Source organism: Watersipora subatra, chromosome 9 (genome assembly GCF_963576615.1).
Source record: "Watersipora subatra chromosome 9, tzWatSuba1.1, whole genome shotgun sequence".
Classification (NCBI taxonomy): Eukaryota; Metazoa; Bryozoa; class Gymnolaemata; order Cheilostomatida; family Watersiporidae; genus Watersipora; species Watersipora subatra.
In genome coordinates this window covers 44297786-44441964 of record NC_088716.1, presented here as the reverse complement: position 1 = coordinate 44441964, position 144179 = coordinate 44297786, and the positions used below count along the sequence as shown (strand labels likewise).

General features: G+C 36.4%; 5 protein-coding genes across 6 annotated transcripts; 2 read left to right on the top strand and 3 right to left on the bottom strand.

The window, feature by feature from the left end:
* Positions 1-49097: 49097 nt before the first annotated feature.
* Positions 49098-50096, bottom strand: LOC137405112 (M protein, serotype 6-like). Its single transcript, XM_068091335.1, has one exon. The coding sequence runs from the start codon at positions 50094-50096 to the stop codon at positions 49098-49100; it is 999 nt and encodes a 332-aa protein (XP_067947436.1).
* Positions 50097-53490: 3394 nt separating this feature from the next.
* LOC137405450 (DEP domain-containing protein 7-like) lies at positions 53491-105852 on the bottom strand. Of its 2 annotated transcripts, XM_068091717.1 has the most exons (14): positions 105690-105852; positions 105273-105484; positions 102376-102510; positions 99257-99336; positions 98428-98679; positions 96576-96700; positions 94575-94709; positions 93623-93707; positions 86356-86492; positions 79343-79511; positions 78192-78320; positions 68956-69190; positions 61518-61719; positions 53491-54139 (listed from the first exon to the last, which is right to left on the bottom strand). In XM_068091717.1, exons 1-14 carry the CDS (start codon positions 105748-105750, stop codon positions 53940-53942), a joined length of 2157 nt encoding a protein of 718 aa, XP_067947818.1. In that variant the 5' UTR covers positions 105751-105852; the 3' UTR covers positions 53491-53939. The 2 variants fall into 2 exon arrangements, with proteins under 2 accessions (XP_067947818.1, XP_067947819.1); XM_068091718.1 differs by lacking the exon at positions 61518-61719.
* A 354-nt stretch (positions 105853-106206) lies between these two features.
* Positions 106207-115428, top strand: LOC137405451 (pyruvate dehydrogenase E1 component subunit alpha, mitochondrial-like). Its single transcript, XM_068091719.1, has 9 exons — positions 106207-106328; positions 106829-106891; positions 106988-107161; positions 109055-109181; positions 109812-109903; positions 110422-110670; positions 110949-111088; positions 113987-114095; positions 115122-115428. The coding sequence occupies exons 1-9, from the start codon at positions 106293-106295 to the stop codon at positions 115281-115283; spliced, it is 1152 nt and encodes a 383-aa protein (XP_067947820.1). The 5' UTR covers positions 106207-106292; the 3' UTR covers positions 115284-115428.
* An 881-nt stretch (positions 115429-116309) lies between these two features.
* LOC137404368 (uncharacterized) lies at positions 116310-126032 on the top strand. The gene is made up of 6 exons (XM_068090565.1): positions 116310-116423; positions 116787-117021; positions 119872-120087; positions 122666-122791; positions 123439-123715; positions 125341-126032. The coding sequence occupies exons 2-6, from the start codon at positions 116826-116828 to the stop codon at positions 125597-125599; spliced, it is 1074 nt and encodes a 357-aa protein (XP_067946666.1). The 5' UTR covers positions 116310-116423; positions 116787-116825; the 3' UTR covers positions 125600-126032.
* Positions 126033-127202: 1170 nt separating this feature from the next.
* LOC137405452 (osteopetrosis-associated transmembrane protein 1-like) lies at positions 127203-142434 on the bottom strand. The gene is made up of 7 exons (XM_068091720.1): positions 142353-142434; positions 141976-142269; positions 137923-138061; positions 135469-135581; positions 134049-134189; positions 130119-130284; positions 127203-127893 (listed from the first exon to the last, which is right to left on the bottom strand). The coding sequence occupies exons 2-7, from the start codon at positions 142246-142248 to the stop codon at positions 127610-127612; spliced, it is 1116 nt and encodes a 371-aa protein (XP_067947821.1). The 5' UTR covers positions 142249-142269; positions 142353-142434; the 3' UTR covers positions 127203-127609.
* Positions 142435-144179: the final 1745 nt, after the last annotated feature.

Sequence of the window (144179 nt, the reverse complement as noted above, 5' to 3'; positions counted from 1 at the left end):
TGAGGCTATATAATATGATCTTACTTGATTATGCGTATGTCAGTTGCTCCTCCTCCGTGAACCGCGCCCAGAATAATCCCGCTCTCGTCGTAGCCTCCGGTCCTCCCTTTTTTCCAGCCGATCTTCCTCCACCGAAAACATCCCTTTCCTTCTTCCAGTGTCGTATAGGGAGAGTTACGCCACCAACGGAGCCTATACAAACGCATCGAAAGTTCCAAACAAACATCGGCTACGCCTACTTTTATATAGAGTTACAATGGACTGCTCTTACCTGTCTTTGTTTATCAGTTAATAAAACTACTTTGGGTAACCTTAGAGCACTATCAAGTATACCACAAGAAAGCTCAGGTTTTGCTCTAACTCACATAGCAGTTGTAAAAGTGACAACTCCATATTTACAGGTTTTCTGCTACTTCATAGTAAATACCTCCTATTATCTGCACTAGAATGTCTTAGCTAGATTGTGTTTACTTGCAATTTCACAACTTTGGGCGACCAAACAAACAATTAAATGTATTCACAATGATAATTATATTTATAATACTATCACTTGCCAATTTTTTTGTTCATAAAACTTATAAACAGGCTTGTTTTATGCAAATTAATAGACAACCACAAATTTATTACGGACAATGATTTCAACTAAACGTGCAAGAAGTATGAGGTACAACATAAAAATTGAACAACTTTCCATAATAAAAACTGAATACTAAAAGAGCATATTATACTACATAGAAAATCTTTCATAGTAATGTTACAATAAAAATTATTAACTTCAAATAAACAAGTCAAAGAAGCTAAGCTGTACTAGTACTATAGTAAGGTACGCCAACGTAGTATTTTGTGTGCAATAGCGGACTTACACATGTTTATAACATATATAAATATAATACTAGTCCACAAGAATGAGTACAGTAAAAATGGAGAAAGCATCAAATGTCAACAACACCTAATGATGAATATTCTGAGCTAGTGTTCGCATGGCCATGCTTCTGCTACCAAACTGCACCGACTGTGAGGTGGAGCTATGTTTTTTACATAAAATATGAAGTGTAACATTCACAAACTTTCTCACTAGCTTCTGCAATATAGGATGACAAGTGGGCAGCTCACATGGCATATCAATATTCTCCATGCATTTAGAAGCTATCAAAGTACCTATATGGTTGTTCTTAAGATGAGGTTCAAAGCTTCTCACGACAGACTCCCACTTTTTGAACAGAGCAAATGTGTCACCGGAAACTTCACACAAAGCACCTTCTTTAAAGTTTTTAAATTGCAGAAAACCAGACCTACAGTGCGGAACACCAGATGTGTTAGATAGGCTGGTGCAACAACCTTCACATACTTGCTTCAACTTTAGCAAACTCTGTAGACAATAGCCAGCAAGATAGTATAACGACTCTTCTTCTGCTACGCTGATTTCCTCATGTGAAGCCAGAGGTACATCTATGAGCAAAGGCTCGGCAGTTGGTACTTCTATGGTAGATGGCAATAAATCTCCGAAATACTCTCGCTCATTTTCTACATAGTTAGAAGCTTTGGTCGGTTTGAGATACTGTGCCACAGTGATCAGTTTTAGAGCATATTTAAATTCTCTAGCTGTTGGCACAGGACTCCTACATCTTACCGAGCTGAAAAGGTTCTCGATACAGTCTTGTGTCAACCTGGAGGTGAGTAAGAACTCCATGTTGTCAAGCATGTCATCACAAATGTTGAGTATGGATCGTGTAGATAGGTGAATACCAGCCTGGACTGGCTTCCATGCATACTTGAATCCTATCCGCATTGACTGAACTATTTGTATGAAATCATCAAGAAATGAACGAGCATCAGCATAAGCGTCAAGTTTGTGTTTAGATAAAGCCATTACCGAATGTCGAGAGGACATCAAATCAAACCAATGATCGACTGTGTCAATAAACCAAGCCGTTGTCAAATACTCCTCAGATCTACCTTCCTTACTAACGAGGTACCTCAGAGCAGCACTAACAGACTTACTAAAGAGATGCATGGCATTCACCACATTCATCTTGCTGAAGTGTCCTGTAGACGAGACAGTTTTATCAGACAGATTGGGTGCTAATTTTAAGCCTTTACCAGACTGGAATTCAAGAAGATCCAAAACATGGGCGAGTTTAATGCAGTTAAAATGAAGATTATGTTTTCTACAAATATCGTCAGCTATTGTAAAAACTTTATGAGTGGCAAACGCATTTCTTAAATTTTTAATAACGTGAGGAACGTCAGCTAAGAAATGAAGTACATTATCACCAGACACAGGATGTGGAATACAGCTCACTAGTGAATCCCTTTTGCTTTCTATACCAAACGTCTTCCACATCGCTTGGTTGCTTGACCCCATGTCTGAAGTAACAGCAACAACTTTCAGACCAATACCGCTTGCATGTGTTATGATATCAATAATAAGAGAAGCTAGACTGTCCCCGGAAATAGATTTACCAGTGAGATGGAATGCGACAACTTGTTTCCATCTTTCAGTAATTCCTGCAAAGATACAGCCAACACTCGGATTCGAAGTACATGTAATATTAGTGGTAAAACTGCAGACACAAAGAGGAAAGTAATAAATGAAATAAACAAGAAATTAATGTCACCAACCTCCAAGCATAACTACTAAACCATGACTAGCAAGGCCACTATGGCCAGGTAACGTCACTTCTCCTATTACGGAGCTGTTGCTAGCATCATACTCAAGGGCTTCAGTAATCTCCATCTCATCCAACACAAGGCAACACTGTCGACCCCTCTCATCCATACTCGCAGCCTAAATCAAAGAAACTTGTAAATGCAGTATAATCCGCAAAGACATCAGAATATAAAAAGAGCGATTAACAAAACAAATGAGAAGCATAAAATTGAATATAAACATAAGATAACTCTTAATTACACAAGCTCACCTTTTCCTTCATGTATTGAAAACAGTCATGAGAACTCCTGGCTCAAAGCAGATAGTTTGAAGTCGTCTTTGCAGTGTCCTAACAGACGGAAGAGGCATTCCTGAATCCAGAAGATGATTGTAACCTGTGGACCCACAAGTAAACCGCAACTTCAGCCCTTTCTTTATTGTATCGAGTTGCCATTGCAATCCTCTAGTAGAATGTATTTGAAGAGCAACAAGTTGATCCCTGTTGAACAACTTTTTGAGAGCCATTTCATGGGTTTGGAGTTTTTCTAAGGTAGCCCTATATTCTTGTTGGACCTGTAAAAAAATAAACAAGTGGCTACATTGTTGAAAATGTTCTTGATTACCACTGCTGACCCTTACGAGTAATCGACTACGCAAGTTGGTATTAAAATAATCAATAGCAACATTATAGATCTGCATGTTATCAAAGTGAAATCGATCACAATTCTCAACAAGCATATACATGCATATACATGTTAGGGTTTCAGAGAACTTAAATTTCCTCAAAATTACTCGTATAAAACTGTTCTATACCACTATGAGTCTGAACTGCTCTTACCTCAATGCATAATAGCGTAAATCAGCTTATATTTTTAAAAATAATCTATATCAAATGATAGTTTTCGATATTTTTCACTAATAACATACTTTCTTAAGCTTCTTCCGTAACATTCGCTCTATGCTCTCGATTTCGGATGTGATCAAAGTTGGTGGCTTACTTGTCGCTAGTTCTGATTCCAAGACATTCGGTGAATCAATTTCTAAAAATTCAAATATACCATATTAAAATAATGACAATTATAGTCACTTTTAAGATTTAAGCATCAGCAAATGGGGAGCACTGTTACTCTTTGGACAGCGCATAAACTTGCAAATCAATATGAATAGAATGTGAGAAACGTTTGGCCGAGTGAATTGAAATTGTGCAGCAAGCAATTTATTATCATTGGCGATGAGGGATTGAATTCATTAGTAAATCCGTGAATGTTAGACAGATATTCAAATCATACATAAAACTTATGCCTGAGCCCCTAAGTTCTACTGGCCATAACAACTGATAAGATAATTGCTGTACCGCTAATAGGAAAAATGTTATAGAAGTGAGTGTCAGTTAGGGAAGTTAGAGTGTGTAAGAAAGCTACATATATAATTACTACAAATGTTAATCACACAGCAATTTTGTTCCCATACCTCTTTGTAGTCACCTGTTAAAAGATACATTTAAATTAATAACTGAAACTGATTGTAATATAAAATTACTTTTACAAAAATCTGTTGCACAGTTTGATATATCATAAGCAATAAATGAGAAATTGAATTGTATAGAAATTAATGACAAAAATTTCCTCACCCATATTTTGGCTTGTTCTGGGGAATGCAGAAGAGCTGCAGCTTGTGATTATAGTATTTTTTAAAGCTGTTTTTCTTTCAGAGACAGGTGGTGGCCTGTGAGCAAACAGAGTAGGAATGGCATCACTTGTCAGTCGACGTTTTTCCGTTTTAGTCAGTGTAAAACACTTTTCTTCAAAATGTCTCTATAAGTAAACAAAAAAGAGGAGAGGTAAGCAAGGGAAACAGTAATATGAATACTACTATTACTATTAGGCCTACTAATAGGGCTACTACTATTACTATTCAACTTATTCTTAGATGCCTATACAACTTTTTCCAATACTTTTAACCAGTTATCTCTTAATGAATGCAACATACTATATGCAATTTTTATCAACTTCAATAATAACACAAATGCAAAGCAATACAACAGATAAGAAAACTTTGGTAATAATAATAAAACATGACAAAAACAATAGTGGTACTATACAAACAACTAAACTTATAAATAGCATTTATGATAATTATAAAATATATTCTAACAACTAGCAGCAATAATTACAATGACAATAAGAATACCAATATGGTTTAAAAACCGATATACATGTACATATATACGTATAACAAGATAATTCTAAACAATATTTTGACTAACCTCACTAAGTTTAGAAGCAGTTGGCTGCAAAAGTTTTGGATTCCTTTTGCTACTTCCAGAATCCAACCTGTAATTTTCACATTGACACTGTTTAAATAAATAAAATAATAAAAAATGACTCCGTTCACATAGGCCTGACACGGCTATGAATAATAGTCTACAACTATCCTTAGCTTTCCTACTAATCAGTTCAATATTAAACTTATAGTAATATCTAAATCTATACAATTGCAAACACCAAAAACAACTTGAATCTTACCTGCCCACTTTAACAATCCATGCATTCCTTCTTTCAGGATCTTTTGGGAATTGAAAAACTTTTAGACCTAACTCCGATCTGCCTGAGCATCCCACAGCCCAACAATTAACTATTGTGATGAAGATGCTATTTAAATCACAATTAAATTTAAAATTATAAAAAATAAAGGGCAAATGTGTTGACGCAAATATCGAAATAACTCCACGCTGTGAGATGAACGGAACTTTGACTTTAGCCTGGTGTAAATCTAACTAACCATAGATAAGGTGCTCGTGTTATACATGAAAAACATCAGAAAATTCTGACGATCTTTGTGGTATATAAAAAGGCTAAGAAAATGGTGATTTCGACTGTGTATAAGTCGTATTTCTGATTCGATACCTTAATTTTCAACAAAACTTTATATAGCAAAGCGAGTTTGTTTGGAACTATCGAAAATGAGGTAACTCCAGTTGGCGTAACTCTCCCTATACGACACTGCCTTCTTCTGTTCTTGATCTCTTCCGTCCGTGATGTCGTAAATACAGATCGTAATTCCTGTTCAGTATTACCTTACACCTTCCCCTCAAGATTTATGCAAATCTTTAAAGACGTCACCGCATCATGGGGGGAAAACAAAACTCGAAATTAGTAGAATAACAATGTTAGCCACATGAAAGTCAGTGAGTATAGAGACAGACAATATTTACAAAACAAAGAATAACCCATTACAGGTTGAGTTTATCTGGAGGTTTTACAACTCTCCCGGCCCGTGTCTGATGGGTCTGTACACTCTGACGATGAGTATTAGAGGGGATGAGTGCTGGCTGAGACTGAAGACTGAGATCGGTTGATCCCTTACTCTCTTTGCGCTTTCTAGTGGGAGCCACAGTCGGTGCCTGCGGAGAACAACCGCTTTTCGAGGGAGGTGACCGCTCAACGGTCCTATTCACTTGAGGAGTCTGTAACGGCAGAGGTGTGGAAGCAGGTGCATTTGGCACAGGCGACTGCCGAGGTCCAGTATCTGTCGAGTTCTCTCTCCTAGGTAACATGGTTACCTGACTGGTGCTCGCTTCACTTCTAGTGTTCAGTGTAGGATGAGCGCTATCTTCTCTTGATATACATCTCTCATCAGATGGGGACGACTCAATAGGTTTATCAACTTGCACTAGTTTTCTGTTCCTGCACAGCATGGCTCCATTGTCAGTCTTTAACGCAACTCCTCTGCCAGAGGACGCCATCACAACAGCTCTCACCGGTTTGGCTGAGGGGTCGTTGAGAACCACCCGAGTTCCGACAGGCACTTGGTCCCGTTCAACCGCTCTGTGCCGTTGATTGAAAGTATGAGCCTGCCTACCTCTGTAGTCAGCTTCATAAGCGCGAAACTTCTTTACATCTACTGGACTGTTGACGAGATATCCCATTGAATTCAACCCTCTTCCCATAAGCAGCTGGGCAGGGGTATAGCCATTCTGCAAAGGACTGTCATTATAGCACATAATAGCAGATTCAATCTCAACGTTTTTTGCCACAAGCTTCTTGAATGTTTGCACCGCTCTCTCTGCATGACCATTTGCTTGGGGTTTCTAGGAGAACTGGTTCGATGAATAATGTCCCATTTCTTCATTAGTTGAGCGAAGTTTTCAGAAATGAACTGTGGACCGTTGTCTGTTACAATAATGTGAGGTACCCCTAATGTACATATGACCTTGTTGACAGTTCTGCACATCTCTGCAGCAGTGGCTCGGGGAAACTTTTCGGCAATCATGAACCGGCTATAATAGTCACTAATAACCAAATACTCATCACCTCTCTCATCAACGGTGCAGAAATCCATTGCAAGCTGCCACCAGGGTCTCTCTGGGAGAGGAGTAGGGATCAATGGCTCAGTGGGTACTTTCCTAAAGCGAATGCATGTGTTGCAGCGCTTAACCATTTCTCTGATGTCCTGAGACATCCCTGGCCACCAAATCGCACTCTGTGCTTTTCTGAGGCAGCGGTTCTCCCCCAGATGCCCCCTATGAATGTCCTGCAGGACCCTTTCTCGTTCACTCAAGGGAATATACAATCTGTTGTAATAAAACAGCAATCCTCCCACAACAGTCAACTCCTCTTTGAACGAATTGTACTTTTTCAGATATTGAGGCAAATCATGGTAGTTTGGCCAACCCTCTTGAATATACCTCATTAATTGATTAGCTGTTGGGTCTGTTGAGAGGGCAATTTCGAGTAGCTCTCTTCTGGCTCGAGATATCGGAAGCTCTTCCATCATTTCCTGAATAAGTAAAGGCTCCGGTTCTGACACTTTTTCTGTTCCTGCCGGGGCTCTGCTCAAAGCATCGGCAACTATCAACTTCTCTCTAGGGATGTATGTGACATCATACAAAAACCGCATCATGCGCAAACAAAATCTCTGAACACGAATGGGGAGTTTGAACAGTTCTTTCTCCGCCATAATCAACACCAGAGGTTTGTGGTCCGTTTCAATTTTGAAGTCGCGGCCAGCTAGATAGTAGTAGAACTTTTCTGCTGCCCAACACATGGCGAGAGCCTCCTTTTCTATTTGGGCATACCGCTTTTTTGTGTCTGTAAGGGCCCGCGACGCCAATGCTATAGGCTTGAAGCTATCAACAGTTTTCTGGAAAATCGCCGCTCCTAAACCATAGGAGGAAGCGTCGGTTGAAAGCCAAGTCTCGGCTTCCATACCAAATGGGACTAGCACCGGGAAAGAGGAGATCTTTTGCTTCAGCACCTCAAACTCTTTGGTCATTTCAGCTGTCCAATACCAATCGTTATCTTTCAGCTTGAGGAGAGATCTCATCTTGATGGTGTCATCTGCTAGGGTAGACATAAACTTACCAAGATAATTGACCATACCAAGGAATCTCTTTAAGCCTTTCCTGTTTTTAGGGATAGGGAAATCTTGTATGGCTGATACTTTTCCTGGATCTGCATGTATACTTGATTTGTCTATTACATGATCCAAAAAGGTGATATGAGTCTGAGAGAACTCACACTTTTCTTCATTTAGAGTAATGCCTGCAGAAGCCAGATGTGATAACACTTCTTTCACTTTACTGACGTGTTCATCTTCAGTTTCCGTATGGATTAAGATGTCATCCATTTGACATAACACACCTTCAATGCCCTCCAGAGCCTTCTGCATTTCCCTTTGAAATATTTCGGGAGCCGATGAAATGCCAAACGGCAAACGCTTGCAGAAAAACCTACCAAACGGTGTGATAAAAGTAGTCAGTTTCTGCGAACTTTCATCCAACTGAAGCTGCCAATACCCGCTGTTTGCATCTAATTTCGAGAACACTCGTGACTTACCCAGACTGGCTATTGTCTCATCAGTGGCTGGAAGCGGGTGGTAAGCCCTTTTTACTGCTTTATTCAGGCGGGTAAAATCTATGCATACTCTGATTCTCCCATCTTTCTTGGGCACAACTATACAAGGAGCACACCAGTCTGCGGGCTCCTCTATCCTCTGGATAACTCCTATCCTCTCCATTCGGTGGAGCTCTTCTTGTAAAGGCCGGCACCGAGCTGCAGCTATTCTTCTAGGAGTAGATTGAGCAAAAGGAGTTCTTTCATCTTTCAGCTGAATATGAACTCTGGATTTCATGGTACCTAAGCCTGAGAACAATGACGGAAACATCTCTTTCCAACCTGCGGACGAACCTTCTGCGATTTCAGACACTTTGAGAATGCCCAGCTGTTTGATGGCCAGTTTGCCTAACAGAGGACTAGCAAGCCCTTCAACAACGTAAACCCTCTCTTTGTGGCGTCTTCTTTCATGAGATAGTTCAACGATAGCCGCTCCAGGTACTGTAAGCTTAGTGTTTCCCGCGCCGAACAATTCTCGAGTAGTAGGTGTCAGTTTCAACTCAAGAGCATCGCAGACACTAACTGGAATAGCCAAAACTGCAGCACCCGAGTCTACTTTAAATCTCACATTTTTTGAGTTCATCTGTAACTCTACGTACCAGGCATTTTCTGTTTCCGAGATGGTGTCAATGGTGTCAATGTAGTTTATGCGGCTTAGTCATTGGTAATTTCCTAAAAACAAGCTATCTACTCCATCGTCATTTTCCTCCAGTGCAGATACTTGCTGGGCTCCTTCGCACATTTTTGCCCAGTGACCTTTTCTCTTTCATTTGTTGCAGCTTGACCTTTCTGCCGGGCAACGACCACCAAAATGCTTCCACTTTCCACATTTTGAGCATGGCTGGTCCTTTGCGATACTGCTCTTGTTTTCCACAGTGTCAGTCATTTGTTTAGATGATTTGGGTTTATATCGCTGTACCAAGTCTACATTCCCAGCATACTCTTCTTTACCGGGACCCAGAGCACCAGACGTAGACGCCATCGCAGTTACATGCTCCTGATTTGATACATATTGCTTCGCCTTTTGAATGCATAACCTGAGTGTGAGATCAGGCACATCAATCAGGTACTTGCGAAGCTCGATGTCACACACTCCCACCACTATTCTATCCCTTACCAAGTGATCTCGCATATCGCCGTAGTCACAATTCTCACTCTGAACTTGGAGTTTAACTATATATAAACTGGTGAAGAGATTGGCCAGGTTGCTGAGTCATCTTATTAAACACTGAGCGCTCAAAGATAACATTTTTAACAGGCTCAAAATACGCATCAAAAAATTTGATGCAGTTGGCCAGTGTTTTCTTTTTGTTTTCGTCAGATGGCACAAAGGTGAACTGACTGTATACTGGTACCGAGTCACTACCCATGGCCATAAGCATGTGACCGATCTGTTCGTCTACAGTGAGTTCTCTTAGTTTCTTCACAATCACATAAATATTAAACTGCTCTTTAAAAACTTTCCAAGCGGTAGCCAGGTTGCCCGAGGAAAAATCCAAGGGCTTTACGAACTTTTCAGGCTTGGTTTCACCACTAGCAGACATACTCTATACTGTTTTACTGGCAGCACACCACAATCAAGAAGATACTATGGATCGTGATTAACAGGGAACAAGTTAGATAACACCAAAATATATGAGAGTGACAGTATAAGTCACTATATTGTCTTTAAGAGTCAGGGTAGCAAAATTTTGCTCCACACAAAGTACGCCTACCCCTGCGATATCTCAGCAAATATCCGATCCTTTGCCTCAACGCAACAGCTTCCAGAGAATCTGTGCCTTGTCAAGCTCGCCGTTGTAAAATACCGTCACACAAACAGCAACGTTTTACACGATTACGCTTGTAGGTTCGATATATTCTGACACCATATGAAGCTATATGATCTTACTTGATTATGCGTACGTCAGTTGCTCCTCCTCCGTGAACCGCGCCCAGAATAATCCTGCTCTCGTCGTAGCCCCCGGTTCTCCCTTTTTTCCAGCCGATCTCCCTCCACCGGAAACATCCCCTTCCTTCTTTTGTCCTTGATCTCCTTCGCCCGTGATGTCGTAAATACAGATCGTAATTCCTGTTCGGTATTACCTTACAGTTTCCAAACAAACCCGATCGGCATGCTGATCTCTAATGGAATTTTTGTACCTTGCTCTCAATACTTCACTTTTCTGCAAAGCAAGATATTGTGGATTTAGACCTGTACAATACCATTTAAATAAGCAAAAATTTTGCTTTCTAATCATATACAAGAAGTGTGGTTTCCGACCATTTTTAATCTGATTAATACCTGCCTAAACAAGAACAGGCTCCAAAATAATTTGCAAGGCTCATTCGATCTTTTGCTTTGTAGACGCGACTGCAGTTTGTATATTAAAATGGTAAATTGCTGAGCAGTTAAATGCACAAACCGATCTGAAGCTGGTTTGCAGTTGTTTCGGTTCCCTCGAAACAGTTCATTAAGAAACGTATGGTTTCAAAATGTCAGTAGGTTGGACGCAAGCAGCAACCCAAGAGCATACCTGCCAGCTCTCACGTATTGGGCGTGAGACTCACCCAATCACCCCAAAGAAAAAATGAAAATGCGTGAGATTTTTGCCCCAGTTTCCATACTTTTATATATACTATCATTGATACATCAATTGCCCCAAAACCAAATTTCACGCATTGCCCCACTCTTGGGTTGGCAGGTCTGCCCAAGAGCCCTAAACTTCTAGAGCCAGGCAACGCAACTGTAATCTGTGAGGTGAGTCTCCCTTTTTGTAATAATAAAAACAATAAGAATTCTGATTTTTTTCTACTACTTTTTTTCTGGAACAGTAATGACAAATAGCTAGTTGGTGTTTTAGGCTAGAGAGAAATTAAAGAAAAAAGTGAGTTAAGTATCATTGATTTGGGTGAATTGTTGATTAAACACAAGTCTTTATCACCACCACCACTAGGTTTTAAGAAATAAATCAAGCAGCAGCCTTAGGCCTGCAATCATACTGCTTGTACATGTACTTACTGGCCTGATTTTATTTGTGTACCGAAAATTATATGATATATTTATGTATGATATATGTTTGATAAATATTTAACAGAAACATTTTGAAGAGCATTGGTTTACCCTGACTAAGACTGAGAAGAAACGTTTGAAACCCGGAGCTATCCCTACTGTATTTGCTCACAAAAGACCACACCCTCAGACAGAGAGAGCCAAGAGGCACAAGGCCATAGAAGGCCGACACCAAAGCAGTAGCAGCCATGCATTTCATGCAGTTGCTTCACCCACGACTAGCTGCCTTGATTTTCATGAGTCTGGCAGTGTTGGACAGTTTGGTGAGACTTGGTGGAATTTTAATCAAATTTTATGTTACATTTTAACCTATTACAAAGATTTCGTCATATTGACTACAATTTATTGCCATGCTCTATTTTTTCACATGCAGCCAATTCAGCAAAGCGGTATGTATTTTAAGAGTGTAACTGCTGTGTGTGTGTGGTAGATAGCGGCATATGGTATTGCTAATGTAGTATTGCACGTGATTCATCTGTTTCAGTAATAGATTTCTGCTACCATCCCAATTAACACTAATATGTTTTGTGCCTTACTGCATCCTGAAATGCATGGTATGGCTAACATATCACCAAACAGCTAACATTTTTACTATTGCGTGTCTGGTTGAAGAAATACTAACAGAATGATGCTAACCAAATACTAACAGCTGTGACATTTTTGTCATTCAACCTTTCATCTACCTTAAACATCATCCTTGGACACGAGGGTGAGAAGCACAGGACAGCGTGAAAGCTGAGTAATTGAATATTTTAAGTTGTTCTAAAGAAGCCTAATGTCTATTCCTCAATGTTCGTTTTCCTTTCTAGGTTTACTCCATGATACCGGTGATTTGGAGGTTGACCAACTCAAACGCAAGGTTATTGACCTTCAAAAAAGACTCAATCAGGTAATTGTATACACTATATATTCATACTGCCATTTTTCTGTAAAGAATAACATTTTTGTCCAATTGTTACAGTGGGTGGTGTTTTTGCACATTGAATCATTCAAGTATTTCTGTAATATGTGTCTTAAAATTCTTCCGTTTGCTTTGGTTGTGTTCATAATTTTGTTGTTTTAGGCACAGAAAGAGAAAAGGGCGGGTGAAGCCAAGCTTAGACAGCACGAGATAAAGATGCGCATATTATTTAACAAGGACCAGCTATCGGCATTATCTTGACAAAGCACTCGCGGTCTGCTTGGGAGCTGGAGACTGTTAAAAAGTCTTTAAAGCTACGCTTTGCATGTGGAACAACGGGCTACACAGAATTGTTAACCATGGCATTTCCTCTTTCTTCCATACGAATTCTACAACAGCGTGTGCAACATATAAACTTTTCTCCCGGTGTGCTGCACTCAGTGTTTGAATATTTGAGCCCAAAGGTATATACGTATATATATATATATATATATATATATATATATATATATATATATATATATATATATATATATATATATATATATATATATATATATATATATATATATATATATATATATATATATATATATATATGTTATGTTTTCTAGACAAGTCTTGGTCCAGCAAAAAAGTCCTATCATAAATAAGTTGCAAAAGTTTTGTTTATTGTAAACATATGAAACTGTTGGCGTTCGCTCCTATCTCATGTTTGTTAAAATGTACCCAGTTGTCAGAGATCATTTTTATAAAGTGCAAAGATGTTATAGAATGCAAAGATTTATACATTGATCTTACAGTGATTATTGTATGCTACTTTAGGATGCTTCTATGAGAGATGGTGACAAGCTCTGTTGTCTCACCCTTGATGAGATGGAACTGAAGAAAGCTGTAGAGTATGACCCTAGCAGCAAGAAAGTATTGGGCAAGATAACACTGCCAGGCCATCAAGGGGAGGCAAATCATGGATTGGTCTTCATGCTGGGTGATAAAAGCATGTCTTCTGATTGATAAAGAATAGTGGTTTAATTCATAGATGTAATGGAGACAGTAGCTAGCTTTGTAACTACATATTGGAATTACGCTTTTTCATTGAATAGATTTTTGGTTTTCCCTGTTGTCGGCATATTGTTGTCGGCCCTGTTGTTTATATACATGATTTTCATGGCTTTCTTAGAGTCCAAGGGTTGTTCATGAACTAAACAACGGTGATAGGCAATACATCATTTATTTGTATTTAGCTTGATTCAATTTATCCTTCAATTTCATTATTATCACAAATTCAAACTATACCCATTTATCCTTTCACATTTACATATGGGTGATTTTTGCAGGCATAGCCAAAAAATGGAAGCAGGTGGTCGGGTATCATTTTACTAGCTCAATGTCAGCTTTGAGCTTAAAGATCACCATAATAGATATCATTGCCAAGGCGAAAGCATTCGGGCTGAATGTCATAGCAATCACCTCAGACATGGGTCCTGGTAACCGGAGTATTTGGAGACAGTTTAGAGTCACCAGCAAAATTAACAGTCTAGTTACATCCGCGATAATTGAAGGCAGTGCTACTCAGTTCATAGCTGATGTGCCGCATGTCATCAAAAACCTTGCCAACGCTTTCCTCAATCACAGGACAATAACTCTCTCTGCTACCACAGTCAACAAACATCATCTGCCTGCGAATACAGTGGAGATAGGTCACGTCGAGGACCTCGTTAGATTCCAGGAAGATAAAGATCTTAAACTGACACCTTACCTTAAGTTAGGCGGTCTGACTAACAGCGCTTACTTTAGAAAGATGAATGTTGGCAAGGCACTGCACATATTTAGTAACTCAGTCGGTGCAGGCCTGCAGTATCTCGTTGAGAAGTAGGGACAACCTGTGTCATACCTGACCACGGCTTGGTTTGTCAAAGCCGTTGACAAATGGTTTGATCTGATGAGCAGCCGCCATCCTGTAATGGCTCTCTCCGCGAATAACCCTGCAATGATGTATACTGCTGCACTTGCATTTCTTAGTGATTTTCTCACAACTGACCAAACCTGTCAAATCGGACAGAAAGCAACATGGAAGCCAGTACAGGCAGGTATACAACTATCTACCACCACTGTTTTGAATCTATGTAAATCACTCGTAGTTTCTGGAAAGTTGCAGTTCCTGTTAACATCACGGCTGACACAAGACTGTAGAAAATCTTTTCTTCGTTATCCGCAGTAAAAACTCTGTACCATTACCCCGTGACATTAAATATGCTTTAAAAAATATTTGTATCGCTCAGTATTTAAAAGAAGTGAAAACTGGAGACTATGCGATTGATGAACGTCAGTATTTAGCGGAGTTTCTGCCTGCTAACTTAATGCCTTTGGTCGATGAAGACTCTACTGTTGAGATTCCATCACCATTCACAACTGGAAGTGTTTTATGTGAAGCTGAGCAGCAGTCTCTCTATTATCTCGGCGGATACTGCGTTCAATCGTTGATGAAACTGGAGCAACTGTGAAAGACCTGCACAGACCAACTCCGTGTTGCGGACAGCTGTCATCAAAACCAATCAAGGTTCACCCAGCTCAAGAATTTTAAAGATGGTGCCCTTTTTGAGGTGAGCCATGAGTTATTTGCTGAGCTTATGAAATGGGAGGTTGCTGTACGTGCCTATGAGGCAAAAATTCATCTGCCAAAAATAGCTGAAGCATTGACCAACCATTGCTTAGAACTCAGCGCCGACTGCCGTGCACTGACATCGATAAGCTGCCAGCATCAGCTAGGGCATCGTCTGGCGAAGAAGTTCGTAACGGTACGTCTGCACTTCATGTGTAGAAAAGCCACTGAAGCGCTGAAAAATGGATCGTCTGTGAGCTTTGGGAGTGCTTCAATGGCAATGCGAGATCTTGTGCGAAGAGTTGGCGTCATTAGTTAACTCTTAGCTTAAAGCGTCTGTTGAGGAGCAGAACTGAAGAGCGCCTTCTAAGCCGAATGTTCTTTTCATTACTCGCTCTGTTTATATTTTCTTATGCTTAATATTCTTCAGCTTAATATATTGTCAAAATATTAGTAGTATCCAACTGCTCACTTGAAACCAGTGTTGCGAATGCTTTTTAACAGAATTCCAAATTTTACTCCACTATTATTTTGTTTTTGTGGTTTGTCACTGCTACATAAATTATATTTTTATTTAGTCGCGTGCAGATGATCTTAATATCTGTAACTGCTTGTCTCAGCCTGGTTTTTGCATATTTATTGCGATACTGCATGTATATACAATATGTTTTGCTAAATGATTTTCAGCTGATAGTACCTTGGTGTTTGTGAGACGGAGAATTGAAGGAAATGTATCCACAATCAATATTCAAATGAATATTGCTTGTGGATACATTTCCTTCAAGTTTAATATATTCAAATAAATATTGCTGCCAGCCACTATCTGATTAATCATATCTGATTAGTCGCGGCATCCATGGTTTTTACACAAAAATTAAAACGTAATTCTTTTAGAAACATAAACAGAAACTGGTTGCCGATACAAAACCTATCAGTACTCGAGCTATAAATCAATTTAGGTAAAATGTTTTTTAATTTAGGCCTTGAAAGGGTTAGTTTCTTAAATAAAAAAAAATTATTAATAGCTTCTTGTAGGGAATTTTGTCCTCTTTCAAATGGTGTACAATGCAACCATCAATTTTAGAGCGACTGAACATTGGGAGTGATTTTTTGGGGTTAATGTAGCGGCTTTTCCATTGTAACTTATATAAAAATAGTAGACGTGGCCGGTTTGTTTGGAATCGAGCGAGCTCCCCTATACGCTTCTGTTGGTCGCGGGACTCTATGAAACTATACGGCTTTGATATAAATGTGTACACTTACATGTATTGATGTGAAGATGAAGAAGAAGAGCGTCTGTCATTCATTACAATCCTTATATCCTCTTCATACTGCCTTATGCTGCCTAATCTACTAGCTTTACCAACAAGCTTTATCGACTCATCGTAATTTCCAAAACCACCTGTACTGCCTTGAGCTCAGACACCAATATAGCCTGAGCCTAACAAATCCCATAATACAACATGTCCTTTCTTTTTTGCTTTGGGCCATTCCATCACTACCAACAAGCAGAAGTAGTAACTTAACTTACTTGTGTTGCTTGTTACCTGACTCCGTTAGGGCAGTCTCCATAGGCTCTGGCTTGTCTGACCCTGTGCCACCGTCTAAAATACTCTCCTCGTTACTGCCAGCTCCATTGCCGGTCTGCACTGGCTTTTCCATCACCCTGACCTCTGCCGCTACCAATACTTTCACCGTGACCAATGTCACTACCAACACTACTTCCACCAACATCTCCAACACTACTTCCACCAACCCCGATTAGCCCGAAGTCTTTTAGTTGGGTCAGTAAAGACTCATTAACCTCATCTCCGTCTCTTCCGTCTTTACCTCGCTCTCCCCAATAAGAGGCAAGCTCGACAGGCCTCCTGTGGGAGGTCTCCACCTGGGCCGTAACCGGCTGCACAGGGGATGGCACCACAGAGCTGGGAGTTGACATAGGCTCAGACTTATCTAGCTCGACCTGACCACCCACCAGTGCTGATCTGCTACCAGCAATTTTCCTCTGAACCTCAGCTAACATCTGCACAGCTACTTTGAATGCTTTGACATTTTCCAACTCCACGACTGCTGCCTTACGCTTCACTTTTAGCCTAACCCTTTTTCTTTGACTTCCTCTGTACCTCCTTCTTTTTCCTCTCTATCTCTACTACCTTTCACTCATAACTATCTCTGTCTAACATTCCATTGCTGACACCTCAGTTAAAAAAGAGCAAACTTTCTCCATTACAGATACTGGTTCAGCTACTTTCTCAGCACCTTCACTTCCTCATCATGACTGCGTTCTCTATCATACCCCATAGACACTTGCATCTCTCTGGTGCCTTGGGCTGTCCCCCCTTGACTACCAACCGCTACGTATCCGCTACTCTTTAATCTCTTGGTTTTACAAGTCTACCAATCTTAACCTGTATGGCCTTTTCTAACATCGTGCTCTCTGTCAAATTTATTTGTCAGGTTTTGCAACTCGACATTATCTAAAACATAACTTGACCCAGCAATAATGGTTCTCGGCAAAAACGGCTTAACACTTCTACACTTCTTAGCCTTGGCTCAAACTTGCTTTCGCATAACGCATTTACAACAGCAACTAATTTTAGCTGCTTCAACTCAGTTTTGTCCAAAAAGTTTGTTCTCAATCCTTTCACCACATGAACTTCAGCAGCCATATGCCTGTGTTTACTCTCCAAATGAGCTATTACACTTCCAACCACTTTCAACTCACTACTATCAGCAGTTTCTAAAACTGTCGACAGTTTATTTTACCGTAGGTTAAACTTATTGGCTGTTGCCTCGGTTACTATTAACACCTCAGCCCCAGTATCAAAAGTGAACTCCATATTTACTCCATTAACTTCTAAATTCTGCACAATTCTCTGGCCTAGTCACCGATCTTTACCATATTTATCTCTATAGCCAGCAAATCTTGCACTTTTATCTCTGCTACTGTCACTGTACCTTTCATCATGCCTATTCATCTCTCGCTTCTCAAACCAACCATCTCTCTCATACCTGTTCATACTGTAATCTCTGGGTCTATTCCACTTATCCCTTACATCATGAGGACTTTCTGCCACAATACCTCTCCCTACTGCTATCTCGACTGCCATACCTTACTTCCCTACCCTTATCCCCGCAATATCAGGATATGTGTCCTCGTTGCCCACAAGAAAAACATTTAATGGAGGGACAACTCCGCATCTCATGGCTACTACGCTTGCGATTGTAGCATACTCTATCTTCACTGCCTTCTATACTATTTGCTCTATATCTAGAAACATGCCTCTCCCTGCTATTGTCTCTATACTTCCTACTGTCCCTGTCCTTGTTATACTCTCCACTTCTTGCCCCATACCTACTAACATCACGCTCATCACTACTATTCCCATAATACTTTTTACCATTCCCAAGACTGCTTCTAGGAGAATATCTACCTTCTGAGTCGTATTTTTTATCCCTACAACCACTCTGGTACTGTGCACGACATTCGCACTCTGATACCCTTGCTACCTCATTTTTAATCTCACTTTTTAAATCGCTACCTCTTTTATCTGCTCTCACGAACCTGTCTGAATGATTTGCCATCTCACAAGCCCTCAATGCCTCATCACCTAGGTCAAATTGGCATTCTTCATCAAGTCTCTACTCACTTCTCTATCTCTCAACCTGTTAACTGCCACTATAAGAGCAAACCTTACTCTATCATCATTATTTGCTACTCCAGCATATCTGCTCAAACTCTCTACCTGTTGTAAGTATTCTCTATCACTTTCTCCAATTCCTGCCTAGCCGTCAGAAACTTATGCCCCTTTATAAACATACTCTCTTGTCTACCCCAGTAACCCTGCAAAATCTCCACTGCCTCTTCAGGAGTAGAATTTGCACCATCTACATTAAACTCTGCACCTTTTAATACTTCTCTACCACTGTGCCCAATAGCTCTCAGTAATGGCCTCAACTTAGCTCTACCTCTCATAATAAGATGTCTATTGCCACCTTCACCTTCGTAACCTCTTCTCTCAACTGCACTTTCAATACATTAATTCATTTCTCCTATAAATCTCTCCCATGAACCATCACCATGCTCACCAAACACCAACTTCAGATAACCGATCTCTATCACGACACAATACAATATATTTTACGCCACCAATTCACTCTACCTCTCTCGTATAAATTCTGCAATTCTGTAAAATGTAATTCTAACCTTCTCCGAGCACTTGATAAATATCTCTACCTCTCCAACACCGACACTTCACCGCTTCAACGCCTCACAGCCACACAACTCGTCTGCACGACACTACCCTACCACCCGTCACCTCACCTGCAGGCCCGTGAAAGGGTCCTATCAAACGTTAAACTTACACCAAAACCAGAAAACTATCACTTAACAATAACACACAAAAAATCTAGAGCTTCGTCAACCGCGCCATGTTATATAAACGAGTACACTTACATGTATTGATGTGAAGGTGAAGAAGAAGAGCGTCCGTCTTTCATTAAACTTCCTTGTATCCTTTCCATGCTTCCTTATACTACCTAATCTACTAGCTTTACCCACTAGCTTTAACCAGCTTTATCCACTCACCGTAATTACTAAGACCACCTGTACTGCCTTGAGCTCAGACACCAATATAGCTTGAGCCTAACAAATCCCATAATACAACAAATATGTAAGGTGAATTTGTCGGACCATATTGTGGTGGACGCCGGGCCATGACGTTACATTTCTTATTGTATGTGTTGTCCTTTTTATTTTATCGTTGTTTTACTCGTGGTGCTGTCACTTGTTGGCACTCATGTTGTTGTCTTATTTTATTGTATGTCCTTTTTATTATATCGTTGTTTTACTCGTTATGCTATCACTTATCGTCACTTAAATTGTTGTCATACCAACGCACTAGCGATTCTGTTTATTCACCTTGTTAGCCGGTATTCTTGCCGTTAGCCGGAACGGGTGATGTTATTATATATAAAGAAGCGCGGTCGCATAGTTGAGCAGAGCAAATGGCCGTACGCTCTTCGGCTAGTGGATTTCCTTCTCTAACAAAAAATTGAACGAAACCACACGCAATTTATTTCTGTATGAAGTAGTCTAGATCGTGCCAAGTAAAGGCCGGCAAATTCCTTTACAATATTCAATACATTGAACAAAATCATATTCTGAACATTCATGACTTATGTAGTTGGTAGGGCCATAGGCTTTATACTCACTAGTTTGGAGTTCTCCAAAAATCATTTTATAATGCTACTACATGTATACTGTTGGTTTTGGCCAGTCAAGTGAAATTAGTTGCTGGACTTGAACTATTTTGCAATTATTTTCAAGGGAATTCCAGTATCAAAATGGTGTGCTTACGATCTCCAACTGGCAATGTTATTGAGTTGAATTAGTTAAGTTTGACAACTGCCTTTACGTGGTTGGGCATGGAACTGCTTTATCGTAACATACGCTGCAGAGACTGACAGCCAGAACCATTAGTTGACAATGTGTATCAATACATATTACAAGATTTCCCTGTTTTTGCTTTCCTTAAAACAATTTGATTGAAAGTAAAAAAAGTAGTTAGTAATGCATGGAAACAAAACTGTTAAGTTAAAACACCAAAAATACAATTAGTATGATAGACTAGCCAGGTCTTCTGATACGGAAAGTGGCCAAGGTATGTTTGGAACAAGATATTTACAAATCAAGAGCATCTAAGTCATGTCTAGAGATTCTAGTGAACTAAACATCGACCTAAAAATGACAAAAACTTACATACCTGCCAATTCTCACGCATTGGGCGTGAGACTCACGCAATCACCCCAAAGAAAAAATGAAAATGCGTGAGATTTTTGCCCCAATTTCCACAATTTTATATATACTATCATTGATACATAAATTGCCCCAAAACCAAATCTCAAGCATTGCCCCACTCTTGGGTTGGCAGGCCTGAGAACTTACAACTTGAGCGAAGAGAAGTAGATGGTGCTACAAGCTCTTGCTTACTTTATATAACCGATCTTCGATTGTCTCTAACCTTATATGATCTAGTAGCAACTGGTATCACTACTTCAGCCTTGTGCAGCTAGTTTCTAATAAAGATACTACCTCCCTTTCGTAGAGGGCTCATTTTAACCACTCTCTCATAGCTTACTGTGGATGTGATTCAGGTTCTTTTCCAAACACTTTTGATATAATATATTTAAAGCGGCTAGAGTCTAAGATATCTAAATATCTTATTCCCACAGATTTTATTTGTGGGAATAAAATCACTAACTTTAGGCAATATACATGTAGGCCTAGTGGTCTTCACTCACAGACCCACCTATTATAAACATCCCTCTTATTGAAAGCTCTGGAGAAGCAACTAGTGCTGTATACAGGTTCCCTATACATAGGAGGTATATGTTTGGATGCGTGTTAGATGTTTTAATTACAATCGCATACTACTTTTAACTTAAAAATAGGAAGAATTTTGCTTTGATCGGGTTACATGATGGTACGCAATAAAAGAGATCAGTAAGATCCATTGTCAGTGGATAAGCATGTGTCGATGCAAAAGCTATTGCTGGACAACTTTATCGATACTTTAGTAGCATCAGTCTATGAAAACGGAATGCTTGCCCAATAACGAAAGCCTTTGATATATGTCAAAATGTTGTATTTAATTAAATTGTGTATCATTAATGAGTCATTTACCTATCGCTGACAACAGCAGGTAAAGGATAACTCCTAGTTTATGAATATACATGCGACTAAACAGATGTTGATCGTGTACTTCATTCCACAATATTTTTTTCGATATTAGGAAATTTGCAAGCATTCAAGGTGTGATACGACTCAGTTAAATAGTGATCGAAATGTAAGTTGGCAGAAACCTCTTGAACATCTAAACAAACATCGAAAGATGAGCAAAAGTAGCTGAAGTGTTGGTGCGCCAAAGAAGCTTCTCCTTAAATTCCAGCATACTACTTTGAAGCAATCTCAAGGATACAAGTTTCAATTAATTGGTTGAGGTGAAAAATAATCAAAACCTGGAGCGAAGAAATCTGAAATATGCGATAGAGTTTTCCTTATAGCATTGATGAAACCGACAGCCACTAACTAGGCATCATTGATCTTAGAACTTACAACTTAGAGAATTATTTAACTCATCAACTTCTTTGCTTTAGGAAAAAAGAGATTAATCCCAAGGATACCCTCTGACATATACTGACAAAGAAGTATATCATTCCTCATCACTTCCAATAAAATATACATGGTAAGCCAGGGCCCGACAACAAATTTGCTCAATAAAGATTGATAATGATCCAGGCAACGATTGATGTCATGCCAGCAAGGATCAACAAGCATTAGACTGACAGAAACTGTAAAACTATTTATGAATGTGTGATTTGTGATGATTAGCCCAATGAATATGATTTGTTCGATCACGTTTGCTTTAAATTGTCAAATTCTATGTTTATACGCCTCACGTAATAAGTAAAGCCGTATATATTTGGCTTTCCAATAACATTTCCTTAACAGCTTGCTAGAAAGTTAGACTTGCAGTAATATTGAAGTATAAATAGTGAGATAGTCTGTGTTGGTCTGAAGCTTTATGTCTGTCTACTTATCCGTTTCAGCTTTGTCATACGTCGCCATGAAAATGCTAACGTAATGACAGTCTCTTTTTACTTTGGAGAGTGGCTTTCAGGCCTAGGTGCTGGATGTGTTGCTTATATAAACCATGGCTTTTTGATTATATAAGCTCTAGGTATGAGCACTCATACCCTGAAAGATATTTTGTAAGAAAATTATGGCATAGATATATATATATTAGACAACATATATTAAACAGTGAATATGAAGCGACACCACAAGGACTTGGAATTCAAAAAGTAAAGTCATGTAAATTAAGCATAATTGAGGCCCTAGAAACTAGAATATAATAAGTTATAAAGTTTATAATAGCCTACGGTTATCATAAAGTTATGCCTCATCAAAAACTGACTGAAGCTTTGCTAGGTTGAGACAATTACAAATAGGTAGCTCTATGTACAATTGACGACTACACGCATAACTTAATGTAACAAAACTAACGATATATAACAGAAGTTACTTAACATCACAAAATGTATGTATTGTCTCTGAGATCTCAAATGATTTATCAATCTAGAAAAGATGATGAGCGATACTAAAATACTTGAAGTTGCATAACTTGTTAAACAAAAAGTATGACGCAATTATTATGCAATAGACGGATAAAGAAAGAAAAGATCTCAAGCAAGTTAGAGAATACTACCGGGCCATGTGCAGTTGTACTTGTTAGGCAATGTCACCGAAGTGCTTGGACATTATAATAGGGTGATGCTTGGAGAAAGATTTAATATGTTTGTGTTTCTCTTTGAGTGGTATGTTTGTATCATCGATGACGGATTTGACGAGGGCAACGATTGCTCGCTCTGTTGATTCAAGTTGCTGTTGTTCGTATTGCTGACTTGATAACTTTTTACAGAACATGGCGCCTACAAGAAGATATCACAAATGCAGTGTAAACAAAAAAGGATAAGCTTAAAAGTTGGCAAATGTTTTGGTCTTACTTCTGGTAAGTAGGTGCTTGCGTGAAACAGTTTGCATGTTATATTGCAGGCATCATATGAAAATAATCTTTTGTCATATCCGGATGGCTTGAGCCAGAAACATATACATGTATGTGCCTTCAGATAAAAATGTGATTTTTTTAAAGAGGCTTTGTTACAGTTTGTTAAAATCATGTACATAGGCAGCTATCATGCATACATGCTTCCGTCAGCAAAGGTTTAGCAAATGTGTCAGGTGCCACGTAAGCATTCAGCTAGTCCATCTATTTACAAACTACTGAAAACTACAAAAATATCGCATGACCGATGATTGCTATAGTGTCCAGCCATTGAAAACAATAATGCACCGCTTGCATAAGTTCTAGCTGCTGACTGCCACTCTTAGTATGTGATTCACTCTTAAATCAAAAATGGCTGTCATGGCCTCATTATTTGGCATTTGAGAAGTGAATCTCAAGCGAACTTAAAAACTGCCAACATACATTATCTACTGCTGATAGACCGATCACACTGATAACAACGCAATGTTAAAATGACACGGCGAATGGCTAATTATTAAGCTGTGGATACATAGCAACTGATTCCAAGTTTGCATGTTTTATAGAAAGCATTTGCTATCTTCGCTATTACTACCACCTACCCCCACTAGCCTTGTGATCCAGAATTACAAATGGAAGGTATGAGGCAGTGTTTAATAATATCCAAGGAAAGTAAAGTCCAAATATGTAAAGGAGAAGTACGTAAATGTGCGGACTTACAATGTTTCGAGACACTACTGTACCTCACACACTGAAAATTACTTCAAATAATGAAACAAATATTTGTTCAAATTCAACATAGTATGTCAAAAGATTTGTGTGTGTCGTGATTAGAAGTCAAGGTTTGACTGTATTTTTGTTTACTAAATGAGAACGTCTGCAGCTTTATAGCAGATGTGCTTTGCGACTCACTAGGGAACGGAGTGTCATCTCCCTGTTTGATGCTTTGCATTGTCCGCTCCAGAGTTATCTGCACTGAGAGCGGCACCTGAGTTAGCTTGTCACTGTACCTCAGCAGCATCAGCAACAATACACGCCTCTGATTTGCTGACAACATCTTACAACCAACGAAGAACACAGCTGAAAAGTCGTTGAGTACCGCATCGCTGTTGTTCTAAAACTGATAAAATGAAGAGAGTTTCTATCTATACATCACTTGTATCACACAGGTATCACACTGAGTGAGTTTTAGGAATACACTGATGTATTGGTAGAGCTGCTGATGTTAAGGCTGGACAATATATCATTAATTGGCGACATCGTCCTCTCAACGAATACTCATCAACAGGTGATTGTAGCTATCAAACTTTCCGAGAATTCGTGAAGCATCCATGACAGTCTGTGCAATGTACACCACTTACACTATGGTGATTGGCTGTTACGGATCGCTCGATAAATATTTTCTTCATCGCAGTTTCTGTGTGACTGGTATTTATTGTTCCGTGAGTGCATTATATAATGATAATTATATACAGCAGACTATTAGCGGATGCATTGAAACATCTGAACATTGTTATCAAAGACGTGTGATCAAGGAAGTATTGTGAGATTAACGACATAGGGTAATTTAGTGAACTCCTGCCTATAAACACTGCCAATTGTCTACAAATGAAGTTCATTTGTTCCAAGATTCATTTGGGCTACTCCCAGTTGATGCTTCAGAGGTTTCGCATCTGGTGAGATGGCTTTAGTGTGATGGTAGTTACAATAAAATGAGGTTACAGAAGTCTAAGTACAGTCAAACTTTGACATATTAGTAGTAAACAATCTGTAAACGTACGAGCATGACATAGATACAAATGACGATGTCAATTATAATTTTTTCAATCTATCGTTTTTTTACGTCATCAAGCCGTTTGCACATGCACTCGTTCACGAACAAACCGCCATATTTATAGAAAATGATCGTTTTTCTTTTATTTAATAGTACTTTTTGGTGTTGTTTTGATACTATAATAAAAAAATTGCAAACAAAATCACCGTTTTCAAACATTTATTGCAAAAGCTTCGTGTTTTTAACGATAAACTTGTCAATAAAGATGGCCGACAACGATAAAATTACGTTACAAAAAAACGAAGGATTGTACAACGTAAGGTATAAGCTTCCATGTGATCAATGAGTGTAATGCAAATATACAAATACAAATATAATGCCAAATAATATTTGGCATTATACAGGCTTCATTGTATATACAGGCTTTTTGTATATTCAATGAACCCTATTTTAAACATTTTATGTTTAAAATAGGGTTCAATGAATATACAAAAACTATCGTAATCTTTCTGCAATTGCAAGGTACATGGTAGGATTACAATGCCGTAAACATCCTAGCTCAATAGAAGCATTGTTTTACAAATGAAAAGAGTCAATTGCTTGTTTTAGTCGTTGTTCTGTTCAGAGAATGGAGCAACAAAGGGCCAACTTTTAAGCAGGCAAAAATGAACAGTTTGGCATTAAGGTGACTACAGCAGTTAATGTAGAATCAACAAATACATTATAAAAATATTTGTCCCGAGTCTGAATTTTAGGTCAGTTTTATAACAGACTAGCGGAATACCCGGCGTTGCGCGGGTATTAAAAATCAGTCTATGAATCGTGATAGCAATGCCGAACTTATAACCTCAGCCATGTTCCATTAGCCTGGCATATTGCCAATGGCTAATTTATGCTCTTACTAATACATAGAATGATGTTGAGGAGAGCGTAACAGAGAGCGGTAGCTATTTACACCCACATACCGACATATACAGGTTGTCCTCGACTTGGGGCCGCCTTTTGTTCCGGCAAATCGTAAGATGATTTGGATGTAAGTCGATTCTGCAGTCATTCAAAACTTTGAATGCAACACCATAGAAATGATTAGTAACTGTATCAAGCTAATAGGAGTTCCTTTTTTAACAATGTCTTGATACATCACTTGATACTTTGATGTATGTGAAAATTGTTTTCTCATTTACAAGGGAATCTGTGCTACTACATATTTGAGGCTAAAATTTTGAGGCTACTTCGATTACACATGGTCTCTCTTCATTTGCGCAAGAAATGCAAGAAGGAGTCGCGGTAAGACGTGAGGAGTTGTGATCAGAAGACACCGTGGAAGGTATTGAACAGCCAGAAGAATATGAAATGGTTCCAAACGCAAACAACAATCAGAATGTAACTGATCGAGCAAACGATGCTAATAGTTTTAAAAATGCTAATTTTTGTTTTTAAATGCTAATTTTTGTTCCTGAAGGTATTATAAATATGGTTTGTTTATGTCATTAGTTCTTGAATATATATTCATAGCATTTGATAAATTATTATTATTATTATACGTGTATAACTTATAAATTTGCAGTTTTGTAGCATATCATTTGATGGCATCATTGCGGCAATCTGAATCGGTTTACGGTTGATTAACCCCTTCTATTGCACATAAAAAGCCAGTTTCGGCTTACGCTACGCCTCACACTGAGCTGCCTGACTTTTCAACAGATGTAGACGTATCTCGCATAGGTTGTAAGGCGGCGACATACTGTGTCACCCAATGAATTCATCAATCTCGGGTAGCTAAATTGGTAAGGCATTTACCTGGCTAACGGAAAATTCCGAGATCCAATCTTCTGTGATATGAATTTTACATGCCAATATTTTAACAGCAATACCTTTCGTGATGACTGCAATTAACTGTTCGTTTTTTAGCTTTTAAGAGCTTTTAATAACAATTCCACATTTTTTGAACCTACAACGCAGCGGAGTAAGACATTGTGAATCCTTTAATACCAAATAACTCTAATGTAAATTTTGTTGCAAGACAACCTTCAAGTATTTTAGCTCATGCCAAGATTTGCAGTACTTCCTATTCTTGCCCAAATGTTATTGACAAGGAGCTTGCAATCAGTGTTCAAGAGAACAATGCAAAAAACATGTGTTTATAATTCCACTTCAGTATAGTATTGATATGTATATGTTTCAGGCGTCAACATCACCAGTTATCTGAGCCTTTATTCAAAAATGTGCATTTATACTTTATATATAGTAAGTTGTAAGGATTCCTCTCCTTTTGAGAATTTACAAACACTCACACTGTGAACAAATGAAAACAGTAGTGCCAAAGTTGGTTGTTAGACAAAACCTACTACCTTATGTTGAAGTACAAATTCCATTCATGTAACTTTTGTTTCTAGTCTTCAATCAATACTGCAGCGTTTTACATAGCACTGGCAGAATGAGCACGCCAATATCATCTCACACCAGAGGAACTACCACCCATTAAGTGTTGTATTGAAATGGAGATGGCGTGTTGAAACAGAGATGGCAGTTAGAGCACCAGACTATAGAGCATGCTGGACTAGCTTTGATAAGCAATGACCGACTCATAATATTATTTTGAAGTTGTGAGTTTTGAGATCCATTAGAATAAAATACACAAAAACATTTAGTGCATATCTTAATGAATAAAAAGCAATATTGATGACGCTGTCAGGGTTGATGAAGTTTCTATTAAAATACAGCATTAACCTCACCACAGCAAAATATGCTAATTTTTCCCTTATTCACAAAAATCTTTCACATGAGTGTTTCAAAGTCAGTGTTTTGAAGGAAATGGTCGATCAGCAGTATAACATGGAGTAGACGACTACTCAATATTTGTGCAGAATTACTATTAACTTGTCAGCAGCCATGTATTTGTGTGGAAAAAAATTAAGGCTTTTATTACCTTAGTAAGTCATACTTACAAGAGAAGGTTGGAGCTTCGGGTCAGAGGTTACGCTGACTTCTTGTAGAAACTGGAGCAGTGTGCTGACCTCGGCCATAAGGTAGCATGGCAGCAGAATGGAGGCAAGCCTCATGGTCAGCACAGCTTTCTGTTCCTCGCCGGTCATGAGCATGGAAAGAACAGCGAGGTGCACCTGTTCATGCGATGCTGGGAAAAGCGGTGAAGCCCTCCTTCGGTAGTTCTTTAGTATTGACCTGCAAAAGACATTGAGAGAAGGTTTATATTAGCATGTGATGATAAGGTGGCCACGACACATTTAGAAACATTTTCAAATTTGAAAGTAGCTGATTATAGCCCAATGATTATGATTGTCAGCGCCTTGAATTGTCAGCGCCGAACTAGGAAAGATTTGAGAGCTAAGTATTGAAGTAATGAATCTCTGTTATGAGTGAAAGGAAATACATGTTTACACGTTTGGGTCTGTTTATCTCGAGAAACTATAGCAAGTTGGCTTTAGTAAGATGAAGAATGCGAGAACAATGCCGACGACTAAATCACCCCATGATTGACGCAATGGATTTCCAGTTGGGTGAACAAAGGGACAGACATTTTGCCCCGATGGAACGAGTAGATAAATGTTGTTTGTAATATTTGCTCAGACAATATTGAGTTCGTGTAGCCGTGCATGCTTCTGTGGTTTTTGAACCCATGAGATCCAAAAACCCGTAAGGTCCAAAAACTTGGCCTGCCGAGTTTTTTAACATTAATGTTTCAATGCTCTTACTTCAATATCGAAAACTTTTTCAATAATTGGCTGAAGCAGGTATGATGATTTTTGATAGCCCAGCGTTACATCAATGTAGAACCTACATGCACACGTTTCCATGATGCATTTAATCTATGAGTTTGCATCATCTGCAAAAACCTGCAAGTCATACGAGTTTTTTCACTCGCAAACTCTGATCGAATGTTTCGTGCTTAGGAAAAATGGAAACGGCATGCGTAAATCATGCGCAAGAAAATGCAGCACACACTATTCCATTTTAAGCATTTTCCACACTTTAACGATTCCTATTTTGAAAGCGTGCAGCTAATCGAGACAGGAGTGTGTCTCTATGACCTCTAGCGAAAAATTATTTATCAACGCGCAAGCACTAATCTTGCAACACACGAATATCCATAGAGACACTTATCACACAGTAACTCAGTGTGCGCACAACTCCAAACCTGCATCCTCGGCGCAATGGAAACATTGTGATGGTCATACCAAAGCTAAACATCTACGAGTAATACGACTAGTCCAAAACATCCAACTCATATGCAACACAAACTAAAAATTATACAAGTAAACACCAAAATAGAGCTGCTGGGATCCTATTGACGGACGATGGCTTTAGACAAGTTACACCGAGACTCTCTCACATTCTTCCAGAAAATTGAAACCTTGCATAATAGTGAGTGGCGAACTAACCTGATTAATCAACTAGTGATGAATCAACTGTTTTTGTTACCTTAACAAAGAATGGGTATCAGCTATTTAGCAATAATAACAAGCTAATTCTGCAACCAAATGGCGATGACTTTTATTAACATAACTTACTAAATTGCTGATTGCCACAATGGTCTGAACTTTGAAAATGTACAGAACCATGTATTTGTGGACACGTAGTCATCGACACAGCCTATACAGCATTCAACAGTTCAACTAGCTGGATTGATACAACCATTTGGTCGACTGGCTAATGAATGAAAGTGAAAATAATTACCGATGGTTGACATACACTGTGGTGTTCATCCATATGGGCATGCTGAGGTTAGGCATTGTTTGCCAAGTATTAGTAATGAAAGCACATAAATTTTTATTCTGGTATGTTTAAAACTAAATATGTGTCACAACTGTTTTCTATATCTTGCATGGTTTGCATGTAATAAATGGTCTGTACAAAGACCAAATCGACTTTTGATCTGGCTGTTGGAATGGAACGAGGTAGTGAGTCAGCAAGTATCTCTATAAACATGAAAGAAATCAAAAAACTCGTTTTTAGACTACTAGTTTGTATGATATTCATTGCTTATCAAAGAGTTGGGATCATTCTAGAGACTATATATGCTATAAACAAAGAAACAGCACTGCATAAAATGAACTAAACTATTAAAGCATGTTAGAAAAAACTTTTTGAAATTACAAAACACTACTTTTAAAGAAATGAGCAAAAGCATTTTTTTGTTGAAAAATGACCTTTGTGTTAAATCTAATATCTTTAGAATGGTAGAACGACACCATTGCATAATATGCAATGGTTTCGTTCTACCATTCTAAACATATTATGTTTATATTCTTTGTATAATTGCGTTTTATTTTTAAAAAAAATGTGACACAAGCTGTGTGAAAGGTGTAGGTATTAGACAGCGAACAAGGTAGCAGTTGCTGTTCATTTGGAGTAGTTTACAAAATATGGAGTATTTGGAGTACTTCACAAAATAATTTTAACCAAGGGTGAAGTCTATCTAAAAATGTACAAATGGCTTGATGTATGTGCAGAGCGCCAAACTTTGCAATCAAAAATGGTCCCGAATATGTTTTGAGCTGCCATCCATGTTAACCATCTGTACCATTTTGACGAGCTAAGGTATGCTACAATCATAGTTAAGGTAAGAATAACATATCTAAATAAAAAGTCTCGTTACAAGAAATTTGTACATAACTGTTGAGAGACTATTATAAAGTAAGTTTAACACATGATGCATAATATTAAAAACAGATTATTAAAAAGGGAACCAGTAACAAAAATGAGCTTACAAAAATTTGTTGCTGTACATAATAGCAGAAGCGTAGTTGAATAATACACTGAGCTTGGGGCACATGCTGCACTGTCAAACAGTTCGCCATCAAAATCCATGTGTTCATTTATGGATCAACACACAGGCCAATAACTCGGCCTGATCTAAATTGACCATAGAGACATTCGACGAGGGAGGCCAGATTAAACAACTACAGGATAGGGTGCGGAGTTCATCAAATAGGTGAGCTTCTTCAAGAAAGTTTACCATGTCCATAAGACATCATAAGACAAAAGTGGGATTTTTTAACCAACAATGAACAGCTCAGTTGCAGTCATATCCTAAAACCGACATCCTTATCAAGCGAACGCATTTGAAGTGCTTGCTTGTTCATTTTTCACATCTGCTGGATTGGTCTGTTCGGTGAGCATCAGGCAATTATTCCTGAGTCAGTCTACAAAACATTAGAAAAGTTCTTCAATAATAAAACATGTATGAAACAGAGATGTTTATAAGGCTTTAAAAAATAACTCGATTCGATTCTCATCAAAAGTTAACAATTCAATTCCAAATTCTTTTGCATCATATGTTGTGTGAGAATCGGTTCGATTCACAATTCATAGCAAAACACCATAATTAAATTCTCAATTTTTTAGCTATCCTAACGTCAATGACTCGGTTCCATTTAACTCTCCCAAATAAACACAATAGATTTTCACCAAATAATTGACTTGTGGCAATGCATGTGCATATCAAAATAACCCAAAATTGCTAGTTTAGCTACACGCATTAGATCAGTCTATTGACTGCTTGTATAGCAAAGATCAATTATTTCACTATAGATTTCATTGCTTTTTCGTATGGAAGTAAATCATGCCTACCATTTTTCGCTAAAATAAACTCAGTATTTTTATTGTAAAAGCAGATTTTCTGTCATATAACTTCAATTTAAAGTTTTTTTTAGAATCAGCGGAAAATTCTGCACAAGAATCAATGCAAATGAAAAACAAAATCCTTTTTAGATCTCTAAAAAAGCATATTATTGCAAAAAAATGTTCAATTTAAAGTAAGCAGCTCCTCACAATGGTAAGACTAAAACAGCAATTTCATTGCTAAGATTTTCTCATTGGAAAAGCGATCATTGGTAAACATTTAACATTATCTTCAGGGAGATAAACAATCATGTATGCGTGAAATCTGTGTACAACCCCTTTTTATTCAAACAGAGCACTAGCTAGTCAATACTTACCATGGCGGTTTCTTCTTCTTCTTCTTTGAGATTTACCTACAACAAATGTAATAAATATTACAAATTTAAAATGCAAACAATGAGAAATTAATGATCAACAAAATATACACTGTGATATCGTGGTGTTGTAAAAAACAGGCAACCTGAGACTGCATGGACATTTTCGCTTTGACATGCGTCAAGTAACAGATTAGGTTACTTATAACACCACTGTTCGTGATTGATTCTTGGTCAACACAGTAATAGATCAACACAGATCATAAAGGTAGTAGTAATAAAGGGAATCCTAGTTGCACTTTGACTTGAGTCATTTTGCTTATTGAAAATAGAGAATCGAGTCAGTTAGTCTATGGTGACAGCAAAGAGATGATTCAATTCAATTTTACTGGTAGGATGCTAGGGTCAATTCAATTCTAAAGTAAGTAAAAGATATCAAAGAATCGATTCAATTTGGTTGTGAGTTGAGCTTGAGTTGACTCGAGTGAACACCTCTGATATGAAATGACAAAGCAATCAATTACTTGTTATTTACATAGAACTATTCCGACTGTAAAGCATAGACATTGTAGATTGCCATAAATTTTGCGTCATCCGCAGAATGAAAACGTCCAAAACTTGCTAGTCAAGCAGTTGTGTTACTCGCAAATTCGTATCGAATGGTTTATGCTTGCAAAAATAAAAACCGCAATTCTATTTAAAAAGTTGTTTCACATTTTAGTTGTTGCTATTTCGAAAACGTGCCGCTATGTGAGACAAGAGATCCTCGCTACAACCTCTGCCTTGAAAATTTTTACCTTTTTTAACAAAGTGCTTACATTAATCCGCAATATGTGAATGTCCATTGAAATGCTTATCGCTGTGTAACTCAATGTGCACACAACTCCTAATACACTCAATACACAGTAACTCAATGTGTGCATATTTCAAATCCATATCAGAAGCACAATGGAAACAGCGATTGCTTGCTGACATTGCTGAGTTCCAGGTTACATATCTTGTGCATCCTGGCCCATTCACTGATTCCATTGTGGAGATGAGGTGACTTTGGAATTGCCTGCACGATGAGTTACCGTGCAATAAGTGTGTCAATGGACATTGGAATGTCATGAATCAGCGGGAGCTGCTTTTTTAAAAACGACAAGGGTATTTGATAATGACAAGGAAAACAATAATTCTACGTCAGAGGCCATAGCGACACACCCTTGTCTTGCTTAGCCGCATGCTTTTAAAATAGACACAACTGAAGTGTGGAAGATTTCAGAATGAAATAGGCTGCGCAGCATTTTCTTGAGCATCATTCGCAAGTGCAGTTTCATCTTTCATAAACATGAAACGTTCGATACAAATTTGCGAGTAACAAAACTCACTTGACTAGAGAGTTTTGAACATTTCCACCCTGCGGATGACACTAACATGCAGGTTATCAGTGTCATGGAAATAGAGTGAGTAAGCGGAGTGGTTCGCAGAGCAGACCACCCAGACACTACGACTATATGATTGCTGATAATCACTTATGAGATATCATTAATATTACCTCATCCAATGTGGGCTGGAATGCCTTGCAGGTTACTTCAGTTGCAGGTGTTGATCGCCAATGTTGGTTGTCAGGCCTTTCAAGATTACCCAATTCCATCCCGGCTGAGCTTAACAGATCACTTTCACGGCGCTGTGCATCTACAAAAATGTAAGGATTTTAAGTTACCAATTCTAAAAATTCATTTGAGTAGAAAATATATTAAAACTAGGTATATGCCTGGCATTGCACGGGTAATAAAAAGCAGCTTATTAACAATGGCAGGTAGTGTAGTTGCCATTGGCTAAGTTGAGTAACAAATCTAGTAAGCTTAAACTTCTATAATAAGAGCTGTGAAGGCTGCGAGGCCAGCTCTTATGACAATACGAGTTACACAGCATTTTTTGCGATATAATGACTAGTTGCAAGATTAATCCGTTGTATCACAAATAGCCCGTGTGTCTTAATGGGTTAGCTTGTTGCCTCCAGAACAAGCTTAGCTAGAGGCTGATTCACTCAATATCGCCGTATGTAGGCATTTTCCTTGAAGCATCGATGAAGCAACGTGGATACGTCGGGAAAGTTGGCAGCGGTCAAACTTTCCCGATATTTCACTGAGCATCGACAACAGCCTGTACAATGTAAACCATTTTGACGATAGCGATTCGCGGTCACGGATAGTGAGATTTATTTATGTCCGCTTATGATAGTTGCTGCAGGACTAGTATTTGATTCGAGCACACAAAAATAAAGAGGTTTCTTTGCGGAAAAGTTGCAAAGAAAATGAGAACACTACATCACGGAGTATTTCTTGATGCAAACGTGGATGGGTATGTGATTGTGTGAACATTGTTATCATCGACCATCACCAAAGTATTGTGGCATCAACCCTGAGATACGGCGACATAGTGTGAACCAGCCTTAATAAGCCTGCAATTTATCATAACCAAACAAACGTGTTATTATTAAAGTTATTTACAAACATGTTGTCATTAAAGTTTATGTTAGGTTATTTAAAGTTCACTTAAGGGCGGCAATGAATTCAACACCTATTTGCAGTCATTCCTTTTATTATGTACCCTGTCAGCCTGATGTGTGGTGAGAGATCATGAGGTGCGCCAATAAAGTAACATACGCACAATAATTTTAACATCACGGAGTGTATGATTGGTGCAGGTGGTAGTGCGAAGGACAGCATAGCTGATTGTCATAAGATCAAATCCTGTATGAAGCAATCTTTTTCCCAACTCACAACCGTAGCTTTGGACGGACATGGATTTTACTATAGTAAATATTTAACGGTGCAATTATCAGTAACTGTTTGAACAATAGTTCATCGATATCATGGTTTTCATTAGTCAGTGCATTTGCTGATACTATAGGTCAGTAAGCAGCGCAGCTATGTCTAGTCATAACTAACAGCTATAAAACAACTACACATTTTGTCAGTCTGTGTAGTCGTGACTTTCAAGAGACATTCCCTAGTTTTTACTGTCTCAAATCTTTAATACTTTTAGCATACTCATATATGATACAGTCATGCTATTGATACAAGCTGTTTCAAAAAGCTTCCATTGATACCAAGGTTTCCCCTCATAGTGGCTCATTTTTATTGGTCAATCTACGTATTTGGCAAGGCTATGCGCCATTATGAGGTGTTGCTATGTAGCGTGCACAAAAGCATTTTAGGTGATTACTAATGGCTACACATTTTTATAATGTTTGTCCACTTTTTCTATCACTTGTTCAATATGATAAGTGAGCACTTGCTCAATATGATATGTGATCCTGGCTAGAGATATCTGAGTTACCGGCAAGAGAACCTCAAACTGGAGACATGCCTAATTGAAGTGAGCAATTTAGGTTAGAAGTCATTCCTGTCCCTCTCAGTGACCTTAGGACTTTGGTTTAGGAATTGAACAGCAACCTGTTGTTTGTAGGTCAGGTGTTCTAGACCACTAGGTCATGGCTGCTCTGAGAGGTCATAGGAAACTGATTGGTTAACCATATTAGGATTCAATTTAAAGTAACCAGCTCCTCCCAATGGTAAGACTAGAACAGTAATTTCATTGCTAAGATTTTCTCATTGGAAAAGCGATCATTGGTAAACATTTAACATTATCTTCAGGGAGATAAAACAATATGTATGCGTGAAATCTGTGTACAACCCCTTTTTATTCAAACAGAGCCCTAGCTAGTCAATACTTACCATCACGGTTTCTTCTTCTTCTTCTTCTTCTTTTTCTATGACATTTACCTGCAACAAATGTAATAAATATTACAAATTTTAAAATGCAAAAGTTAACTATTTTTATTCTAGCTATACAAAATATAGTTGTAACAGTATTGTACTCCCTGACTTAATCATAACAGTGTTTATATATACACGAGTATATTGTTTTAAGCAATATTGTTTTATGCAAAGAGTTGTTTTAAGCAATTTCTTTACAGATGGGCGCATATTTTCTTTCTGGCATGGCTTTACGACTAATGCTAGGTGAAACCATGCCAAATTGGCTTTGGCTAGCATCTTCGATATATATAGCATTTGCATAATTATACATCCTATATACAAATTTATAGGTTATGTATTTGTATATAATATATATATTTGTTATACATAAGTTGTATATACACATATAATATATATATATATATATATATATATATATATGGTACACAGAAATAAAAAAACACCTTCATTTTAAAATTAGAATGGTAAATGTTGTTGATTAAAAGTAAATATTCTGTGCAAAAACTATTTTTATTACTTGGGCAAAGCCAGGCATTCAACTAGTATATATATATATATTAAATATAGTGTATAATATATATACATTCTTTTTCAGTATATATAAAAACTATATTCCGCTGAGAGAGGAAATTGAAAACTCTGACTATGCATTTCATCGGTGTCTGTAGCCAGGGCTTGAGAGGCTCGCAGACTAATAACTTTTTTTTTATTCATTAAACTGTTTTCTTTCATGAACCCTCTTTTCATGTTTTGCACAATAGAGCTTAGGCTGTTGATAATTCCTTGATGCATAGAGGCTGCCTAAGATGAAGCAAGAACTAGTGAATGACTACTTTACACATATATATCATGTATGTATTTATGTATCATATGCATAATGTATGAAGTTCAACACTTACACAGCAAGACCACAACCAGTACAACAACAACGCCCACCACAAGACTGACAACGATGGCCACAATGACCTCGTCAGATATTGGTTGTTTCTTCACATCTTCACTTGTCCCTTCCTCAGTTGATGTTTTTGGGGAGCTAATTTTCTTGGCCTCGGCTTTTGACCCTGTTGTTGGGGTCCTTGGAGTTGTAGTGGTCGTGGTAGTTGACTTCGTTGGTGGATTTTCAAGTTCCAGATCGCAATTATTTTTTAGGTATCCTATCAGATAAAGAGATAGTACAGCTCACACCTGCAGATAGTTTATTAACAACTAAAATGCTCCAACATCTCATCAGAAATTAACAGAGTTGACAGAAAATTTCCTAAAGGCTAGTTTGTTCAATTTTCAAGCAGCGACTATGAGTGCATAATTTTTTGACTCGAGGCATAAAGAAAAATTCAATATGGAACAGCCAATAATTTTTTTGACACAAGTTCATGTATTTATAATAATGTTTATAATAATGGTCATGCCAGATATCTATGATAGGAATTTTCCCTTGCCTACCATATATTGATCAATGCTCGTGTTTATTGGTTGATCATTTCGCATATGATGATTATTTCTAATTACCATTAAAATCAAAACAAAATACATGATTATCTATATATATGAATCTCAGTGCCTGTTGTCGTTAGTTTGTTCAGCTATAGTGATAAAGTTATAGTAGCGAAAATGTGCATCGCACTGATGAACTCAGAACCGCCAGTTTTGCAGACAGGCAAGCTAACCAATTCGCTACACTGCCATAGTTGACATACTCTGTAATAATTCTGGCCATACATATTACACCGGCTATAGTACACACGCTTAAGTGTTTGCAAAAATTTTATTGGTTATTACCAAGACTCTTGAAGTTATACTTGACGCAGAGCAAAACGATTATAAGCAATTGATGATTACGTATAAGCAAGCTGGCTTCAGACAGTTCTGGACAGGCTCTTTTTATAGTAGATTTAGACTATACTAGCTAAAGTTACTAGCTTAAGTTACTCAAACTTCTTGGGTAAGAAAACTTAGCCAATAGCAGCTAAATTTAGAAACTAATGCTAAACTTTCTGTGCAAAATTTTTTTTATTACTCATGCAACACCGGGCATTAAACTAGTATTTTTATGATTTGATGAACTTTTAAAATACAGCGAACCATGTCATACGACATTAACCTGTTCCAGTGTTGGCATCGTTAAGTGAAAATGTCGTATAGGGAGGTATGGAAACCCATAGTAATTATTTAACGCAACAAATTCCTGGTAAAAGTCACCAAAATTTTATATACGTATGGTACATATTAAAAATTTGTAACGAAAGTGTATGTTAACCTAGTAACTATAGTTACCTACAGTAACTTTAGTGCGTTGAGTGTATTTAGTGGTTGAGATCTGCGATAACATGTAACATCACAATGTACTATGTGCAGTACGTACTGTAGGGAGTCTTGATCTTCGAGACAGATGTATAACATGATCGTTAAACTTAACTTTAAAGAATTTAGCTTACTAAACAAACACTTTAAGCTGAGTTTTAGTATGTATTTTACTAAACTATACCTTAACTTTGTCGTCATCCAAAATTGTATCTCTTGAATTAAAGATTTGACGTTTTAAATTATTTACATGCTACGAAGATGACAAATACGACAAAAGTTTGTAGCGTGTAACACTTGTGCTTGATACTTTTTACGCATTGCAGCGTTATCGGGGCTAGCATATGGCAACCAGAAAGCGCATGCTACCTGTTTAATGTTCAGCTTACATGTACCTGCGCAAACAGGGTATGAATTACATCGCTCTTCATAGCTCGAGCCATGTCTGATGCCATTACAGTCAGCAGCACAACTTTGATACTTATAGAGAGTATCTTGGTAGTAACAGACGCGATTATTGGCAGTTAGAGCACAGCGGGCATGACTGTATGCTGACAATGGCCCTGAACACTTGTACCTACAACCGTGCGAAAGGTCATTCAAAATACAGATTATTCAATCTCTACTGTAACATCGTGCATGGCTTAGTTAGCATGACTTTTCAATCAATGTGCAAAGAAAACGTAAATCAACTAAATTTTAATCAGGAGGATTTTGTGGAGCATGACATTTACCTGAACTATTGAACCTATCGCAAACCATTAATTGTCCAAAAATAGTTTTTAGCTCGTTCGTGTAATCCTGTGAAAAATCGCCACATGAACTCTTTGCAGTTCAACCAATTGTTTAGTACCAAACAATGTTAGTTTTTCCCATTTGTCGGCAAAGGAAGTATTGTCCAAAGTGAAGCTTTTAGATATTTGGGAGTTATCTACTCATTGCACAAGTATTTGAGCAATTCTAAAAGCATGCAAAACTTAATTAGTGTATAAGATGCCTTACTAAAGATTCATGTAGTGTCAAATGGTAATTTTTAGAAATCCATCAAGAGTAACGGACAGATGTGCAAGTGCGTTTACATATAGGTGGAAGATGAAAAAGAGAAAATGTTTTTCCCCGTTTCATATTCCCAATTTTACAGAGCATACTCACACATATGTAGCTTCCTCTTCCGTCAGTAAGGTGGCTGGTTCGGTGAGGGCAGGTGCGGTTCTGTCAATCACATGAATAGCATGCACCAGTCATAAATTAATTTGATGACGGCAAATGTAGGTGAGATCTAGAAGTTGTGAGTTGATCGTTTCCAGTATATTAGAAAAAGTTAACCACGTGATTTAAATAAAACATGGTGTGACTGCACACAAAGGAAAACATTATTTAGCTCATTACTTATCATTCGTTATTATTTAAAATACGCTATTTAATATTCAATTTTTCAACTAGAGAAATCAATCACTTTATTCTCGATAACCGTGAACAATTAATATCCGATTCATCACTTACCCGGTTTCTTCAGCCAACTGTAAATCTTCATTAATGTTCCGTTCATTTGGCGTCTCATCCCCTGATGCTTGTATAGCAACTAGAACAATCGCACATATTCCTAACTTGAGTATCCACATCTTCACTCTTGGTTTTCTTCAAATAAAAAATTGAGCTCAATTTTAATAACACATCCTAGCCTAACTTGACATTCTGATTAATTTTTGACAAGTGCTAAATGTACAAAAAAAGCTATAACTCTGGTAACGCCGGCAGGCTTAACATGTGAACTCACCAAATTATTGGTTCAGACTGATGGCCATACACCTTTGCATGGTCACTTCTAGATGAACGCATGCTCAGTTTAGGAAAATGGAAATTCCCGAAACACCGTGAATAGGAAACACGCTCCAATGCATCATGTCATGCCCATGGTAACTACTTAGAGAAAACAAGTTCTGAACTTTGTATTTGAAGGCATTGTTTTGGTTATGTTGCTTTAAATCTTCAAAGAAATCAATCTTCTCAGCCATTTCTTTTTTGTTTGTAACAAGTACTTATGTCTTCTGATTTGTCACTAGCCTTTCTTAGCGAGATTGAAAGCTGGCTGTTTTAGCAAGATATTGGTATTGAAGTTTGACACAAATTTGCTAGCCAATTCATAATGCATTTAGGTGATATTTATTGCTTAGCTTATGGTTGTACTAAGATGTCTTAGGAATTTGAGCTTTCGCTGTTTGTTATCTAGATTACGAAGTCGAGTTTAGCTGAGGGCAGCAGTCGTCTGTCTCTGCTTTCAATCAACATTTTAAAGTATGCACCAGGATTATGTTCCTGCTCAATGTATGTAGGAATGGATGATTTTTTTACTAGGCCTAGATAGCACACAAAATATATAAGTAAAAGCAAAATGAACAATTACCAAGCACGTTAGACTAGATCCGTGACTGGATATCCTCAACCAAATCATAAATAAATTTGAAAGTTTTAACACAGGAACGACATTTAAGGACTGCTACACAACACCATTTACCTCTTTATCCATTCATTTCTAGTTATACAGGTGTATATAACTCTAAATGCGCAAGTGGCAACTGCAAAAATACAAGACAATTTGTTATGATAATTATCAGTATGCATGTCAATAAGAATAATATCAATGAAATAGAAAATATGTTCCATAGCAAACTCTTTATAAGTAATTTGTGAAGAACTGTTAAGAGACAGATACTTGAGATGTGTAAATTGGTCCTCTAATGTGCAAGTAAAGTTTAATATTCTTCTTGCTACTTATCACAAAGTCTCAATGAAATGTTATTTTTTAAATGAAATATTATTTGCCAAGTTTTTGAAAAATGATATTGGCGCAGATCTCCATAGAAGTTATAATTCATGTAAAAACACGTTTGAAGAAAACTGTTACTTTAACGTGGATTATTTTTAGATAATTATACTGTCTTTACCCGTGAAATCTCCAAAGGCTGTGTAACAACGGTTTCATTACCCAATATATTCAAGGTCAATAAAAAGTTTCAGTGCAGTTCTTTGTGAGCAGCTTCTAAAGAAACATTGGAATGATATTGTCGTACAATCTTACCTTGAAATAATTAATTCCATCGAGTCCAATAGGATTTTATAAAATTTTTGCTGCATACCCCATTACCCTACATATTTCATTGCATTTTATTTAGAGGTCTTCCATAATTTAATAAGGACACCACCTCATGGAATCTTGATGTACAAAAGAGTAAACAAACCAGAAAAGTGCAATAAGTGTAAATTTATTAGTTACAATAACCCAACTAGCAAATGATTCTTTCAAACTGTGTAATATAATATATTGCTTCATTCACCAGAGTTAGAATAACATTAGTGTGTACCATTAAATTTATAAATGATCAAGTATCTAAAAGTGTTATTTACAATGAAATTTCAGTTGAAGGAATGTCTAAATTATAGTCAACAATAACATCAAAGTTTGTGATAAAATAATCTAGATTTCGCAAACTGTTTTTACGATGGCCGAATGTAATTTTAGACCAAACTTACGTTTCCACTCAGCAAAGAATGTCAAATAATGCAACAAAAATACTGTGTTTACCATTTATAGGCAAGACTGGGCTTGCTTTGACGGCTACCAACTTGTTGACAGCAATAAGATAGGAATAATAGCGGCTTCGCTTCTGTCATGCAATAGTTACAAGCACATCTGACATTATATAGTTCATCTCCTTTCAAAATGAGAGGTTTTAGGCTTATCAGTCAGGTTCTTCCGGACATCGCAGAGAGAGCTGCCACGTTGAAGACGATCACTATGAAGCTATATGATCATACTTGATTATCCGTACGTCAGTTGCTCCTCCTCGGTGAGCCGCACCCAGAATAATCCCGCTCTTGTCGTAGCCTCCGGTCCTCCCTTTCCTCCAGCCGATCTCCTTCCACCGGAAACCTCCCCTTCCTTCTTTTGTCCTTGATCTCCTCCGCCCGTGATGTCGTAAATACAGATCGTAATTCCTGCTCGGTATTCCCTTACAATCACGAGCTACAACATATGGTCTTTATACGTATTTACTTGAGTTCATAAAAGAATGACCAACTTATTCAGAAGTCTACTGCAATAATAACTGCATTATACGACTGAAAATTATTCAATCACATGCTACTGTAATGTAAGCAATATTTCGAAGATCGTGTATGTAGTTTGGCAAAGATTGTGTAGCTAATGGCTGGTTCACACTAGCTAGGCGTTGATGCCACAATACTTTGGTGATCATTGATGATAACACACTATCACAAACCAATCCGCATTTGCATCAGCAAGTACTCCGTGATGTAGTGCTCTCATTTTTCTTCCAATTATTTCTTAAATGAACCTCTTTGTTTTTGCATGTCCGAACCAAATACTAGTCCCGCAGCAATTACGGTAATTATGTACCCTAGTGGAATAACTTTTTTCACGTCGCTTTCGAAGCCTGCATATACTAAACTAGCAAACATTGTATAATTGTAAACGCTACTCACATATAAACTGGTTTCTTCAGATATGGCGAGGTTCTGTTTTCTGTAACTGTGGTAACGCTCCTATCAATAAAAAATATGTAGACATAGGGATAAATCGCTATTACTTGTGGGCTCTAAATTGAATTCATTATATCATAATCTCATGAATAAAGTTGGTAAATTTTGTTGGTTAGGTAAATTTTGTTGGTTAGGCGTTTTTCTTCACTTACTTTAGAGTACGCTGATTTAGCGAGTCATTTTCAGTTCTGCGGATGTACTTGTAGCCAACAGATGAGCAACAATTAGCGATAGCCATGCTGCTGTCCATAACATCGTCTTCGATTGTCCAAACGCACGATTTGTAGTCAAAATCGTGCTAAAATACATGTAAATAATCATGCAGCAAGGTTATTGCAATGACATTATTGCTAAATACTAGACAAAGACATTTTTTAATAAATGCTTATTAGAAGGTAACTATAATTTCTCAAATGTCAGCTAATTTTCTTGAAGCAGTTTGATTCAAATAAAACCTAAAAGTAATAAAACAAAACGATTTTTCTGAAGGTCACGGCGTTCTCTCATGATATTACAAACCTAAGCGATATCTACTTGAATGAAATTACTGTTGGGAATTTCCATGACTAATATGTAAGGTGAATTTGTCGGACCATATTCAATACATTGAACAACAACATATTTTGGACATGACTTGCCATATGTAGTTAGTAGCGCCAAAGGCTTTGGAGTTCCCCAAGAATCTTTTTATAATGCTGCTACATGTACTGTTGGTTTTGGCCAGTCAAGTGAAAGTATTTGCTGGACTTGAACTATTTTGCAATTATCATCAAAGAAATTCCAGTATTAAAAGGGTGGGCTTACGATTTCCAACTGGTAATGTTATTGAGTTGAATTAATTAAGTTTGACAACTGCCTTTAGGTGGTTGAGCATGGAACTGCTTTATCATAATATACACTGCAGTGACTGACACCCAGAAACATTAGTTGACAATGTGTATTAATACATATTACAAGATCTCAATATTACAAGATTTAATAAATATAAGATCTCCCTGTTTCTGCTTTCCTTGAAAAAACAATTTGGTTGAAAGTAAAATAAGTAGTTGGTAACGAATGGAAACAAAACCGTTAAGTTAAAACTCCAAAAATACATTAGAATGATAGACTAGCCAGGTCTTATGATACGGAAGGTGGCCAAGGTATGTTTGGAACAAGATATTTACAAATCAAGAACATCTAAGTCATGTCTAGAGATTCTAGTGAACTAAACATCGGCATAAAAATGATATACAGCCCCCACATTGGGGCTGTAGATAATTGCAAGAACTTACAACTTGAGCGAAGAGAAGTAGATGGTGCTAGAAGCTCTTGCTTACTTTGTATACGCTAGGACACTTATATTTCGCTAGTATTTAGTTTTGGGAGTAGCATACAGAGTAAAATTTTGCAACAACTTAATTTCGCATTTCTGATGAGTGCGAAAATATAGTGATGTGAAAATAAATGCAGTGGAACAAACATAATTAGATTCCTCAGTCAGGTTCAGTTCACCGATAAAAAAAATTCAATTTGCGACTAGTTTGTAATTGTGAACCGTAGGTAGAATGGTGTAGCCAAGGTTGATAATGCAAGTTGATCGCTTGCTGCCATTTGTTTCTTGGACTATCAACATACCCATATTCCCTGGGGCGGCTGGCTGGTTGAGCCGCTCCAACTTTTTGGGAATTTTTCACGGCTAAGTACAGTCAAACTCGGATAACTCACCCTCGGATAAAATGTAACATTTCATCTCAAATACAAGGCTAACTCGAACGGATTTGTTTGGTCAGTTCCAACGCAATGATAAATTGCTTGAGATAACTCGACCTCAACATCATTTATTCAAAAAGTTATTTGCCCAACGGCCATGGAAACGGTTTTTATCGCTGTAGAATTTCACTTCATTCCAATCCATAGAGACAAACATCAACTTTTAGTAGTTCTTAGGCGTCATTATTATCATCATCAGCGGCAAAATATTCTTGTTAACGCCTTTTATAAAGGTTTGCAAAATATCAAGTTTTACCAAACACCCGCTTGGCATGTCCCATCGAAAGCGTAAAAACCTCCGAATGAACTTAAAATAAAATCCGCAAAATTGATCTTGGTTAAAACACTCAAAAGAAAAAAGATGTCTTTTTTCTGAGCGTTTTAACTGCGGTCAAGTTTTGCCTATTTTAATTTAAAGACGTCTAGTCAGTCACATCACCTAAAACAAAACAAATCTCAAAAAATAGAAAAATGTTGATACTTTCTAATAAAAAATTTTAAAACTTTACATGAGATGCCCGGTTGAGGCCCTACATGAGAGAAACCTGTTGGGGGGCTTTACACCGCCCCCCTCCACACCCATAGGTGTTCATATCTAATTGCCTAACATTAGCCGCCCAACGAGCAACCAGTGAATACAGGGCCTGAGTCTGTGTAACAACTCCCGGATTGTCAAGCTTTAAGGTTAACTGATGTAAGCTGGTAGAAAGGTGTGTGGTTGTATATTTTGTTCAATATGTATTTCTACCATGTAGTAGGCTACACCGTGACACTAAAAATTATAACATAGTACAGTTGGTAAAATCAAAACGTAAACGATATTGTAATATATTAGAGTAAGTCAGCAGCATGCATATGCAAATAGTATAAAATTGATTATAACAACAATCTTAACATGCAGTAAAATGCCAGGTTCGTGGTTGCAGAAAAGATACAAATACAATAAAATTGCAATATTGAATTTATAAACTTAAATACCTTAATGCGGCCTTCTAATCCTGAGAGTTATTATGTTAGTTGATTGAATGTCTAAGCAGAATTAATTGTTCTTTGTATATCAAGTTTATTCTATTACTTCGTTTATATGCGTACTGTCTCTCTTGAAATCTGAGCTGTAACTGTCTGGCATTGGTGAACTCAAAGGTGTTGACCTTAGTTATGATTGTTTGGTAGGCCAACAAATATGAGATAAACACAGGTGTAAAACACTAAGTCTAAAGCAACTAATCGACTTGCCATATTATTGCCATTCAAAGACCACAGATTTATGTATTTTTTATTATGTGACAGCCCAATGATTAATCATTCTGGCAGTAGCTGCCGTCACGTTTTTACTAGTAAAACAAATCTTTTACACTCCCCCCTTTAATTTGACACAGGGAGGTGGCAAATTAACCTTTTAGTAATTATTTTAAAAAGTAAACTGAACCACAAAATACCAAGGGCTAATTTATGGAGTTGTTCGTCATACTGCTAACATGGCGTATATGTATGTATATTATGTTCATGAGGGTATATGTGTATATATATGTATATATATGTGTATGTGGTGTATGGGTTAGTATATGTGGTTAACGTGCATATGTTTTTGTAAGTAGTATTGAGTATGTATGATGTGAGTATACTTGGCACTATGCTTGTTCTGGTCTGTAAATTAAAACTACCTTGTAAGCTGGTCGCTCGTAGAAAGATTGTTCGTTATCCTTTTTGTTTTGTTTGTCAGCTTGTTTGTTTGCTTGTTGCAGCTTGACTTTCCTTACTAGCCCGTCAGCACTAGGCATAACTTCTTCAATCTTTTCTAGGGGCCAGTGATTGCGGTTTGTGTCAGACTCTTTCACTATAAATGGTCCAAATACGTCACACCCTGCGTAGGTGAATAGTGGAAAAGGTTCTGTTCTTTTCTTAGGGATTGGAGCCATTTGCTGTCCTTGAAGGTTTGCTCTGAGTCTTTTGCAGATTGTGCATGAGTTGATAACTGATGATATGATCGAGTGTCCTATGACGCAATATCCTCTGAGGTACAGTTGTGCTCGTGTTGATCGTCGTCCCTGGTGGCCCGTGAGAACATGATAGTGCCTCACCAGTTGCATGGTTATGGGGTCCTTCGGTAGAATTATAGGGTGTTTTTTACCATATTCTAGATGATGACCATACTTTAGTTGGCCTCCAACTCTGAGGAGTCCATCAGAGTCCACAAATGGGTGTAATTTGTGAAGTTGCTTGGTTGCTCCTGAGTGTTCTAGATCTTTTTCATCTTGGTAGGTCTCCTTGGTAAGTATAGACAAGTAAAGTTTGTCATCAATAGACAATCCTGTAGTTTCATTAGTGGGCTGAAAATCTGATTCCAAAATGTTCAGGATCTGCTGTGGTGTGGGCACAGATGAGTCTGGTGCAAACACGACTTCTTTTCTTAGTAGGTTGTCATCTTGCACCTCTTTAGTGATAATTCTGTGAGTAAAGCATTTGCTGGTTTGATATGTGTTTGCTTGATGGTTGCCGGTGATGCTCCAGCCTAGTACAGTTCTCTTGGCATAAGGTTCTTCTGGTGTGTTGACGATGACTTCCAGTGGTGTGTGTGTGCAGCATTAACATTTGCTCCCAAAAGGATTCCAACATCGATGTCCATGAGAGGAGGGAGCTCGTCTGAAATGTGTCTAAGATGTTTCCATTTCTTTGCTGCTTCCTGGGTAGGGATATGACCTTTGTTAATAGGTATTTCGGTAGCAGTTGTTGTCATTGAAGGCAGTTTAACAGTGTATTGCTTCTTATAGCCACGTAACTTAAGCCCTTGTATTTGCTTGTTTGTTACCTCGGTTTGTTGAGTCATTGTGTGTAGCATCATAGATTGCTCTACTGTATCAGATGAGAATACATTAAGTTTTTTCACCAGATTTTCGCTGATAAATGATCGATCTGACATTGAATCCACTAGAGCATAAGTGAGCAGTTCTTTCGATGACCCTTTGTATCCAACATAGACGGGCATGATGAACATACTCATTGATTCTTCAGCACTTCGAATACTGTGACATGCTGCTTCCTTAGATTGAGTGTTTCGAGATGTCGGCTCAGTGGCATTAGTTTCTGTCGCATCAGCGGTTTTTTGTGGTTTTGGTTGTTCGTTCTTTAGTTGAACAGTTTGACTTGGTTGAGATGGTTTGCTTTGTGCCTGTTGATTATCTTTTTTGTTGTTCTTTATCTTGCTGTGGTTGACTGTAGCATGCCCTTCTTTGCAGTCAGGAACTTGGCACTTTATTGGCGTTTTGCATTCTCTGTAGCCGTGCCCTGTGTTCAAACAATAGAAGCACAAATTGTTGCTTGCTATAAACTGCTGTTTGTCTTCTTCGGACATTCTAACTAGAAATCTACAGTCTGATGTAAAGTGGTTTTGCTTCTCGCACTTTATGCAATGTTTGCCCTTGTTGGGTGTCGTCTTTGACTCTATAGCGTGACACGTTCCTCTTGAACGAGATTTGTCAGTTTCTTTATTCCTTCTCTCTCCTTTCTTGTTGTTATCTGTGTCATTGATGGGGTTGCATGCAACCTTTACTTCATACTTGAGGAATGTGCAGAGATCTGATAGATTTGGCCATTCTCCATGTGATTCATGGTATTTCGTTGTTTTATGTATCCATTTTCTTCCAAGGTGCACAGGTAGCTTCTTGATAATCTTTTGCTGTTCTGACAATGTGTTTAACTCCCTTAGGCTCGCCACTTTGACCATCGCAGCTGAACACTGCTTCAGAAATCCCAAGTACTCTTTCAAAGCTTGTGGATCATTAGCAGCCACTTGTGGCCATTGATAAAGCTCTTGTTTGTAAGCTTTCCCAACTTGGAACTCATCTCCAAATTCTTCATCCAGAGCCTCCAAAGCCTGTTTCAGTGCATTTTCATTTCCTACAGTGCAGTATGCATTGATAAGTTTGTGATGGTCCGTACTGAGATATGTGCGTAAAAGAGCTAATTTGTCTTCCGGTCTGCCTTTTCTGTCCAGAATAAATCTATTCACTGATGTTTTCCAATCAGGATAGTCCGTGAGCTTTCCTGTGTATATGAAGGGTTTTGGTACTTTGAGTTTTGGGTGTTCATTAGCATAGTTAATTGCCTCCACAATGGCTCCTGCTAGTGATGAGTGTTCCGAATTTGGAGTGGGTTGTCTTTGAGGATTATCTATCTGCATCTCTTGAAGGTGGCTATGTAGACTCGGTAAGGGGGTTGATTGTTGTTGATCTGTAGTGTGCTGGTCTTCGTGGTCACTGGTAGCTAAGTTAAAATTTGCTCATGTAGCCTTTAGCCTAACAGGTTCACTTGCTTTTGTTGCTCTATGTACTTGGGCGTCTGTTTGCGTTTCTGAGCTAATTAAAACCACAGAAGGTGCTTTTGGTGTTGGTAATCTCAACAAACTCGTTGCTTCAACTTCTTCTTCTGTTGATGCTAGTTCTAACACTTGTCGTTTTATTTGTTCGGCTGTGATTTCGCCTTGAAGTTTTGCCCGTTTTATCTCTTGTTGCTTTTTAGCGAGTTGTAGCTCTTGTTGCAGTTTGAGCTCGGCTAGTTCTGTTTCTAGTTCTTCTTGTATAGCTAACATTTGTAATTCAGCCCTTTTAGCTTCTTCTGCGGCTCTTGCTTCATGAGCTTTACGACGTAGCTTTGATGAGCTGCTCGAGTTGGTGGATGTTCCACTGGTGCTAGTCCGTGTTGACCGAGAATTTAAGGAATATGCCTTCTGTGGTTCATTTCCATTGCGGAGTTTAGCACTAAGATGGCTCATCAACTCTTCTACTTTGTCTACTAAATTTCTGTTATCATGTGTGAGCCTATCAACTTCAAGGCCAATAGGTTTAGGTGCTCCGGATAGTTCGTCGTTCAATTTAGTGTATTCTGTGTGAATTTCAGCAATGGACTTTTCAAGTTCAGTTTTTACTTGTGCCAAGCGATCGTAGTTTGTGTTTACAGCAGTGCTTTGTATTTCACGAAGCATTAGTTCATGATATTGACTTTGTGCATCAGTTTTAGCTTGAAAATTTTCAACCTTAGCTTTGTTTACATTCCTTTGTGAGATTCTAACACTACTTACATGGTCTGCTCTTGCATTATTAGTTGCTTCTGTGAGGTGGTTTGATTCACCTAGTTGTGTATGCTTGTCACTTGCTGCAATGTGTTCTGTTTCAGTTTCTTGTTGAGTACTAACAATTCCACTTTCATTTGCTTCTGCACCATGATTGGGTTCATTTATCTGTGGGTGTGTGTCTGTTTCACTGCTGTCCTTTGCAGCCATTTCAAGTCAATTTGTGTGATTACTCATGAAATCTGAGTGGTGTAATTGTTAGCAGTAATAGAGAACAACTCCCTGTAGTGGATTATAATTGTAACGCTCAAAGATTAAAATGAATTGCCCCTCACAGTGTCAAATAAACAGCATATGAAATGACCCCCTGTAATTTTAATTAATTATCTGATGGCAGCTGCTCTCAGAGTCACTCTACTAATGAAGCAGTGACATCATGTAAAACCAAAGTAATTTCTATTAATTAAACGAGGCCTTTAAATGGCAATGCAATGGGTGGGCAAGTCTATTAAAAAATAGACCTGGCTCTTAAAAGGTGCAAAAAGAATGCGATACATATAAAACATGTGAAACACCATGCTACCTAACTATGAAAAACCTGACTAACTAAACAAGAAGTGACGATATCATGTCTGGGTTGAGGTGTGTTGTAGTTCTTAGCCATAAGTTTCACTAGCCATAAGTGTCACTGTAACAACTCCCGGATTGTCAAGCTTTAAGGTTAACTGATGTAAGCTGGTAGAAAGGTGTGGTTGTATATTTTGTTCAATATGTATTTCTACCATGTAGTAGGCTACACCGTGACACTAAAAATTATAACATAGTACAGTTGGTAAAATCAAAACGTAAACGATATTGTAATATATTAGAGTAAGTCAGCAACATGCATATGCAAATAGTATAAAATTGATTATAACAACAATCTTAACATGCAGTAAAATGCCAGGTTCGTGGTTGCAGAAAAGATACAAATACAATAAAATTGCAATATTGAATTTATAAACTTAAATACCTTAATGCGGCCTTCTAATCCTGAGAGTTATTATGTTAGTTGATTGAATGTCTAAGCAGAATTAATTGTTCTTTGTATATCAAGTTTATTCTATTACTTCGTTTATATGCGTACTGTCTCTCTTGAAATCTGAGCTGTAACTGTCTGGCATTGGTGAACTCAAAGGTGTTGACCTTAGTTATGATTGTTTGGTAGGCCAACAAATATGAGATAAACACAGGTGTAAAACACTAAGTCTAAAGCAACTAATCGACTTGCCATATTATTGCCATTCAAAGACCACAGATTTATGTATTTTTTATTATGTGACAGCCCAATGATTAATCATTCTGGCAGTAGCTGCCGTCACGTTTTTACTAGTAAAACAAATCTTTTACAGTCTGTCTATCATTGAACAAAGCTATTTAATTTCGCGTTTTCGCTCGTTTGTTATGATAGTTTAGTTTCACATAAAATTTTCGCGAGAGGATGATGCCGCAAAAACGCGAAAGTTCGATGAGGCGAATACATAAGTGTCCTAGGGTAACTGATCTTCGATTGTCTCAATCCTTATATGATCTAGTAGCAACTGGTATCACTACTTCAGCCTTGTGCAGCTAGTTTCTAATAAAGATACTACCTCGAAGAGTAGAGGTAGTATCTTTCTTCGAAGAGCGAAGAAATCTGAAATATGCGAAAGAGTTTTCCTTCTAGCATTGATGAAACCAACAGCCATCAATTAGGCATCATTGATTTTAGAGAATTGTTTAACTCATCAACTTTTTTGCTTTGGGAAAGAAGAGATTAATCACAAGGATATCCTCTGACATATTTTGACAAAGAAGTATATCATTCCTCATCACTTGCAATAAAATGTACATGGTGAGCCAGGACCCGACAACAAATTTGCGCAATAAAAATTGATAATGATCCAGGCAACGATTGATGTCATGCCAGCAAGGATCAACAAGCATTAGACTGACAGAAATTGTCAAACTACAGTCAAACATGGATAACTCGTCCACGGATAGCTCGAACACATGGTTAATTCGAACATTTCCTTTGGTCCGTTCCCACGTAATGATAAATTGCTATAGATAACTCGAACTCAACACTGTTAATTCGAACTGTTTTTTTGCCCAACGGCTACCGAAACGGTTGTTATCGCTTTAGAAAATCACTTTATTCAAAGCCATAGAGGTAAACTTCATCTTTTCGTAATTCATAAGCGCCGTTATTACCACCATCGGCAAAATATTTTTGTCAACGACTTTTCTAAAAGTTAGGTGAAAATTGATTTATACTGCGATACGATGAATAGCACAGGCTAGCCGGGTCACGCGTGCAAGGATTTTCGCCACGCACTTACAAAACAAAAATCGCATGTTGTTTTGTATGTGCGTGGCGAAAATCCTTGAGTGCGTGACCCGGCTAGCCCGTGATGAATAGTTTTCCGACGTTGATTCCGTGTTGAATCAACGTCGGAATGTTGAATGTTTAAAACGTCTTAAAATTGGTGTAATTAAACGTATACGTTGTCTGAGCTACAAAAAACTATTCATCGTTTGACCTAAACACAGAATACGTGTGTACATTCAATAAGTATCTATTAAAAAAGCGTGAGTGATATAGAATGTACCGTAAAACCTCGTAAAACTTCTAATTGAACTGCCTCGGAGTGTTGCTCTTAACGAATCCCAGGTAAAGTAAGGTAATCTGCATAAACTTCAAGAAAAAACGGCAAAATTGATCGTGGGTAAAACCCCAAAAGAAAAAAATGTCTTTTATTTTGAGCATTTCAACAACGATCAAGTTTTGCCAATGTCAATCTGAAAAACGTCCTGGCAATAACATCACCTCAAACAACAAACCAATCTCAAGTGATAGAAAAATCTCTATACTTTTTCATGAAAACGTTTTAAACTTTACATTAGAAGCATTTAATTTGAAACAAGCCATTTGTGCCTTTGATTTATATTATAGTTTGTATATGTACATGTATCTACTAATAAATAAGTAAATATATGGACTTGTGACAGTGCTCTGATAACTTGAACGCTCTGATAATTCGAACACTTTTGCTCGGTCCCTTGAAGTTCGAGTTATCCATGTTTGACTGTATTTAAGAATGTGCGACTTGTGATGATTAGTGCAATGAATATGCTATGACACATGATATGTTCGATCACGTTTGCTTTAAATTGTCAAATTCTATGTTTATATGCAGCCTCGCATGATAAGCAAAGCCGGATATATATGTCGTTACAATAACATTTCCTTAACAGCTTGTTTGAAATTTAGAGTTGTAGATTGAAGTATACACAATGAGATAGTCTGTGTTGGCCTGAAGCTTTATGCGTGTCTATTTATTCGTTTCAGCTTTGTCATACGTTGCCATGAAAATGCTAACGTAATGACAGTCTCTTTTTACTTTGGAGAGTGGACTTTAGGCCTAGGTGCTGGATGCGTTGCTTATAAAAAGCATGGCTTTTTGATTATATAAGCTTTAGGTATGAGCACTCATAGTCTCATACCCTGAAAGATATTTTGTAAGAAAATTATGGCAAAGATATATATTAGACAACATATATTAAACAAGGAATATGAAAGGACACGATGAGGACATGAAATTCAAAAAGTAAAATCATGTAAATTAAGCATAATTGAGGCCCTAGAAACTAGAATATAAGTTATAAAGTTTATAATAGCCTACGGTTATCATAAAGTTATGCCTCATCAAAAACTGACTGAAGCTTTGCTAGGTTGAGACAATTACAAATAGGTAGCTCTATGTATAATTGACGACTACACGCATAACTTAATGTAACAAAACTAGCGATATATAACAGAAGTTACTTAACATCACAAAATGTATGTATTGTCTCTGAGATCTCAAATGATTTATCAATCTAGAAAAGATGATGAGCGATACTAAAATACTTGAAGTTGCATAACTTGTTAAACAAAAAGTATGACGGAACTATTATGCAATAGACGGATAAAGAAAGAAAAGATCTCAAGCAAGTTAGAGAATACTACCGGGTCATGTGCAGTTGTACTTGTTAGGCAATGTCACCGAAGTGCTTGGACATTATAATAGGGTGATGCTTGGAGAAAGATTTAATATGTTTGTGTTTCTCTTTGAGCGGTATGTTTGTATCATCGATGACGGATTTGACGAGGGCAACGATTGCTCGCTCTGTTGATTCAAGTTGCTGTTGTTCGTATTGCTGACTTGATAACTTTTTACAGAACATGGCGCCTACAAGAAGATATCACAAATGCAGTGTAAACAAAAAAGGATAAGCTTAAAAGTTGGCAAATGTTTTGGTCTTATTTCTGGTAAGTAGGTGCTTGCGTGAAACAGTTTGCATGTTATATTGCAGGCATCATATGAAAATAATCTTTTGTCATATCCAGATGGCTTGAGCCAGAAACATATACATGTATGTGCCTTCTGATAAAAATGTGATTTTTTTAAAGAGGCTTTGTTACAGTTTGTTAAATTCATGTACATAGCAGCTATCATGCATACATGCTTCCGTCAGCAAAGGCTTAGCAAGTGTGTCAGGTGCCACGTAAGCATTCAGCTAGTCCATCTACTTACAAACTACTGAAAACTACAAAAATATCGCATGACCGATGATTGCTATAAGTGTCCAGCCATTGAAAACAATAATGCACCGCTTGTAGCTGACTGCCCTTTGTGTTAAATTAATTAGTCCAGTGCAGTATGTCACCTGAAGTCTAATGGGCTATTTTGGGCTGACTCATGCTTCCGAATCTGGCCAGTTCCGGCTGGATTAATGCTTTCAGTATTCTTTGCTTTGGGTGCCATCAGTGGAGCAGCAATTATTTTGGTGCAATTTCTGGAGCTTGGCTTAGCGACTCTTGAAATTGGGTGGGTTTATGTCCCATTTTATTGCCTCTGCTTTGGCGTGTTGTCTGCGGGGAATCAGTGCACCAGATGTTCAGCTCATGACAGTAACCCATTAACCATTTTTTATAACTTTTTACATGCCTGGTACACCATATAAATACACGTCAGCAACTCACCCAGATCAGTCTCTACAACTCATCAAGACAGCAACATTACAAGTTCGCTCTTCAAAACTTTATTTATCAATTTATGAACATGATACTTTTATTATAGTAGTGACTTTTCAAGCAATTATACCTGTTGGATAAATATTTTAAATATCTTCCAAAGTACTAGCAAGGCTCCAATGAGAGGAGAATAGAGGTACGTTAATTTTTATTCATGACATATACATCCGATTTATTTACCTCTTGTAATATCCGCATACTCTATTTGCATATTTTATTCATACATTTTATCCACTGCTGACATCATCATAATCATATTTTACTTTTTATAATTTCTAGTTTTTACGGGATTTACTGGTCAATAAACCAATTATCTCTGTCCAAAAAACAACTCCAAAAACTCAATATGGGCCTCAGCTACAGTAGAAACTCTACTCCAGAGAGGTTGATGTAAAGATTCGGCGAAGCTTACGAAATGGGTATATGCCCCGCAAAAAGTGACGTCGTCTCCGAAGCAGCCTTCACTGCACCAGAAACTCTAATATCGCAAACCCTAACTAACATTAACATTTAAGGATATCCTCATCTACACTATTCAACAACGAGAGCACCGGAACCCATGGTCAGTGGTGAGCGATTTTAACTATACCAGGCATTTCAACTTTTTCAATTTTTAATAATTGTAAGGTTTATGTGTTCCTGTCAAGCTGAACTTGAGTGTACCGGCCCCTGTAGTTTTTGCCTTTGTAGTGGAGTAATTGGATATTTATCCGCTTTGCTCACAGAGTCGTTGTTGTTGGGTTCGGGTCGTTGCCCTTTGTGCTTGTTCCATTTACTTGTGGTGCTCGAGGTGCTGTGTGTTTGGGAGGGCTCTCTTTTGACTGACTGGCTCTGTTTTGTGGGGTGGTCAGCGTGGGATAAATCATGGCTTCAGGTGATAGCACTGACACTATTAGTGAACTGCGTAGAAGTGATAGGATTAGAACTAAAACTGAAAAAGCTCTGCAGTCCGAGCTGCTTGAATCCATTAGGAAGATTAACTCTTGTGTAGTTAAATTTAACAAGCTCGCTGCAGGCCGTGATGTAAACAACCCTGTCATCCTTCCCAGATTCAAAATGTCGTGTTAGAAGCTCAATCTGAGTTACATGTTCTTATGAAATTCCCCACTCTTGATCAAAATGATGAAACTCAAAGTCTGGCTAAGCAAGTTTCATTGATGTCAGATTATATAACAGCGGGACAAGCTAAAAATAGTGACAGCATTAGCTATCGCAGTGCAACCTCAAAATCAGCACGCTGTAGGTCTGAAAAGGCAATTAGCTTATCTAACGCTTCGTCTAAAAGTTCTATTCGTGCAGTTAGAAGCAAAATTGATGCTGCTAACATTGAAATTGAATTGCAAACATTGCGTGAGCAGGCCGAACTCAAGGCCCAAATGGATAGAATGCAACTTGAGCTCCAGGCTAGTCAACTGGTAGCTAAACAGAAACGGCTTAGGGCTAGGGCAGACATTCTAGAGCAATATGATCCAGAGGAGCGGGAGGAAATAGAAGACGCACTTGAAACTAGGTCCCAGCATGGCGATACTACCATTACTCCTATCCAGTCGGTGGTAATACCTCAACCTGTTCAACCTAGTGTGGTCTCAATTGGCTCCAGCAGAGCTTCCAATGCTAGTGATATAGCTCAAACTATTAGTCACATTAGCGATACTTCAGTTATTGCAGATCAAATAGCTAAGGCCATGCGTTGCAATCGACTACCGGTCCCTGAACCGTCTATTTTCACAGGAAATCCCTTGGAGTATGTAGATTGGGAAAATTCTTTCCGCACTCTTATTGAAGATTCTGGTATTCCTGTATCAGACAGAATCCATTACCTTAAAAAGTATGTCGGTGGCGCAGCCAAAAAAGCTATAAGCGGATATTTCCTGCTTAGTGACAGTAATGTGTATTTCAAGGCTAAGAAAATGATCAAAGAAAGATTTGGCTCAAGTTTCGCTGTAACTGAATCATTTCGTGCTAGGCTAAATAACTGGCCCAAAATTAAATCTCAAGACAATGTAGGCATTCAAGACTTTTCAGATTTCTTGTCACACTGCGAAGCTGCAATGGGGTCTCTTGATGAGCTGCAAATTTTAAATGACTCACATCAAAATCGTGAAATGTTTGAAAAATTACCGGAATGGTTGGCCAATAAATGGAAGCGTAAAGTTTTTCAATAGTAAAGTTTTTCAATATCGCAAAACCTCTGGTGGCTACCCTAACTTTTCAGCATTTGTTAGTTTTGTTAGAGATGAGTCTGAAATTGCTAATGACCCTATCACTGGCAGTGCTCCAATTATGAGTCCTACCTATCAATCAAGCAGCGAAAGTAAACGACCGGCTAGGTCATCAAATTGTTATTCACATGCAACATCAGCTAATGCCAATACGGCTGACAAGTTTTGCGGCTACTGTGATATGAGTAATGATAAAATTTTTGACTGTTTCAAATTCGCTAAGCTTTCTCGCTCTGAAAAAAGCCAATACATTTCTGCTAAAAGACTGTGCTACCATTGTTTACTTGGTTCTCATGCTAGAAAGGACTGTCAAAAGCAGTTTAAGTGTCGAAAGTGTCAGAGTTCGCATTGCACTAGCATGCACTTCAATGATCCCTCACCCAGGGTAAATCAGCATCGGGAGACGACCAAATCAGAATCTGAACCCAAACCTAGTCATCAGTCTAAATCCATTTCTACAGTAAATAATGCTATTGCTAAAGTCAATGCACCTAAATCTGAGGAATCAAAGCCTCAACATGTTAGTGCAGAGCTATCACAGCCATCACCTAGCCAAACTAATGAAAAGAGTGAGAAAACCTCTTCTAACTGTAATGCCACAAATACCAAATCTGGTCTGAACTCTATGGTTGTACCCGTCTGGCTGTGTGACTCAAAGACTCCTGAACATGAAATTCTTGTCTATGCCATGTTAGATACAATGTCAGATGCAACCTTTATAACCAACCATGCTGCTAGGGATCTCAACATAACTGGCAAATCCACTTCCCTAAATATGTCAACCATGAATTATAGTATTAACAGTGTGAAACAATGTGAAGTTTATGGTAGTTTCATGGTTAGGGGCTATGATAGCAGCAATAGAATAGCTATCCCTAATGCATACTCTGTCGGCAGCATTCCCTTTAATCAGTCTCACATACCTACACCTGATGTAGCGAACGCTTGGCCCCATCTCCAGCATCTAGCTAGTGAATTCCCTAGGCTTGAAAATTGCCATGTGGCCCTGCTAATTGGCTATGATGTATCCAGAGCACTCCTCCCACTAAAATCTGTAACCGGTCCTAATGATACAGACCCTTTTGCAGTTCAGACACCCCTCGGTTGGTGCATAGTTGGTGATACTGGCATGGAACATTTAGCTACACAATCTAACACATGTCACAAGAAAGTTATGCAACAAGCTAGAGGCATTCCTGAAGTAAAAGCTAATTGTCATGCCACTACGGTCACTGAACCCAATCAAAACAAACCTATGGTATCTAGACTTGCGGCATTTTCTACGCTAGAATCAGCTGTTAGGGCAATTGTAAGATTGCAAACTGTCGTACAGCATAAACTGAGTCCAAGTGTAACTCTATCCAGCATCGCAAAGCAAAAGAAGGTCACAATTCAGATAATGAAATGGGCACAGCAAGATGTCTTTTTGGATGAATATATACAAATAAAATCAGGAAAAGTTCTTTCAAACAGCAGTTTATCCAAACTTGATCTGTTCATTGATTCTGACAACCTAATACGAGTAGGTGGTAGGCTTCAGAACTCCAACCTCTCTTACGACGAAACACACCCGATATTGCTCCCAAAGAAATCCGCCGTTACTAATCTAGTGATCGATTATTGTCACAAGAAAGTTATGCATCAAGGTAGAGGCATGACCATGTCCGAAATCAGAAATTCTGGGTACTGGGTCTTAGGATGTAATTCCATTGTCGCATCGTTTATACACCAATGCATAACTTGTCGAAAAATACGGCGTCCAACTGCTAATCAAAAAATGGCTAATCTTCCTATCTCTCGTACTGAGCAAACTCCTCCTTTCACTTACGTCGGGAGTGATTGTTTTGGTCCTTTTCATGTAAAAGAGAACCGAAAAGAGTTGAAAAAATATGGTGTTATTTTTACTTGTATGGCCTCTCGTGCGATTCATATCGAACTCGTAGATGATTTATCTACTGATGCCTTCATAAATGCTCTACATTGTTTTATCGCCATCCGTGGTCCTATCAGGCAGCTCCATTCTGACCAAGGTACTAATTATATGGGTGCTGCTAACGAATTCTCCAAGGCTCTCAAAGAGAGTACAAATACAGTATCTCGCTTCGCCACAACCAACAGTTTCGAGTGGGTCACTAACAGCCCTTACTCAAGTCATATGGGTGGTTCATGGGAAAGACATATCAGAACAATCAGGTCCATTCTAAATTCAATGCTCACAGTCAATGCTACTAGACTTGATAGTGCCACTCTTCGCACATTTCTATATGAGGTCATGGCTATGATAAATTGCAGACCTTTAACCACAGCTTCAGATGATTTTAACTCTCTGCCACTTAGCCTAATCAAATTCTCACCATGAAAACTAAAGTTGTTCTCCCACCACCTGGGAAATTTGATGACCATGATGTTTATTCACGAAAACGCTGGCGGGTCGTTCAGGGTTTAGCAAATCAGTTTTGGACCAAATGGCGCAATCATTATCTGCATGACATACAAGCCAGGCAAAAATGGCGGAAGATCGCTGACAACATTGCAGTCGGTGACCTCGTGTTAGTTTCGCAGGATGACAAAATACGTCGCGAATGGCCACTAGCTAGGGTTGATACAGTGTATCCTAGCACGGATGGATTAGTTAAAAAAGTTAGAGTATGAATTAGTAATGCAGCAAACATAACCAGCAAAGGTAAAAGAGTCAACAATGAAACTTGCTTAGATCGGCCGATTCATAAGCTTGTGTTCCTGCACAGACCAGCTGATTCATAAACAGTAGTTGTTTGTCTGTTTTGTGTATAGTTGTAATTCGAGCACATTTTAATCTCATATTTTCAGCCAATATCCTAATAGCGGTATAATATTTTATTCAGAGTCGCCTTCTACTTCTTTCTATAATATAGTTAGCTTCAGTTTCTTAAGTCGTCAAATTAATGGGGGGAGTGTAGCTGACTGCCCTTTGTGTTAAATTAATTAGTCCAGTGCAGTATGTCACCTGAAGTCTAATGGGCTATTTTGGGCTGACTCATGCTTCCGAATCTGGCCAGTTCCGGCTGGATTAATGCTTTCAGTATTCTTTGCTTTGGGTGCCATCAATGGAGCAGCAATTATTTTGGTGCAATTTCTGGAGCTTGGCTTAGCGACTCTTGAAATTGGGTGGGTTTATGTCCCATTTTATTGCCTCTGCTTTGGCGTTGTCTGCGGGGAATCAGTGCACCAGATGTTCAGCTCATGACAGTAACCCATTAACCATTTTTTATAACTTTTTACATGCCTGGTACACCATATAAATACACGGCAGCAACTCACCCAGATCAGTCTCTACAACTCATCAAGACAGCAACGTTACAAGTTCGCTCTTCAAAACTTTATTTATCAATTTATGAACATGATACTTTTATTATAGTAGAGACTTTTCAAGCAATTATACCTGTTGGATAAATATTTAAATATCTTCCAAAGTACTAGCAAGGCTCCAATGAGAGGAGAATAGAGGTACGTTAATTTTTATTCATGACATATACATCCGATTTATTTACCTCTTGTAATATCCGCATACTCTATTTGCATATTTTATTCATACATTTTATCCACTGCTGACATCATCATAATCATATTTTACTTTTTATAATTTCTAGTTTTTACGGGATTTACTGGTCAATAAACCAATTATCTCTGTCCAAAAAACAACTCCAAAAACTCAATATGGGCCTCAGCTACACCGCTTGCATAAGTTCTAGCTGCTGACTGCCACTCTTAGTATGTGATTCACTCTTAAATCAAAACTGGCTGTCATGGCCTCATTATTTGGCATTTGAAAAGTGAATTTCAAGCGATCTTAAAAACTGCCAACATATCTACTACTGACGGACCGATAACACTGATAACAATACAATGTTAAAATGACACGGCGAATGGTTAATTATAAAGCTGTGGGTACACAGCAACTGATTCCAAGTTTGCAAGTATTATAGAAAGCATTTGCTATCTTCGCTATTACTACCACCTACCCCCGCTAGGCTTGTGATCCAGAATTACAAATGGAAGGTATGAGGTAGTGTTTAATAATATCCAAGGGCAGTAGAGTCCAAATATGTAAAGGAGAAGTACGTAAATGTGCAGACTTACAATGTTTCGAGACACTACTGTACCTCACACGCTGAAAATTACTTCAAATAATGAAACAAATATTTGTTCAAATTTAACATAGTATGTCAAAAGATTTGTGTGTGTCGTGATTAGAAGTCAAGGTTTGACTGTATTTTTGTTTACTAAATGAGAACGTCTGCAGCTTTATAGCAGATGTGCTTTGCGACTCACTAGGGAACGGAGTGTCATCTCCCTGTTTGATGCTTTGCATTGTCTGCTCCAGAGTTATCTGCACTGAGAGCGGCACCTGAGTTAGCTTGTCACTGTACCTCAGCAGCATCAGTAACAGTACACGCCTCTGATTTGCTGATAACATCTTACAACCAACGAAGAACACAGCTGAAAAGTCGTTGAGTACCGCATCGCTGTTGTTCTAAAAATGATAAAATAAAGAGAGTTTCTATCTATACATCACTTGTATCACACAGGTATCACACAGAGTGAGTTTTAGAAATACACTGATGTATTGGCAGAGCTGCTGATGTTAAGGCTGGATTGCAATATATCATTAAATGGCGACGTCGTCCTCTCAGCGAATACTCATCAAGAGGTGATTGCAGCTATCGAACTTTCCGAGAATTCGCTGTGCATCCATGACAGCTTGCGCAATGTACATCACTTCGGCCATGGTGATTGGCCGCGGATTGCTTGATCTATATTTTCTTCCATCACAGTTTCGTCGTCGTGACTGGTGTTTCATTGTTTCCGTGAGTGCGTTATATAATGATAATTATATACAGCAGACTATTAGCGGATGCATTGAAACATCTGAACATTGTTATCAAAGACGATCACGGAAGTATTGTGAGATTAACGACATAGGGTAATTTAGTGAAATCCTGCCTATAAACACTGCCAATTGTCTACAAATGGAGTTCATTTGTTCCAAGATTCATTTGGGCTACTCCCAGTTGATGCTTCAGAGGTGTCGCTTCTGGTGCCCTGCAGCCATGGCTTTAGTGTGATGTAAACAATCAGTAAACGTACAAATGAAAACCTCAATTATAACTTTTTCAATTGTACAACGTAAGGTATAACCTTCCATGTGATCAATGAAGCCTGTATAATGCCAAAAATGTTTAAAATAGGGTTCAATGAATTTACAAAAACTATCGTAATTTTTCTGCAACTGCAAGGTACATAGTGGGATTACAAATGCCGTAAACATCCTAGCTCAATAGAAGCCTTGTTTTACAAGTGGAAAGAGTCAAGTGCTAGTTTTAAGCTTTGTTCTGTTTAGTGAATAGAGCTACAAAGGGCCAACATTTAAGCAGACGAGAATGAACAGTTTTGTATTAAGGTGACTAAAGCAGTTATGGTAGAATCGACAAATGCATTATAGAAATATTTGTCCCCAGTCTGAAGTTTAGGTCAGTTTTATAACAAACTAGCGGAATGCCTGGCACTGCACGGGTATTGACAATCAGCCTATAAACAGTGATTGCAATGCCACACTAGTAAACTCTTACTTACAAACAATGCCACAATCCAATAGCCTGGCGCATTATCAATGGCTAATTTAAGTTAGCTTTTACTAATACATAGAATGACGTTGCGTCGTCATGGAGAGCGGTAGAGTATTTTCACCTACATAGCGACATATACAGGTCGTCCTCGGCTTACGGCCGCGTTTGGTTCCAGCCAGTCGTAAGACGATTTGGACGTAAGTCGATTCTGTAGTCAATTAAAACTTTGAATGGAACACCATAGAAATGATTAGTAACTGTATCAAGCTAATAGTAGTTCCTGTTTAACACAGTCTTGATACTTTGATGTATATAAAAAAGTTTTCGTATTTACGATGGAATCTGTGCTACTACGTATTTGAGGCTAAAATTTGATTACACACGGTCTCTCTTCATTTGCGCGAGAAATGCAAGAATGAGTTGCGGTGAGACATGAGGAGTTGTGATCAGAAGACACCGTGGAAGCTATTGAACAGCCAGAAGAATATGAAATGGTTCCAAACATAAATCGACAATCAGAATGCAACTGATTGAGCGAACGATGCTAATACAGTTTTAAAAATGTTAATTTTTGTTTTTAAATGTTAATTTTTGTTTTTAAATGTTAATTTTTGTTCCTGAATGTATTATAAATATGGTTTGTTTATGTCACTTGTTCTTGAATATATGTTTGTAGCATTTGATAGATTATTATTATACGTGTATAACTTATAAATTTGCAGTTTTGTAGCATATTATTTGATGGCATCATTGCGGTAATCTGAATCGGCTCACGGTTGATTAACCCCCTTCTATTGCACATTAAAAGCCAGTTTCGGCTTACGCTACGCCTCACACTGAGCTGCCTGACCTTCCAACGAAAGTGGACATATGTCGCATAGGTTGAAAGGCGACGACTTAGTGTATCGCTTAATGAATTCATCAACCTAAATGTAGCTAAACTGGTAAGGCATTTGCGTGGCTAACGGAAAATTCCGTGATCCAATCTTCCGTGATAGGGATTCTACATGCCAATATTTTAATAGCAATAGCTGGAAAAACTGAGCTATATGTACATACACACGGGCTTAGAGATTTATATACAGTCAAACATGGATAACTCGAACTTCACGGGACCGAGCGAAAGTGCTCGGGTTATCAGAGCGTTCAAGTTATCAGAGCACTGTCACAAGTCCATGTATTTATTTATTTATTAGTAGATACATGTATATATACAAACTATAATATAAATCAAAAGCATAAATGGCTTGTTTCAAATTAAATACTTCTAATGTAAAGTTTAAAACTTTTTTTATCAAATAGTATAGAGATTTTTCTATCACTTGAGATTGGTTTGTTTAAGGTGATGTTATTGCCAGGACGTTTTTTAGATTAAAATTGGCAAAACTTGATCGTTGTTAAAATGCTCAGAAGAAAAGACATCTTTTTCTTTTGAGCGTTTTAACCAAGATTTGCCGATGTTTCTTGAAGTTTATGCGAAGGTGACCTCACTTTTCCCTGCTTCCGAAGGACCATCGCTAAGCGGATGTTTGGTAAAAATCTCACCAAACCTTTAGAAAAGTCGTTGACAAAAATTTTTTGCCGATGGCGGTAATAACGACGCCTATGAATTACGAAAAGTCGAGGTTTACCTCTATGGCTTAGAATAAAGTGATTTTCTAAAGCGATAACAACCGTCTCGGTAGCCGCTGGGCAAAAACTGTTCGAGTTAACAGAGTTGAGGTCGAGTTACCTAAAGCAATTTATCATTACGTGGGAACGGACCAAAGAAACCGTTCGAGTTAACCATGTGTTCGAGCTATCCGAGGGCGAGTTATCCATGTTTGACTGTATATAGATTGTCATGAGTAGAACATACTGAGCAACCGCTGCAGAATAAATACTGTTATACAAATATGACATGCCATGGTTGTTATGGCTTTGTTAGCCCTGTGCTTGAACAGCAAATTGAAACAGCTTCTAACTGCATATGCATTTTGAACTGCACTGACCAAACTCAGACAATTCAACTGCCGATAGTTTGACAGCACAACTGTTCTTCCAGCTGGACATGGAATATCACTTATATTCTCCTATTGATTTGTATCCGCCAAGGAACAAGCCAGCTAGCAAGATTACAAGCATGGAGCTGTTGTCAGCGCACATGATGGTGTGTCGGTAAAACTAATGTTTACATCCTGCGACCAGTTGTTTTCAATGTTTTTAATGCCGATTTCTAGTCATCATTACTGATAAAAAATGGCATGCTAATCTAACTTTTAGCGCGGAGAGAAAATATGCACAGATTTCTTCATCTTTAAAAGTATCTGTTTTCCACCTTTTCCGCCTTGGCTCAACCATTTCAATGTATGTACAAGTATTATGTTACGACTAGTACCCCCAAGAGATGTAATAGATCATCAGGTGTAATAACTACGTGTACAATTATTCTGTCGATGGGCATTTGTGATCTATTTTTATACATAATACATGGAGTACTATAACACAGTCCATCGCACTGTGAGAGATTATCAAGTGTAATAACTATCTGCATAATTATTCCAGATTATGGTAGGATGGTTAATTGATCCAAGTGTTGGAGTGTTGGTTTATCAAACAGAATGTTGCGATATCAAATCCTGGATGATGCGATTGTTTTTGCCCCAACATCCGACAGTGGCTTCGGACATTCAAACAAGTAAGGCTATTATTATAGTAAAAATTAAGCCAATAAATATTCCCTCTTTATATGATAACAGTATTGGTCTGGTGCATGTTCCACCAGTTTAGTTAACAGACTACTAGACTGATCAGCAGTTGCTGGGTGCAAAGACTGATATCCCACCTACAAACTTGTAGATGCTCTAAAACTGGACTGACATCTAACTTTATGTACAGAATACTTTCAAGTTTTGTGTTTTTCATTTAAATAGTGTTTTTACAGCAATTTGAAAACTGAAGAATAAATGGCTGCACTCATTAGACATGGAGCTAAGAAGAATCGAAGATTGATATGAAAGATTTGCGCCATATTTTAAACTGCACGGGTATTCATGGCTACTCAATTTTGTTATAGGTTAAGTATTTTAGCTCATGGCAAGATTTGCAGTACTTCCTATTCTTGCCCAAATGTTATTGACAAGGAGCTTGCAATCAGTATTCGAGAGAATGCAAAAAAATATATTTATAATTCCACTTCAGTATGGTATTGATATGTATATGCTTCAGGCGTCAACATCACCAAGTATCCGAGTTTTTATTCAAAATGTGCTTTTATACTTTATATATATATATATATATATATATATATAGTAAGTTGTAAGGATTCCTCTCCTTTTGAGAATTCACCTCAGACGCTCACAAACTGTGAACAAATGAAAACAACAGTGCCAAAGTTGGTTTTTAGACAAAACCTACTACCTAATGTTGAAGTACATATTCCATGCAGGTAACTTTCGTTTCTAGTCTTGAATTAATGCTGCAGCATTTTATTTATCAGTTGCAACACGAGTACCCAAATGTCATCTCTACGGCTAACTTTTAGGCAGTCAGCCGTAGTCAGACTAAAGTTATCATCCACTTTTGATAGAACAATATTGATTCTTAGAGCTGTCTATGAAGTCTGAAAAGTCAAGAACAGAGTTATTAAACATATGTTTATAATTTGAAACATGTTTATGACAGTCTATTTGAGTTATACTGGCGTGTAGTTTAGCTATGTTTTGAAGGATAATACTTGCGAGGAAAAGTTCGAAACTTAGAGTTTCATGATTTTTACATTCATGACTGTTATTTATAAAGATATTATCTATAATCGTGTATTTTATGTAGCCAAACAATAATATTAGTTAAACTACTTATATTTTTAACATTTATTGGGAAATTCTATCTTTGTTTTAATAAGCAAAGGTTTTTAAAAATACGACATTTTCTAACACTACCTTCAATGAGACACATGTACATATGTAAATAATATGAAGTCTTTTACTGAATTTTATACTATTTGAAAGAGGAGACTTTTCTGGTTATTTCGTGAGTTGAATGGGTAACCTATCTCAATCCAGTTTCTTGTAGTAGTAAGTGAAAATTATAACATTTTTCTGAGAAATGTATGGTATTTGAGGCAGATCGCATGAAAGTTGGTCGGTTGCGAATGAGTTAAGGTTTGTGATCACATTTCCACATATTTTGAACCTACAACACAGCAGAGTAAGACATGGTGAACCTTAGGATACCAAATAACTGTAATGTAAATTTTGTTGCGCGTCAACTTTTACGGTTTAAGTTTGTTTCAGAATAATATTTCTGTCTGTTTTTATTCGCATTTATGTTCCAAGAACATTTAGTTTTACCGTGTTAAATAAATTTTTATTCTGTTCGGCCTAGAGTGTGTTTTGAATTTTTGTCCCTTGTACAATTGAGTTTGAAATCCTTGCTATAGAGCAGTGGTTCCCAACTACCTTGGAGCCATGGACCCCTGAGTTCTTTATCTAAAAGTCATGGACCCCTTTATAAACATCATACTATATTGTGTTTATAACAATGCATTTTAAATTGGCGTACATTATAAATTAGATTAATATAAGAGTCAATAGATTTGACATGTTTCTATTTATTTACTTACATAAAGCAATGCTATACTAAATTGCTTTGACTGTTAATTTTCAGTTAGTGGGATAAATTATACTTTTTGTTGTTCACCAAATTCTCAATCTTTGGGGAAATGGTTGACAAAGGGCATCGGATGTCGTCTTCAAGTCCCAGTCGGTTTCGTTGTTTCGATTTGAGAACAACTATGGAGGAGAAAGCAGACTCGCATAGGTATGTAGACACAAATGGGAGCAGAGTTCGAAAGGCGTGTTTGGCCGTCTGTGGATGAATCATGGAAGGCCAAAATTCTTCAATGGTTTTATCTTCATAAACATCTTTGGTTATTTTACCGATCTGCTGGTTTCATTTTGTTGTCAAATAAATATAGTTGCCAAATATCGTCACAATTATGATCAGTCAGCTGCCATTAACAAGCATTCATGATGTTAATAGTCGCCATTGTGAAATGATCCAAATTTGGTTTTACATCTAGATTTTGAGTATGAAAACTAAACTGCACAGCTTTGTTGCTGTCCCATCTTATTGGCCTGGTCAAACAATGTGACAATGACAAAAGACTTTGCCATTTTATATCATAGGTAGAAAAATATTAATAAAAAACTAGGGAAAAAAGGCCGTTGTTTGGGTGATTTCGGGTAAATTATATTTAAATTTAAGCATATACTAAGACCCCTACCAATCTAAAAATTGGTACAAATAAGTAAGTTGAAATGTTTTATTTTCCATGGATCCTAGTATATCGCTCAAATTGAAGAGGGAAGAGAGAATTATGTGTTTGCAGGTTATAGGTTTTGTTGTTTTGTACTACTAACCAGAAATCAGGTACTATCCAGCGATTGATGCAGATAGGTGATAAAAGTCTAGACCCAAAAACCTAACAAGACAACGCGACCACCTCCCGGGAATTGCATTAGCCCGGAAACCCAGGCTAGCACAATCCCAACAGACTTTGATCATTAAACTCCGCTCATATGATAGCCGTCGTCTATCCTTTTAGAGTTTTATATCATTGATCCAACCACTATGACAGAAATAGCTGTAAATATCTAGCTAGAAAAACCAATACTGGCACCAGCCTGTGGACCCCCTCAAAACCTCCTGTGGACCCCTAGGGGGTCCATGGACCACCAGTTGGGAACCACTGCTATAGAGCATGCTGGACTAGCTTTTATAAGCAATGACCGACTCAAAATATTATTTTGAAGTTGTGAGTTTTGAGAACCAACGGAATAAAATACACCAAACAAATTTAGTACCTACATATTTTAAATAATAAAAAACAATATTGATGACGCTGTCAGGGTTGATAAGTTTCTATTGAAATAAAGCATTCATCTCACCACAGCAGAATATATTAATTCTTCCCTTATCCACAAGAATCTTTCACATGAGTGTTTCAAAGGCAGCGTCTTGAAGGAAATGGTTGGTTAGCAGTTCAACATGGAGTAGACAACTACTCAATATTTTGTGCAGAATTACTATTAACTTGTCAGCAGCCATGTATTTGTGTAGAAAAAATTAAGGCTTTTATTACCTTAGTAAGTCATACTTACAAGAGATGGTTTGAGCTTCGGGTCAGAGGTTACGCTGACTTCTTGTAGAAACTGGAGCAGTGTGCTGACCTCGGCCATGAGGTAGCACGGCAGCAGAATGGAGGCAAGCCTCATGGTCAGCACAGCTTTCTGTTCCTCACCGGCCATGAGCATGGAGAGGACAGCGAGGTGCACCTGTTCATGCGATGCTGGAAAAAGCGGTGAAGCCCTCCCTCGGTAGTTCTTTAGTATTGACCTGCAGAAGACAGTGAGAAAAGGTTTATATTAGCATGAGATGATAAGGTGGCCACGACACATCTACAAACATTTTCAGATCTGAAAGCAGCTGATTATAGCCCAATGGTTATGGTTATTAGCGCCTTGAATTTATGGGCTGCTATGATGTAACAGGTGAACTAGGAAAGAGTTAAGAGCTAAGCATTGATTAAAATTTGTTTGCTGTCACTCAATTACTATCAGAATTAAAAACATGTAAAATGAATCTCTGTTATGAGTGAAAGGAAATACATGTTTACACGTTTGGGTCTGTTTATCTCGAGAACCTATAGCAAGTTGTTGGCTTTACTAAGATGAAGAATGTGAGAACAATGCCTGTGAGACTAAGTCACCCCGCGATTGCGATTGACGCAATGGATTTCCAATTGGGTGAACGAAGGGACAGAAATTTTGCCCCGATGGAATAAGTAGATGAATGTTGATTGTAATATTTGCTCAGACAATAAACAGCTCTTGCAGCCGTGGATGCTTCTGTGGTTTTTGGACTCGAAATGTCCAAAGACTTGGCCTGTCGAGTCTTTTAACATTAATGGTTCACTGCTCTTACTTCAATATCGAAAACTTTCTCAATAATTGGCTGAAGCAGGTATGATGATTTTTGATAGCCCAGCGTTACTTTTATGTAACACCTACATGCACACGTTTCCATGATGCAAATAATCTACGAGTTTGCATCATCTGCAAAAACCTGCAAATCATGCGAGTTTTAGTACCAGTACCGGCATATTTAGATCAAATGTTTCATGCTTGGGAAAGATGGAAATGGCATGTGCGAATGATGCGCAAGAAAATGCAGCACACGCTATAACACACTTTAACGATTCCTATTTTGAAAGCGTGCAGCTAATCGAGACAGGAGTGTGTCGCCATGACCTCTAGCGAAGGATTCTTCATCAAAGTGCCCGCATTAATCTTGCAACACGCGAATACCCATAGAAGCACATAACGCAGTATCACGCAGCAACTAAAAGTGCGCAAAATTCCAAGTCCGTATCATTGGCGCAATAGAAACACAGTGATGTACATATCAAGGCTAAACATCGACGAGTCATACGACGAGGCCAAAACATCCAACTCATATATAACACAAACTAAAAATTATACAAGTGAAAACCAAAATGGAGCTGCTGGGATCATATTGACGGGCGATGACTTTAACTTTGACTTGATGATGATTTTCTCACAGTCTTCAAGTAGATCGAAAACTTGCGTCATGGTGAGTGGTGAACTAGCCATAATGCGAGTTCTCTAGCGCAGCAGTATTGACGCATGAATCAACTGTTTTGGTTACCACGCCTTAACAAAGAATGCGGTATCAGGCATTTCGCAATAATAACAAGATAACTCTGCAACCATATGATGATGACTTCTATTTACACAACCTTGATTGCCAACCTTGATTGCTACAACGGTCTGAACTTTGAAAATGTACAGAGCCATGTATTTGTGGACAAATAGTCATCGACATGCAACTTATGCCGCGTACAATTGTTTGAGTCGCCAACTTTCTGGTCAACTGTTCAACTAGCCAACTATCTGGTGGCACACGTGATTGATGAATCACTGGACAACCATTTGGTCGACTGGCTAATGAATGAAAGTGAGAATGAGCGATGGTTCACATGTACACAATGATGTTTATTTGTGTGGGTCAACTGAGGTCAGCCATAGTTTGCCGAGTATCAGTTATGTAAGCATTTAATAAAGCTGTATTCTGGTACGTTTAAAACTAAATATGTGTCACAACTGTTTTCTATATCTTGCATGTTTTGCATGTAATAAATGGTTTGTACTAGGACCAAATCGACTTTCAATCATGCTGTTGGAATGGAACTAGGTAGTGAGTCAGCGAGTATCTCTATAAACATATGAACAAAATCAAAGAATTACAAGTTTATCGATCATGCAGTGGTGCGCAAAATCATGTCAGCCCCTAAATGACTTCACTGTTCCATTTAAGGTTGCTGCGCTGAAGATCACCAGAACTAAGCAACTCTAAACAAAACTATCAGCACTAGTTTTTAAGCCTGTGTGATCGAATACAGGCCATGTCAACATTTGCTCACGATACTCAATGCAAAATGGCCAGAGTTAAAGACAAATTCTTTACCAGGTGAACTGAATCAGTCACAACTCAAGAGTTTCAAGGCAAATCGCATAAATAATTGTTTAGAATCAAATCTAGTCAAATCTAACTTGATACCTTTGAACTCAAGTCGAAATTACTACGCATTATCATTTAAAATACCTTTTAAATAAAATGAATATTTGATAAACTACTTCATATGTAGAGTATACAAATGAAGCAGTTTATCAGTGACCTTTAACCTCTCTACCAAACCTCACATGTGTTACTCTATCTATCAAAAAAAATTGAAACACCAAAAAAAATCATTTTATTTCAGCCATTGATTTTTGCAAAACCTTCATTTAACACTAGTGTGTCTCAGAAAGATCCCTCCGTCATTACACTGGGGGGAAAAAGATGGTTGAGACGCTATGGCTCCAACCAGCGCCATAGACAATAAAAATTATTATAGTGTGGGATTGAGGGTATGTGGTATATGCTCTTTGGGCTGCAGCAATACAAACAACCTGTCACATGGTTATACAGTAGTCATAGTAGTTTGAGATAATTTTATGCGAATTGCGAAGACGCTGATATTATTACTGAAAAGTTGATCAATGGTGAATCAACTGGTAAATCCAGGCTGTACCATAAATGTGAGAAATTTACATGGCCCAGGTAAACCATTACCTATTACCAGGTAAACTATTAAACCTTAAGCGAGCTGTTAAGGTCGCTCATATTCTTACCCTAAAGGTTTGGTATTTGTTAGTCAATATGACTTTGTTTGATTCCAACTAAATAACATAGAACCATTATTTTTACTATCTGGTCTTCTAGGTGAAAGATGAGATGATGGTTTTAACAAGCGTAGTGGCCTTGTGAACTAAAGAGCCCGATTGAGCACCACCCCCTTTGCTATAGCACTATCACTCTGCTTGAGCATCGCCCCCTCCGCTTGGGTACTGCACCCTCCGTGTGTTTCGATTACGAACAGTGATAAAACAACATTGTAATATACAACAGAACCCTGGGATACGGTGATCCTAGAATGTGATTTTTTAGGTTAACTGTAGAATGTAGGTTTCCCGACCAGTGGTTACGGCATTTGTCCCTTCTTGCGGCGTGGCTGAAAAATTCCAAAATTCTGGAGTTCGTATACTTGCACATGGCTGTGCGAGTCAATAGCCTCACCAGCTCTTACATGACTTTATGCACGACTGCGACGTCACTAAGATGCTGGTCTGCTATTGGTTGGCGTCACACAAAATGGAGAAACAAGATGAAAACAAGAAAATTAAAAAATTTCCTGTATACATGGGTTCTTCTCTACTTTATGCCTACTTCCAGTGGTTGGACAAAATGATTAGCTAAGATCTATACAAATAAAATAATTAAATGAAATATATGTATATATAGGCTATTGTCATGCTGTCATGAATTGCTGGGAGTACAATCTAACCACTTATTAGACCATCGTTTTAATAACAATAAATTTTGCTACTAATGACTAAAGCTGCATTAACACAGGCCAATTTCATGCCGATTTTCTGGCCGACTCTGCAACCGATCAAGAATTTGCATCATGTGAAAAGAGCAAACAAGCATAAGACCGATTTTGTCCAGATTAAAATTTTATCGGGCTGTGCCCGATTGGCGGACGATTCTAGACCAATTTTCAATTTGCTTAGCCACTGAAATCGCTTCCACAGCGAATTACACATTTCCATTTAAAGTGAATGATATATTTGTTTTCACATATGTGCACGTTTTTGTCATAGCTTCACTCGCCAGTATTAATTCCATTGGTAGCACCCCTGAAAAGTGCTATCGACAGAAATAATATAGCGACGACATGATAATTAATGAATCTGCTTCAATTACCGTATTAAACTGTTGCTATAATCCATCATTTTTTTGACGTCCTCAAGCCGTTTGCACATGCGCTCGTTCACGAAAAAGCCGCCATATTTGTAGAAATCGATAGTTTTTCTTATTTAATACATGTAGTACTTTTTGGTGTTGTTTTGATACTATAATGAAAAATTGTAAACAAAAGCATCGTTTTCAAAAGTTCATTGCAAAAGCATCGTATTTTTAACGATAAAATTGTCTATAAAGATGGCCGACAACGATAAAATGACGTCTAGAAAAAAACGAAGGATAGTTGAAGCAGATTATGTTAGCAAAAGATCGCCCTCTCAATAGTTATCCAATATTAGTGAAGAGCTGGGCAGTGCATAATTAGTAAACTTGCTAAAGACGGCCTCTAAAAACATCATAGGAAACAGTCATGAACACGAGACTTCATGAAAAGCTTGTGATTAGCCGCGCTGACAGTAATCCACATTTTTCATTGACATATGCATAATCTATTTGCATAATCTATGCAGTCCTTTGACCTGCTTGTGCACGAGCAGGTCAAAAGACTACAAATTATTTTAAAATATATTACTACCAATTATCATGAAGCATTGTGTCCTGTAGCACTGTTTATATAATGTGTAAAGATCTTCGGTTATTACATCTACTTGCTAAAGAATCTGAGCCTATTCTGTAACGCTATTTAATACTGAATATTGTTATACCGTTATTACAACACTTCCAAAGTCATCAAAACTTAATATTATTTTATTCTTTATTTTGACTTTAGCAAATTTGTTTGAAAATTGCAAAAACAGAACGTGCAAAATTTTCAATTTCTAACTGCCCTAGAAATATGAAACCCTTTAAAAGAGTTTAAAAAATGTTCACTGCATAAACATACAGCAAACCCTCTATTTGAACACCGCCTCCATTTGCCCGCCACTTGACATTCTTCGATCTTAACAAACCCATAACAGAAAGTGATTAGTAGAAAAGTTTCAACAAAATAGTAGTAATAATGACTTGGTTATATCAAAAACAACTAATTTTTTGTTGTAGTAAATAAATAAAAACATAAAAAATTATTGCTGCTTTAAGCTTATAGAGATATTACATGACTCCTTCAATACATAGTGGTGAAGTCATACATAGTAGTGATCCCGTCTAAAACAGTGCGACTCCCATTGCAGCCGCTTACATTAACAAGTCGCCTTCCTAGTCAGTTCTCCAGCATACCTGATCAGCATCACTGTAATAACCTCATCATAACCTCAACCTGATCAACATCTTAAAGGCCTGGGTAAACACACCGACAAAATACATCTTCTCCGTTACCAACGCATTGGCAAGGCACCTGTCGATGCGCCATTTGAAAAAAAGACATGTTGGTCTACATTAATTGCCTGAAATAGTTCCTTATAATGATCTCAATTCAATTTTATTCATTTCCTAATAAATGCTAGTTGCCTTAAAAATTGCGTTTGGAACATTAATGACAACAGGGCTTCACACAAACTACTACAACGTACCCTCGGGTTACAATGACTTTGTTATATGATTTTTTTTCCAAGCGATGTGAAACACGATGTTTTTTCGCCCTCATCATATGATATTCTTTTCACCATCAGATATCGATAAAAATTTCTCTCAAAATTCAAATTTGGCAATCGGTGTGATGAATACGTCTGAATAATGAAAATGCCGATATGTTATTGGCTGAAAACCCACCCACAACGAATGAAAGAGATGCGATGCTCGCTCTCTCAGTTCAGCGTTATTTGTTATTACAGTAGACGCTCCTATAACGTATGCCTCCTACAACGTAAATTCCAGATAATGTAAAGAATTTAGGTGAAGTTTTTGTTTCGTACTGCGTGAAAAATTCCATATAACGTAAAGTGTCAAGTTGGGCGTGTTCTCAAATTTGATTTCAATGGTAATCTATCTCGCTGCAATTGTGGAAGAAAAAATGGATGAGCGTAAAGCGTTATATCTATTATATATAAAACTTCTGTGACATTCTAGTTCGTCCTGATAGATCCTCAGATGTGTCGACAAAACAGAGAATAGGGTAGTTGAAAAATTGTTCATAAATACCAAGGCGATCGATTGGTGCAGATGTTACAGCATCAGTCTACCAATCTGAATGTCACGAGTTAGAGTATCGTCGAAAATTTTATTTTATCCTAACCTTGACCCTGGATAAAGATCGATGACGAACAAATAGTACCGCACTTTTTAAAGTAAAATATTTTGTTGTTTTGCTTTATTGTAGACATAAAATATTTGTTATTAGTTTTACTTCACAGAATAGATTTTGCTGTTTAAAAAAAAAGCAATCCATTGTATATGAACGTCAAAGATGTGCGCTCAACATCAACTTGTTGTAAAATTACCGCAATTCCTGTCTATAAAACCAGTGAGATTGATCAGAAAAAGGAGAAAAGTTGTCGATGCAGACTAATAATACTACAGTTGCGGAACAGCCAATAAATTAAAAAAGTCATGTGAAGTGTTTCCTTTTTGTATGACCAAAGGGGTGAGTTTGGAAAGATCTTGGGAAGGAATAGGCAACTTACATGTATTTTATTGTTCTTATGACGTAAATTCCCTGAAACAAACATTTCTGGAACGGATTTTATTTGTTATCGGAGCGTCTACTATAGTTATAGTGAAAACAATAAAATAAATGAATAACTGATAATAAATAATAACTAACACTAATAATAAACAGCTAAATAATGAAGAGGTTGATATCCTATTCACCAAAATCCCTCCCACAACGCATGAAAGAGATATGATGCTCGTGCTCTCTTAGTTCAGCGTTATTCATTATTGTTTATAGTGAAAACAAAACTGGAAACAGATGATATAATTTTAGCTGATGGCAAAGTTGAAGTTTAGTAAAATACATACTAAAACTTAGATTTAAGTCGATAATCAACGTTTATGTTATACGTCTGTCTCAAAGGTAAGAGACAGACGTATAACATACTCCCTACAGTACATAATGCAGGTAGTACATTGCAATGCTAGATTCTATCGCAGATTATAACCACTAAATACACTAGCCACTGTAGGGAACTATAGTTACTAAGGTTAACATATTGTTTCGTTACTATTGTCTAATATGTACAGTATGTATATAAAATTTTGATGATTTTTATCAGGGGTGTTTGCATTAGATAATTACGATGGGTTTCTATACCCTTTTATACCACATTTTCGCCGTACTATGCCAACACTGGAGAGTCCATCGTATCAATAAGTGGACAAAGATATTCTCACTTGTATCAAATATATGAAAGCAACTAGTATTAATTTGAACTTTATGAAACATTTCAGATAATTTCTTTTATAATTAAATGTCAAAATCTTCTTATTTTTTTATAGCTTAGTACACTTATATTTCGCTAGTATTTGGTTTCGTGAGTAGCATACAGAGTAAAACTTCGCTGCAACTCAATTTCGCAGCTCTGATGAGTGCAAAAATAAGGTGATGTGAAAACAAATTCAGCGGAACAAACATAATTAGATTCCTCAGGTGAGGTTTACTGGTTGGAAAATCAATCTGAGACTAGTTCGTATTTGTGAACCGCAGGTAGAAATGTGTAGGCGAGATCGATAATGCAATTTGATCGCTTGCTGCCATTTGTTTCTCGGACTATCAATGACGTCCAAGTCCCTGCCGCCGTGACTGATGTGATGATACCAATATTAGATCTCAAGTATTTATAGCAAAAGGTGGCCATGGCTCAGCTTGATTTAAATTGTGGGTTGAGAGGATTTCATGTTTATCAAGAATTCTGGACTCCTGACATGGAAGATGTCTTGACAGTATGTTATCAACAATAGCAGAGGAGGAAGGCAATTACTCATTGTTTTTTTTATTAAGGAAACAAATGGTGATTTGATTTAATCGATGAACAAAAGTATAATAATTAAATTTATTATTAATTATTAAATTTTTTTTATTAAATACCATATTAAACAAATCTATTTAACAAAGCTATTTAATTTAGCATTTTCACTCATTTATGATCAAGGTGATCATTGTTTAGTTTCGCTCATAAAACTTTCGCGAGAGGATGACTCCGCGAAAATGCAAAAGTTAGATGACACGAATACATGTGTCCTAGGGTAGTTCAGTTTATATCATGAATCTAAAATCTTGTTGTACTTGGCCATTTCATCGTCATTTGTATAGCGATGTTTAAGCAAAATATAGCGCTGCTGAAAGCTGCATGCTATTGCTGACACAAATTATTGATCTGTGTCATGGGAAATCCAGTAAGGCCGCTAGGGTCATCATTCTACTTTAAATGGACTATAAATAGGGATACGTTGTCATGCCTGAGGAATGTAAAACTGATAGTGATTGTACACTGGACACTGTTATGCAACATCCAGGCCTCAACCCAGTAAAACAATTCATAACATGACATCGTTGGAGGATATTAGACGAATGACGAGACGCAGTGTTGAACTTTAGTTTGTAATTGTTATAGGTTTTGATGATTTCAATAAGTCAAGCAGCATATTCAGGTGTATTTGGACTACTGAATATGAAAACAACACGTAGGGCATAACGTCAATATGGAAAGTAATTATGGCACTGAAGTCCAGTGTTTGATTATATCAAGTGTCAGTATGTAGGACAGTTATCGGCAAGTTCATAGACACCGGCTAATTATAACCCGTCCATATTTGAACCACAAAAACAATACAGACTTACGACTTTCAAATAGGATATGTGCCAACTTCTTTTATTTTCAAGAAGTAAATACATTTTCCAGGAGTTTTGCTTTTCAGGAATGTTCAAGTGAAGCAACGTATCTATAAATTGCCCCTGTGATTGAGTTTACCCATTTACTATTACTCAAGGTGTTACTATTACTCAAGGTGTTACTATTACTCAAGGTGTTACTATTACTCAAGGTGTTACTATTACTCAAGGTGTTACTATTACTCAAGGTGTTACTATTACTCAAGGTGTTGTGGTAACTAATGAGTGACTGATGAATACCTGTAGAGTGCAAGTTTATACTCCTTGGGGTTGAGGCCTATCTGATAATCAAAAGTAATTCGATGTCCATTGGGCATGAAGTCGAAGACATCAATAGCCGACTTCATCCACGTATCATTTGCATTCAACCTGCAATAAACAAGAAGAATGGGTAGCTAACATTTGCCTCACATGTTCCGTTGTTTCATGGGTGAATCAAATACCAAATCTCAGGTAACCCACATATGGTGAAGTCTAATATGGTGCAAATAAAATACGTTGTCCAATCAATTCGCGACAAAACTATTACTACAGTAAATGCCAGAGGTCATAGGTCAGCACGCTTTCTATCAATTTCAGTTCGCAGAACTTCAGTATACAATCGGACAACATTGGATAAATAAATTAATATGTTACACTACACATTACATGTTACACTGAATCAAGTGTTTCTAATGCGGTGGAGGTCTCCAAGAGTGGAAAAGGAGCGATAAAAAAGTCAGCAAAAACACTAGACCCATGCATAAGTAAAATATTTGTGATTTGCTGTTAAAATGTTTCTAATACACTAGTAGTAGTTTGAAGTCTCCTTCAGGAAAGGTTTTATTAGATGATACATTACCTTTTGAGTTAAGGAAAATGACTTTCAGATGTACTTATGTTAATATTATGAGGAAAGAGAAAACAAAATACATGATATGCTTACTCTAAATTCTTTGTTAACACTCTAATTAATTAAATAAAAAAGTATCCTTTAAAAAATGTTTTGCTAGATAATGAGTTAACATGTATCAAGTCACTGACAAAAAATATCTTAAATTGACACGGAGAGGATAACTCCTAGTGTATGGGTATGCACAGAACTAAATGAAACTTTATGCCGCACTTGATGTGTCTTTAACAATAGATGTTTTCAATATTTTGTTGTATCTACCTCTCTAGGATAATGTGTAGACAATCTGTAAGCGATTTTAAATTTCCATAGAAGCGCTGCCAACATGGAAATGGTCTCAAGATCAAGAACTAGGTAAAACCAGATCGTGATGTAAGCAACATACTTCAAATCAATAACACCACTGATGCAATATTGATACAATAAAGAAATTCACCTAATGATTCATACATGATCAGACAGGTATGGTGCAACAGTCTAACAATGAGTTTGAACATACCCCATAGCTAGTGAGTGGTGCTGATCAACATTAAAAAAAACACTATTATCATAGCCTGGCTCTTCCCTGCTGCCAGCGCTGCCTGAGCACACTAGACCTTCGAGAATGGGAAGGTCTATAAGAAGGGATAACTGCGAGAGGGCAATCTCCTGGCGTATGTCTGTTATAGCTGCAAATAACAAATTAGCAGGATATTCATAGTTTGCTACCAGCGCAAGAGGCAATTGGACAGCGAGAAGTAGGATAATCACTCATGCAAACAGTGTGTTTTCAAGTTGAACGAAATTTTATACCCACAAATTTTTATTGAATGTTTCATGCTTCCGAAAGGTAGCAAGGACATTTGCGAATGATGCGCAGAAAAATGCTGCGCAAGCTATCCAATTTCAAACATTTTCCAGACACTCAGTCATTCGTATTTTCAATTGAGAGAGACAGGAGTGCGCTACGATGTTTTCTGGTATAGAACTCCTTATCTTTTTTAACAAAGAACCTGCGTTAATCCACAACACACGTACATCCATTGAAACACTTAGTGCTCAATGTGCACACAATCCCAAATCCGCATCATTCGAGCAATGAAAACATTGTGGATATTAGTAGCACGGCAACTAAAAAGAGCAAACAATAGTTTTCAACCATCTGAGTGAATGTTCCAAAGTTTTAATCACGTTGGCAGCCAGTTAAGTATTATATTTCTGATTTCAAGCTAGCTTCTAAGGGTTACTTTTGCTAGTGCACATGGTAGCTATCTATGAGAGAAGAGATGTGTTCTTCAAGCAGAACTTCAACCAGAGTCTAAGAGCCATTCTCCAGAATTTGTAACTTTGACTGAATATGATGAGGCTTAACTTCTTAACTTACTAATTTCTGTTACATGGCTCGCTGGGAAGCATTAACTAGCAGATTCCTTGCCAAGCCACTGATTAGTCATCAACCACTAGAAAATTTCAACTACTTTGTCATAATCCCATCAAGAAAATGCATTTCAGTATAAATTTGTCAAAAGGCAGCAATTGTTATCGCAACCTAAAAACATTAAAAAATAAAGATGAATTTACACAAAATTTCAGTGGGTTTTTCAGAACGTATCGGTATTTTTTATCATTTGCGATTGTTTTTGAGGTTTGTTCAAGATTAAAACCGGCAAACTTGATCGCATTTAAAATGGTCAGAAAAATACATGTGAAATGACGACACTGGTTGATAGCGTTGCTATAGTTGATATCAGCTATTGCGTTCAAGTTACAGCGTTACGCTTTTCTATTCTGTTGGTCTCTTTGCAACTGTAGATGTCTATAGCACATTCGCTTGATCTGACCCATTTAACTGCGATCAAGTTTTGTCGATTTTACTCTTGAAACATCCTGGCAGACAAATCACATCAAATTTCAAAAACAATCACAACTTATGGAAAAATACCGATACTTTCTGAAAAAATCTAGTAATATTTTGTGCAAGATCCTCTTAAAACTATTTACAAAGGTCTCTTGGTCAAAGTTTTTAGAAAAACATTGCCAAGCATGCGCCATCAACAAGGACGGATTCTAGCTGTCTCGGCTAGCAAGTTCAGTGAGGCCTCGGCTACGATGACCCTGTTATGCGATTTTCTTTCGCCCTGCGATATAGATCACGCCGATTTTTGTCCTCTTGATTCGAAATATTTTTTTGCAATACGAAATCAACAAAAGTTTTTTCTCGAAATTCAAATTTGGCATTTGGTGCGCTGATTACGTCAGAATAACAAATATACCGACATGCTATTCGCCCAAATCAATCTAACAACGAATGAAAGAAATACAATGCTTGGCCTCCCTTAGTTCAGGGTTATTTGTTATAAGTTATGGCAAAAGCGAAACTAGAAACAAATAGGTGATAAGATGAATGAAAGAGATACGATGCTCGATCTCACTCAGTTCGGCATTATTTGTTACTAGGTATGGTGAAAATGAAACCGGAAACAAATAGGTGATAATATTTTAGCAGTGAAAAAGTTGAAATTTAGTAAAATAATTAAAAGCACATACTAAAACTTAGCTCTAAGTATGGGTTTAGTAAACTGTTATTTGCAAAAAAATCACGCAAAACATAAATTCAACATTTATGTTTTGCGTCTGCCTCGAAGGTAAGAACTCCATAGAGTACGTACTGCACATAGTACTCTATGAAATGTTTTGTTAGACGATGCATTAACATGTGAGCTAAGGAAAACTACCTTCAGATGTAATTATGTTAATATTGTGAGGAAAGAGAAAACAAAATTCATGATATGCTTACTCTAAATTGTCTGTAAAGATTAGTTGAGTTTGGGACTAGCATGTAGGTCACTGTAGCTTATGTGAAGTTTTTCCTGACATAGCGGAAACTATACTAGCCCGTTGCTCATAGCAACAGTGATAAATGATTCACAAACCAAATGATGACTGGGCTAATGTTTACACAAAGGAACCGGTTGCTGGGATCAGCTAGAACATCTGGGATACCTTGGATCATTTTAGTCAGGATACTTTCATGGATAATGTGGAAAATTCCTATTGAATTGAAAAATTCCTATTGAAATATGAACACTTCTTATATAACTCGTCAACAACTTTAACTTTTCTTCCTAGCCTGAGTTTAGGTTGTAGTTGTTTGTTGAACGCAGACCAAGGCTACAATCCAAGTTTTTTTCTAACATTAGTAACAACTTATTGACAAACCTATTACCCATATTGATCATATTAGCAGTGATAAACATTTACAAGGCCAAATAATGCGGTAGATACGAAAAGCCGAACGCACTGAATGACCGAACAGACCGAATATTTTAGGAGTTGCCCTCTCGTGTGACTATTTAAGGATAAGGGTGCATAACTCAAACTTCTATAAATAAAGAGCTCAATGAATTCCGTAGAAACATTTTAGAGGCTGTTGTTTATTTTCGCGCCAGTGAAGCACGCTGTTAATAAAAATACATGTACCGTATTACATATTCAATCGAAGTATTTTTGCTGTCACTATAGTCCAATCAGTACTTGCTGTACCTTTGACAGATAAAAGGAAAATGCCTAGTAGAAACAAAAGGTTTTATTTGTTCAGTAGTATCGTTAACTATTGGTGAACTAGTAGCTTAATAACTAGCCAAAATTGTTTCTTTATTCAATTGGAAATGAATATATTTATTTCTATATATAGGAATATTTATTATAATGATATAAAACATGCAATAGATATTATTTATAGATAATAATTGATTTATAGATAATAGTTGAAGGAGGGCAACTCCCAAAAGATGTTCGGTTTGTTCGGTCATTCAGTGCGTTCGGCTTTTCGTATCTACCGCAAATAATGACTTGGCTATTTTTTACACAAAGGAACTGGTTGCTGGGATCAGCTAGAACAACTAGGATACCTTGATAATTTTAGTCAGGATACTTTCATGACTAATGTGGAAAATTCCTATTGATAAAGAAACATGAACACTTCTTTATTTAACTCGTCAACAACTTTATCTTCCCTTCCTAGCCTCAGTTTAGGTTGTAATTGTTTGTTGAACATATACCAACGCCACAATCTGAAAGGTCGAAAAGTAGGAGAGTTGATCAAAAGCATTCTGAAGCTCCTGTTTAAAATTTTGCTTATTTTCCACATAATCACTGAGCTCATTTGAATCTACCGATGTTCTTTGAAAACCTTTAATTAAACATTCTTGAAAAGACTGAGTTTTCTTAGAATATAAATTTTAATCTAGACAGTTAAATGACTTGAAGGTGACTTTATATACTGGTAAACAAATTTCTATTACAAAAACTACGGTAGATATTTATAACTTGTTGGGCCCAATGGAAAATTAATTAGGGTACATGAGGGCGAGTAGGAAAAGGCCTGTAGAGAGTAGAGAAGCGAATGTATTTTGACATGCATGCATTATTAAAGTCTGCGCCTGAGATCTTTATAAATAGTTTAATGCTCTTAGGCTACAATGACAAAAACAATCAGTGTAAGCTTAAAATGTTTCATAGAATTCATTCGGCAGACATCGATAGAGCAACCAATTATCCCTGACAGCGGCATATAGAGGACAACTCATCATTTATGAATATGTATGAGTAATTACTGTGCAACTTAAATACATGTATATCTCATAGCGACAGATAGAGGATAACTCCACGCTCATGAACGAGTTTAGGACTAAAATGATACTTTATTTTAAACAATATTCAACAATAAATTTTTTTTCTAAATTATGTCAAATTTATCCCTCCAGGGTACTACACGGCATTCTAAACTTCACTCAATTTATACCTATTATTAGTAATCTGCCGATACGAGCTGTACTGCATTCCTACCGCTGATGTAGTTGTCGGGATGCTAATGAGACTCAGCTTAATTTTTATAGCTAAATACATCAGACGCTCCTATAACGTACACACTTCCTATAACGTACACACTTCCTATAACGTACACACTTCCTATAACGTACACACTTCCTATAACGTACACACTTCCTATAACCTAAACTTCCTATAACGTACACACTTCCTATAACGTAAACACTTCCTATAACGTACACACTTCCTATAACGTACACACTTCCTATAACGTACACACTTCCTATAACGTAAACACTTCCTATAACGTAAACTTCCTATAACCTAAATTCCAGATAACATAAAGAATGTATGTGAGGTTTTTGCTTCGTACTACGTAAACAATTCCATATAACGTAAAGTGTCAAAACGGACGAGTTCTCAAATTCGATTTGAATGTTAATCTATCTCCCCGCGCTTGGGAGAGAAACATGACATGCGTAAGGCGTTATATCTATTATATATACAACCTCCATGACATTCTAGTCCGTCCTGATAAATTGTCAGATATGTCGACAAAACAGAAAATAGGTAGCTGCGCCATTGTTCATAAATACTTCAAGACGATCGACTAGTGCAGGTGTTACAGGGTCGGTCTTCCAATCTGAATGCCATGAGTTGAAGTATCATTGAAAGTTATATTTTATCCTAACCTTGACCCCTGGATACAGATAGACGACAAACAGGTAGTGCCGCTCTTTTTATAGTAAAAATATTCTTTGTTTTGCTTTATTGTAGACGTATAAAATATTTGTTATTAGTTTTACTTTGCAGAATAGACCTTGCTGTTTAGAAAAAATAAGCAAATCCATTGTGAATGGAAGTCAAAAATGTGCAGTCCCTATCAACTTGTTGTAAAGTTATCGCTATTATCGGTCTAAGTTGCCGAGTTGTCGAGGCAAAAAGTTGTCAAGGCAAACTAATAATACTGCAGTTCCGGTACAGCCAACAAATTAAAAAGTCAAATGACCAATGGGGTGAGTTTAAAAAAGATTTTGAAATGGGTTAGGTAATTTAAATGTATTTTACTGTTTGTATAAGGTAAAAACCCTACAACGTAAATGTTCCTGGAATGGATTGTTTACGCTGTAGGAGTGCCTACTGTACCGGGGAGCTACTCAGACTAATATTACAGAGTTTTGCCGTTAAAGGATTGGTTACTCGCGTCAAATTTTGAAAAGTCGTATGAGCAAGTATCAGTATTTTTCTATCATTTGAGAATTTTCATTTGTGGTTTTAGGCGATCTGACTGCCAGAATGTTTCAAGATTAAAATCGGTAAAACTCAATTGCGGTTAAAAAGCTCAGAAGAAAAAGGCATCTAAAGAAATTACATCAGTAGTCGCATTTCCTATTTGTTCCTCTTGTTATGACATTGGCTATTACATTCAAATTGCAGTGCTACCCGTCTCTATTGAAATATATTCTATTTTGTATTTGCGGATGATTGTTAGAATAAAACTTCAAATATAGCTTTCGATACATTTCCGTAAATGTTTCAAATAATTTTAAAAATATGTTGGCTGAAAATTGTCACATCTTTTTCTCTAAATGCTGTATGAACATATGAGTACCTGATGTTGATGAGACCCTATATTTATCACTTATAAACAATATGCATGACTACTGACATCCTTTTCGGAGAGGTCTTTTTCTTCAGAGCGCTTCCACTGAAATACTAAGATAGTTCTGAAAATTCTATATAACTGAGGTTCCGAACTACGGCGTTTTCGTGATGGCTGCTATTAACTGTTCGTTTTTTAGCTTTTAAAAGCTTCTAATCACATTTCCACGTATTTTGCACCTACAACACATAAAAGTGAATCTTTTGATACCAAATAACTGTAACATGAATTTTGTGACAAGTCAACCTTTAATGCTCAGAATGTCTTCTTTCCATTATTTTTTACTCATCTTTAAAAATGTCACACATTTGAGAAAACCAAAGAATTTAATGCATTGGCTTGAAAGAAAGAATTAACATCTATCAACCTTGCTAACGATTCATTAATGCAGAGCAGATCTCATCGTGTGAGAGTATTAGGAGGAATAAAATTTAACTTGCAAACAATAAAATAACATCACAAGAAAGTGTAAATTTTTAAAATTCAAACGATTTAAATCTTTCTTTCATTTAAGCTGACTATATTTAACTTATGTCCTATACTTAAAGTGCTATAGTTAGTTAGTCCTATAGTAATAGTTAAAGTGCATGAAGATTACGAACATTATTGAGCGGTCTTATACTATTGAACATGACTAGCTTTTCACATTAATATTTTTTATAAAAACTATTTTAGCTATAGCCTTAGTTTCATAGCAGAACACGCCTGTGTATGGAGCCTGAGTTCCACAGCAGAGCACGCCTGTGTATGGAGCCTGAGTTCCACAGCAGAGCACGCCTGTGTATGGAGCCTGAGTTCCACAGCAGAGCACGCCTGTGTATGGAGCCTTAGTTCCACAGCAGAGCACGCCTGTGTATGGAGCCTGAGTTCCACAACAGAGCACACCTGTGTATGGAGCCTGAGTTCCACAGCAGAGCACGCCTGTGTATGGAGCCTGAGTTCCACAGCAGAGCACGCCTGTGTATGGAGCCTGAGTTCCACAGCAGAGCACGCCTGTGTATGGAATGCTAAAAGAAAGCTTTAATGCTGAACAATAGTACCTGAAGGAGAGAAAATGACACCACCAGTCAGTTTGGCCAGTTTCTCTACAGTCTTATTTGAGGAGAGCTGAGAGGGTGGTAAACTCTTCATGTCTCCCTCTGGCAGGTTGTCACCTCTTTCAATTACTACTCCCTCACTGCAATAGATAAATATCCATGTTTCTAAGGCTTCAATTACTACTCCCTCACTGCAATAGGTAAATATCCATGTTTCTGAGGCTTCAATTACTACTCCCTCGCTGCAATAGGTAAATATCCATGTTTCTAAAGCTTCAATTACTACTCCCTCACTGCAATAGGTAAATATCCATGTTTCTAAGGCTTCAATTACTACTCCCTCACTGCAATAGGTAAATATCCATGTTTCTAAGGCTTCAATTACTACTCCCTCACTGCAATAGGTAAATATCCATGTTTCTAAAGGCTTCAATTACTACTCCCTTACTGCAATAGGTAAATATCCATGTTTCTAAGGCTTCAATTACTACTCCCTCACTGCAATAGGTAAATAACCATGTTTCTAACGCTTCAATTACTACTCCCTCACTGCAATAGGTAAATATCCATGTTTCTAAGGCTTCAATTACTACTCCCCCACTGCAATAGGTAAATAACCATGTTTCTAACGCTTCAATTACTACTCCCTCGCTGCAATAGGTAAATATCCATGCTTCTAACGCTTCGATAATACAACATACATGTATGAAACATAAAATGATAGAACATTCAAACATTTTTAACATCCAAAAAATACCAGATAAAACAAAGATAATGTTGCATGGCAACGGTTCGCTATTCAAACGTTTCGTTGTGGTAAAGGACTGGTTATAAATAACCAGGCTATATGCTTATAACCTACAATGTACAAATGGTAATTTATATATCATTTTATTATAAATGAATTTGCAAAGGTTTTAGTAGATATTATCAGGAAGTATCATAACTAGTATTATAATAATATTGACCAAATTTGATCGCGGTTAAAACGGTCGGAAGAAAAATATGTGCAAAATGAGGTCACTAGTTGCAATCGTTGTGAGAGTTGTTATCGGCTATTGCGTTTAAGTTGCAGCGTTACGATTCTCTATTCTGTCTCTCTCGTTGCAATTATAGTGGTCTTTATCTTAATTAATCTGAGCGTTTTAACCGCGATCAGGTTTTCTAGATTCTAATCTTGAAACATCCTGGCAGTCAGATCACCTCAAGTATCAAAAACAATTGCAAATGATAGGAAAATACCGATACTTTCTGATTAAATCCCCTAAAATGTTGCAGAAGTTCATTTTTAACCCACTAAAGTTACATCACCATGATGTAACTTTAGTGGGTTACTCAGCCAACTTTGTTGTGACTGCTTAGACTGTGATGCCGGCAGCATTTTTATAGCATAGCTCTAGACAAAAAAGCTAGCAGTACTGTGTTTGTGCTAACCTTGACTTGGCGACTATACAACCCCTGTCTAATTTATATTCGATACTCCTAAAGACTTCCGTCTAAACATTCTCACCAGACATAGCATAAGGTCAATGAAAATGATTAGTTTGTGTTTTTATACCAACTTTGCCGCAAAGGCTTATACTTAATTGCTGAGCATGACAGTTGAGAATCATCTAATTGAAGATAAAAAGGTCAACCATGCAGAACAGTTTTGGCAGTTTATCCACAAAGTTACATCACCATGATGTAAGGGCATCTTACATCTTGCAATTCATAGCAATCAGGCACTAAGCAATTATGAGCTTACAAAAAGGAGATATATCACCTTATTTGGGCAAATCATCCTACCAAGAGTAAATACAAGCCAGCGATGATTGACTAACAAATGTTCCCACCAGTCATTGCAGAACTTTTCTTAAAGTTGAAATTTGACAATGCTCTCACCCAATTACTAGTATCACAATAAATCCATTGTGTAGCGCAGAACCTGATAATCAAGAAGGAACACAGGCTTTGTCACAATATTTCAATTTAGCAGCACGACCCAAACCTGGTTTTAACCAAACCTAAGTTACATCGCTGTGATATGTAGGACAGTAATTGTCAACCTTCTTTGAGCCGCAGGCACATTTTTTACATTTACACATTGTGAGGCGCACTACCAACCAAAATGAGACAGAATGGCATTATAATGTAGAAATACATATGGTTAACAAGTTTTCAATTTCTCTATACACTTTATGAAATATACGGTTAGTAGGAAACATGGGCCTGAATGAGAAAAAGGCACGAATGGCAAAAAGACACTTGAAACCTTGCTCAACAGTTACTAATATCTCCGTTTTTAGTCTTTCTTGCAGCCAAGCTAAAGAAGCTCTGCTCAAACAGATGTAGTTGAAAACAGCAGCAATATCAAAATTGCTTTGTTGGCCAGAATGAGAAACTCTTTGGCAACGGATAACCAAAAACTGACCAAAAGAAAAGCAGGAAATTTCATCTGTAAATTATGATTATAAATTATTATTTCTCTAAAATCATGCTCTGACCAGCAACAGATGCTGAGCAACTCAGCTGTTTGGGTCCCTAATTCTGTTCGGCATTTGCATTCTCCCTTCTCAAAAACTTCTCCATCCCAGTTAATTTTATTTAGTGTCTGTGCGAACCAAAGACAGTGAAACTATAAATAGGTTTCACGGCTATGTCATCATGGTAACGAAGAAAGAGAAAGAAAGGGACCTGAGAGAGTTACGCTTCTATTTATTAAAAGCATATGCGATTCATAGTTTATTTTTAAACAAGCTAAATGATAGCTTGTTTAAAATTAAAATTATATCAGAATGGATTATCTCAAGTATTTCTCTTTATTACCACTGGTCATTTTAAATGATAGCTACAGCTCTTTCCATTCATAAGTCTTCATAATTTATGAATGAGAAATAATTCATGTAAAACCATCATAAAACTTCTCATCGAATGCCCTGGCGCTCTATTTGCCAACCCTTCTTCAATAGGCGTTCAAATAGAGGCGGCGTTCAAATAGAGGCTAGCGTTGTATTTTTCAAATGGCTAGTCAAAGGTTCGGGAAGATAAATTTAATCATTTAGCGGGTGAAGCGAATGTCGCCTATATTTTGCCTACCCTAGGACACTTATATTTCGCTAGTATTTAGTTTCGTGAGTAGCACACAGAGTAAAATTTCGCTGCAACTTAATTTCGCAGCTCTGATGAGTGCGAAAATATAGTGATGTGAAAATAAATACAGTGGAACAAACAAATTAGATTCCTCAGGTCCGGTCCTCTAGTAAAAAAAGTTTTTATATTTGCGACTAGTTTGTATTTGTAACCCGCAGGTATAAATGTATGGCAGAAATCGATAATTCAACGTGATCGCTTGCTGCCATTTGTTTCTTGGACTATCAATGACGTCTCGGTCCTTTCCGTCGTGACCGATATGGTACCAATATTAGATCTCAAGTATTTATAGCAAGCGATGGCCATGGCACGTTTTGAGTTCACATTATTTCAAATTTAAACAAAATCAAATACAGGTCATGTCTCATAAAAAAGAAAATAGATAACAACCAACATCACAACCAGAACTGTATAACATGGTTGGACCTGGTGAGGGTTGTTATCGTTTTTGGTTGGCAGTAAAATTCATCACTACAATAAGTATTATTTAATTGTATGACTTCACCTACCAGACTTTCATCCTCATCAGTTACAAATTCGGTGACTAAACTGATATCATCATCTTCTTCGTTTGTCTTGGCTTTTCCAAAAAAACTTGTTATCTTAATTTGCTTTGCCATGCTGCTCATTCGGTGTATTAACGAATTTACTAGAAATTTCCCAATGAGCTCAATCACACACAAAATTATCTGCATTTCTAATATCACGATTTTGTTGTGGATATCAATGAACTACAGGGCCGTATTCCCTTGGACAGCTGGCCGGCTAAGACGCCCCAACTTTTTAGGAATTTCATAGTCCAACGGCTATAGAAAGGTTTTTATCGCTGTAGAATATCACTTTATTCGAAGCCATAGATACAAACATCAACTTTTAGTAGTTCTTAGGCGTCATTATTATCTTCATCAGCGGCAAAATATTCTTGTTAACGACTTTTATAAAGGTTTGCAAAATATCAAGTTTTAGCAAACATCTGCTTGCCCATATCCTACTTAATGAACTTGAAATAAAATCGGCAAAAATGATCTTTGTTAAAACGCTTAAAAGAAAAAGATGTCTTCTTTCTGAGCTTTTTAACTGCATACAAGTTTTGCCTGTTTTAATTTTAAAACGTTTTGTCAGTCACATCAGCTAAAACAAAGCAAATCTCAAAAAATAGAAAAATGTTGATACTTGCCAATAAAATTTTTTAAAACTTCACGTGAGAGGCCCGGCTGAGGCCCTACATAAGAGAAACCTGTTGAGAGCTTACAGCACCCCCCCCTCCTTCTCCACACCCCAGATGTTCATAACTAGTCGTCTAACATTAGCCCCCCAACTTGCAACCAGTGAATACAGGCCTGTGTAGAACATAGCTATTTAATTTCGAATTTTCGCTAGTTCGTTATGATAGTTTAGTTTCGCGCATGAATTTTTCGCGTGATGATGACTCCGCGAAAACGCGAAAGTTAGATGCCGCGAATACTTAAGTGTCCTAGGGTATATTTTCTCTCTTTCTCTCTCCTTCAGATGTAGCGATATTAACCCTTTTGGATGCAATAAATCTGCTAACTTACCTCCAACTTGTCAAAGATCTCTAAATAAATATGCATTGAAAAGCCGAGAAATATCTTTAACAGTTAATATCCATTGCTTGCAATTAACCTGTGATGATATTATGGCCTGTATCCTGCTTTGCAAATTGTTTGAGCTTTCAATTTATATTTCATTTTAAATTTGAAGACATATTTCTATGACATGTTTATATTTACCAATGTTGCAGAAAATCTCATTGCACTCATTGATATGTTTACTACAGTTGGCAGCAAAAAGAATCCAATTAAAGGAGGTCACCTGGCTTGTCGTCAACAATAGCAAATGCTGTGGAATATTCACTAACAGATGGAAAATCCACAACTCAATCCAAGGTAAACCTGGGTAATTACAGCAAACAAATGATTCTTTTATATTGATTTGCTATAATCAATTGGCCGAGTTATTATATATTACATGTATTTATTGCGTTGCTAGCCTTCAGTGACCTTGTATTCATGTCAATAGCAATAAGTTCATAATAGTATTCAATAGTGACAAAGTAACAGAGCCTTTCAGAGTTAGTAGTAAATAGCATTGTAGAGCTCCAAAATGAACTTGTGTTTACAATGCTAATTTTTTAATACTACCATACGATTGGAAATATTTGCCATAAACATTCGCCAATCTGTTGAACAGCAATCCATTGCAATCCATATGAATCAGCCATTATGCAAATAAGAGCTTACAAGACACGCCCATATCAACAGGCTGCTCACTTGATATGTTACCTTATACGGGCAAATCAACCTACTAAGATTAAATAATAGTTAGCAATGAGTCACTAACAATAACAAACATTTCCCAACATAATCGCGAGACATGGTTGCCAGGCGACATTTGATAAGCGATGCAAGTGCTGTCACTAATGGCTGGTATCAAGATAAACTCTTAATGTAGCAAATCACCGGTTACTAAACCATAAATGGGTAACACCGCAACTATTGGACTATATTCGAGACTAGGGCTCGGCACGAATCTTTCTAGACCAATGAGTTTAGATTCATCCTCTTCTGCTCAAGTTTTTCCCAGCCCAAGATAGCTGATGTTTGTCTGTTGACCCCGGGTTTTGAGTTTACTGGCTACCGTGCACGAGTATTTGAGTAGAGGAAACAATTCCATGTAAATAGCATATAATATTGTTTCAAGTATAAATATAAACTAGTGGCAACATCCACCTGACTAGACTGTGTGCTGCATTTTATGATTGAAGACATACTGGGTATTTTATTTCTTGGTTCTCGTTCTATACTCGTAATTTGCAATTACTAGTAAAAATAAGTTTGTTCTCTTGTATGGAACAAAAATACAGATGACACACACCAGAACCTCGAAACAGAAGAACGACGAGTAAAAATGTAAAGAATAACGCACATACTGAGTGTATTTTAGTATACATACATATATATTCACACTTGATTATAAGCACCAAATACGCACATATAAATGTATGTGACATAAAACTTTAAAAAGAGATATTTTGCTTTCCTAATAAACTTTTAACTGCTACCAACCATCAGAAAAAAGCAAGTCATAAGTACGGCTAGTTGAATAAAGATACTAAATATTGTTGGATGCTAAATATGATATTTTCTATACCATATTTAGTTGAGCATTTGACATTGACTAAAACATTGTTGACTTCTGCTACTTTATCTGTACATTCTGATTTAAACTCATCGTGAAATTCACAATGTAATTATGAATAATTCTATTTTGTTGTTGTGGTCGTTGAACATTGTGAAGGGGCGGTCCCACTGAGTTTTTGTCATTCTAATAAACAAATTTGTGTCAAAACACGAAACCTGACGATGCGGTTTAGCTGCCATCCGACACACTCTTTCCCTCTATAGCATCAAACTGCTGCGGAAAAGTCTGTTCCGGTATTAAAAATACTGTCTCTACTTTGTGTTTCGAGTATTATTTTATTGTTATCTTTTCTTAAAAGAAAACAGAGCAATTTCATTATTTTACACAAAAATCTTAAATGAGGCAAGGCTACGATTTGATACAAATTCAGCATTACATTCCCCTACTCAGTATACGCTATTATATATTATCCGCTCTCTACATATACAACTGACGGTGTAAATCGATGTGAATGTGCTTCAAAAATATTGCTTGAACTTTTGAATGAATCAAAACTGTTCACATTAATCATAATGAGAAAAAAACATTTCGGAACTTAACAAAATCCTTTCCGAATAGCCATCTGGAGCAGGTTGTCATCGAAAACTATGAATAGATCATATATGAATACCAAGGAATATTCATGAACACCGTCAAAACGCAAAATGCCTTCTGATTAATGCTTTATTCAACCGGTCATACTTTTGACTCGCTTTCCTCTCTTGGTTAGTATAAGTTTAAGTTTATTATTAAAGCAAAATGTCAACTTTGCACGCTTCAAGTCCCGGACATTTAATATATGTATTTGGTGCATATAATCGAATTTTAGTTGCATTTATAATAATCAATAAAATAAATCAATAAAATACACACTCAATTAATAAACAAATAACAAAAATCTCAGACTAATGAATTGAAAACTTTAAAAGCCACCAACCTGCACTGACTAGATAGAGAGTTGTGATTGGAAAATATGCCTGCCTTCTTTGTACCGATGCTTGTGTCATAAAACGTTTTCTTGGCTAAAAGAAAAATATATAAAAACCACCAGAATGTTACAAGCACTGATATTACCATAGGAATACTCGTGGACTGCAAGAAAACTAGAGAGATGTCTAATATCTATCAAATAGTATAAATTAATTTGGCTATCCATGACATAGGTAGGAGCAATAGCAGTTTAATTGGTAAGGTGCTGATTTATACAAAGTCAGCACCCTACCCACAAATTAGTAGGTCTGCGGTTGGAGTCACATAAGAACTGTTAAAAGGGCTTTTAACAACAATCGCTGCTGTGCCAACTCTCACGAGTAATTGGTCGCAATAAATCATATACCAGATGGAAGATTATTTACAGTGGTGACCCCCTAGTAGGGAAAAAATGAAAAAAAGAGGGCTAAGCTAGGAGCAGTAAGGTTTCACAACTCCAAGGTTTCACAAACTGTGTATTATGATCATGAGTGTTTCTAATACTGCATACGAATTAGCTTCAAACAGTATGAAATAGCACAAGTGCTACATCTAGTGCTGACTGTTATAAGACAAAATGCAGAGCAAATTGCTGGTAAGTGTGGCCTAGTTAAAGTGTGGTAGAGTTGAAACTAGAGTAATTGATGGCATATAAGACACAGGTTTGCGTAAGATAACACCACATATTAGGCTAGGTTAATAGGATAACACGAAATGTGAGGCTAAGTTATTAGGAGAACACAGGATGTGAGGCTACATTATGACATTTTTGTGTCATTTGATGTAAAATTACAATTAAAATTCTCAAATTGTGAGCTTAAATTATGTATATAGAACACAAGGGGAGCTTTTTAACTAATTTTTAATAGAAAAGGTGCAATGTACCGCCTATCAATCGCGATATGTTGACAGACGGCTACCTTGAGACTGATCCGGCCCTCCTTTTCGTAGTCTAAGTGAGCGTCTGATGTCTGCAGACGGACCATTGCACTCCATCACAGAATTTTCTGGAATGTTTGGAGCTGAGTTTTTCCTTTTGAATACTCCTTTCATGCCTTTACCAAGGATAGACAACAGTCAAGACATAGCAAGCATTCTGCAGTACACGAACTGCTCAGCATCAGACAAGCCCAATGGCATAAAACTTGGAATTGTCTTTACATCAAAGGAATGACAACTGCCTAACTGAAAGATCTCGAGGGCAAGGCTGGTTAACTATTTTAGGCCATTATTAAAACTTTTACAGTATGTTTAATGTGGATATGAAATTCTTTTCCAATAATCAACCGGTGCCTATACACAAAATGAACATTGCAAGGGATGTGATGAAATTGGAGCCTCTAGCAATTTGTCTAATACAGTAACAGCAATATTACCAAGCTTTCCCTAATGCGGTAATATCACTTAACATTATCTGACTATTATCATCCAGTGATAAATACCTGCATGGTATAACTAATATAAACTCCATATCTATTTAGGTGACTATTTGTGATACTTGTCATATATTTTGTTTGGCGTCTCCAGTAAGCAAAAATCGAAAATGCATGCTGAAGCAAAAAAATGGATTCACTTGAAGCAAAGAATGTAAGGACAATTCTTAAACATCGAATCATGTTTCAACAAAGTGGACCCTTCATGTCATTGCCTTATAGAAACAGTGTAAACAATGGCACCACAAGGCTTTCCAAAAGGTTAACCTCTAAGCAAGGATAATACACAGTATCCGCAGTATCATGCAAATGCGATGATGCGCTGCATCGAATGGCATTTGGGAAAAGGCCCCAAAGCAATGATACGGCCTGAGATATAAAAAACTAGATACAATTTTATTAGTATAAAACTAACATTAACAAAAATAATAATCTTAAATCTCGACTTAACGAAGTTAACTCCTTTCCACACTTGCTTTACATGCCAAAACCATCGTAGGTTGAAGTATGCATTCTTATTTTGCTCTATTCATTCCAAAAGAGATCATTTCTTTCTCTCGCAAGTGCAGCAAGATAGGTTACCATTCAAATCGAATTTGAGAACTTGCCGAACCTGAAACTTTACGTTATAGGGACTTTTTTAATTTTACATACCAAAAACTTCACAAAAATTTTGTATGTTACCTGTAATTTAGGTTATAGGAAGCATACGCTATAGGAGTGTGTACTGCACTGATAAATTCTCAACTTATTAGTACAGGAGTCCATCCTGTTGATTCCTAATAAACAGTAAAACTTCTACTTGAACGCCATTGTGCTCTATGTTTCAATCTTACCCTTGAGGGAATTTTACTAGCGGTGACATTCAAATACAAATAGAGGGTGGCACTGTATTTTTGCACTAGCTTGCCAGAATTTTGGGAAGATTGAACCATTTCATGACCACAGCAATTTTACTAAATCGTTTTCCATATATGTCAAAGCATCAGACCGAGTTAAATGAGGAACTACTTGAATTATAAAATCTTAGCGTAGTACTATTATTAATTATTTTTACAAAAACAGTGACACGGATTTCAAGTAATTGAATATAGCATTAAAACAAATACATTATATAAAGTACTGTAAAGGTGTATGCAAAAGCTTAAATTATATGTTAAAATGGTTAATAACGTCTATACATTATCTTATTCAGACTCCAATATCAGCTAAAGCAACTATAAGCCAACCAGCAGGCAATTTAGTTATTGCTGAGCTTAACCATCTCTAAATGAACACCAATCATAGCCAATATATACCATTAAAAAATTTAACAAAATGATTTATACAGTAGTTGAGAATATACATAAAGCTTAAAAGGAGATGCGCAAACTATTTCTGTAAAACCTCTAATTGAATGCCACATCTAGTAGGACACCATTATAGAAGAGTTAAAAATAGAATGGCATGGAGTTAAAATAGAGGTTGAACAGTATCTATGATAAGTACCTGTGCCTGTTGATATATTCCTCGGAAAATGTCCGTGTTGAAACACTCCCTCACAGTCCAAAGAGCTTCTCTTACTTAACAGAACGCGCTCGTTGTAAATCCTACGAATGTAGCCAGTTCCTGCCCTGTTCAAAACGGAAAAAAACTCTCTGGATAAGAGAAATGTTGACAAACGTGATATGGAAGATTTAGCCTTCCCAAGGTGCTGCTTATAAACACTGGGCAAACTCACAAAATGGAACAAGACCAGTTCGAACTTCAGCTATTATACTCACTACTATATGATGGTAAATCAAATCAAGGAAGGCCTAGACTTCGCTGTAATTATGCAGCTAATAGCAATTTGAAAATGAGGCAGACCAATAAAGTAATGAATAAATACAAGTAAATAGTACAAGTTATATATTATTGATAATTTCTATAAAAAAAAATATAACATATTTTTATTTATATAATTTATATATTTATTATATAAAAAATGTTTTCTACAAAAATGTTTTCAGTCTTTTTTATGTCGCTAATATCGGAAGAATGATTTCAGCCAAAATTGATCCCTATATATGGCGTAATATATATTATATTATTATAGCAATGATATAATATATACAGTAGACACTCCTTCAACAGATACCTCCAAATAACGTAAAAAATTGTGTAAAGTTTTTGCTTTGTACTACATGAAAAATTCCATACAATGTAAAGTATCAAGTTGAGACAACTTCTCAAATTTGAGTTGAATAGTAACATATCTCGCCGCACTTGTGAGAAAAGAATGACGTACATATAGGGTTATATCTATTATATATACAACTTCCATAACATTTTAGTTCATGGTGATGGATCATCAGATGTGTCGACAAGACATAGAATAGGGTAGCTGTGCAATTTTTCATAAATACTTGAAGGCGATCGATTGGTGCAGGTGTTATAGCGCCAGTCTAACAATCTGAATGTCACGGGTTGGAGTATCGTCGAAAATTATCTTTTATACTAACCTTGACATTGAAGCAATGATAATGTCACCTAAATTCTGAACTGCCCTTCGAGCGGGTCAACATTAATACTGGCGGGCTCAGCCATGTTTTTAAACTTTTTTTCATATACATCAAAGTATCCGACTGAGTTGAACAATGAACTACTTTGCTTATAACATATTAGCGCGGCAGTGTTATTAATTATTTCAATGGTGTCGCCTTTAAAGTCTTAAAGAAAAACCATAAAACTTTGGAGTTACGAAAAGGGCATAAAGTTTTTAACGTTTTAAAATTAGAATGCGCCATAACAATGGCTGCTATCCCATCGTACGGTGTTCCTGAAGAGTATTCTTACCATTCATCAAAATACTTTCAAGTCTTCAGGTAAGATTGTAAACCACATTATGGACAAATCTGAAAACAATGGATATGATTTAGACCTTAATGACTTCAAATCAGATTCTAGTTCTAATGATTGTGACAATGGATCTTCTCAGGTACATCCTCACTAAAATCATGGCAACCACTACGGCAACAACGAAAGAATTAATTGTTACTGATGTAAATGCGTCATTATTAGTACTATTTTGCGGACACTTTTCTACTGATCACTTACTATTATGGGTTCATAAAGATCAAAGAATGACAAAATGTGGGCAAATAGAGATGTTGTTTAAATTAAAAGATGGCACTGCATTTTTCAACCCTTTTTCTATAGTGGCGCTCTACTAGAGGTGGCATTCAAATAGAGGTTTTACGGTAGCAGCATATCTTAGTATTTATACAACTGCACACCCTATCAATCCTATGGAATAGCCTATCAATTATAGCCTATCAATTCCTATCAATTCATGGAAGAGATATCAGCTTTCACCCACCTGCGCTTCCCATTAGTCTCTTTGAGAGGCGAGCATAGCATTGGCCCCGAGCTTGTCAGCCCTAGTAGCTCTGTTACGATGTTATTCTCACAGTCTAGCACAACTTCAGGAGAGCTTGACATGATCTCTGGGGAATCTGACATGGTCTCAGGTGAAGCTAACATAGCCTCGGGAGAGTCTTGCATGGGCTCCTCAGGATTCGGGTTGCATAAAACTCCTTTTATCACTGGAGGATGAGAGTCACTCCCCTTGCTAACTCCGAAAATATGGATGAAAGAAAATGACAATTTGCATAAATATTGAGTGGATAGCATGAGCAGACAACTGCTTGACAAAAAAGAGGTAGTGGTCCTATCAAAAATGTAATAGAAAAAGTAGCTGTGATTTCAAGAAGCAAACCAGTTTTTCTAAAAATGTCGCTAATGATAGGCGATAACTCCAAAAAGAATAGCAGCAGTGATGTTAATAGAATCAAAATAGCAACTATTACTTTGTTTTCAAGAGCGTGAATCAAGCATCTAAAAATAGTGTGTCAATAACTTTAAAAATTCCATGTTATGAATGTTATTTAAACATGAAAACTTGGATGCATTCAGTGCAAAGTTTCATCCAACCGCAAGCTAATGAGCCAATTCTATCAAAGATTTTAGCTATTTAAAAGCAGATGACCTTGAACTTATCAAGAGCAGGTTTGGAGACATAACTAAATAGCCTTGTAACGGATAACATATTCTTTAATCAATTTAAGACAAAAATATCTGATATCTCAAAGAGATATGCATAAAATCATAAACTACAGCGGGTATGAACTCTTGTTTGCTCAACTCACCTTGAAAACCTTGCTTTAGTCTGAGGTGTTCGAACAGAGTCAGTCTTGTCAGCCTTGAGTGGTGACCCCATGAACCCTTGCTGCAGAGAGAAAGAGACTTTACAATAATTTGATTATGTCATGTTTTTTTCTGCCAACAAAACCAAGCATACTTGTAACACATTTTACAAGGAAGTTCACATCCTCGCTAGATACAAACATATTTACAAGCTATCCGTAAAAAATACCTACTGAGAGACATGAGAATAATATTACAGTTAATAATAATAGTAATAATAATAACAGTATTAAAGTCTCATACAGCACGGATATGGTAAACTATCAATATTGCGGTGAGCATTAAAACATGGCCGAAAATAAGCCAAAATCACAAATACTGTTCAACAGTGTGGAGGTTGATGAGTGAAACACCCCGCCCCCATATGCCCTATATTCTATCCTGAGATCTCAAACACTTTTGACACGAACCAAAAGTAAATGACGGTGAATTTCGATGTTTCCTGCAACTGCATAGAAGATATGCTTGTTTTACAAAAAAAACCCTGGGCATACCTACAAGCATTTGCAAATACTAAAACAAAAATGTAGCAGGCTTATTTTAAAGCATTTAGTGAGATTAAAGATCTTTCGCAGAGGAAATGACAGAGCAACCCTGACCTCTAATAATTCAAGGACATTCAAAAGCTATAAGCGGGAAGCTTTCATATGTCCGTTAGCGAGAAGCTCAAGGACATATAAAACTATGAGAAGGAAGTTATCTCTTCGCAGCAGTGCTTCAGACATAAAAAAGGTCTAGCATAGACTGCTGAAGACTACAAATCAAATATTAGCGAAGTTGCTGGTACCTGAGAGTAGTGCTGGGACGATATTACAATATTTCAGTATACCGTCGATACTACTTTTTGATACCGACCGTACCAAGTGATTTCTGCCCATATCGAAATATCAGATATCATCGATATTTGACGATATCGATAATATACCCTACAGGCTGAATTTATTGTCGGAGTTATATTTCACGAAAATTGCCATTTCATGCATTATCGCAGATTAATTTATTCGCGACTGAAAACTGTTACTCTCTATGAAGAGTTAACTCTATTACGTCTAGCAATAGAGTTAACCCTACGCATGCGCGCATTGCGTGTTTCATTTTCTATTTAGCTTACAACTACACGTACGGGTCGATCGTGCTAAGCTATAAATTTTTTGCTGCGTTCAGAGGTTTTCACGAATATTCCCAGATTTTGAGGCCTTTGATGAACCAACAATTTGTGGTAAGTAATGAGTTTTTTACATTTACTAAATTAGTTGAATTTTACTTTGGTTTTTCGGTAAAACGCAATATTTATTTTTTCCATCCCTACCTCTTCATTATTTGTTTTAGTGTGAGAGAGATTTTTCATTATACGCGGAAGCGCAATGATTGCAAGGGTGGTAGATGTCATTCTTAGAAGATCACCAATCATTCAGGGAGGTCGTGAAATTGAGGTAGAAGTGATCGCAGCTGCGAACGAGGAGAATATATGTTTAAAAAAGGAACAAAAACGCCTTTGCGTGCACAAATCTTTGGCCAACCGGCAGAACTTTGCAACAGTAAGCCCCGAGGAGAGTTCTGATGATAACTTCCTTCCTTACCAGTCATGTAGTAGCAAGAGAATCGCCTTTAACATCTACCCAAGACAGTGACAGAGCTGCTATTACCAACATAATTAGTCAGAGAGCACCATTACACGCTAGTATTCACTCATCACGAGTACCAGTTTAATTTTATTGCTAGACAACCGCCATATGGACTAAACTGTTTATATTTATTCCATTCATCGTTTGTAAAATTTTATTTGTATTTGAAATATTTGATTTGTACACTCAAGTTTGTAATAAATTATAATATATGAATAAATATATGAATGAAATAAATATATAATTTAATCATGTTTGCTGCAGCGATATCAAAGAGTTGTTGTCGATGAAGGGGTCTAGGTTGACTGGTTGCTTCTCTGCCAATATTCCTGCCTTGATGAATATTACTACTTATCTCTAGTTTTCGTAATCGGAGTAGGTTGTTTCATTCTATATCTGCAGTAAAGACAAAAAAGAAAAAATATTAACAAGTGTTAAGGAAGTACAGAAGCAATAGCCGAAGTATTTAATGAAAGTGATTCGTTTTTAAACAAAAGAATTAACTAATGCAGTTAATTATGGAAAAACGTATCTGCACTGCAAATCAAATACATACCATAATGTCCAGATCAGAATCATGATCGTCCTCAACTTCGGTGTTAGACATTGATGGAGTTGACTTCACTGTAAAAAGACTCGAAGAGATTTCTTGCGATGACGAAGCCATGCCGAATAACTTGTGAAAACCTTGAATAATTTTGTAAAGTTTGATGCAATGGCAATAAAACTCAAAGCCCGGCAATGATTTTAAAGAAGTTTTGGAACTCCGCTATGTTAAGTACTTCTGCTTAGCGGCTATTTTCGCGATGACGCCATTCTGCATATCTTGTGACAACCTTGAATAATTTTGTAAATAAATGTGATGCATTGGCAATGGTGTCAGCTCAAAACCCAGGCAATGATTTTAAAAATGTTTTGGAACTCAACTACGTTTAGCATTTATATTAAAAACTAGCCTAGCGACTAGTTTTTAATTTGATGCAGTAGTTATTCTCCCTTGTGATTAAAAATAGAACTAATTATTCACGGAATTTAATAATTCGTAGAATTGACTGTTCGCGAAATTGCGAATTTTTATAACCAACGAATATTTTCATCCTGTAGGATATATATTTTAATCGATCTGATACCCGATTTTTCATATTATATTAGTACAAGGATTCATAAAGGAGTTGTTCTCCCATGGCGGGGGTTTCTGGCATGTAAGACAACTCTGAATAACACCCGATATTATATCATACTGAAACAAATTTTTGATATTGTTCCAGCACTACCTGAGAGTAGTTATATTTAAAATATCAGTTTTGAAATAGCTTTCACAACAATCTTTCAATGTGTCACGAAGTTGGTTTTATGAGACTACATAACTACAGTAACTATTCAGCAGCACAGCTATAAACAATACATTAGGTTCCTCACCATCATCGCATACATACCTGGAAGGCAGCATCGATGGTCGACACAAACTTATAGTACTTATTGCTTTGGTCATCAAATTTTTTGTCTGCAGTAGGGGCGCTGCTGCCCGACAGCGGCTCAAAGATGTCATGATTAAGCAGCATCTGACAAAGCTAAAGAGAAGAAATATGAATGAAAGCTTTTAACAAAGACAAATGGACTTATGTGGCACTAGAGTAAACGCTCCTACAATGTAAATCATCCATTCTGAGAATGTTTACGTTGTTCAAACTCTTAAATACATGTAAATTGCCTAATCTGCTCCAAGATCTTCCCAAACTCACCCCTTTGGCAATTTAAATAGAAAAAATAAACTTCAATTTTTTAATTTAATAACTGTACAGTAACTGTGATATTGTTGGTTTGTATTGACAACTTTTCTTATTTTATTATCAGTGTCACTCGGTTTACCCTCCATGATTATGGCAATTTTACATCAAATTATTTTTGCAACATGTTTATTTGCTTATTTTAAGCTATATACCATATGGGTTCATGTATATATAGGTACATGTACATGTACATATAGGTACATGTATAGAACTTGAAATGAACAAATAAAAATGTATATGAAGTGTGGTATCTGTAAAGATTGTTATTGTCAACCATAAACAAATGAAATGCTCAGAATTTAGCCTAAATAATCATTGAAAAACATTAGTTTACAGCTGTTTGGTTTCAAGACAAAATGAAGATTAATTTAATATATAATTTATAGCTATTGACTAAATTCACAATGAGTAACAATGCTATAAATAAGAATTTTAGTTTTCCATCAAAGGGGTCTAATTTATTTCACGCACAACTATACATAAGCCCAAGCTTTTGATGTTGAGAGACGAGTAGTCATAGTAGTGGTAACCTAGTTATTAAGATGATGCAACAGATGAGCCAGTCGAATGAGTTATATCCAGGGTGACTAATAATTAAGATAGTACAAGGCCTGTTGTTGTACTATCTGTTGCTAAGTAAATACTGCTTATCAGCTTGAGCTCTTTGTTTAGTTTACTCTTGACCTTGTCAAGAAAATACAACCGACTACGTGGAAAATGTAGCCAGCATAGGCCTACATGCCGTCTGACACATTTTACATTATCCCGACTGAGTGATTATGTCTAATACAATTATCACATTCCTAACCAAGGATTTATTAACAGTTACTATATCTCATAATGTTGATTACAAGCGTTTATTATTGTTATAAGGTTAAACAAAGAAGCCAGTAGCTCATCAACTATTATGGTGGCATCAACCAATAATGGTGGCACTTAAAATCGATTTCTTATAGGAACAATGTCCATTTCAAGGTTGACTTGCAACAAAATTCACATTACCGTTATTTGATATGAAAAGATTCACCATGTCTTACTCTGTTGTGTTGTAGGTGCAAAATATGTGGAAAGGTGATTACAAGCTCTTAAGAGCTCAAAAATGAACAGAAAATCACAGCCACGCGAGACTGCCGCAGTTTGGATTCCCTTTCCAAAATGGCTTAAATGTGATACAGTTGTGAGAGATGGTTTTTATTTACACTTTGTTGCAACCTTATTCGTCGAAATATTTTCACAAATATACCTCACGCATTCAATAAAACTATGTCTATTGTTCTTACGCGTCTATTTTATCATCGTAATGCTGTCACTTTTAGCACTGATATCTTATAACTTACTGTAAGAAATCGTTAAACTTTTCAACTTTAGCTCGAAGGAATACATATCATTGTCTGATAATCATGACGAGCCTGTTGGTCACCTGTGATAATCGAAAAGTGCTGCAAAAATTATTTGCGAAGTATTTCACATGATGAGATTACGACTTGACGATTGAATAATGCCGAAACAAAACTGTAAAGTAGCGAGCATCTATATTTGATACGGGGTCTTCGGTAACACTCGAAGTGTTTGTCATAAACTAATACTACGATAAGTTTTATATTTAGCTTTGTATTGGCCTTTCAATTCACGTGAGAACATACGTGACAAGACGATAACCAAATTTCGTGGTTACGTCATCGAAATAGAGAGATTCCAATCTACGGCGGCTTTTCGTTTTTGAGCTTTTAAGAGCTTGTACTCACATTTCCACATATTTGGCACTTACAACACAACAGAGTAAGACAAGGTGAATCTTTTGATACCAAATAACTGATGTTAATTTTGTTGCAAGTCAACCTTTAATGAAACTTTGGGAAATGCAAACAAGACTCAAAGTTGATGATATCACATAGTATATGTCTCAAAATTAAGTAATAAGACAAAAGGTTAGGAAATGACTTGAAAACACGAAACCTTCACCAGCACTCTTATTTATGGCATTACTGTTGTATCTTTTTATGGTCTGCTAAAAAAAATGAAACACTGACCACAAAAAAATATTTATCAAACCGAGAGACAAAGAACTTTGAATAAAACAAGATTAAAATTTTAGGAGCGCAATGATTGCTTGACTGCGTACAACTTGTATCCTATTATGTGCAATAGCGACTCGAGTCTGCAATTTATTAAGTCTGTAATGCTACGATTACAATAAAAGATGATTTATTAATGATACAATTAATACAAACTGAGAAAACAAAATAGAAATCCTGGATATATTGAATTAATAATAACAATTCATGCATAGAACTGTGTGTGTATAAATAAGGTTACTCTTCCAGCACTTCTTGACACTGGTACAAATGTAAAAATGAAATATCGAGCTGTCCCTGTTTGACCAAACAAAGAGAGAATCTAGAGGCTATTCCTACTGGAGATAATACAACTGTCCGCGTAAAAAGTATTAGCCTTTAGCAATTTAGCAATTGAATTAACATTGACCAATGAAACCAACAGAATACTCCTACAATCAGCAATATTCCGTGCAATAAGCTACTAACCTTTCGAGCTTTGATGCGAGTTAGATCATTTGTTTTAAAGTTCTCATTATCCATCAAAAGATATATAAGAGCTGTATCACAAACATCGCTGCCAGAAAAACAAGATGTAGGTCCGACACCTTTCCAAATAAGACGGCGTCTTTTCTGTTTAACATTTTTATAGATGTATCCAATCAAGTTATGCCATAGCACAGTAGCTTTAAACTTTGAGGCTAAAAATGAGAAAGTCATACAGGAACAAAGTTTAATTAAATACATTTCACAGTCATATCAACGTACCATAAACACAGCAAGCTTTCTTTGCAGTAAACAGGTAGGCTATGGGCCAACATGAAAATTTGTAACCTAAAAGTAGCAATAAGGATCAACAATAATATTTAAGTGAAAGAGATCTAAGAAAAATTTTCAGAAACTCACCACTGCTGCAATTCGGGGTGTGATCAGATGATGTGGTCGGCGTTTGAAACGTAGAAAGCATTTTCTGAATCTAGCCCATCAAACCGCTAATATTAACACGGCCAAAATCATAATTAACTTATTCTTATTGACGAATATATGTGCAATGACATATGAAAGTAAAATTGCTAGTCTGTTGTCCAATGTTAGTCAACGCAGCATTATAGCATTATTAAACATTTAACCACTTTGAAAAATGCGCTCGTAGCATGAAGAAGGGTTCGATAAAAATCAAGCCTACATGCTAAGAATTAGTGTTTTTGATTGCTCGCGTTAGACTAAGCGTACCGGCCTTGTGAACCGTAATATTACGGAATTAAACTAACAGCAACTGCCATAGAGATATTCGCTAGCTCCGTTTGCATCAAGAAAATTTGAAGAGGGGCATTCTATTGTTTAATGTAAATCTGTGTAGTGCTAGGTAGAAACTCGCACAATAGGTTTAAATAGTTAACTTACCTGCTACATAAGTCGACAGCCCGGACCCGGTTCCAAATTCACGAAGTTTTACTGCAAGATTTGTTACAATTTATTGAGCTGTACTTGTCACATAACATAATAAGCATGCTCAGACAGTGGCTTAATAGAGTTCAACAAGCGGTAAGCATGGATCGTTACAATTTGTTCGCAATAATTTATAACGGTTAAAATCGAAGTATGGTGTTATTCTGTGTACGCGTTTCTTGGTTACTGTCCCGTAATAGTTCATGTAATTATTTTGTATTGATGGAAAGCAAAAGAGTAAAAATCAGCTTTTATATTGACTGATTCTGTTTGCTGTAAGACTGCACAGTAAGTGCATCATTGTACTTTTAAGTTGATTATGCGTAATGCAGTAATTGCAGCCAGAAAACGATTATTATGAGGTAATTACACTTTTTATTTATGTTTTATATTAATTATTTATATGAATCATTTGTATTTATAGATCATTTTATTTTTAGCAAATAGTTAGAAGAGAGACATTATTCATTAATTTTGTCTCTTGTAAATGACATATTTGGTCGTTTATGATACCATTATGTTGAAAGCAAATTTTCTAGTTGTTAAATAGTAATAATCAACAATTAATTATTTGGTTGTTGTCTGATTATTTTTAGGCTAGTCATCAAATATTTCGCTCATCTTACAGTACTGTGAGCCAAGTAGAAGTCGACATAGAGGTATGTAAGCACTGTCTAATAATAGAACCTTTGTGACATAATTTTTCGATAGTTTAAATTATCGTGCTGCTAACGTTATGGTTCATTTTAAATTAGCCTTATCGCCTGCATGGCATTGAAAATGGACCCAAGAATTCAGCTGTGTTGACAAGAGATGATGCCCTAAAGTTCTATAAGGAAATGGTTGCTGTCAGAAAGATGGAGACAGAGGCTAGCAACATGTATAAGAATAAGGAGATACGCGGTTTCTGCCACCTTTATTCAGGACAGGTGTGTATGTCGCTAAAGCTGTTTTTACAATAGTACATTTTTTCTGAGAAGATTTCATTATCAATTTAATTACAGTATTCTCATGCTACTTCGTGGTTCAGCTGCCATCGCTTCAGTAACATCGCAGGCTAAAAATATTAAAAATTCAAAGTAAAAGAGATAAAAAAAACTACAATATATAAAAAAATTTCTCACACTTTTGTCCAGTGAGATCCATCCACGAGTGTCATGGTAATCGTCGTGGTTCGCTGTCTTCTTGTTACGTTTTGTGAAGTTTAAAAGTGCAAAGTACTTGTGACACCCTTTATCATGTCTCTGAACTGCCCTTGACTCTCACAATCGTCTATAGGAAAATGCTTACAGTTAATGAAAAATATGAGAGATGAAAAGATATGAGTTTATCAGTTTTTATTCCACGGATTTGCACTTTCCATGGGGGCCAAACTGCAGGGCTACTGTATCTGAATATTTAAATTTTATAATCAAATTGTAACGCAACTATTCATTACGTTAAAGGACGGTATAAGCGCAAGCCCAATACTGAGGTTGTTTCATTGAATATGCATGGACGTTTTTATGCCACCAACCTTGAAACCTTCAAAGTTGGTTTCTTGCAGCTTACCCATTGTGACAAAAAATCGGTCACCCACTTTTTTGTTCTATAAGCTTTTTTGCTATTCTTGCAATGAGTAATAACTTTTACTTAGTAGTAAGATTGTGTCTGCATATCATGTTTTAGCAGTTGTTTGACCATGAATGATTTTGTTGCTAAAATTGTGATGTTTCATGTCCTCATGAAACCTTGGTGTGTCCCATGTCATCACATGGGAGTCTTCATATGCTTTTGTGTATGACATCTTCCATTTACTTCTTTTGTAACAGCTATAGCTACAGCTTTTGACCTACATTAGTTTCTGTCACTAGAATTTAGTATTTTGATGTAACTACTTGATTTCTCATTTTGTCTTTTTGTCTATAAAAACACATTAACAGGTTTATTTAGTTATATTTTACTGTGTTGCTGCATGATGTTGGTCACTTTAGATTGAAAATATTTATCTATTTTAAAGTAATATTTCAAGTCATATGCATTTACTAGCTGTGCCTCCCGGCGTTGCCCAAGTATTAAAAATCAGCTTATAAACAATGAGAAGTAATGATAGTTGTCTGCCACTTGCTATTAGCCTGGCTGGCACATTGCCAATGTAAAATTTTATTAAGCGAACTAATGACAATCACTTACTTACGCAATCACCCTGCGTGATATGCAAAGCCGTTGGGTATGTGGCGCATACTATGTGCTCCCATATAGCGACTTATATCGGCAAGCTGACAACTCATTTTCTGTGGCCTATTGGCTAGGGCATTGGACTGGTCAACGATAGGGTCTGAAATCAAATCTTCGTTGGTATGGATTCTTTATTCCAAGATTTTAATAGCTATAGCTGGAATGCCGACACACGACATACAGACATGAAACATACCTCTAGAAATATAGATACGATTTGAAATAAGCAAACAACAATGTATATATGTGGTGTGATTGTATGTGATCACATGAACATAATTGGTTCTTTAAGCACCGTGTATTATACGTGGTGCTTCAGAAAAAACAGAAATGGGTACATGTATAATACATGTACCGCATATGTATGCAGTTTTTTCTGTTTGAATTTAAAACTCCGCCCCCATTAACTGTGCATGACTAATTGTCTACATCAGCTCTTCAAAAATCATATAATAGGAATAGCATACGAACCCTTCCAGTGTAGCCCAATTCGTAAATGTAATTTGTTGTTAACCATACCATTTCATCTGTGGTGAATAGGATGTACTAGGAGCCTTTGTTGAGCTGGTTGGAAGTGGAACTGTTGCATTAACGTTTGTTTTTAGGAAGCATGTTGTGTAGGGATGGAGTCTGTGATTCGTAAGACAGACGCCGTTATAACAGCCTACAGAGCCCACGGCTGGACATACATAAGAGGCGTGCCAATGGCATCCGTTTTTGCTGAACTCACAGGTGAGGCTGAACTCTCTGTATTTATTATTATTTTCTGAGCAAGGTAAGCAAAGTACTATACATTCTCTTTAGGATGTTTGTCCTGCCGTCTAGCGACCTGCGAAGTAAATATTGGAATAGATGAACTTGGGCTGTTGCTTTTGCCTCAACAATGTCTTCTTTGGTAGAAAGAGTAATAAAAGTACATTATGCTGTACTATAATGTACAAAAAATTCAATTTCTTTAATTAAATCTATTAAATTATTTTAAATTACATTATTATTAGTAATCGTAATTTAAAATACATTCTTTTAAATAATTTTAATTACTTTTATGTTTTTATAAACTCTTTTACTTTCTATTCAGAAAACTGTAATGCTTTAAGAGTTTACAGATGACATTGAGTGTTTACTTCATATGTCTAGGTAAATATTTACTCCAAGTTTGCATCATACATGTATGTCGAGAAATTCATGCGAAGAGATGATTGTAAGTCGAGGTTTGACTGTATTAAAAAGGAATGATTGATGAGGTCATTAGAAGACTTGGAAGTGGAGTTCTTTAAATAGAACAATTTCCGCCCTCTTTTCTCCAACTCTATCAACTGATTTATGTTATGCAAAGACTTATCAGCTTTGCTGGTCCTGCAGGTAAACAGGCTGGCTGCGCCAAAGGGAAGGGTGGCTCTATGCATATGTACGGAAAAGGCTTCTATGGCGGCAATGGTATTGTTGGAGCACAGGTCAGTGCCCGTCCTATCAACAACAAGATTAGAGACTATCGATTACCATATTAAGAGAGCATTTAAGTTGTCAAGATAACTCTAGTATTTCATTGCAACAATTTTACTCAGTCCTAGATTTAGCTCATCCTTATGTACACCAATTAAAAATTGTATACGTGTTTTGGATTCAAACTATAAATATATAGAAAATACTGGCAAACAATTTGTTAGTTTGTGAAATAAAAAAGAAATAAATAAAAACGGCAGATAGTTTTATAGTAAAAAGTTCTTAGCAGTATGATGCTGCTACTTTTGGTTGTTCTTGTTTTGTATAAAATGTTTTTTATGTATTTAATTTAATTATTATTTGTTTGGTTATTGTTTTATTTTGCTTTTTCTTATGAGCTCATTAAAAAAGTTCATCTGAAATATAATTTATTAATTTAATAATAATAATTTAGTTGGTTTAATTAAAGAAATTGAATTAGCTGTCTTCATCGTGCCGCAATGATTAGATCTGTCTTATTCTCTTACAGGTACCTCTTGGAGCTGGTATTGCTCTGGCCATGAAGTATCAGGGCACAGATAACATCTGCCTCACTCTTTACGGTGATGGTGCAGCCAATCAGGGACAGGTTTTTGAGGCATACAACATGGCCAAGCTCTGGGACCTGCCAGTGATATTCATCTGTGAGAACAACAAATATGGCATGGGCACAGCGGCGCACCGGGCGGCGGCGTGTACAGAGTTCCACAGCAGGGGTGACTACATTCCTGGGATATGGGTGAGTCTATCACCTATTGAGTTACAGGGTTAGAAAGAGTTTCAAGGTACACACACTGAGGACTATTATTTTGATAAATTCGCGTAGCTCTTTAGAAACATCAAAAGACGATGATTAACATAAAAAATATAAACTAAGTATTCTCAGACACCATTCTTCAAAGCTTTAAATTTCTATATGATACATACTGAAGATCTATCTCAAAAGCTATTTTCATTATTTCTATATTTCCTTACGTATTTTCCTCATATTATGATACCTCCATTGTGGCACTTTAGGTTGATGGAATGGATGTAATCGCTGTGCGTAACGCTGCAGAATGGGGTGCTGAGTGGTGCAGGTCGGGTAAGGGTCCTCTTGTAATGGAGATAGAAACCTACAGATATCATGGACACAGTATGTCTGATCCTGGCACGAGGTAAGATGACTGTCTTATTTTACTTGTTTATACTTTCTGGCTTCCCACCAGCCAATCACAGATGGCTTTTCTCTTATGTCATGCAATTAGTTGCTCAAGAGGGAACCATTCCAGGATTTTTACAACGTTTATCTGTAATTACAAAGTTCTGAAACATGACAGTGCATAAAAATCTTGTGCTACTACAAAAATGCTGAACATTCATATACGGTAAAACCTCTATTTGAACGCCATGGCGCTCTATTGTTCATCCTTCTTCTGCAGTGGCATTTTATTAGAGGCGACGTTCAAATAGAGGGTGGTGTTGTATGTTTCAAATATCAAGTCCGAATTTTGGTAAGCTATATTTAACCCTTTTACGGGCGAAGTGAATGTTGTATTTATTTTGCACTCCTTCAAGCAGAGTGACATTAACTCTTTTGGGTGCGATAAATCTGCTATAACTTACCTCCAACTTGTCATAAATCTCAAAATAATTATGCATTGGGAAGCTTAGAAATATCTCGGTCAGTTGATATCTATCGCTTGCAATTAAGATGCGATGATCGTATAGCCTGCGTTGCAATTTGTTGGAGCTTTCAATTTTTTATTTTATTCTAAATTTGAAGGCATATTTTTATTTTTATAACTATATTTAACAATGTTGCATCAAAGCTAATTGCACTCATTGATATGTTTGCAACAGACTGCAGCCAGAACTGGCTACAGTCTGTAGCCAGTTCTGGCTGTTTATGTGCAATAGAAGAAGAGTTACGACCGTCGATCCATTGTAAGCCGAGTTTAGAATACCGATATGATGATATCAAATAATATGCTATAAACCTGAAAATTTCTAAATTGTATAGTAATAATTTATCAAATGCTACAAACATATTCAAGAACAAGTGGCATAAACAAACATTAATTATCATACATGCAGAATTATACATGCACATTGACATTTTTGAAACAAAAATAGCCATTTTTGAAACAAAAATTGACATTTTTAAAACAAAAATATTTGCATTGTTTGCTCGGCAGGTTGCGTTCGGATTGTTGCTTTCGTATGGAATCATCTCATTGTCGTCTGGCTGTTCAATACCATCCACAGTGTTTGGCTGTTCAATACCATCCACAGTGTTTGGCTGTTCAATACCATCCACAGTGTCTGGCTGTTCAATACCATCCACAGTGTCTGGCTGTTCAATACCATCCACAGTGTCTGGCTGTTCAATACCATCCACAGTGTCTGGCTGTTCAATACCATCCATAGTGTTTGGCTGTTCAATACCATCCATAGTGTTTGGCTGTTCAATACCATCCACAGTGTTTGGCTGTTCAATACCATCCATAGTGTTTGGCTGTTCAATACCATCCACAGTGTCTGGCTGTTCAATACCATCCACAGTGTCTGGCTGTTCAATACCATCCACAGTGTCTGGCTGTTCAATAACATCCACAGTGTTTGGTTGTTCAATACCATCCACAGTGTCTGGCTGTTCAATACCATCCATAGTGTTTGGCTGTTCAATACCATCCATAGTGTTTGGCTGTTCAATACCATCCACAGTGTTTGGCTGTTCAATACCATCCACAGTGTCTGGCTGTTCAATAACATCCACAGTGTTTGGTTGTTCAATACCATCCACAGTGTCTGGCTGTTCAATACCATCCATAGTGTTTGGCTGTTCAATACCATCCACAGTGTCTGGCTGTTCAATACCATCCATAGTGTTTGGCTGTTCAATACCATCCATAGTGTTTGGCTGTTCAATACCATCCACAGTGTCTGGCTGTTCAATACCATCCACAGTGTTTGGCTGTTCAATACCATCCACAGTGTTTGGCTGTTCAATACCATCCACAGTGTTTGGCTGTTCAATACCATCCACAGTGTCTGGCTGTTCAATACCATCCATTGTCTGCTGACCTCCATTTTCTTTGCACTGCTGGACTAGCCAACCTTAGTCACCAAACAACTTTTTAGCAAAGTAAAATTTGTACGCGTTGCTATTTGAAAAACATTTTGTAAAAATAATTATAAACGCATTTTAGACGCATGCGCGCTTAGCACAAGTTTCAGTCTGAAAATAGTAGTATAGATTCCATCGTAATGGTAAACCATTTTGCATATACGTTGAAGTATCAAGATCGCGTTAAACAAGGAGCTACAATAGCCTGATACAATTATAATTTATTTCTGTTGCTTTCAAAGTCTTAAAGAAGAATTGTAAGCTTTAGAGTTAAAAACTGACTTCGATGCGAACAGCAACCACAAAAGAATTAACTGATATTGATGTAACCAAGTCATTATTAGTACTATTTTGTGGACACATCCACCGGTCACTTTCTATCATGGGTTCATGAAGAGCAAAGAACGTCAAACAAAGGTGCGGATCAATTCAAGGTTGCTGCTTTATTTTCCACCCTTCTCGTTTAGTGGTGGTCATATAGAGCTGGCGTTTAAATAAAGGTGGCATACAAATACAGGTTTTACGGTATTTTAAATTTGAGTTACAGATTTCAGGTATCTCCATGGCTTTGTAATATAATTAATAACTTACCCGATTTTATACCATGTTATGTTTGTTTTTCGTTAAAAAAGTAATCTAACTCAAACTTGGAATGTCCATAAGTGGTTTGTTGATGGAAAAATTAACACTTAAGTCAGTCATTTACTGAATGACACCAGACAGCTTCTTGGCTAATAGCTGTCAATGGCTCGTTCTGCTCGTTGCTGTGTTTGTTAACACCAGAACAATGTTTAGTAGTTTCGATAGTAGGATGTCTCTATGCAGACGCATAAATTGAATCTTTTGAAATAATACCAGAGATGTGTGGAAATTATTAAAATAAGAGTTTTGTTTTTTTGCATCGAAGTTTTATATCAAAGTTAGTGTAAAGTTTGTATGTGTGCAGTTACCGGACAAGAGACGAGGTTGCAGAGGTCAGGAAGCTCAGAGACCCAATTAACCAATTCAAGCAAAAGATTTTAGATCTCAACCTGGTGACAGCTGAGGAAATACAGGTAGTGTTAGAATTGAATGGAAGGCGGCTTACTTTAGGGGTCATTGTTTAAAGGTCTTTTTTACCAGGAAAGTGCTATCAAGGACATTGTCGCGTAATTGCGGTGCCAGTTAGGTTGAAGTGGGTGTGCTCAGGTATGTACATGTAGATCACCTCCTTGTAGTGGTACGTTGTGGGGTTTAGTTCTGCACCCTTTTTGGGCTAGAATTGTTATTTATTTTACCTCAATTCATTAATTGATCTAAAAAATTTGTGAATTGTTGGATGTTATCTACACATGCTGCCATCTAGTTGAAATTTTGTGGGCAGTCATGTCAGAATTGTTCTACCTTATGCAATGGCCTGTAAAAGTTATTTATATTATGGAATGACGTTTTCTAGTGAGTACTTTAGTATATACTTAAATATTACTATTAGGATGCTGTCTTGAACCTGCTATTTTTTGTTAATTTTGTTTGCGGTCTCTCTGGTTTTTTGGAAAAAAAACAATTTCTTTATTTAGAAAATTACAAATGTTTGCATTTTTTGATAATATATTTAAAAAGATTGTGCAGATGTATAAGAAAACTCCAAAACATAAGTTTTTAGCTAATTTTGAATAGTCGTTAAACATTTTTTATATAGTGCAAATATAGTGCAATAAGAGTTGTATTAAGATGTTTTACACTTCCATGTTTTTATTAACCCTTTTATAGCCTCTTGTTATCGATAACAATTTTCACCGACCTGCCAGCAAATCCTTAGATTTGCTGACAACTTGCATTGAGTTAGCAAGGGTGAGGCAGCAAGTTTATCCTCTCTATTGGGTAGATGAAAAAGTTTGTTCTCTCTACTGCGTGTTAAGCACATGAAATTGAAGCAAACATAGTTTGGTTGTCTAGTCGGTGCCCAGATAAAATGCAACAACACATTGCATGTTATAGTTACTTTCGTTTTCTCGGCTTGTATTGTAAAAAATTCATTCTACTCAACCGTGTGAAGTCATAATCAGATTTAAGAGTAACCAAACTGTGACACCCTTGTACAGGTGCTTGACAAGGAAGTGAAAGAGGAAGTGAAACAGGCTGTAAAGATAGCAAAAGAGGAGATCGAGCTGCCTTTAGAGGAAATGTACAATGATATCTATGCTAACCCTGACTCTGGCTATCAAGTCAGAGGCACCGATATGGCTATGCACGCATCAAAGTGACCTTTTTCGGCCTCTTGGAATGAATTCTCAACAATTACTCATAATTTAAGAGCAATCTCTCATCGACCTTCTGTTGTTTTTTGAGTTGTGCTTCCTTAATTTTATTATTTTCTATGTGGTCCAGTATAAGGCTTCGCTAAAATTATATTTTGTTATGGATGTTTTATTACGATGTTGGTCAGTTAAACTATTTTTAGGACTGCTCATTGCCATATGCAGTTAGTCTGTCGAAGCATTTAATCATAAAATGAATAATATGTGACAAGATATACAAACACGACATCTAGGTAAATATAAAGTTTTCTTTTAAGATTGACCTTGTGCAATAGAAATAGGATGAAATGTATGTGTATAGGCTCAACACAATAGATAGCTCAAGGTGTTTGGATTGCATTTGTAGTTTTTCACGAATAGACACATCTTTAACTAGCTAATAGGCCGCGTCACTCGAATGTGGTGATATCGAAATAAATATCTTCGGCATCAAACGTACATGTACATGTAGGTATATCGGGCTTTTTGCTACATTTTTGCATCATTATAGGTTTGTGTTCGAAGTAAAAAGTTGGACAAAATTAAATTTAATTCGATGTTCACATTTTTGTAGGCAGTTAAAACTACTTGAATTCATCTTTTTTAATCTGAATTAATGTTGTTGTAATATTACGTGTCGTACAATAGTTATGCAAATCAAGAGTTGTTCTATCTTGAATGTTCTCTTTTTCTAAATACGCAGTAATCGGGACGTAAGCATACGCCACATTGTGCAGGCGCACAGCTACACTCGCTAAACCATCCAATTAGCGTTGGTTGACGTAACGCTGCGTGGTTACCATATAAACAGCTTTGAACAGCAATTTTACTCGTGATTTGTCGTGAAAGAGTAGGATACTAAAACAAACAAAGCCATGCTTCTAGTAGGCTTTAGTACGCTGCAACAAACGACTCGGCGTCTTTGCTGACTACTATATACCAATAGTTTTTGCAGAGACCTTATCATTTTACATATATTTGAATCAACCAGAGCCCTAGTAGAACAACAAGCATCTACTACTTCAGATTCAAGGTTTCGTTGCACGAAGGCTTCCGATACACAAACAACTAAAGAAAACTTGCTCTCGGTGGAAATATATTAGAGCTGTGAGTTTTATAAACTAGTTGAAGACAATATTTGGCACTTGAAATCATAGTTTTGAGTAAATTATATAACTGAGTTGTGTTAGAATATTTTGCTTAAAAGTGCTGTGTGTTTGGAGTTAGAGCCCTACGTTAACTGCATTTTTTTATCAACATTATTTAAAAGAAGTTTGTCAAAACATTTTAATAGCTTCATTTTAGTGTCTTATTTTGGATAATCTACAATCATTTTTTTCACAATAACAGCCTCTACTTTCTATTTCACCTTCATATACATACAATAGTGAACCATCTATCTTACCAGCTAAACAACTGCAACATTACTTTTCTTCTTTATCAAAACTAATGACTACGTCACTTTGTCAGGTTTTTAAACTGAATTGAAATGTCTTCCTAATCAACAAGATGTCATCAACAGTGAGATCCAGTTCTGCAAAACGTTCAGCTTCGGGAAATCTGTCAAATTCATCAGACGATGAACAAGAAGATCAATTGCATGACCTTGAGCCTAACAATACGTCTCTGTCTAGTTCAATAGTAACTGCTTCAGATTTAGACACTACCAGTTCTTTGGATTGTAGTGATAACCCATGTTCTCCAGGTAAGAAAAACTGTCGTGGTCACTGATGCATGAATATCACAGTAGAACAAGAATTGAAATATTAACTTCCCAAATTAGCTTTGCACTTGAAACTTTTGCAAGAAAAGATTGTAAAGTTTAAGGATAAATTCCAGGGGGTTCACTTTTTCTATTCATTCCCAAGGGCTAGTCTGGGATTTTATAAATTGCGCCCTTTTCACTGACTTACACATTAATAAAAAACTACCTCTTACCACTTTATTACCACAGACTAATTGCCCTTTTTTCTACTGTGTGGAAAAGGGTATTCATGATCAAGCTAAAAACATAATCTTTTTATAAAAACACGCTAGAGTGTCAGGCCACCAAAAACACCTCTAAAACGTGCTTTTTCTGTCAAGCCCTTGGGGATGAAAGTTAAGAGTGAACCATCTGGGGTATAAATATTCCAGACACTTTGCAATGTCATCTCTTGCCTCTCTTCCCTCTCTCTCTCTCTCTCTCTCTCTCTCTCTCTTTCACCCCTCTCTTTCTCCCCTCTTTTTGTCCCCTTTTCTTTATCCCCCTCTCTCCCCCCTCCTCTCTCTCCTCTCTCTTTCCCCTTTCTCTCTTTCCTCTCTTTTTCCCTTTTTTCTCCCTTCTCTTTATCCCCTTTCTCTCCCTCTCTCCCCCTCTCTTTCCACCCCCTTCTTTTCCCCTTCTCTCTCCCTCCCTCTCTTTTCTCCCCTTTTTCTCTCCTCTCTCTCTCTTCTTTTTCTTCCTTCTTTCTCCTGTCTCTCTCCTCTCTTTCTCCTCTCTCTTTCCCCTCTTACCCTTTTTTACCCTCCTCTCTCCCTTTTCTTTCTTCCTCCCTTTTTTTCTCCCTTTTCTCCCTCCCCTATGTCTCGCGCTTTCCTCTGTCTTTCACTCTCCTCTTTCTCTTTTCCCTGTCTTTTTTCCTCTGTGTTTTTTCTCCTCTGACTTTCTCTTTTGTTTTTTGCTCTGTCTCGCTCTTCTCTATCTCCCTCCCCTCCGTCTCCCTGTTCCCTGTCGCCCTTACCTCCGTTTCCTTCTCCACCTCTCTTTTTCTTTCTCTTCCCTCTTTTCCCTCTTTTTTCTCTCTTTCCGTTTTCTCTATATCTCTTCTTTCTCTTTTCTTTCTCTGTATATATAAATATTCACAAAATAGTTTGAGCCAAAATTTTTGCTTATTTTTTTCTGCCCAAGCTGCTCAGAAATAATGTAGGCTTGTTTTAATTGTGAGAGATCTGTAGCTTAGTATTAGGAATCAAAATAAAGCATGAGAAATTTGATTGAAATTGCTCATATTGTCTGAGCCATTTTTCCTATTTTATACTAGCTTTTCTACTAAACTCCCTCTGAACTAGAAGCTTTGTATAGACCTGTGATACGCATAGCATGTAACTAGTAGTCTGATACATTGACCACACCACAGACATGACCACTAGAGTCTATTCAACTCTTTTTACTATTACAAAATGTAATTCAATATGGAACCTTAATTGCTTTGTTACACACTATGCTTTGTTTAAGTAGTTGTGGTTTTGGAAGTTTCTAGAAGCATTGCTATTGTAACTTTCTATTCCTACTAGCAAACTGACCATGCTTGAGGAAGTTCTAAATATGAAATGGCCTTATCAGGACTTGAGACTTTTAGATATTTTAATCAAACTGTGTTTAATTTTATAAAATTTAATAGTACCTTCAAAGAGACTATAGAGAGACAAACAGTGATAGCGAGGTGTATTCTAAAAGGCATAGCTTGGAGCTTATTAAAAGGTTTTGACTTATAGATATAGCTTTAGCTGTTTTACCTGCTCACTCAATCCAGAGTCAGCTGTCGGGGTAGGAAGTCATAGTGTAAGTAAACCTGCTATAAACCATGTAACAGAAAACGCTGCTATTTTATGTTGAGCTTGTCGTAGTATGATCTTGCTCATCGGTATGGCTAACTTTTGAAGTTGTGTAGACTGAAATATAATTTATAAATTGAAAGACTCAACACTTTTTTGTGTAATTTGTCTGAAAGTTCTGTTTGATTGTTGTAAAAACCAATATTCAGTGACAACATAGTTAATATTTAAGTTAAGTGAATTGAATTAAAGTTTAACTATTAAACAAAATAAGCCCTTTCCTTTATTTTTAATCCAACTTTTTTACCAAATTTCATCTGATAAAAATAAATAATAATCTGAATAAAAATATAATAATCTGTAGTGAATCAGATTATAATATAATTCATAATCTGAGTTACAACAGTCAACGTTCACTATGGTACCACTCAGCGAAACTGAGCAAAGGTAGCTGAGTATATTAGAGATCAACATCGTACCATGGTTTGTTGGCTAAGAACTGAGCAATCAAAGATTTACTATCCACGAATGAATTTTATAAGATGATAAATACCAAAGATAAAAAATTACAATAAAAAAGTGAAAAGAGAATTAAATGAAATTTTGGAATTTATTTGCTATAAGTTGATTTTAAAACTCTCAAAGGTTACATACTTATTATATTAATATTAACTGTTAATATAGCAAATGGAGCTGACTTGTTGATTAATAGTGACAACTGTAGTTTATAAGTGAGTAATAATCACCATCTGACCCTCTAGGCTATAAAATTTGACTAACATATTTCACCGAAATTTCAAAGCGTGTGCAGCTACTAGACAATGAAGAGAATATATTTTTGTTTCAACGAAGCATACTTTCTGGGTTCTGCAACGAGATTATAGATACATGCGTAGGTAACTATGATGTAAGAGATGACTAACTGTTGCAGAGTAGAATAGTAGTGATATTTGATTGTGACTGATTCTGACACCATAACTTTTAAAAGAACAAATCAGTTGAATGCTGCCTTTTCTAGGTGCTAGCAGCAGCTGCAGTGGCAGCAGCGGCCCAATATATATTCGCCCTCCTGGCTTCAAGTATCACGCGCAGGAAGTCACAAGGCCTCGGCAAAAAAAGAAAAAGAAAACATTTCCTATCAACCAAACCCAAACAGTCGTTTTATCACGGCAGCAAACAGAATTATACAAGAAAAGAGATGCAACTCCTCCCAAGCATAGACAAATAAAACGAGGTGAGATATTTTGTGTTCCAAGGTGATACCATTACTTTCACCTCCGCTTATATGTTCTGAAAGCCGTACAAGGTAAAAAGCAAATGGTTAGTTTTTATTGGAACAAAAGAAGCTATGCTACATCAAAACTAACTAGTACATAAATGTTGGGCTTTGGAAAATATTCAGATAGTTTGCGGCAAGTGTAATTAGAACTCGTGATAAATCAGAATTCAAAAGTTTTCCTCTAATGTTTTTAAAGTTTTGTTCTTGATTTTAGAACTTAAATGTGTGGGCTTAGACAGTAACTTACATAAACATATATATATGCATGCATATATATATATATACATGCATATATATATATATATATATATATGCATGCCCATATGTGAAGAAAAGTGCTTAAACTCATATAGCCACCAAGACTATTGTAATCAGTATAGATCTGTAGTAGGCACTGCAGACGGTATAGTATGAATTACACAGAAATAAACACAGTAAACATAACTAGCACGATGTTGAATATGCTGATTAAAAGCAAATTTTCCGGACAAATTTTTTTTATTATCCGTGCAATGCCAGGCATCCAGCTAGTAAACGTATATAAACAGGACAAAGTTATAAATACAAGATAAACCAAGATAAGATTTGTATTGAAGTCATAGGTGTAGTGTTAGCTCCATAGCCACGTGTTTAGATCTGATTGCTAAGTGCTTTAGTTAATTGATTTATACTCATAGAATTCTAAATATCTGTTTTACTCTCGTGTTATGACAATGTCAATAACAACACAATGCCTAGAATGTCCATGATCAATACGGTGCATACTCGCTATGGTGACAGCGAACAATGGCCAGTAAAACACTCGCTGCTCGTGTTACTTCCACTCATCGCTAGTCTAGATCGCTGCAAGGAATTAACAAACTATTAGCAGACACAAAAAGATTTGTGCGCATGAGTTTAGGGAGCGGTTGTGTTTAATTGGTAGAAAGCAGATCTTTGTAATTTTCTATTAGCTGTTGTTTTAGAAGAATCCCCTCTGAATGCATATGATAAACTGTATAATATCTACTTCAGCAACATCGAGTAGTCAGTTTTTTAGTTATCTACACGAATGACATCACATATACAAAGATTAAATGTGTATTGTACATACAAGGGTGTGCAAAGTTTTGGGAACCTCCATGTTCATGTTGGTCGAAAGACCTTTTCATTTCACGTCTCAGCTCTAAGTGCATAAATCTGTACAGCATTTCAAAGCTCAAAATTTACACTTTCCATCCAATTTTCAATTCCAAAAAAAATTTGTTCCCCGACTACAAAGAGTTATGAGCCCGTAACTCTTAAAATTTAAAAGCTTTTAGTTTATATAGAGTTTTAGGATTAGAGCTCAGTTTATCTTGTAACTTTTTGTAATTAAAGAACTAAAGATTTTTATTCAAGTAGCTGACAAGAGTCCAGATTAAGTTTTAAAATAATGTATAGATTTATGCACTTAGAGCTGAGATGAAAGACAAACAGATCTATCCGTTACCGATCAACGCAGGTTGCTATAATTGCGCATACAACTTAATTGTGATAAGGTTAGGTAAGATGCTTGACATTCAAATGCAGATTTGCTACATTGTATCTCAATCACGTAATAATTAAAACTGAAAATTGTTTCTCTAAAACTAAAGAAACAGTTAACAGTGCTTGTTATACATTTACACATCATTTGAGCGAGGTTATTGTTTCTGATGCCTGTGCATTATACGAGTTCAACTGTAAACGCTGACCTACTAACTATATTTAGACACCTTTACTTCTGGCTTAGTCAGCATTAGTAATATTTCAATTAACGCGGAGCATTTTAATTTCTATGAAGGTTCCGCTACAAAAGCGTGTATCAAAAGCTTACACAATGCAGCACTTGAAGACTGTCTGGCTATTCCAGCAGCGCTGTAAAAGGAACCATTCCAGCAGCTCTGTAAAAGGAACCATTCCAGCAGCGCTGTAAAAGGAACCATTCCAGCAGCGCTGTAAAAGGAACCATTCCAGCAGTGCTGTAAAAGAGGCCATTTTCAGCAGGGCTGTGAAAGGAGCCATTTCAGCAGCGCTGTAAAAGGAACCATTCCAGCAGCGCTGTAAAAGGACGTGAACTCTATGGTTGTAAAAATTTCAGCTGAAATATGAATAGAAACGCTATTTTCTTTGAAAAATTCAGCTTTCATAACACCCTCAGTTACAGACTTTTAGCTTTTCGCATGTTATCTTTGAGTTCACTTCAGAGATTTTCATACAGAAGCTCAGATTATGACATACGAGTTCGAATCCAGTATAATTTAATCATTTTTCCCAACTTTCATCTGTTGCAACAGACGGATGCAGCTCTTATTGTAGTAAAACAATTTATCTTACATACTAGTTGAAGCTTTTAAAAGGTTTTAGGATATAAATGGATGAAGGTGTTTGTTGGTGTATGTTGCTGCCGTGCTGGTTGGTTTTGAACTCTAAAACAACTGACATAGAAAAAGTAATTATTATACTTTTAAAGAACTTTTTGTGGTCAGTATATTTCTGGTTTGTAACTCATCCAGTGTGTATCGCATTTCAGATCCGGTACCAATGAGATTAAGGGCATTTCCACAATCTTTTTGGAAAGAACCAAATCAGCCAGTTGGCGTTGCTCCTGGACACTGTCTCAAAGTGCTGCCACCTTTGGCTATCAAAGATGAGATAGGTAAAAGTTTTTAGTTAGAGGCAGATAATCTCTTGTATGCGTGGGCTAATTGTTGTAGCATAAAAGATTGGCTATTAATAGAAATTACAGTTAAAAGCTGTTTTACCGTTTCCTCTCACCGGCTTTGCTGTATTTTCACAGTTTAGTTTGTAATAGCTTTTGTTTGTTCACTATTAGAATACCTGCTATAAGTTTTGCTGTCAAATAATTTGGTAACAGAACATTTGCTTTTGGTTATAAAAATTTGAGATTTTCATTGAGTCATTTTTCGATATTCGCAGTAAAAATTGGACCAAGTAGCAGAACTATATTAACTTGTAAATAAGTTTTTGGAATGCTTCAAAAGCGGTTTATGAAAACTGCATAAAACCTAAAAATTGTGAGCAAAATTAGCAAAATAAATCAACGGCGTTTTAGCCTAAATAATCATATATTTGACTGGTTTGTTGAAATTACAAGAACTTCTACTATTACAAATGATAAATTGAGAGAGTAATTTAAATTACCATTAATTCAGATTATCTCTGACTTTGGGTCAGTAGTTACTACTTACAAACAAAGATGGCAGTTTTTCTGAGTGTTAGAAATATAATAAAATGTATACTCATGTATCCTCAAGCATTACAATCCATTAATTTCTGTTTCAGATATGGTAAGGCCTGTAACCCCACCAGATGAAAACCGACCAACGGATAGCTACCTCGCTTCTAAAGACAAATCACTATCTGTTGTTACTAATAATAGCAATTCTAGTAGCAAAGTGACCAGCAGACCAGCCGATCGAAAAGTAGTGGTGACAGGAAACCCAGAGACAGCGCTTAGTAAATTATTTGACAATGTGGAAGAGAGAGTAACTCTGAAACGAACCGATGGAGGAAATTATAAAGTGCCTGTCCCCCCTAGTACTGGACTAAAGAAAAGCCGGTAAGTTATTAAAAACCAGAACGTGACATTTTAACGTAATATTTAGAAAAAAAATTAATGTATTTTTATATGATTCATTCATAGTGTGTTGCTGCACTGAATACTCCATATAGTCTTAGACATGGCTAAACGTGTTTATGTTTTATCGAATCGATGCTTTAGTGGCTACATATCATGCAAGTCACTGTTTATTCAGCTGATATGCCATAGATGCACCCTACTTATATACCTACTTATATATCTGTATATTGGCTAAAGAAGTTGTGCCTGAGATTATTTTCACTCCGCCTTTTCTGTTCGTGAAAATAATTATTACAGTAAGGATTTTATCCTTCGTGTGCTCAGGGCTAACAAACTCCTGAGTACGGATGCTATTGGCAGCGTGTGTTGAACATATCAACGTAGTCAAGACATTACAATGTCATTTCCATTTTTCAATTATAATGGTTAACGGCTCAAGCTCAGTGCAAGGGTTATTAGCACCTCGTAATCATTGATGTTGCTATCTATAATATTTATATGTCGTACAAGGATAGTTCATATTGATTTGCCTACGCATTGTGGTCATTTACTTATAAAATTCTGGCTTAGCTTTCCTGAAATGATGTTCATACGAGCAAAGTTGGTTTCAAATCTACCTTTATCCTATAAAAATTATAACATAATGAAGGCTCAGTAACTTGCGACACTCTCAAGGTTATTACTAATTTTGCTGTAAGATAAGCAGATTTGAACTTACTGTTTGAGGACATTGAGAAAAATTTGATGAATTAGCTACAGGCCATCGAAATTCTTTGTAACTTGTGTATGATGGTTTTATTCATGCTGCGTTTGCACTTATGTATTTGGCTGGAGTAAAACCTGGTTCACATTTTACACCATTCATGTGAAAAACTAACAGGAAACTATTAAAGTGTGGGTTTGAAAACTGTCGTAAACGATGATAATATCAACAGACATATTTGGTGTGATTAAACTTTTGTCACCTTGTATGACCAATGTAGGGTATGGATAGAGTGACATAGTGTCTAATAAGAACAAGGACTAGATTGGAGTACAATAATTCTCTACGAATTGCAGGTTAGGGCAAAAAGGGTCTTAGTAAGTGGCATGTTAGAGTTAAAGAATTAACCATGGGTTATAAGATTTAGTGAGATAAGTATCCATGGAACATAGGCTTGAAGAGACATATCTTGTCTCATATAGGCTGGTATAGGTGAGAATTTGATGAGTTGTAGGTAGGAGGTAGGTATCCATAAAATATAGGTGTAGGTAAGGTTTTCATGAGTTTTCTGGTGTAGTTCACAGTAAAACAGGTTTCCATAATCAGCATGTCAAAATTTCAACAAATTTTCAACCCTCATTTGTTGGCAGACTCAAAATACATAATTATGGTTTCATTTATAAATATATATATGTCGGCCTATTTGTGTTTTTGTTGTAAAAACTCCTAGCACTTTATACAGAGCTGTGTTATTGACAGTAACATCTTCAAGTATGGTTCAAGTTAGTACAGTATCCTTTAGATGTATGCATTACTAATTTTGACCAAACATAGATTTACCTACCTGCCAAAACACCATATTATTTTGTATATGCTAATAACAAATTGAATATGATTTTAGGCCAAAGAACGCTTATACCTTAAATAAATCTATGATGCACGGCTCAGATCCATATATGGTTGATAAGGTAGCTGACAAACTATTTCCACATTTGACTCTGGAAAAAGCTGCAGCGAAATCGACACACACAAGTGGAGGTGGGGGCACTACCATCCAACTCATAACCTTAAAAGAGGGAGACAAATCCGTGACATTGCCTTCTTTATGCGTCGAACAAAATTACAGCCAAATGCTGTCGGAATTAATTCCGCATTTGTAAGCTGCCGTGAATACAAACTTGCAGCCTTTTGTCACCCGCTACTGATGTCAGATTGATAGCACCTGCAAATAATTTACCGACACATCTTTTAGAGGAATCTGATAATTTAAGGAACTGTATCATTCCTTGAACTCTTTTTCGTGTAATATCAACTTTGGTAGACTTTTATTGTCTAAATCACTTTTCGTGTTCCATTGCGCTCAGATTAGTAACAAAGTTGTCGTGCCATAGACAAATGAACAAGTTTCATTTATTAAATTCTTTTGCTGATTTGCCTTTGCAGCTATACTTTTTTGTCTATTTTATTTCTTATATTATTCTTTTATTTATATTTTCCGTCCAATTGATTGTGAAATGATATATTTTTTATTGTTTGAGCTACAAATCTTGATGTCTAAAATGTAATTTGCTCACGAGAACGATTGTGCCTGAACACTATCATAGAGACCTAGACGTTTTATCTCAGCTACAATATTTTTGTAAAATAAATATATTTATTTAATCTTTGCAATAAAGCTGTGATAATGGAATGCTGTTGTGCTTGCATATCAGAAGATTTGGAAAAATAGTAGAGGCAAAATTGGTAGTGAAAAAACAAATTTTTGTTTAGAATGTTCAGACAAGTCTTTACTTACAATTGCCTTAACATCTGAATTTTTATGTCTTAAGATATAATGACATATATAATGATATATATATAATAGACTAGCTGTGCCACCCAGCGTTGCCCATGTAATAAAAGTCTTTGGACAGAAAATTGATTTGTATTTAACATATAACAACATTTGCTATTATAACTTTCAAACTACATATCATGAGAGAAGTGTGTCCGTGTAGTTGAAATAAATTAAAAGAGAAATAAAAACCACTGTAAAGGTTTTAAAGCTTTGTCAAACAACTGTACCTTTCAAGCTAGTAGACTGGCATATTGCCAATGGAAAACTCCACTAAGCTAGTTAATAAGGTTAGGCTTCCAATGACGGTAAGCCATGACTTACCATTCTGCATTGTTGTCCAGCTCAGCTGTTCTAATAATAACTATAGCCGGATTTCTAACAGACGGAATTCCAACACACGGACTTTGAGAAATATATATATATAGATACACATGTATATATAATGATATATATCATGGCTATATATATCATACTATACTATCATCACTATATATATCATTCTATATAATGTATATAGTGATATACTGTATACCTATTGTTCCATATACCGTAATATGTATAGTTATACATATTAATGTATATACTGTGTAATGGTTTGAAGATGAGTTTGTACTTAAGGTACTTACAGTTTCAAAGGTATAGTGTATCCTCCGGTGAAGCTGAACTCTAACAAGGTCAAACTTTTAGAGTTCAACCTGACGAGAGGGTACGCTGAATCTTCTTACATCTGTGATCACGTTAGTTCAGCTTGCTATAAATCACACAAATTCCCCAAGTTTTAATCTCAATGCTGACAATTAGACAGTCAATACAACAGGAGCGTTCAACATCGGATACCTATGCTAACACCATCAATGACCTTTCTTGAGACAGCAACCTTGGTGTACCGAATACAGGCTGAATGCTTCGTCTCCAGACTCTTCTACTTTGCGCGTTATAAAATTATATTTTTTATTATAACCAGCGGATTAGTAAGCTGATGTTAACATTGCGTCGTAAAAAATATACTGAAAAATAACCCTGAATTAGTCACTACTACAACACTCACTGCTGATGTTGCTTAGCCAACTCTATAACTAACACATTTCAACAAAATTTACAATGTTGATAATCATTGTATACCAATACCAATGCTCTGGGAATGTGAAGCTTTTCTTTCCAAAAAAAATTCAAGATCAAATTGCTACTTGGAGATAAGTTATGCAATACAATATTATTGTTACTCAAACTGACTTGGAATTTAATATTACCAAAGAAAACCATATAAAAATGAAAAAGATAAGTTCTGAAAACACTGAATAAGTTGCGACTCAAATCCTTCCTAGCCTCATGATTATGCGGTTGGGATCTCATGGTTGATCGGTTGGGACTGAATAGAGCTGTACGATTGGTAAGGAGATGGCAGATGGTTAGACTGAGTGGAGTCGTACATTTCTCCCAGAGTAGACGACGGACCAGAGTCGGGGGAAGCGTGTAACTCTACAGAGGCTATTCTCGAGTCTAAATTTGTGGTAGTAGAGTCAGCGGGACCCGGAGCGGTACAATAGCTGTCACTTGAGAGAACATCTATGATAGAGTTTGTGCCAGATACTGTGCGCACCCGCCTCATTCTGTTCTCTAAAAACATAGCATCGGGTAGAACGAAAATGACCAGGCCACATATAGGACTAGGGATTGACTAGGGATTTATCTCATCTTGCATATTCTATGAATAACTTTCACAGTATGTTTAACAAAATTGCAATAGCAAAACATGTACACAAAGCAAATAAATTGCGATCTAATGCTAATCAGCTCCTCTTGATGCAAATGAATGATCTATGCATATCATCATATCATGCATATTTTTTTATAACGAGGAAAACAGCCCCAAAACCACAATTGTAAATTTTTTTTAATATGATTTAAAAAGCTAATATCCAATTGTGCACAGGTTACTATCGTGGCAAAACAACTACCATTAACTTATCGCTAATTAGATAAAATCCCAGAGACAAGCTACTAAAATCAACAGATCTAATACAAGATATTAGCACAGTAGGATAAGAATAGCTACATACCTAGCAAACTACACAAGGCTAACACAAGTTGTATGAGCTATCTCAAATACTAGATCATAAATCTCAAACTACTCTTTCTGATTGGTTCTCTTTAGAACCCTATAAATTTCTCTGATAAACTCTTATCTCATACCAAGTAAACCAGTTTACTGTAATATACTTATTCATTAACTAAATAGCAATTTATAAATGTAAACGAGACATTATTTATTTACCATATTTACTGAACAACAATAAGAAAAACACATTTAACGTTCAGTTTCCCACAGCTCAGCTCAAGTCAAATCAAGCAAGATAGTCATTGTTCAAGTTTTTAGAACCAAAAAGATCGACTGTCAGCCACATAATTGCTAGTGATGCGCAGATGACAACTGCTTCTTTTCTTTGGACTAATTTATTCAGCTATGAATAAAATATGTTTCAAGTTATACATAAGTCTAACTGTTAAAACTCACCATGGATAGCTATTCCATGTATCCTTACCACGTAAATTTCAAGACATGAGATATCTCACCGAATACCTACCCATCACAGGAAATCATAGAGATATCCTCTTAAAAACAATTGAGCAGCTTGCAGAAGTAAATGCTACTACTAGTGACGGAATCCAAAAACGTATCCAATTAAACCGAAAAAAATTTTTAATCTTAAAAACCCTAATACATGTATATATCAGATTAATAAAAATAAAAATGTGATGAAAAAAAAGAATGGAAGAACTAGCCGAAAAAAACACAAATTTTTTGAGTCTTTTGAAAAGCAAGTGTACATATATTATAACAACTGTATATACCGCCTGATATATATATATATATATATATATGTACATGCTGCCGGTATGTATTGGAGGTCAGGTAGCAGCAAATAATTTTTAAGATAAGAAAGTGCAATTAGTAATTTGGTGACTGGGTTATGTATAAATCATAAACAGCTGCCCATTAATATGGTAGCCACATGTAAGAATTATGCAATTCTAGAGTTGTCCTTTCTTTCATTTTGAATAACATTGAAACAAAAGCAGACATCCTTTCACATTTAACAGGACATTTCATGGTGGTTTGCTGGGTTTACATGAATGCTTTCTGAAACAATATTTTAAAAAAATTTTGATGAACGTGATGCAGAGCTTACTGATGAATATGTTTGTTACCAAAATATACAGATGTGTGTGAAATAAACTGAACCCCTTTGTTGGAAACCAAACTTCTCATTTACAACATTGTTACTGATTGTGAATTTAGTCAACAGCCTAAATTATAAATTAATACTCATTTTGTGCTGATTTTAAACATGTAAACCAAACAGTTGTAAAAGTATGTTTTTGAATGATTACGCAGGCTAAATTCTGAATATTTCACTTTTTTAATGGTTGAAAATAACAATCTGTACAGATATGATCACACCCCATATATTTCTATTTGCTTATTTCATGTCATATACATGCATATGTTTTGAAATTAGCAAATGAAAATATGATAAATTCAATATATAATTTATGACTATTGACTAAACTCATAATTAATGACAATGTTGTAAATGAGAATTTTAGTTCTACAACAAAAAGTCCAGTTTATTTCCGCTTGAAGTTTACACCGCTTGTATGCCGGAGGGAGTCATCTATTCAAACCATCAATCTGCACGTAATGCGTTACATTTTAGCATGAAAAAACAAAAATAAAAAAAACTACGTTGAAGGTTAAATAAGTTTTTCCGAGATACAAAATGGTAACCTAGGTTATTTTTCTGAATAGTAAGAAATAGAACATTCTCAATTCTACTAACGTTTAACAATTTTTTTCTCGAGCCGCTGGTAGTGTATGTATGAGGCGATGTAGAAGACTGCAGGAATGAAGAGAAGAAGAACAGAAACTGTGATGGTGATTCCATCTTGCCGAGCATTTCCCGTGCAGTTGAACTCCGTGCTCCAAACCAGCCGTGTGTAATTCATCTAAAAGAATAAATAACCATAAAAATTCAAGTATTGGAGTTGCGGAAAAATGGCAAAGGCCTTTGTGAATCTGTATTGTCAAGGATCTCAGTCTAGACCAGGGAAAATGACCCAAAGAACTTTGATACCATAACACAGAAATGTGTGTTAGTGCGTGGCGTAACATCTAATGCTTTTGAAAGTAAGTGTAAACACAGAAGTGTTCACACCTCTGTGTAAACACACACCTATATGTGAACACACATCTCTGCGTAAATCCACATCTCTGTGTGATCACGCATCTCTGTGAGAGATGTTCATGCAGAGGTTGGTGTTAGTGACTATAAGAGCCTGGTAGAAGCTGTAACTCCGCTGCTTCTAACAAAAAACTTTAAAAAGTTTTCAGAATTAACTCTAACAGATTGGTTTGACGAATGGGTAGCCATGCATAAATATCATTAGACAAAGCGTTGTTTGCAGAGATCCGAACTGACAAAAGACGAACTTTTAGAAAAGCAGAAATCCAAAAGTAAAACTTGATGTGTCAAAATCTTTTAACAACTTCAAACGTACAATGGCTTTGACAAGACCGCGAAGGCCTCTACTCGTAGCAGCCATAACTCGCAGACCAAATGCTGCCGTTAACAGGAAACTTCCAAAGACTTTCAACATTGATGGCAACAAATATGCATTTGCAGAGATACTGACACACCGCAAACAAGCGTTTATAAAAACTGAACTCCAAAAATCTGTTTACAATCCAACATGACATTTCATTGGTTCCAAACCTTTGTATTACTAAGAATATCGTGTGGCCATTTCCACATTTCACTTATGTGTATTCCAGTTAGTTTCTACTCAATCGTTACATGAAAGTGGACACACCTAACATTTATTCATTAATTTGTTCATATTGAGTTTCACTGACTAGAGCACTAAGAAATGCAAGTCAAAAGTCAGTTATGTATATATACATACATCATGGGCTAACTTATAGCCTACTTCAAGCAGTCTGGTAGACATTACAATACATGTAGGAATCTCGTGGGTTACACTAATAACAATATAGAAGAGGAGAGTATTTATTAGTATGCTATTGCATGGAATAACAATAAATTATTTTATTTGGAAGCTTTGATTGCACCTTATTTTCTTTTGATGTGATTTTAATCATCCGAGTTTGAGGTGAAATATACGGTGAGATATACTTTCTATTGCAAAGTACAAGTTACACACAAAGAAATTAACAGACAGATATGGCCCACTTGATGAGAAAATGCTACCTGATTGGTCATAATTACTCTTGTTACAAGTTTCCATACCTGATAATTTCCGATGCAATCCCGAATTGATGACCTTCCATTCAGCGGTTAATATTTTCATGATTTGAATAAAATGAAAAAATATTTTTACTTCAAAGATTTTGTTTTACTGAAACATTTGCTAAGCTAATAAATAATTGTTATCAAGCTTGGCCAAAAGCCAAATATTTTCAATTGTTTCAGGAGTGATATTATTGCTCCAACTGCAGAAGCTCATGCAAAATGTGAAGTCATAATGAGCGGGCAACTCCTTAGAGACTAGAAGATGCTCACTAAAAATTAAACTAAAGTATTTCAGTAATGGTGTAATTTCAGTAATATTTCAAGTCAATGATTTCCTGATCAACTATGTTTAATCAGACATTTATAGAAACAGCACTATATATGGTAAGTTAGTATATATGGTAAGTTACTATATATGGTAAGTTGTTATATACAGTGAGCTACTATATATGGTGAGTTACTATATATGGTAAGTTACTATATATGGTAAGTCGCTATATATGGTAAGTAACTATACAATGTATATGGTAAGTTACTATATATAATAAGTTACTATATATGGTGAGTTACTATATATGGTAAGTTACTATATATGGTCAGTTACTATATATGGTCAGTCACTATATATGGGAAGTCACTATGTATGGTAAGTTACTATATATGGTAAGTTACGATATATGGTAAGTTACTATATATGGTAAGTTACTATATATGGTAAGTCACTATATATGGTAAGTTATTATATATGGTAAATTAATATATATGTGTCATGATCACAGAAACCATGGTTAAGTCGGGATTATAAGATTTAGAGTTATCTGCATTAACAGAAGGAGAAAATTCTCACAATTATTTTGCAAAAAAAATTTTGATTCTAGCTTAATTACAACAGATTTTATGGTCAATAAACTGAATGCATGTTTACCATCAGTGCGAAAACCTAGTTCCGAGAAAACTGGTGTTAAAGTCTGAGAAACGAAAACCGATGCACAGTTTTGTTTGCATTTCAAAACGTCATAGCAACCAATATTAAGAGGTTGTGATATTTATCTAGATTTCTGTATTTGTATCAAAAAAATTATGCTGAATTTAAAAATCTAAACAGATTTTGGCTGGTTGTCATAGAAATGGCTGTATATCTATAAGAAAATGTATTACCTAATTTTGCAGATATTAAAAACGGCTTGGCAGTGCTGCGATATTGAGCACAACCGTAGTATGATCAACAAAATGTTAAAAAATAATAATAGCAGTAACATATTGCACATCATTGGTCACTTCATACTTTGATCTTGCAAATTCGAATAATTTTTCTTATAATCAAATCTTATAAAATCGAATAATTATTCTTATAATTAAATATTGTAAAAATCTTATATGAATGGTTAAGAATATATCATGGTCATTCCCTTTACTTACACTGCTTTTGGCATCAGTTGGAATACCAAAGAACTCATTATAAGTGTCCAAAATGTCAGAATTATCCCTCAAATCGGCAAAAAAGAAACGATTACGTTTTTCGGACGCCATTTATCAGTACTTCCTGTTTAGCATAGAAACGGTTTTAAGGGGTTTTCCGAGGTTTTAAGACATTTATTATCTAAACTGACTTCAGATTCAGAAAGATCACTCTTTGATTAGTCCAGTAGCATGTGTTATCAAAATCCTTACCAAAATTATAAATTCAGTTAGTGGAACTTTAAAGTCGAATAACTCAACTTCGTGATTTGCGACTTAACCATGGTTTCTGTGACCGCGACCCATATGGTAAGTTACTATATATGGTAAATTAATATATATGGTAAGTTACTATATATGGTCAGTTACTATATATGGGAAGTCACTATGTATGGTAAGTTACTATATATGGTAAGTTACTATATATGGTAAGTTACTATATATGGTAAGTTACTATATATGGTAAGTCACTATATATGGTAAGTCACTATATATGGTAAGTCACTATATATGGTAAGTCACTAACAGTAAGTCACTAACAGTAAGTCAATAACAGTAAGCCTGTATTTCTTAATTTTTGCATTTTAATCAGTGAACCCGCAGGTAGGTTTACCAGAGGCTAATGTTTTCAAGAAACAGACAGAGTTTTGAAATCAAACGTTTTTAGAGACTTGGCGGAAGGCGTATGATAAGATGGAAATGCACAGCATATACAAAGACTAACAGACAGACGAGCGCGCGCACACACAACTTACACTTACAATTGGTTTAGAATGCAAGGAAAATGCAATGTCAACATGCCCACTATGTCTTATGGTTAAACAAGCATCACACAGCCCTTAAACAGCAAGTACAAACTTGAAAACCTTTTCAACCTACCTACTTGAAGTAAGTGCATACTTGAGAAGTATCAACCTACTTGAAGTAGGTATGGTTTATATACTTACTTGATAGTAAGTATACAAACCATAGCTACTTTATTGAAATGCTACAAGAACTCACCGAATCAACTATATCCATACACAGGTTTATTCCAAACATGGTGTTCAGCTCTGAGTACTTTCCATTTTGAGCTTCGTAAACCTCGTGACAAACGATACACGCTTCAGACTTGTCAGTTCCAGGAATAGTAGACGAGTTCATCTGAATAATAAGTGAACTCTTTCATCTTAAAGGTTTCCCTCAAGTAATTGACAAGCGCATGAGATTAACGTGAAAACTGTTTTTATGAACACTCCCTGTAACTAGCTAATAAAGTCAGAACCGATAATCCATTTTAAAATATGGACGATGCAGCCAAAGAATTCTATGTTTGTATGTTACAATTTGGCAAAGAATAACTTTGAAAGAGGCTTATAACAGCTTTGAACCACCTAAAGGGTTAAATTTTGCATCAGGTCTGATTAACAAGGTTTTATGACTGTAATTCCATGATCCTGAGAGATAGGACAGACGTGCATACAACACATGGTACTCCAAAAGTAACAGCACCGGAATACAGTCAAACTTCTACATCCTACACTCAACCTACAGTCAAACCTCTACATAGTACAGTCAAACCACTACACACTACAGTCAAACCTTTACATAGTACAGTCAAACCTCTACATAGTACAGTCAAACCACTACACACTACAGTCAAACCTTTACATAGTACAGTCAAACCTCTACATAGTACAGTCAAACCACTACACACTACAGTCAAACCTTTACATAGTACAGTCAAACCTCTACATAGTACAGTCAAGCCTCTACAGTCTACACACTACAGTCAAACCTCTACATAGTACAGTCAAACCCCTACATACTACAGTCAAACCTCCGCTTCATCCCTAAATCTGCTTGCTATGTAAAAACCGCAGCATGTTGAGCAAATTTCTCTATAAAAATAAAATGTATTTCGTTTAATTCACTCCAGAGACCACAATCCTAGGATAACTCTTTGGTAAATATTAGGATTAGATAACGAACTATACAATAACATGCAAAAGGCAAAACAACATGTAAAAAATGAAGATAAAGAAGAAATGTTTTAAAGAGGTTTCTATTGTCACTTTTCCTTTACATTGAAAGTAAATATGGAGAGACAGGACATACATAGCGCCTAAGTAGAGGTAGCAATAGAGATACGAAGAAGTTATTTTAATGTACACTAAATGAAGCTTAAATTAATTCAAGTTGATCATAGTTTTTATTTTTATCACTTTTATTAATAGTTTGTAAATTTTATGCCTCTTCAATTTCAATCTTGTTGATCCTATTTCTTTGCATCAATCAACGTCAATTTTTGCTTCACCGCAGCTACTGAACCGCTTGATAAATATTTGCACACTTTTGACATTGAATATTAGACAAGTGAAATATCCAAGTACAAATAGCCAATGGTTCAACAATAAAGTTTTGACAGCGAAAAAAAACTTACGCTAAAGTTTCTAAAGCATTCGTGAGTCTGGAGGTTCAACTGCTGGAAAACTACAAAGTATTCTGCTGTTTCATACTTGATTCCGTCCATATACGAGTAAGACGCAAAGCAGTCTGCAATACAAAAGTATACTTCATATATCCTACTAACATATATTTATTAACTGAAGGGGTGTTACATATCCTATTAACTTATAACTATTAACTGTAGGAATGTTACATATCCTACTAACATATAACTAGTAACTGAAGGAATGGTACATATCCTACTAACATATAACTATTAACTGAAGGAATGTTCCATATCCTACTAACGTAAAACTATTAACTGAACGGGTGTTATACATCCTACTAACATATAACTATTAACGGAAGGAATGTTATATATATCCTACTAACATATAACTATTAATGGAAGGAATATTATAAATCCTACTAACATATAACTATCAACTGAAGGGATGTTACATATCCTAGCAGATAAGCGTTGGCGGGTTGGGGAATCGTCTCTCTATAAGCCAGTCATTTACCAATTACCGTAAAACCTCTATTTGACCGCCACCTCCATTTGACCACCACTTTGACAATCTTTGATTTTTATGAACCCATAATATCAAATGATTGATAGAAAAGTGTTCACAAAAACATCAATAACAATCAATTCTCTCGTTGTCCAACTTCAAAGCTTTTCACTTTTTTTCATGAAAACTATGAAAGCCACACCATAGATATAATTAATCACCGTTCTAGGCTAATAGTAGTTACTTGTTTAGCGGTCTTGACACTTTGAAGTACATGGATATAAAAAACGGTTTACATTTACGACAGTAGATGACGACTAGTTTTAGGCCAAAGGTTACATTTACCGAAAAAACGCTTATTTGGATGCTAATATCGACCAGTTTAGCTGTGCATAAGAAGAGTTGAGGTCAGAAGACATCGTGCGAGGTGGACAACCAGAAAGAGTTCGTTCCATCAAAAGCAACAATCAGAACGCATTTATCAGAGCAAACGATGCAAATACTTGTGTTTTAAAAATGTATTTTGCTTCTGCATGTAATACAAGTATGGTTCGTTTATGTCACTTGTTCATGAATATACAGTATATTTGTAGCATTTAATAAATTGTTGTTATATAAATTTTTAGATTTATAGCATATTATTTAATAGCATCATCACAGTAATCTGATCTTACAATTGATCTTACTACTCTTTTAATGCAAATAAAAAGCTAGTTTTGGCTGCACGCTGTAGCAAACATATCGATGAGTGCAATGAGCTATTATGCAACATTTGTAAATATAGATATAAAATAAAAGTATGTCTTCAAATTTTGAATGAAATACAAATTAAAAGCTTCAACAAATTGCAAAGCAGGACTCAGGCTATAGCCTAATATCACCGCAGGTTAATTGCAAGCAATATATACCAACTGGTAGAGATATTTCTCAGTTTCTCGATGCATATTTATTAAGAGATCGTTGGCAAGTTGGAGGTAAGTTAGCAGATTTATTCCATCCAAAAGGTTTGATATCGCTCCACCGGAAAAAGAGGGCAAAATATAGGCGACATTCGTGTTGCCCGTAAAAGGGCTAAATTGATCTGCTGCAAATTCTGACAAGCCATTTGAAAAATACAATGCCAGCCTCTATTTGAATGCCACCTCCAATTGACCACCACGATAGAACAAGGGTTGAAAAAGGAAGCACCATGGCATTCAATCAGAGGTTTTACGGTAAATATATCCAGTATATATCAGTGCCTTTCTAGCACCAATGTAGCTAAGAGACTAACTACAGAACACCAATTATTGGACTCCACGATTGTTCTCTATGTACTAGCAAATATGTAGTTGCTCCTGCAACACAAACCTACTATAACATAAATTCTACATTACGTAAAGAATTTATGTCACGTTTTTGTATCGTATTACGTAATAAATTCCATATAGTGTAGAGCATCAAGTTGGTGAAAGTTCTCAAAATCGACTCAAACAATGAGAGTCCCATTGTTATCCTTACAAATATCGCTTTCGTCGCACATTCAAGAGAAAATAATGTATACAGGTATCTATGATATATACATAACTTTTTTACATTATTTTAGATATATGCAATATTTTTTCTTTGCAGCATAGACCTCGCTGTAAAGAGAAAGTGAAACAAATCGTTAACACTCCTTAGCTTAATGTAAAATTACTGTAATCATGGAGCCTACACCAAGTGAAAGTGATAAGAAAAAAAGTTAAGGGATGTCAATACAAACCAATAATATCTGAGCCACTGTACAGTCAATAAATTATAAAATTAAGTTTAGTTTTTCATATTGAAAGGAAAATAGAATGGATTAGGGTAGTTAGATGTATTTTACGGTTTGTATGATGTAAAACCCCTCAGAAATCTCAGAACGGAGAGTTGTAGGGTTGTCTACTCTATGTATTTGATCAGCGCCTTACTTTCACACTCAGATGCTGACCACAAGTCTTCATAGAAAGTCTTTGTCATTTGTATGGCCATCACTCTGTCAGCATTAAGGATCCACGAGTTGCAGTCTTCTACTCTCAGTGCTCCATCCTTGGGCACATTCTCGTTGGTCTTCAAAATGAAGGAGCAAATGAGAAATGGTCACAAATGGAAGCTTTTTAACCAACATTATGAATAAGTTAAGGGGTTGTAGCCGAGTTGTAACAAGAATAGCAATGAATTATTGAATGTACATGTAAGTATATGTAATGTACATACAATGTATGAACATTGTAATGTATGTACGTGTAATGTACATACATTACAATGTACATCATACACTGTACATGTAATGTACATCATATGTACGTGTAATCTAAAAACATACACGTACGTGTATGTACACGTACGTGTACATGTAAGTGTATATATAGAGGACACAAACCAATACTTATCATTTTTTGGGCAAATGAATTTGTGTTGAATCTTGTGGCAAGAGATATGATTGAAATTTAATGGTAAATTCATTTAATCTGACTACAATCAACCCTCGACACAGGAGTTAATCCGTTGTGATATTTGCTTAATTTGTAGAAAATGTCTACGTAAGGCCAGGAGAGATGTTTATTATGGTACCTTAACAACATATGAACAAAAATGTATCCTCAGCAATGCAAAAGTTCAGTCATTGAATGAGTGATAAAACTACAGTGCGTATCTTACTGTAACTTACACGAGATTATAGACATACGGCTCAAATTAACTCAATTTACATATTTTTTATTTTCCTGTTTCATTTAAAATTCCTACAAGCTATTTACTTTTATTTACAAAACTGCCGTGTTGGAGATTTCATATGCTGGAAATTAATAGGTATGCCGAAACAAACTTGCTCAAATTTCATGTCTAATAATCAAAATCTATATACAGTCAAACATGGATAACTCGTCCACGGATAGCTCGAACACATGGTTAATTCGAACATTTCCTTAGGTCCGTTCCCACGTAATGATAAATTGCTATAGATAACTCGAACTCAACACTGTTAATTCGAACTGTTTTTTTGCCCAACAGCTACCGAAACGGTTGTTATCGCTTTAGAAAATCACTTTATTCAAAGCCATAGAGGTAAACTTCATCTTTTCGTAATTCATAAGCGTCGTTATTACCACCATCGGCAAAATATTTTTGTCAACGACATTTCTAAAAGTTTGGTGAAATTTGATTTATACTGCGATACGATGAATAGCACGGGCTAGCCGGGTCACGCGCGCAAGAATTTTCGCCACGCACATACAAAACAAAAATCGCATGTTGTTTTGTATGTGCGTGGCGAAAATCCTTGAGTGCGTGACTCGGCTAGCCCGTGATGAATAGTTTTCCGACGTTGATTCCGTGTTGAATCAACGTCGGAATGTTGAATGTTTAAAACGTCTTAAAAAATGTTGTAATTAAACGTATACGTTGTCTAAGCTACAAAAAACTATTAATCGTTTGACCTAAACACAGAATACGTGTGTACATTCAATAAGTATCTATTAAAAAGCGTGAGTGATATAGAATGTACCGTAAAACCTCGTAAAACTTCTAATTGAACTGCCTCGGAGTGTTGCTCTTAACGAATCCCAGGTAAAGTAAGGTAATCTGCATAAACTTAAAGAAAAAACGGCAAAATTGATCGTGGGTAAAACCCCAAAAGAAAAAAATGTCTTTTCTTTTGAGCATTTCAACAACGATCAAGTTTTGCCAATGTCAATCTGAAAAACGTCCTGGCAATAACATCACCTCAAACAACAAACCAATCTCAAGTGAAAAATCTCTATACTTTTTCATGAAAACGTTTTCGTGAAAAATCTCTATACTTTTTCATGAAAACGTTTTAAACTTTACATTAGAAGCATTTAATTTGAAACAAGCCATTTGTGCTTTTGATTTATATTATAGTTTGTATATGTACATGTATCTACTAATAAATAAGTAAATATATGGACTTGTGACAGTGCTCTGATAACTTGAATGCTCTGATAATTCGAACACTTTTGCTCGGTCCCTTGAAGTTCGAGTTATCCATGTTTGACTGTATTTAGATCTCAGTGTTTGTTTGTCTGTCGTCTGCCTTTTGTGTGTTGAATTATAGCGATTAAAATCCAAGAATGAAAACCCGCTTCGCACTAGAATTGAACTCCTGAACCCCAGTCCGGCAGACCAACATGCAACTACAGCACACGGCCTTCTTACCAGACTATGGAATAATTGAGCTCATAATTATTACGCCTGCCATGTATATATAACATAAACTTAATTGAACTTATATCACACACAGAAACAAACAAACGCTTTCATTTAAAAGTTAAAATGGTGAATATTGTATATATGTTGATTAAAAATAAAATTTCTGTGCAAAAACATTTTTATTACCCGTCCAAAGCCGTGTGTATTCAGCTTCTATTTATCCACATATATAAATCTCAATGTTTGTCACTTGATTGTTCCTTCTGTGTGTTTTCAGTTATAGCGAACAGCTAAAATCTTAGAATGAAAAATACGCTTCACACGAGATTTGAACTCCGTAACTGAGTCTAAAGACAGGCGCGGCTAACCATTATGCTAAGCTGTCTTTATTAATCCTAATTAGTATACTAATTTGGTCTGGCATATCGAAATTGTATTACCTACCACATTTACTTGTAGCTACGCTTGCAGGTTACAAGCAAAATATGAACTTTTTATTATTAATTAATATTACCTTTTACATTTTTTTCTTTTGAAAGTTTTTCAAAAGCCTTATTTATGTTCATTACCTAATTTTCAACTTGCCATTTTCACATGTACCGCTTTAGTTTACGCGCCTTTAATTTCCGGTTCTACTAGCAACTATTCCTAAGGTCAAACGCTAAAACACTAACAGTTTTTCACATGGACTGTTATATCTTATCTCAAACATGAAATGCCTCTACATTCTAGGACAAGGTAACCTTGTGCGCGTCACTGCTTCAGTGATATCGTCGGATATTTCCAAAAAAATTCAGAAAAAAATATTGTAAATCAGATGGCACTTTAAGACTACCTGATTGCAAAACTTGACTTCGCAGTTGGATTACATGAAAAAATGTGCAATGTAATATATTATTATTTACACACACGATCTATGAACGAGTTGTTTTACTTTAGCTGCGACCAACCATAAAAAAGTCAATTATGTGTAATAAACAATCAATACTCGGAATATCCCTTTCCTTTCAAAAATGAAATCCTAATGTCTGATTTTTGTACCTTTGGTACTGACCAACCGAGTTACAAAACTACTTACAGTAATAACAAATAAACTCTAACCTTTTGTTTTGCTAAAAAATTACTACCCTGTCAGTAAATTAGTGTGCTGTGAGAGATTATTACAAACAGATAGCAATTAGGCAGTTGCTATCTGTTTGTAATAAACATTTCTATTCGTGTATTCGTTGTCTCACTGATTTTTACAACTGCAAATATCCCAACAGATTAACTCCTATGTCCCAGTTCGTCCGAAGCCAAAGTTGCAGGTAAAAAAAACATTGCATCATACAATATACGAACTCTCGAATATGCTTGGCAGCCAAGAGCTCTACTTTTTTGCCTTCAAGCCTTTTAGAATAGTTGTGCATATACTCATTCTCTGTGATTTCTTGGCACATCTGATGGTTTCTCACAGCAGACGAGAATGTGTACTAATCTTTACTATAATAAGGGCCGCGCCTGTTCAAAGACGCACTGAGAACGTTAAAAAAATTGTATCGCTTGAAAATCAAACCCGAATATCCAGTTTCCAGCCAAGCACACTACCATCGTCACAGCTTGACCACATTTAAAAATAATTGTACACACAGTTAGTACACATGATGAGTTCTCTTGTCAGACAAGACTGCCAGCGTACCAGTAATTTATAATCAGAGGTTTTTCATACCCGGCGATGAAAAATGATGATACCCCAAGATGATTCCCACCTATTCCAACCCTATAAACCAAACAATTAAGCCGATAGGAGAAGGCTATAATTAAATGAAACCAACCTCCTCAAGGTTTGAATATGCCTTGTTGACTATAAGATATTCTCCAATACAATTCTTGCACAATTCGATCGGCCTAGAATGCTCCAGAAAACATTTAGTAAAGTTTGCCGCAGCATCAGCAAATATCGAGATGAATGCATCGCATATATGTACAATATCCGAAGGGTATATGTAATCCTCCGTTGTAGGCGTGTATATGATGGGAAGGTCAGTCTGACTTACTCCAATGCTAGGTAACAATACTAGTACAGCCAGATAATACAACTCCTTCATGATTCTCCAAACTAAAAGACTCTAAAAAGAGGAAAAAACCATGTCAAATATGACTTTCGATAAGGAAAGATGAAATGATTTATATCATACAGTATTACACCTACTGCATATATACTGATGATGCCTGCAAGATACTTCCCTTTTGAATGTATCTAGTTTTATATTGATGTGATTAGTACAATGACCTGTTAGTTTTATCACAATGAGCTGTTAGTTTTCGTTTTTACTTTCGATTATATTTATGGTATGTTGTCTGATAACATATTTTAATAAACTTTATACCCCGCTATAATGAAAATCTTTGTCATATATGATCCCATGAGGTGGAAAGTGAAAAAAAGGAACAAATCCATCATATGTTCAAACATATAGATCACACTATTCTATTTGCCTTTCGTATAACCCTGTGTAATGATACGCAGACAAGTTTTTATTATTTTAGATGTGACCACAAAAGCTGCACCTGTGCTTTAGTGCATAGATAGTCTGACTAGGTTCGCAACAGTTAGTAAGTCACCTCTACGGTAGGAAAGAATTGGCAGCTAGTGGTAGAGAATTAGAACCAGTACAAACTAAACGTACAATTAAGTTAAAAACAAATGTTAACAATCCTATAAACAGGTGTCAGTATTTATTTAATTGATATGGATTTTAGAAAAAACAAGTCACGCTTCACTTTCTTGCATGATGAAAAGTGAGCTGTAATTTGGCTGAAGTTGAAAGTAAGCTCCGCTACATAAAGGTTTAATGTTCTTTCAACAATACAAAATACAACTAAAGTTTATAAGGTATTTTTAGTGGAAGGAAAATTGGAGTGCTAATAAAATTTTAAACCTTTCATGATTAAGAATCTAATCAATCTAATCAATCTAATCAATGTATAGAATCTAGTCATACATTGTATACAACTCTGGTCCAATATGTCCTGAAAAGTTCAGTTCTTCGAATTATTTAAGTTATCTTTGTTTTATTTTAATTTTTTACTATTCTGAATTTACGTATAGTCTAGACAATTCGCCACCTAAATAAATGGTACATAGTAGTATGCTTACATAGTCAAACATTAAAAAAAGATGCTGATATAGCTATGGGCTTTCTTTAGCAATGTTAACATTTTCTAATGGGAGCTTGAACGCTTTTTTCAGAGATTTCGATGGTCTTTAATGTTAATGTTTATTCTAAAAGCTGCATTTGTTGAAACTAGTCGAACCCGCAACAGCCTGCATAAATTCTGAAGGTTCTTCTTGTTTTTATAACTTTTTCAGTTCATCCATAACTAGCAGTTCTGTGTCTGATTGAGTAAGAACGATATGCAAAATTGATAAAACTGAATTTCAACTTTTACTTGAATGAAATTTACTAAGTAATGTAACCAAAATTTACTTAAAAAGATATGCTTCGTTTACAATTGTGGCAAAACACCAGGCTGTAATTCAGCTGATGCTGAGGATAAGTTCGGCTAAACTAAGAAAAGTATAAGTACAAAAATATTTTATGAGATATATTTTGTGTGACACACTACTGCTAAAGTCTATTAATCATTCAATAAAAAATGTACGTTTGTTTTTATAAGACAATTTCGATTATTTTGATGAATGTACTTTGTACTATATTACTGACAACTTTTTTAGTGTTCTGCAATTCTACATGTTTAATTTGTAAATACCAAACATCATCAACTCGCAGTTTAACCTAATCCACTAAATTCATAATTATTTGGCAACGTCTAGAATCATTTAGCCATGCTTTTATAAACATGGCTATTTCATAACCATCGATATTTCATAACCAAAGCTTGTACGGTTGCAACGACAAGTAGCACAACTTGTTACAGGTAACAGGTTATGATAACTTGTACAAGTACCCAAATAATTGACATGGTAGGATTTGCTTGCAAACGTTTTACCAAACTAAAAATGTCTAACGCTTTG

What these genes read in the sequence shown, in the direction of transcription:
- LOC137405112 (XM_068091335.1), bottom strand. Translation starts at nt 50,096, where the DNA reads ATGGCTGCAAAGGACAGCAGTGAAACAGACACACACCCACAGATAAAT.
- LOC137405450 (XM_068091717.1), bottom strand. Translation starts at nt 105,750, where the DNA reads ATGCTTTCTACGTTTCAAACGCCGACCACATCATCTGATCACACCCCG. An exon ending in CCATCGATGCTGCCTTCCAG is followed by an intron (nt 99,337 to 102,375) that starts GTATGTATGCGA and finishes TTCTCTCTGCAG; the next exon opens with CAAGGGTTCATGGGGTCACC. An exon ending in TGTCATTTTCTCTCCTTCAG is followed by an intron (nt 79,512 to 86,355) that starts GTACTATTGTTC and finishes TGTTATTTGCAG; the next exon opens with CTATAACAGACATACGCCAG.
- LOC137405451 (XM_068091719.1), top strand. Translation starts at nt 106,293, where the DNA reads ATGCTCAGACAGTGGCTTAATAGAGTTCAACAAGCG. An exon ending in GCCACCTTTATTCAGGACAG is followed by an intron (nt 107,162 to 109,054) that starts GTGTGTATGTCG and finishes GTTTGTTTTTAG; the next exon opens with GAAGCATGTTGTGTAGGGAT. An exon ending in ATGGTATTGTTGGAGCACAG is followed by an intron (nt 109,904 to 110,421) that starts GTCAGTGCCCGT and finishes ATTCTCTTACAG; the next exon opens with GTACCTCTTGGAGCTGGTAT.
- LOC137404368 (XM_068090565.1), top strand. Translation starts at nt 116,826, where the DNA reads ATGTCATCAACAGTGAGATCCAGTTCTGCAAAACGTTCAGCTTCGGGA. An exon ending in GCATAGACAAATAAAACGAG is followed by an intron (nt 120,088 to 122,665) that starts GTGAGATATTTT and finishes ATCGCATTTCAG; the next exon opens with ATCCGGTACCAATGAGATTA. An exon ending in GGCTATCAAAGATGAGATAG is followed by an intron (nt 122,792 to 123,438) that starts GTAAAAGTTTTT and finishes TTTCTGTTTCAG; the next exon opens with ATATGGTAAGGCCTGTAACC.
- LOC137405452 (XM_068091720.1), bottom strand. Translation starts at nt 142,248, where the DNA reads ATGAAGGAGTTGTATTATCTGGCTGTACTAGTATTGTTACCTAGCATT. An exon ending in AATGCTTTAGAAACTTTAGC is followed by an intron (nt 134,190 to 135,468) that starts GTAAGTTTTTTT and finishes CTTATTATTCAG; the next exon opens with ATGAACTCGTCTACTATTCC. An exon ending in CGAGAAAAAAATTGTTAAAC is followed by an intron (nt 127,894 to 130,118) that starts GTTAGTAGAATT and finishes CTATGTTTTTAG; the next exon opens with AGAACAGAATGAGGCGGGTG.